This window comes from Molothrus ater, chromosome 5 (genome assembly GCF_012460135.2).
Source record: "Molothrus ater isolate BHLD 08-10-18 breed brown headed cowbird chromosome 5, BPBGC_Mater_1.1, whole genome shotgun sequence".
Classification (NCBI taxonomy): Eukaryota; Metazoa; Chordata; class Aves; order Passeriformes; family Icteridae; genus Molothrus; species Molothrus ater.
In genome coordinates, this window is record NC_050482.2 from 68,972,530 (window position 1) to 69,116,708 (window position 144,179).

The following is a 144,179-nucleotide window of genomic DNA, read 5'->3' on the forward strand; positions in this document are numbered from 1 at the left end:
TACCTCTAACCTGTCATCAAGCACATTTCCCATGTGTATTTCAAATAAAGAAAATTTGTCCTTTGCCCCATTTAGAAATGAAAAACAGGCTCAGAGGGCTGAAGTGATTTTAGCAAAATCATAGAGAAAAATGAGACCCAGGCTCTGGTGCTGTACACCACAATGTATTGGGTTTTTTTTTTTTCTCCCAAAGGTTAGATTCCCTTTATTAACCATTTAAACATTTCACTATTTTCACCCTTGGATGAAATACATGGGAATGGTGGAAACAATGCAGTTTTCTGTGGGATTCAAGGGGTTATGAAACCACCAGCTGACCTTGAGGAGGGAGAGGAGGGGACTGTTTAACATTCTTTTATTGCCTAGTAAAACGTTCAAGGCCTTGTGTGCCGAAAGGAGCTGCCAGGGGAGCTCCAGCACAGCCACTTTTCCCATTTACCTTCACCTCTGGTGACCCTGGGGGGGTGGCAGCACACCATAAACTCTCCTATTTTGGTCTCCTCACTGAGATAGCCTGGCCCCACAGGCAGCCTCTGCTCAGCCCCTGCTCTCCCTGCAGTCTCAGCCTTTAGGGTGAGCTCCCCTGGCTTTTATCACAGTGCAGAAAGTGAGTTTGCAATAAATAGCAGAAGATGTGGCTGAGGTGCACTTGAAGCGAGCAAGTCAGCCCCATTAATAATTTCAGGAATCCCCATGGGGTGGATGAGGGTTTCCAAATGAGCAGTCAGAGCTTGGTGCCAGCAGAGACAGAAGTTTTGTAGCAGAGCCCAAACCAGACTGCTGATCTTTCATTTCCTAGATACATTTCTTAATGTTTCTTAGTGGGGCTTGAAAAGAGAATGATTCCCTGCAGCTGAGGAACTGTCCCTGTAAGCCATCAGTGCAGTACTTAATGTTCTAAATAATTTTATGCATGTAAATAAAAAAAAAATTAAAAATCAGCCATTTCTTAGGGCACGGGGAAGCAACCACTATTCTTGTTATTACAATGAACCTGCATCTCTAATTTTGTATGACTTCCAGCACTGCCAGCTAGGACAGAGAAATGACAGCAGTTCTGGTTTGTATTTCTGTTCTCTATTTGCAGCTGGGAGAAGATTTTTCTTGGGGCAAACATTCAATGAGGGAAGGAGAAGAACATTGGAGCAACTGTGATCACAGTGAAAAAGCTGCAAAGCTAAGATTCAATATCCTGTATTCAAAAATTTATTTCTCCTGCCCTTCTTGGATATGGAATTTTGTAGGCCTTGGACAAGGTGATCTTTTCAGGGTGGTGAGCTGATATCCTATGGACAAGGAGCAATTGTTAGAGGAGAATAACCAAATCTAGGGGTTGGAGATGAAGGGTTGATGTGATTTTGGCTTTCCTATTTACATGACATAACAGCTGTCATGTATGTCATTTACATGACAGAAATAGCTGTCATTAAAAGTAAGAATATAATTTTTTTCTCTATCTTCATCTCCTTACCTTTCAACATATAGTGCTAAGAAATGCTAATTATGCAGTTACCCTTTTCTGCAGCCCTTTTTAATATAACTTCTCATTATTGTGAGTGGAATAAGGAGTCACCCTTTCTAATGCAGTGGTGTAAATGTGTGCACGCTGCCATCACAGGAAAGTTCTTCAAATAAAAAGAGAAGTAACAGGCAACAGTGAGATTTTCTGCTGGACTCTTTTTCTGTGTAGAGGTCAAAATTTGAGATGTGCCAATTGCTACTGCTGATAGTTATTTGCTCAACACTGGGTGGAATATATGGGTAAAAAAAATCTCTCATTGCAAAGAACTTGATTTAGGAACTCTTCTGGTAAGTTCTTGTAAAGTGTGGTTTTTTTTACTTGGCAAGCAAGTGATTTTTGGACTGAATTGGAGGGAGAATATGCCTACAAATAAGGGTAGAAAAAGAAAATACACAGGCCTTAAAAGATGTTATTGGTTCACTTCCGAGAGTGTAAGACAGGTTAATGGACAAAGTGGGTGAGACCTTAGGGAAAAGCAGCTCAGTAAGAGTTACCAAAGCCTTTGAAGCCAGCATTGGCATTTTTTGTTATTTCTATTGGAAAAAAATATAAATCTCTAATTTTTTCCAGGGATGTCAGTGATCTGAAGGAATGACTGTGTAATTTTTGAGTTTGTGTTTAACTGAGTGTGGAAGTAGGCAGGAAGAGAACTGCACTGTGGGACTTATAGAGTGAAAAATGGAGATGACTGAAGGGTAAATCTGTCTTTAGATATTTGGAGGAACAACTAGAAGATGTACAAGAAAGAAGTTTTTATGATAAAAAACGTCCCCAATATCTAACTGTAGCATTTTAAATGTCATGACATGTTTTTAATCATCAAAAGCAGAGAAAAAATAGCAGTTGGTTTGAATAAATAACTTGATGCAGTTTAATCATTCTGGTAGGAACACTAACATCCTTTCTCTCAATTTATTCCAGAGGAAGGGAACATTGAGTCTTGATAGGAATTTTTTCTTGATTTTTAATGACTTTTTAAATTACAGGGGCTATCAGAGGGTCATCCCTCTTTTCCATGGGAGAATCCCTGGTGAGCCTCTCAGAGGAGGGTGAGCTGACATCAAGTTCTCCTTTGTGCTGCAACAAGCCATGCTTCTTTAAAGAATCCAATATTCATGTAAAAGAGAGGAATTGGTTGAAAATGCTATCTTGGAGCTGATAGGAGAATGGGCTCATAATAAATACAGTAAGTAGTTTCAGCTTTACAAATTACTCCCTATGCACTAACAGAATAAAGTCAATAATCCCTTTTAGACAGTTGGACAATTAGGCTTGGTCATGTTCACTTTGGTGTGGTTTCCCTGAGACATTTTAAAGGGGCTCAGGGTTAATAAATTATTAATAAATTATTAAATTATTATTACCCTTTATCCAGTTAAGGGAACAGAACTTGGAAGTGTAAGGGTAATGATTCAGATCCCAAAGCTCCTGAAATCATACTGGGAATTATTTTCATTAACTTCAGTAAACTATGAAACAGCTCTAATTCAGGATCAAAAGGGGTAAGTCTGAGCAGTCTGAAAACTGAATTTAGCCTTGATGAAGGTGTCTAAGTAGTGAATTATTTTGCACTCTAGTCCTGTCCTGCTATGTGTTTTTGCATATTTTGCAACTCAGCAAAGTGCTTCTCAGCACTCTTACTGAAACATTCACCAGTCTTTGGGAATTTATGAAAACTCCCTCTGACTTCTCCTGGAGTTTGCCATTACATTTCCTTCATGTAATCAGAAGCAGCTCATTCCCTTCCTGAAACTTGATAAGCACAATAATTGCATGTTGGAAACACCAACTTTTCCAAAAAAGCACTTTTTGTGCTTTTTTGTGCTCAGAGTTCAGGCTGGGTCCCAGAAGCCACTGAATCAAATCCATGAAGAGCCATGTGGGGAAAAAGTTCAAGGCTTTCTGACTGAGCTGAAATGCCTGCTGTGGCTGTAAATCAAACCCAGGGACATCATCTGGAGCTGCTGGTCGGCCAAGTGGTGTGGCCAAGGACATTGATGTGATAATTGTTGTGATAATTCCTTTTGCTCATCTATGAATATAAGAAATTGATTAGAGCATGGTTAGTAACCTCTCACCTGCTGCCATCAGCTGTGAGATCATGGCATGCTCTCTGCAACTAAATTAATAAATGAACTTGTTTTCATAAAGGTCTGTGGGAGTCCACAAGAATGTTTAAGAGCTCTACTGACCAGAAGTTCACACTAGAAGCTAACAGAGGACACTGAATTGTGTATGAGCTCACAAAAAATGGTTGGATTAGCTGTCTTTTTAAAATAGTTGTGAGAAATAGCTCTCTTAAGCAGTTCTTGAGATATTTTCACTGGGTTCATCACAATAATCTAAATTCAAGTGTGGTGGGGATTGTTCTTTTGGAAATGTTTTCTAAATGTTTCAATGTAAAACCAACACCAAACTGGCTTCAAATCCCTAAACTTTTCACCAGCAATTCTTAGGTCTTTCCTTGAAGAAGACAAAGGCATTGAAAACAGAGCAGAATCTGGTGGAGAAATCTTAGAGCCAACACCTGGGAGAGGCATGGCAGAACACTGTGTCTGTCATTTTATGGATGTAGCTTATGAATTTCTGTCTGCAGCCATTTCCAAAACCCAGGAAATGTTCATGGGCTACACAGGTAAATTAAACACTGTGATCTTTCAGTCTCCATCTTTTGATTTTTTTTTTTTTTCTGCTGACATCTGTTTGTCAGAAAATTGGAGTGGTGGTGGTTGGAGTGGTTCTACTGAGAAAATGATCTGAAACCAGGATAGTGACTCTGCTTCAGAAAGGTAACAACTCTAACCTAAACATCTCTTCTTTGCTCCCTGCAGTAATAATTATGTTTTAGAAATCTGAGTTTAAACTTCAGGTAACAGCTCATCACTGTAGGAAAATGTCAGAGTCCTTCACAGAATTTTACTTAGATTCTTGTCTAGAAAGTCTGAGGATGTCACTCTTCCCTCACTTTCTGCCTCTCTAAAATAACTCTTTGTCATTCCTGCTACATTTTCCATTTTCTATTGAGTTATAAACTTGAATGTTTTAACTCTATTGCAAAGAAATACTGTCCTTCACTGAAACACCCTAAAGGAAGTTGAAGGCTTTTTGTGTTTATTATGGTTATTTCAAATATTGAAAAAACAGAGAAAAGAAGGTACAGGCAATTTATTGGTCTGTTACAAGAGGTTTAATATTTACTGAACTATCTAACATTCTTTTGCCTTCTTCAGTTCTCAAAATCAAAGCATTCTTTTGTTTATGGATTTATTTTAGATACATAGTTAAACTATTTGTATTTTATATTGTTAATAACACTCACTGCTTTAGAATTATTTCTTTTCCAAAAGGAGAAATACACCCTGAATGCAAAAGAGAAATAGCTTGGATTGAAGTAGATGTAAACTTCTATCTCAGGTTGGATTGAGCTGAATGTTTACATGAGTGTGGTTTGGATTGTATCTGCCCTTAGGAGAGACAAGATTTTTGGATAGCAAGTGTCAGTGTTCAGTATTCTAGCATTGTCTTTGGTGAGGAACTGCAGAGCTACAGAAAGCTCTGCACAGAGAACCCTAAGAACAAAGAGAAAATTATTTGGACTTTTTTAAACTAGAATTTTCTCCTTTTATTTTCTTTTGCTTGATTTTTTTTTCTCTGCTTTTCCCCTTTTCTGTTTCCTTTTTCTTTCCCCTCTCCTCTTCCCTCCTCTTGATTTTTTGAAAGTTGGGTATGAAAAAACCTGGCATCAATTACAAATTCCAGACCTAATGTCTGTTGAACAATAATAATTTTATTTCTTCACAGTTAGATTTGCAAAAAGAAATCCAAGTTATAACCTCAAAATATTCCACCGTTTCTGATTATTTAGTGTGGTCAGATCACCTGTGTACCAGCACTGGTGTATGAAATCTCTCAATTGCTCTTTGGGAAAATGAGAATTCAACCTTTATTTGGATTATGTCTCTCTGGGGTTATTTATTGGGGGTTTTTAATTTGATTTTTTTTCATATCAAAAGTTCCATCTGGGTCTCCTTGATATTCTTTGTAGTAATGGCAGCTTTGACCAGGCTAGAGGAAACAGAGTGGAGAGTTAAATCATGTGTGCTGACAAAGGAGTTTGATAAAAACCCTTATTTTTTACATTACTGATACATTCTTAGCCTCCAGAACTTGCTGGATTTTGAAATGAGGTTCTGTAAATTCCTGATACCACATAAAATTTAAAAGGAAAGAATATGCAGGTTTCTTCTGTGAGGTGTAATTTGAAGTCTGCCTGTAAATTGTTTTCAATTTTTTTTCTTTTTTTTATTATTCTGCATGTTAATATTTCATGACAGGCCATGGCTGCTCCTAGTGATGCAGAATATTTCAGTCTGGTTTAGGAGTGGTACTTGACACAGCCATCTGTACTACAATGATGAGAGAGGTTCCCTTATTGGAAAAAAAAATTATTTCCAACTCTTCAGAGCTGCTGTGTTCAGTGTGACTAATTTATATCCAGAGGCATTTGCAAATATCCATCCTTGTGTGAGTGACCTCTGCGAAGTGATACAGCCTCTTTGCTCATGGGTATCAGAGTTTATTGACAACCTTTAAAAAAAAACCCCAAACAACCAAACAAACTCGAAATTTTTTCACTTAATATGATGGAAACAGCAAAAGAAAAATGCTGCTTTGGGGAATCAAGCTGGAGATGAAAGTGACCAGTCCAAAAAGGCCCAACTCCCCTCAAAATATTGGGTTTGTGTGCATTTAGGGTTTCCTGCCTGTCTACTTAAACTGAAAATGGGTAAAATCCTTCAGGTGGATGAGAGGAATTGGCCATTGGTGTTCTCCACACTCTGGCTGCCAGGGCTGGGGACCAGGGCCTGGCCCAAGCCCCACCAGGGCCAGCAGAGTCCTGCCCCAGGACTCTGCCACCTCTCCTGCTGCTGCATTAACAGCCTCCCCCATGGGGCAGTGGTGCTTGCAGAGACCAGGCTGAGCTGACCTCACACCATTATCCCCTCCTAGAAGCCTTGCACAGCACTGGACAAGCTGCTGCTTTGTATTTTCATAGCCTGAGGTAATTAGTGCCTGGCATCTGTAAAGGAAATAAAATGCACAACACCGGAGTCTCTAAGATGACACTGTTTTCATTATAGGTTTAATTTTGCAAAGAGCATAAAGGCAGATACATCAAAATGCCAAGAAGCCTCTGTTAATTAAAGCCTCTTTTTCTTTTTCTTCTTAAGATTTGCATATGTATCAAGCCATTAAAGAAAAAGATAAAAGGAACCCCAAGACTGTTTATGCATAGCCTTTATGACTGCAGCTACTTACTTTGCAGGAGACATTATTTTGACTGGAGCAAAATAATGTTCTGTGGCTTGACAGAACTCAAGGCTGCTTTGTCGTGCTCCAGAGGCAGACAGTGACTGGTGTTGGGAGGTTTCACCTCCCAGCATAGATCCTGCACCCAGATTTTATGCAGGGCTCTGCCTGTTGTGACATTCTTATACCATTCTTATATCCCCACTCCTGTTCACCATTTGGTTGGTTCAGGTTTGGGGGAAAAGGAATGGATTACAGCTCCCCTCTGCAGTGCTAAAGCTTCCTCTGCTACAGCTTAATACCCACACTCTGTTTGATTATTTACCATTTACATAATGTTCCTTTCATAAGGTACAAATTACATACCTCCTCCTCAGATTAACAGTGAATTTTCCTTGGAACAGGGGCAGAGTTGGCAGCAGGTGAAAAGTTGCCTCTGTCCAAATCACCAGCATAAATCTCCCAGACTTCTTAGCCCAGGATTTCACCTCAGAAGCTTGGGATCAAGGTCTGTGTTATTTAGTTGGCAGGAGAGTGTTTGGTGGGTTTCAGAGAGGTTAGTTAATTACCCTGTAACTTTTTTCATCAACCTTGAAATAGTTAGCAAGGACATTTGGAGCTGTGCCTCACTGTTGATGCTGTTTGACTTCTCTATTCCAGGACTAACAGCCAAATAAGTTCAAGTAAAATGATCCAAATTTTGCAGTGCTTATTCTGGTAAAATTCACTCTTTGTTGTCACTAAATAAAATTAAAAAAGAACCAAATCAGAGCTTTTGGAACTGTCCCCTTAATAGCTGGAAGGAACGCTGGAGACATCTAATGGATGATCAATATGTGAGAGTTCAGTACAGAAAACATAATATTTGCTTTTTCTTTTTTATTTTTTTTCTTATATATTATCTACAAGCACAGGCTTTCATATTTTTAATGTAAAAATGCATACAGATCATTATATATATAAAAATCAACTAGCCTTGTAGCAAACTGCCAGATCCAACTATCCCCAGGATGGGGACAACCTGTCTGGATCCAGGTGCAAACCCAGTGGCTGATCCTCACTTCCATCTGTAGTTGCACCAAACCCCCAGATACAAAGATTCTCAGAGTTCTAGGGAAGTTTTGGGTCCTGATCCAGGTCTTGCAGCATGGGCATGACTAACTCTTCATCAATTGAAGATAAATATTTTTAAAAACTTCATAAATGACAATCAACTTGTTGAAGGTAACAAGTATCCCTTTCACCTCTCCTCCCCATTTTTATTTTCTTTCCCATCCTCTCTCTGCAGAAATGGCAGAGGGCAGAGAAATTCAATATTAGTGTCACATACACACACTTAAACAGCAGCAGGAGAAACAGAATTGAATCTGTTGATGTCTGCTGCAGAAAGGCTGCTGATTGTGGCTTCATGCTGCAATCAGCCCTTTCAATGCTTGGGCAATTTTGGGCTCAATTTGCACATTGTGGGAATAGGAAAGATTTATAACATAGCCAGTAATAGGTTGCAACATTGTGAGCAACAGTAGATCAAGTTGCATTTAATGCTATGTAATGCATATCAACAGAAATGGCTTAGAGGGAAACAAATTAATGAGCAATTAATTAAAGAAGTTTGTGTTAGTTTTGGAGGAAAAGTCACAAAATGGCAGCCTCCTTTTTGACCAAGTGTTTATCGTGTTTGGCAGTTTTTGAATTCAGACTTCCTTGCAAAGGAATGTTACTATTTTTATTGTAGATTCTTTATGTAAAAAGGGATGTTTGCACAGAGGAACACTTTATTTTCACCAGGATTTTATAATTTATCCACACAGATGTTATTAAAGAAGATACAATTTGCTGGAAATCTTATGGGGAGGCTGTAACTTAGCCTCTCCTTCCTTTCAACTCTTCTCGTATGAATATGATTAATTATTTTCTCTTGTCATTCATTTATAACCTTTTTTGTATTTTAAATGCAGCTCCAACCTGAACCCCAAGAAAGGATTTTCAGATAAAAGAACAGTTGAGATTTTCTGAGAGGATGAACCAATTGCTTAGCACACCAAAGTAAAGACATGACTACGTTGCCATGGGATTGCAGGTAAGGATTTTGTTTACTTCGTGCACCAGCACTGATTTGAAAGATAACAGAACCTCAGTGCTTCAACTTGCAAATGCTCACTCTGGCTCCTAATGTAATTAAATTGCTGGCAAGTCCAGTCCCTCAGCTAAAGAATTCTGGTTTGTGATCAGGCACTAGCTTGCTCTTTTACACTTGTGTTGATTCTACAATACTAAAAATGGCAAAACCTCTATTCTTCTTTTTTTGTATTTTTTTTTCTTTTTTAAAAAAGTTAATGATATGATGAGTAGTTTGGGAACAAGAGTGTCACAGAGGCCTGTTGCAAGAACCCTCTGCCCAGAAGCACACAGTGAAGTTTCCATTGCAGTGTGTGCAACTGATGTACAGCAACACACGTGAACATGAGGACCAAAATATAGACAAAGATTCCAGGGCAGTGAAATGAGTTTTTACCACCTAGAATACAGAAGCAGAGAAAACAAACAACAGCCCAAATAAAATATACATCTGAATGTGATGTTCTTTGCTGGTTGGGTAAAAGTGAAAGTTTAAAGTCTAAAAAAAAAAGTATTTTGGTAAAAAATCTTTAAGAGAATACTTTTGAAAGAAGTCATAATTTGGAACTTTTCTCTGTTCACATGATATACAGATCTGCCTCTTCAGCCTGTTCCACCACCTATATGGCTACCTATAGCTTTACAAAGTTCTAGCCAGCTAGATTTACTCACTTTCCTACATCTGTGGCAATTTGAATTTGACAGGCTTTTGGAGTCACTTCCTCACAAATAACCACATGAAGTACAAAGCAGTGGAGAATAAAATTGTAAGTAAATGCTCCAAGAGGGCTGTTCCTCAGAGGAGAACACTGCTAGTTTGTCATCCCAATCCTTGGCTGTGGTTCTACATGTTGACAGTCTGAGCTGCCCAAAGGGATGCCACACCACTGGTGGGAGACCAGCAAGACCAGCACAATCTGAATTAAATGCTTCCAATCTTGATTCTTGCATCTTTTAGCAGTTAACAAACCAACTAGACAGGAGGCAAAACTTAAATGAGATCATGAGGGAGAAGGAAAGCAGAGGACACCTTTTATCCCAGGCACCAAAATCTGATGAAATGCATTTCTGCTTCAATGTGCCAGATAAAAGCCACAAAAAACCTGCACTGCTTTGAGCCCCAGAGTGCTCCAAGCAGCATCTGGGAATTTAAACAGCTGAAAATTATGGTCTTTTGATATGGTAGAGGCCATTCAGATCTGATTTACATTTGGGCTTAGACTTTAAATACTTGCCTTCCCAAGGATTCTGTTCTTCTTCAGTATAAAATAGACTAAGAGGAACTACTTGGATTGAAAAAAAAAAAAGAAAGAAAAAAAATCTAAAAACTACCCATAGCTACATTAATAGTAATGTGGTTCTTCTTTTTTTTTTTTTTTTTTCAGTTTGATTTCCCAGCACACATACTCCCATTTCCCCAAGCACTTTGAGGGGGGAAATGGTGAAATGCTGCTGGACTAGATGATTATTTTGGAGAACTCTGCAGTTTCAGAGAAGCTGGAAGAGTACCTGAACTTTAGCTCTCTTGAAATGTGTGTCTAGCTGGCTAAACACTCCAGGAAATAGACCTTTCCTATATTTTTTGCATACCTTGCTAAGAACATCAACACTCATGGATTTGACAAAAATAACAAGGAAGGAGTGAAAGCATACAACGAGCCAACTCAGAGCTGGTGAAGGTGTCAGGTGAACTTTCTGTTTCAACACAGCAGCCTCTACACATATTCAGTCCTGAGAAACATCAGTTGTGATGGTTGTTGATGGACTGAGGGCTGAATCTTATTCTCCAAAGGCTACTGAGCAGCTGTCTGGCTGGAAGTGATGTTTAGGCACTACTGACTTGCAGGGGATTGGAGCTAGCCACGTAGAAGCAGAAGATTCTCTCTTGGTTGCCAATCCCCACAATTGTCTAGTCATTTGGAGTTCATTTGGTGTTTGTTTGTTGTTTTTTATTCCCCACATTAGTCAGAAGCAGTGTGGCTAAATACATTTCAAAACAGGAAAACAGTATGATTCCGTGTTACTCAAAAAAGTGGTGGCATTTGTCTTTTTGTGGTTTTTTTCTTCATTGCAAAGATTTGACCATTTCTCATTAAACTCTGCTTGCCCCATCCCTCCTCCAAGCCTAACACGCTCTAAAACACTTCTCTGGCTTAGGACAGCTCTTTTTAGCTGCTGATTTTGGTCAGCATCTTATTAATGGCCTGCTTGACGTGGGTGGTGGAGCTTCTCCTCCGAGTCTTGCCCTGGACCATCTTGCGGCGCCGCACCTCGCGGCACAGCTCGTAGAAGGCCTCCATGATGTTCCCCTCTCCCGTGCAGGCTGAGCACTCGTAAAAAGCACAAGCAAGTTCCGTGGCCAGCTTTTCACCTTCCTCCGTGCTGACTTGCCTGGAGTGATCCAAGTCTGCTTTGTTCCCTACCAGGATCAGGGTGACATTTTTGGGCTTTTTGACCTCATCCAGCAAGTTCTTAAGCGGCAGCATTTCCTCAAAGCTGCCTCTGTCCGTGATGTCGTAAACCAGCACGAAGCCCTCGCCCCATCGCACGTGTCCCTCTTTCTGAATGGCATCCTCCTGTTGGAAAAGACAGAAGAATGCCTCAGGAATTTGATTTATGAAGAAGACAGAAGGTCTTCAGGGAGGTGCTGGTCCTACAAAGCTGTGTGCATCTGCTTTACCTTATACTTTGCTCACATCACCTTTTTTATCATGTGGCATGGGAGATCTCTTCCACCCAGTGCCATGACCTATCTGGCCTATGCAGCACCTGCACCTGCCATGTTTTACAAGGGAGACCTGACTATGGCAAATCTGCTCTTCACTTTGGTGGGAATCATTGGCTGAAGTTGCCAAGCCCCATCACTTGACTGTAGCAATAGACTGTGACTTTACGCCTGCTTTCTGGACTGGCCCTGAATAAAAAAGCATGACAACAAAATAATTTTATCCCCAGAGTAAACCCCTTGACTTGTTTGTTCTTCCAAGCAGGGTCCCTGATGGGAAGGGTGTGGATCCAGCACGGGAGAGGAGAGAGGGGGTTCTGCCCGGAAGGAAATCTGTGTCCCCAGAGTGGGGCACACCTGCCAGCCCCTGCACTGCTGCCACCAGCACAATTTCCTGCCCTGCTGCACACCCCAGCCAAGGCACTGGGTAGCAGCAGCACAGGCACCCACGCACCTGGCCAGCTGTGTCTAGTATCTCCATGGAAACCACTTCATCATCAATGGTAGCTTGGTGACGGTATGTCGACTCTAAAATAAGAACACATGTTGTGAAACGTATTAGAAAAATGTAATTTTCTTCTCTTTTTTTCCTGTTTTTTATATATCTTCCTCTCAGATCTCCCAGCACAAGAGCAGACATGTGACGTGCAGTTTGGCTAAATTTTCCTTGCTGGAGCTCTTCCAGCCCTCCTGGAGCACATTCAAGTCTCTTTTCTAAAGCAGCAGCACTTACCTCTCTCCATAGGGCACATCCTTTACTTTCCCATGGGTTAGACCTGCAAAAGCCTGGTGGATGCTGCAGTCTGCACCCAGCAAAGGACAGCTCTGGCAGAGAGCTCTGCAAAGCTGTGTCCCGTTTTTCCTGTTTGCTCCCAGGAAAGGCTGCTAGCTTTGGAAGACAATACCACAACTCTCAAGGTATCCAGCTCAATAGACTGTCACTGCATAGCTTGTTGATCAAAACCAGGATGGTTGCAGATCAAGGAACCCAACCACTAAGCTCAGGCCCTGTACTGTGAAAAAATTACAGACCAGTTAGGTATGTTAGGAATGTGTGTTTTAAACATGCTGAAATCATCACATTCCCCTCTTCTAGCAAGGGATCAAGCAGTGATTTCCCTGTTTATGATTTATAAGGATAACCAGTGGGCATTAAGCATTTACACTATGGAAAAATGGAAACCAACAACCCTATTTACTGTCCGAGGTTTTGGAGCCAAGCAACTAATCAGAAAACTAATGACAAAGCAGCTTGTTTTATCTTAATAAGCTGATAAGCTAAATTTGATAGCATTTGACCTAAAATGTGGAAAACTATCTGTGCTAACATTCAGATTTATTACTGTTGCTAGCTCACAGATGTCCTATATCAAAAGACAAATATGCATGCTGTAAAAGTCTGGCCAGTGACTATGAATGCTTTGCATTGTCAGAGACAGAGTTCTTTCATTTGGTGTAAATCTCTTCAATAGGAACAAAGGAAGGAAACTTATTTCTTTAACTTGAACTTCTGCAAGGGCTGGTGTTTCATAAATGCCTGTTTTCATTATTCACTTAAGAACGTCAACTCCTCACAATCAGGAATGTTTCAGTGCTGTCAGTGCTGCAAACACTTCCCAAACCAAAAATGTCACGCCCTCCCTGTGCCACCTTAATTGCTTTAACAGCCCAGCTGTCTCCAATAGGGACAAATGGCCAATTTACTTGGGCAGATGGCAAGCAAGCTTGCTGTAGGGTTTCAGGCCATGATGACTGGCTTTCTTAAAGGCTGTAAATACCCCTTCTGGATGGTATTTCCAGGCTCTTGAAGGTGTTGGAGTCTCTCTTTGTGATCCTGAGGCTATGCCTACACAGCAGAGTGAGGTATGTCAAAGTCCCTTGGTGGAATGTCTTATCTGTGCCTTCCACACACCCTCCTGGCTCAGTAATTCCCTCAGGGAATGCAGAAAGAGCAGGAAACTCTGCTTTGCTGTTAGAGCTGCACCTTCAATTAGTTATTTCAGTGTTGGGTTGGGATTCCCTGTGTAGTACTCCAAGCTTGATGTTATTTAGGAACTTGTGCTCTGTTTCTTTGGGGTAGGGTGCTGTGCAGGAGAGATGGCTCTCTGAGTAAGGAGTGTGATTTTAGCTCCTTACTTGCTAAGGCTTTGCAGTGCTCATTTGCCTTCAACCATCTGGTCCTGTTTGACAAGTGGCTGCTGAGAATTTTTCCACAGAAGCTGAGAAAATGCTCACCCAGCCCTGACTGCAGGATATCTGTGAAGTGTCCTCAGGAGGCAGGAGGGAGTAGGCCATCCTATGAAATTTATAATAATATAATAAAAATAGAATATATAATAAATATATAATAATAGAATATATTATTATAATATATATATTTAATATAATATATAATAAATCCTTGAGATTTATTCTCCCTATGGAATGGAGTCTCCCTATGGAGTCTCAAGGAACAGACTTTTGCTCACCATGCAAAAGCAGCATGAATCTTAAATTATACTTAACTTCTCAAAATAGGACGCTGGCAGCACTTTATGTTGCAAGTTTAACTTGCTTTGGCTGCTCATGTTGGAATGGAATTTGATCTTGGATGAGTAGCACCAATTTAGGTCAGATTCGTGTAAATAAATCTTCCTAAATGTGTGTCTGCTCCTGTGCTCAGGAATGTGTGGTAGCTGGGTGAATTTTAATGAGGAGTGTAAAACAGCTGGACGTTGAAAGCATTTTTGGTGTAATCACAGACATGGCTTCTCCTTCAAGGGAACAGAAAAATCTGAAGAATCTGGTTGTCTTGTAAATTATGAGCCCTGAAGATGTGAGTCCCAGTCTGCTCACACTGATCCCATGGTACATCACAAAAACATTGCCTTGCTTTGGGATTTATTTGTATAATTTCCTTGTGGCACTGCCTTTTTCTTTTTTCCCCCCATCTTTTCCCCTCTTTGTCCCTTTTGTCCTTTTTTTTTTTTCCTTTTTTTCCTTTTTTTTCCTTTTTTTTCCTTTTTTTTCCTTTTTTTTCCTTTTTTTCCTTTTTTTCCTTTTTTTTCCTTTTTTTTCCTGTTTTTTCCTTTTTTTTCCTTTTTTTTTCTTTTTTTTCCTTTTTTTTTCTTTTTTTTCCTTTTTTTTCCTTTTTTTTCCTTTTTTTCCCTTTTTTTTTCCTTTTTTTTCCTTTTTTTTCCTTTTTTTCCTTTTTTTTCTTTTTTTTTTTTCTTTTTTTTTTCTTTTTTTTTTTTGAGACATGCAGCCGGAGAGTAAGTACAGGGCTTGAGATAACTGCTGGACCCCTGACCGAAACAAACCCCTGTGTGTTTGTGTCTGTGTCTGTGACTCAGCTGAGTACCCTTGACTGCTATTAGATTTGATGAAATAAAATAGGTGCTGCTGGATATAGCTTGTCTGAGCTCTCTCCTGGAATAAACTGCACCTCAAAAGTACTGGGAAGTCCAGAACTGGTCAGATGAATCCAGGCTGTAAAAGTCTTATGCTTGCATCATTGTGGTTAAGTAGAAAAAGCAAGGTGCAGCACTCCACCAGCAGCTCCCAAGATGATTTTAGGCAACTTTCTGCACTTCGGACCTTGCTTTGCACCACGTGTTACCCATTCTACCTCTAAGCCCCCAGAGATGGAACAGACACCACGGAGCTGAGCTTTGCTCACAACAAACCCAGTGTCAGAGCAGAGTCAGGGAGCTGCTGTGCAGACTGAGCCTGCCTGAATCTGGCAGTGCTGTGGGAAATGATTGATTTATTTGCCCTGCTTCAATATAAATAAGTAAATCTGACCTGCTCTTGCTGTGCTTCCAGTCACATTCCCAGTAAGAGGCTCAAAGGTGTGATGAGGGTGGCTTTGAAGGCTGATGCCAGATTTCAGAGTGGCTCCTGCTCATAAAGCTGAAATCCCCCAGCACCCCTGCAGTGCAAAGCACTTTTGGTTCTTATGGTTCAATTGTTTGAAAAATTCAAGTTTATTTCAAATAGATTTTGAGTGGTCAAAAGGCCTGAGAAACTTGTTGGAAAATGGCAGCAGTTGGTTTGGTTTTGAGCCACAATAATTCATTAATTAATTAATCAAATGACCACAGCTACTGAATAATTGTGGAAAAAATTATTTTGCAGGGAAGAAACAACTTCTCTGGGGGGTCTTGGTGTTGATAAGCATATTACAAAATATCTCTATTCTTCTGAGCAATATGATTTTAAAAAAATACAGGAAAAAACCTACTTTTGTAGGGAAAACTTTGAAGCCCATGATCCAGACTGTCTATGGATGAAATATTGAGTTACAACTTGTTCACATCACATCCTGGCACTACTGTGACATTTTAAACAGAGTTTTGGCCTATGATACTTGGCTGGTCATCTCTCAAACCTTTGTTTTGTCCAGGACTATCCTGTTTTTCTGAGTATATTTGTTCCAGAATATTGTAGTTTGTAGAGAAAAACTGTTCTCTGGAAATCAATTTCTAGATTTTGAGTTATATTTGCAGTGATGTAAAAAGTTTTAGTGATGTAAAAAGCTGTTTTCAATACTTTTTTGCATGGAGGTATTTCTAGGTTTTAGGAGTGGGTAAATCAGCTGAGATGAAGCAATTAGATTTTACAGGCAAACTTTAGCTAGCCTGGTCTGTTGTTTGCTTTAAGTACAGAGGGTCACAACCTCTCTTTCCATACAGAATTTTAGTTGATTTTTTTTGTCAAGAGAGGTTACTAAAGCATTTTTATATGTCCTTGTTTTAAGAAACTTTGGTCTAATGGTGGTTTTCAGCCAGGTGGATCTAAGAAATGCAGGAGATCTGGAGAAAGACTTTTTGTGTAGTGATTGCAGGAGAGTTTTCAGACCAAAAACCTCAGCTAATAGACATGAACACTTAAATCATGGTTAAATTCCTGTGTCTAAAAGATTAAAAATTAATTAGTTCTGTTAACAGAATAAATGTTCTTGTTAATTGTTGGGGGTGGTTTTGTTGGTACCTCACTACTCATTTAGACTCCTGCAGTCTTTGACACCCATCAGTTGCACTTCTCTGTCACATTTGAGAACAGTGACCTTGACTGTTGGGGAAAAAACACCCCAAAAAATTATTACTAACCCTGGCAATGTTGTCCCAACCCTTCCTTGATGCAGCCCTGGTGAGGTCTGTCCCCCTCTGCATTTCTCTGCTGCTGCAAGAACTTTGCACATTTTAGAAAGCCCCTGTAAGCTGAGTGTATCCTCCTGAAAGCCTCTCCTCCCTTCTTCTTTCCTCAACCCCAGGTTTTCTCAAAGCACAGTGGAATTTATTTTTCTTGCTTGCCTCTGGCTGTTACATGTTCCCTCTGTTGTTTACCTTACAGGAGGGTTTTTATTTTGCCACCAGCAGTGGTTTTACAGTCAGTAAAAACACAGTACCACAGTATAACACAGTACCTTGTGTTATACTGTGGTACTGTGTTTTTACTGAAACACATATCTGTATTGCTAATGCAGCATAACCTCATGTCTCTCTATTCATTAATACCACAGACCCCCAAATGAGAAAAGTTTGGTTATTTATTAGTAATACTATCAAACAAGATGCCAGGAATGGCCATTGCATCATTTTTATCATGTGTAAAAGGAGAAAAAATAGTAAATATAATGTTTTTGAAAGGAAACATTGTGCCTGATAATTGGATTTGGACTCTTCAATGTTGTACTGTGCATGTGTAGCTCCAAGAGCCAGGAAATAGGGAAAGAAAAGCTCCAGGAGGCTGAACACTCTGTCACTGTCATATTTTCTGAAAAATCCCTTCACCAGGATTTCTTCTCCTGAGAAGCCTCAGAGAAAAATGAAAACAATAATTATCTGATTGCTTCTCCTGTGTTTGGCTGCTTTGGAATGTGGTTGGAGATTGTTTATCCAACATGTGAATTCCTTTTATTTAATGACCAATCACAGCCAGCTGTGTAGGGACTCTGGAAGCAGTCATGAGTTTTTCATTATTATCTTGTTAAGCCTTCTGTAAGCATCCTTCCTCTATTCTTTAGTAGAGTTTTAGTATAGCATTCTTTTATATAATATCATATAGATCATAAATAATAAATTAGCCTTCTAAGAACATGGAGTCAGATTCTCAACTCCTCCTTTGTCCTAGGGACCCAAAAAATACATGATACACTTCCCATGGGTGTTGTGTGCTCTTAATGTGCAGCTTTCAAGCTACACAAACCCTCGTGTCAAGCTACAAATTTCAACCAAAATATGGATGAGAGAAGATATTTGTTGGCAGAGATATTTAACCTGGGTCTGGAATCTCCAGCCCGCTTCACATGCAGTGGATGCTGTTCTGGAATTGACGTGGTGATGTGCAAACTGATTTCTTTTCAAACTTCATTTTTGGCTGCCGTCTCCAAGGCCACCTTTGCCAAAATCAGATTTGTGACTGCAGTGCTGCAGGTGTCCCCAGGCTGCTCAGGTCAAAGCTGGGCACAAAAGGAGCCACATGGGAGGCACTGAGGGCACCTGTGCTGGCTCAGCTGCTTTCAGTGCCTTTTTCAGTGCCTTTTTCAGTGCAACGTGGAGCTCTCAGAGGTTTCTGTTCTGTGTAAATCCAGGCTGGGTGAGGCACAGCAACCCTATTCACATCCCTAAGTGTTGGAACCCTGATTATTGAGAATTTCAGACTTTCTGTGCTGACAGGCACTGACCCCCAAGAGAACACTGCATTTGACCTGAGGCTGTGGAGAAAGCTTCCAAAATTGAATGATAAAACTAAGATTATAAGTGTGTAGTTTGAATAGAAGTGTGTAATATCACATAGTAGAAAACTTAGGGTTTAAACTTTTAGAATATAGTAATATATATAAAGCAAACCAGAAGTTTTAGGGCAGAGGCTAATCCTTCTTTTTCACCTTCTTCTTCATAAGTTTAGGTAGTGTTATATAATTTGATAAAAAAGTCTGTATTGCAGGTCATGAGTAGTTAGTTATTAAACTAAAAGTAAAAATAATTTAGGTGTAATTCCTTAATTAAACAGTTTATCCTTAAAAAGCCTTGTAGAAAGAGATAGGGCTCCATTTTTAGTTTAAGTGACATGCTGTAGAACTCACAGCTTGTGAAACTATAATATAAATAAGAACTAATAAACATCTGAGTCAGAACAAGAAATAGCATCTCACACATTTAATCCCAACCTTAGCAAAAAAAACCCCAAGAAATCCATTAGCTGAGGAGGCACAGGGTAGTCAGCAGGCAAGAGCCTCTGCACAAGGCAGCATCTGGGGTTGTCCTGGTCCCTGGCAATGGACAGAGAATATTTGTGGGTGACCTGAGCAGAAGCTTCAGATGCTGTGGGGATTCATGGGGGGAAAGGATGCTCCATGGAGCACAAGGACACATGCAAAAAAAACCAGCTACTGTAGTGGGGAATATGGAGAACAAATCCAGGAGGAATGGGGCTTGCTCAGGCTGCTTCTTAGTGAGAAGTTTGGTTTTTATCATATTATCCTATTTATGATTAAGTGGGAAGGTAGTAGATGGCCAGTGTTTACATAGACCATAAAGTTCTCATCTTGGTATGAGAAGTTCTGTTGCATCCCTGGGATTTCCTCTTTTTAGGCAGAACACATGGGTAATATAAACCTAGCCTACAGAAAATTATTTTTTCTTGATGTGTTGATATTTTTAATAAATAATATTTTGGCCTTCAGACAGAAATTGTAGAATAGTTTTCTTCAAGAGGACTCTAAAAACAATTAAAGATGTCTTTGTTGTTACCTCCTGCTGCATGCAAATAAGCCTTTTCTGCTGCATGGGAAGAAAGGGTTTCTTTTGGGAAGTGAAGTGGTGATGCTTTTCTTTTCCTATGGGTTCTGTTTTCATTCAAATTTTACTGGGACAGGCAAAGAAAATGTGGGCAGGTACCTGGAACTGAATTCATCAAGGCATGCTAAAACCAAACCAATAAAGCCAGAGCAGTGCTAACAAGTACGGAGTAAGCTCAGAGGTTTAAGCAGTTGTTGGTTGTTTTGGTCTGTTGGTTTTTTGGTTTTCATTTAATTTTCTTGCCAATGCTTGGAAGGGAAGTTGGTTCTTGGTAGGAAATACAACCCTGATAAATTTAAGCCTGATAAATTTAATGCCTTTTTGTCTGATTGCAGCAAGAAGTCTTTGATGGTGAAGCTGAATTTCACCTTACTTCTGATAACATAAATGAAAACTAACCAGTGAGAATTTTCTCACACCCAAAATAAGTAAAACAAAAAGCCTTCTCTCCTGGGGGTGCAGAGGCAAGCACTGGAAAATTCTGCCGATCTGGGAAACATCTCAGAATATGATGAGCAACAAAAGTAGGGGAGAAATATTTTGCAGCTGTAGCTATAGCAAGAACAGCCACTGCCATTCCTGAGTTTTGCTGTCTGTTGAGCTACTGTAAAAAAGCAGTATTTTTATTACTGGCATCAGGAATATCTTCATCTTGAGACTCATATGAAAGAAAACAAACCACATTTTCAGATAACTGCTTCCCATGTCATTGTAAGAATCCTCTGTTGCTGCTCTCAATTACAATTTCATGATTTCAAGTTTTTGTTGAGAATTTTAGAAGCCAGATTGGTGTTTTAAGGTGCTTTAGGCCATATGAGTCCATTTCCTTAGAAACACCTCAGAGAAACTGGGAATTCTTTCATGGCTCATTGCTATAATGCATTCAGTATAAATTCCTCCTGCTGAAGAGCACAGTAAAAATGATACAGCATATTAAATGTACATCAGGTTAAATAATGTTGCTGCTGTTTTGATGTAGGAAAAATATGATCACAGGAAGATGCCTAGGAAGGCAAAACTTAGACTGCTGAGGACTGAATCCCTTAAGCACTGAAGCAGAAGGAATGAGTAATTTTGTCAATAAAAATCCAGGATACGAATAGCTGGAGTCTGGCTTGAGAATAAGGCTGTTTCCCAGTGATTTATGAAGTGCCTACACATTTGCCATGGCAGTCCCTGAGGCACAGGCTGGCAGCCCTTCCTTCCAGCCCCAAATGATGGTTCCCACTACACCCCACCAGGACCACGTGTGCTTGGACAGGCTGGAGTTGTCAGCACGGGTGTTTGGATGAAATATGCAGAAGGCAAAGTTCTGCAAGGTGGTGGCAGAGCTCTCTGCCCTTCTCCTCACTGTAGAAAATGTTTTTTTTTCAAATTTTTTTCAAATTTTCCATCATGAGCTTCTTGCAGACTGCACTATCCTGTGGGGCAGCTGGAAGAGGAGGGACTGGCAGGGGAGGCTGCGTTCCTTCCAGGGCTGTCAGCCTTTCCACCCAGGGCTGGAGGGGCATCAGTTAATGATTTATAAACACCTCTTTCACTCTGGGCTGCTCTGTTCAAAGCTCTGTTTGCTGTCTGGGCAGTTTCTCCCTCATCTGTGCTGCTCCAGGGTTTTTGTGCTGGGGAGAGGCAGTTAAACCTTCAGGAGTGCTAGGGCAAACTTGCTGAGTAAGCCACCAGTCAAGAAAACTAAAAAAGCCACAATGCACAAAGATAATGTTTCTTTAACTTGGGATCTGCAGCAGGGATGGCAAGCCCAGGGATCAGGGGTTTGTGTTCACATGGTATTCAGGCTGTCCAGACAATGTCTTAGCTGAATAAACCAGACAGCAGAGACAATCCTGGAGAGCTCTGTTTGGACCTGAGCTCTTTATCATGGCTTCAGGGGCACAAAGTTGTCCCAAAAGGACAGTTCTTGTATCTTCTCTTGCTAGGATATATTATAATATAGAATTAATTATACTTAATAATATATAATTATTTATATAATACAATATTATAATTATGCAATAATATAGAATTATTTTTATAATTATAATCTATAATATTATAAATAGATAAATTATAGTGATTCTATTTATTTATATTAAATATATTATTTCTATTTAAAAAAAAATAAATATATAATAAATTATACTGAATAACTGTACTTCTACTCTTTAGTGAGATTCCAGCTAAACTGTTTCTGGTTCTCAACCATTTTGATGAAAGCCAGTTTGGATCTATTCCTGATATATTCCTACTTTCCTCTGCTATTTATGTTGTTCATACAGACCTGTATTTATCCAGTGCAGAAAACAAACTCAGGCCAGCATTATTTGCTAGTTTTGCCACATTATTTATGTCCTGTATGGGACCTCCACCCTTTCCTTGTGCTGCCTGAATGATACTGTTTTGCTAACAGAACCCCCCAGCTATAGATGTAAGCAAAACTACCCTTCTAATGTAAAAATAATCATCCTTGCAAGAAGCTTTCCAGTGGGAAAAGCCTCCTTGCCAGTGTAAATACCTTCACAAAGTCATTTCTGCTGTTCTTGCCACAGTGGTGTAATTTGCAAGTCTGGATCTCGTCTGTAGGAGGTTTAGTTTCCTGCTGTGGGAGAATTCAGGGCTCTAAGAGAGGATTCTGTCTCCTTCCTTTAAGAAATTTTTACTATTTTATCTCCTATTTTTCTTGCTTTCCTGATGCCTACACATCTTACCCATGTTTGAGGGTCTCTTATGGGCTGTCTGTATGTTGCATTAGATAGGACATTATAGGAATACTGTTCAAGTGTTTTATTCTGCCAGGGGAGCAAAAAGAGTGTAAAAAACCTGTAAAGAAATTCTGATACAGTCACAAGAAATACTCTTCAGAAATGTCACTATTAATCTACTAGTCCTGGCAAAATTATAATTTTTCTTAAAACCCCTATTTCTTTGAGTTACCTCTACTTTAAAGTAGTTAAGAGTCTTCTCTCTATCCCTTTCAAATTAAATAAACTCCTTTGCTTTCTGTCTTTCTTTGCCTTCATACACAGTCCTGTTCTATTGATCATCTGCTAACAGAGAGTTTTCTTTTCAGAGGATTGCCAAAATCCTATGAAATGTGTGAATAGTTGGAGAAAGACATCTAGGGGCAGTGTGAGAAAGCCAAGACACTTCTAGAAAGGTCAGCAAAAATATCATCTCCTTGTTTGCTGATATAAGTAGATTTTTGTTTCAAATCCAGGCTTTGCTTGGTGTTTCTGTGTGCCTTTGATGAGTGTCCTAAATGTGAGTATCAGCTACTCTAGGGATTTGCAATCCTTCTGTAAGATGAAGGATTTTGTAGGTGAGACACAGAGGCAGAGACTGCAGACAACAAATCAGTTACAGAAACAAGAAAAGAACTGAGGAGCCTTTCTCCTGCATTTACCTGGGGGTTTATTTATTCGGGACTTTTTCCTATATAGCAAAAACTGATATTTCAGTCCTTGAGCCTCAGGAGCCTCCTGATTCTCCTAGATGTACTTAAAAATGCTAATCCAAAACAAATGACAAAACATAGTTCATAACACACCCCCCTTATATTTGTTTTTTTGGGGGAAGGTTTTCTTGGTTTGTTTTGATTTTTTTTTTCTCCCAATTCCTGGATACCCCAGCTCTGTTTCTAGTAAAGCAAACTGTTCAAGTTTTGGTGGAACAACAAATGTGTTCTCAGAGAAATGATGCAAAATTATTTTTAAAAGTGCTCAGCCATAGCAATGATGAATTTTCTTCTTTATAATTTGATCCAGGAGATTCTCCCTGCATGCCATGGCTTATGGAAGCAGGAAATTTGCTGCTACCCATGAAGTTCTCTGCAGGCCCCCTATCTGTCTGCTTCTGTGATGGTTCTTTGGGCTTTCTCCTCCTTTTTTTGCCTCTCAGGAAAAAATAAATTTAGCAGATTCCTTGATCACTCGGATTCAGCATCTCCAATTTTAAAATCAATTAAATATCAAAACAAACCACAATATCTCAATTTTTGAGCTCAGGTGAAGGCACCATAAATTCTGGGCACTGCCAGTAGGTCCTGGGGGAATTGCTGAGATGCAGACTCAAAATTTGTTATTGCAATTTGCTGGGACTGGGGAAAGCAGCTATTCCCTACTGAAATCCCTGAAAATTATGGGGTCAAGCCCTGGGGTCACTGAGGTCCATGAGAGTCCCACATTCATGACAGGAGTGTGACTTAACTGGTGTCCTACTCAGGCCAAGCATTTTGAGGTCTTCTAGCATCACACTGAGCTTGCTTATACGTTTTTCAAGTTTTGTTCTATTTAAAAACATGTAAACATGAATGAATTTTGGTGAAATCCATGTGGGAATCCAATCCCCTTTCTCAGTGCATATTTGACTAGCTGAAGAAGACTAGTTTGATGCTGAATTATTCATCATTTAATATTTTAGAAAACAACTGTGTGTATGTTTTAAAATGTGCTATTCCAGCCCATTCCTACATAGAGCTCTTTCATCTTATTCTGTTGAAAATGTGAGATAGCTGCAATTTTCTGTAAATGAAGATGGATGTGGAAACCCATTCACCTTGATAATGCCAGGTAGGAATTTACCTCGAGGAATTTAGCACCTTTTGGAAAAGCAAACAAAAATCCCATGCCAAAATGGTGACAATGAGTTGCCATTTAAACAGAAATATTGGACAAGTCAAGGCTGGTGGTTAACACTCCCCAGAAAATGACCTTTGCTGAGGTTGCTGCCCTTTGGCTGAGAACAGTTAAATGAAAAGCAGAGTGAGATGTACTTTTGGTGAAGATGCAGCTGTCCTGCCAGTGTTTGCACAGATCCAACATCTGCACAAAGTGGCAGAGCTGCAGAGCCCTGACTTCAGCAGCAGCTCTGTTTTCCAAAGCTTGCAGGGCTCAGTGATGTTCCTCCTGCCAGAAAATGTTATTTTATGGTTGGTAATTTGGCTCCTGGTTGGTACAGCATTCTATCCAGGTGCTGCTAAAAATATGGCCCTTCATTTTCTTCTGGCAGGTTAGAATAGTAAGGAATATTTATAAGGTGTGTTTTTCCCCTTCCAGTTAAAATGTGCCACCCTTGAATAAAAAGAGGAACAGTTTGTTTTTTTTTTTTAATATGATGCTTACTTTAAGTTAATGTTGAATTTCCATCAGGCCTTGAACAGCTTGGTGAAAGCTTTCCTAAAAATAGGAATTATCTGGAGATTGCTTGCATCAGAGGGCTAATGGGTGGTTGAAAGCTTGACATAAGAAATAAACTATAAATTTGATGTTCTTGTCTCAGCCCCAGTGATTTTTGGCAAAACCTCCCGTTGCTTAGTAGCTGGATGGTTTGCATCTGTTTTACTCCTGTCCTTTTAGAATAACTTGACAAAGCTGCTTATTTTTCCCTGTAGAGGAAATTATCCTCACTGACACAACTTTAATTTTTTGTACTGATTGAGCATATTCCTCTTTCCACAGAACTGCCAGCCCATGACTGCTGAGAGGAAATGAATCTATTCTGCTGAAGCTTCTCAGTGAATTCAGATGTTTACAGGTAAGTGGACACCAAATCACTGCAGGATGACAATGCTAAAAGACAGAAATGCATTTTTTTCAGGCGCTGGTTTTCAAAGCTTTTCAAGGTACAGTTTCTTTCTCATTGATCTCTGAAGACCTAAATAGTGGTTACAATTTCAAGATTCTTTGTCATCTCTAACAGTTCAGAACCCTTTTTGAACCCCATTGTGATCTGTAGTTTGAAAAAAAAATACTTTACAAAACAATCTCTTGGTGAGCAGCTTCCACCAGAGATTACTGTGATTAAGGAATAACTCCTTGACAATAGTTTATTAGTTTTTGAATTTCTCAAACCTTTTCCTCAGAGCAACCTGGAGAGCTGAGCATCACAGTGAGTGTAATACATAATTTAAGCTATTATTCTCTAGACTGAATGGTGATGTAGAATTCAGTAAGTCAGAAGAGATTTAATTTTTTAGTTTATTGCTGCCTGCATGAAAGCTTTCCTTGATGCAAAGAGAAGACAATTAGATTCCTGAGGGGCACAGTAATTTGCAATTGTATTCATTTGTAAAACAGAAACAAAATGTCAAGCCTTGTACAGCAAAAAGGGCATGGGGCCCTCAAAATAGGGCAAAAAATAATAAACCTTGCTAATAACTTCATTTGTGTGCTTAAACAAGGCAAAAAGGATGATTCTGCATGCAGTGGCCCTGTAAGAAACTGATGAACTTGGACTACACAGATAGAGACTTTATAGACCTCTTGTCAAGTTTTTAGAATGTTGCACTGGTGATTGAAATGTGAAGCACTAACACTAATAATGCCAAAGGAACATTCTATTGAACTTTCCGTTGTGCAGCACAGGGCAGGTGACACATAATTCACTGAGGACTACATTGATAGTAGCAGATAAAAGAATGTATTTGAGTTCAGGCTGTGCTGAGATTTATTTTCCCAAGATGGGAGTTTTGATGTCTGTTATCTCTCCGTTTTGCCAAACAAAAATCCTGGATGCTTGCTTTTTACAAAGGGCTGCCTGGGTTCTGTAATAGAATACATTACACTTCATTTCTGCTCTGCAATTTTATTGCATTTTCTATTTCCTTAATGAAACCTGTTAAGGAAAGAACATTAATAAAGAAATTGATATTTAACTCTATGATCTGTGTTGGAACCTACAAAGAAATGTTATGAAGGAGAGAGGAACACATTGTTGGAGAAAAGAGAACTTTCCAGCCCTTTACTTTGTGTGTGATATACTTAGTCCTGAGGTATTGAAGGCACCTTCTAAGAAGTGAATGCCTTGTCTTGCACTTCTTGGCCTGGATTTGCAGAGCATTTAAATATATGCCAATTTAAGAAATACTAAAAAATTTAAAAATTGACCTTGGCACAAATTTTAAGTGAAGCCTCTAATTCAGGGCATCTTTTTGACAGGTTTTTTGAACTATCTGGACCAGCTTCTTGAAAATGCCAGGCCCAACAGAGCTAAGTGGGAGCAGTGGAAGGGACATGTGGATGCCCTTTAGATGATTGGTGCCCCTATCTGGTCACCCAAAAAATGAGAGACAATATAAGTTTGAAAATGAGGACAAAAAAATTACCTGAGTCTAGGTAGGCTGACTGTAAAAACCATGTTTTGGCCACAAATTTTTAAGATCTCTATCCCAGAATACAGATCTGTATCCCAGTATCTTATTCTCAAGCAGAAGACATTTGGTATATTCAAAAGGAGAAAACTGATCTCACACTAAATGATGTGAAGAGTTTAATGCTGAAGCAATTTATTTTAATGGCAGAATTCCCCTGGATTTCTGAGTGGGCAGAAATGTGCCTCATACACTAACTCAGCCTTTGTCTGCTGCTGCTGCTTCTCTATTCTGCCATCTTAGGCAACAATTTGTTCCAGCTTAAAATGACCATAGAGAAGCTTTTTTGCAGCAAATTTAGAGGCTGACTGAGGCTTGGAATTTTAGCTCTGTGATTCCATTGCTTCAGCCATGCCATTCCACACCCTGCTTCCAAGACACAACTGTCACATTCACATTTTCTGAAAAACCCCTTTGCCCAGGATTTCTCTCCTGGGAAGCTGAGAAGCCTCAGAGAAGGAGTAAAACCATAATTATCTCATTGCTTCTCCTGTGTTTTGCTGCGTTGGAATGTGTTTGGAGATTGTTTACCCACAGGTGATTGTTTCATGGGTTTCGTGTGAATTGTTTTGACTCATTGGCCAATCAGGGTCAAACTATGTCAGGACTCTGGAAGGAACACGAGTTTTCATTATTGTCTTTTTAGCATTCTGTATTCTTTAGTATAGTTTAGTATAGCATTCTTTAATATAATATAGATCATAAAATAATAAATGAGCCTTCTGAGAACATGGAATCAGATTCATCATTCCTTCCTTTGTCTGGGAACCAACCCCTCAAATGCAGGACACAGCCACCTACCCAGCGTTGGGTCGTACTCCCAGATGAACCGCTTGGTCAGGAAGCGCACCACGAGAGCTGCAGGGACAAAGAGATTTCGGGTCAGAAGGACAAGGCATCAACTCAACAGATTGGTTTTAAGCCTTTCCCAGCAAAGTTTTCTATGTGAGTGGATGGGTAGCAGCTCCCCTGAGCTGTGAGCTTCTTGGGGCACTTGAGAACTTGTCACTGTTTGTGGTCCACTTCACGCTTTTGGATGGGAGCAACAGAACAAATAAAAACAAACATACCAAAAACTTTTTGCAGCATTAAAGCCACTACTTTGGATGCTTTAGGTATCCTATAACCAGTGGGGAAATTGTTGGTGGTATTGGAATCAGCTTTGACACTTCAAAATGAGGGGTTGATCAAAATAACTTTATTCTTGAAAACTTGCCTTTGGATTGTAAACCTTGTAAGGCAGAAATAACTGGCTAAATAGCTTCCTTCTCTGTTTTGGCATGCCTTCCTTGTAACAGTTTAATTTCCACATTTTGCCTACTTGAAGAAAACAGATTAAATATTTCAAACCAATGATCAACACATGCTATTAATCAATTTGCAGAAATAGAAAAACAAGTTTATATTTTGGAGCACTGGACAGGTAGTTCTTAGTTTCAGCATATAGGATAAGATCTTGCTACTTATATTCTTGTATTTAAGTTTTTCTATCTCTCCAAACCCTTTAAAAACAACTCATATAGGCTTTGATTATTCTTTAATTTAAAACCATGCACTGCTTTGAATTTCTAATGATGTAAATGAATCATTTACCCCTGCAAACCATCCAAAATCCTTTCTCCAAATGAAACCAGAGATATCACTGCACAGGCTAAGAGTGCAGCAATTACACCTACACGAAAACTTTTCCTTGTCATCAGACCCATATGATTGTTCCAGCTTTTGGTTGAAGGTGGACAATAAAACCCAGCTCTGATCCTTTTCCAAACTGAAGCCAGGAGAATGCCTTCCATCCCAGACTTAGGATAAGGCAAGAGTCTGCAAAATAAATCTAATTAATTAAGATTTCCTTAATCACACAATCAGAATATTAGTTTTAAGAAGATTAATATATCTCATACTTGGAGGGGTAATAAGAAGCTGATCCTTAGGAAATGAGATCACCACACAAGAAGCGATTTGAAGTTGGTGTTATTTTAAGTTTCTATTTTCCTTAGGAAATCCTACTTTGATTTTTTTTCCTCAGGCTTTGATGAAATGCTGTCCTTGTTCCTCAGAGTAGATGTGGCAATTCTTAGTCAAAGTAACTTTTCAAGTATGGTCCTTAACCTGAATTCCATAAGATAGCAAAAACAAGATGACCTCTTTGTAGCTGATTTTACATCCATGGTAATATTACACCACGAATTTTTTTTATGTACTTATTATCATAGCTGGAATAGTTCAAGCATCTTGTTGTTTTGAAAGTTTGGTCATGATTCTTTAATTGCTAGTAATAGATTCTCTCTTATTAGCTTCTTTGTCAAAGACAGATTTAAAAACAGATCAAAAAACATTAAACAGATTTAAAATTACTTAAAACAGATTTTAAAAATCAAACAGATTTTAAAAATTTATTTAAAATTTTTAAAGAATTTAAAAATGTTTTCACAGCCATACTCTGAAGGAGAAGGAGTGATGGGCTACCTGTGTGGCAGAGCCTGAGCCTGTGCCTGGACGTGGAGAAGCTAATGAAGACAGATTAAAGGTAGAAGAACCTGTCCAATGTTTTTCTACTTAAACATGGTCCCCCTATTTATGATAACCTTGTACTTGTAGATGGATATTGCTGGAGAAGAGAGTAGAAATGATGGAGGGGATTGGAAGTTTGTCAAGCATGACTACGAAAGGTCACAGAGAGAGCTCTGAAGGGAAAGAGAGAGAAGAGCTATTTTGGAGGTGCCCAAATATAAGAGATTAGAAGGTGACAAGCCATAAGAAGTACAAGTAGAACTGGGCTGGAGGTGCTGAGATGAGCCTGGGAGGAGAAACCCAGGTTTCATGAAGCCCCAGGGTACACAACCCACAGTTATTACACAAGATGAAATGGTGCAGGTGTGCAGCGCTGCAGAGGTGAAGCATTAGAGATCACAGGTGTAAGCTCTGCTGAGGAGGGGGAGGCTAGGCTGTATTTACCTCCAGCACATGCGGATACATTAATAATTACATGTTTAGGAGGGTGCAGAACTAAAGAAAGAAGGGTGGGAGCTGGCTGCCATGCACAGTCAGATGGCAATCAGTCTCTGCTGGCAGACCTCAGAGGTGAGCACAGAAAGCACAGTGAGCTGCTTGCTAGGCACTGCTGCCAATGAAGTATTTTTATAAGTATTTTCCTTTTCTTTGGGCCTAGGGAAGAGAAGGAAACACCCCCTTATCACAACCCCAATGAGTGGGGAACTACCAGCTCCAGAACCATGAGCTCTGTGTCTGTTTTGGGGCACTTTGGGGCTGTGCAGGGCTGCTGCTCCTCCAAGGCTGGCTCTGCTCAGCCTCCCTGCTTCTGACCCAGTCAAATTCCTTCAAAATACTGCTGCTCTCTGTCATGGCAGTGGTCACAGCACATCTTATAAAGCTTTTCACTTCCACACATTTTTATGAGGCTGAAGATTAGCAGCTAGCTGCATTTCACAGATGGGGAGCGTGAGAGGTTCTTGATCCAGAGCCTGTTCTGTTTATAAGTATTTCAGACTAAGTTGGATGGGAAATATCTTCACTTTTGCCTCATTAGGGGTGCTCAGCAGATGGGCCCTTGACATCCAGTGTGATAGTAAAGCAATGTATGGGGCTTTGCTGCCTGATTTGATTGAAAATAGATGATGAGGGAAGAGCTGGGAAGGGCATCCAAGTGCTTGGGCTGTGAGTCTGGAGACCAGCTTGCTGGCTGGTGCCTCCTGCCCCAGCAATGATCCCCTGGAGCAGGGGTATTACTGGAGCCAGGCTGTTTATGTTGAGCTCACTCACTGCCAGATTACATCACTTTGCTGTAAAGTAGCTCTGCCAGCAGAAGAATCAGGAGTGAGGACATCAGCAATTCACTAGACTTGGAGCTGGAGCAGTCAGATTGCTGCTGCTGGCTTAAATGACGCTTTGGGCAAAATAATAAAATCCCCCTTGTGTCCTTAGTAATGTTGCATAAAAGATGAGTTGAGATGGGCCTTACTTCCCTCTCACCTGAGCAAAGGTGTGTGTGCTGTCTGACCAGTCAGTTTTACTCTAATGCTAATAATGAGCCAAAAATAACCCAACAGACTAAAGAAAACCAATCCGAATGCTGGGTTTTGATTCAAAATAACATTGAGACCAAAACTGTCTGAAACACATTATTTTCTGATTAAATTAAGTGACTAATTCCAATATTCTTATTAAAATGGCCATTTCCAGTGCTCATCCTCAAATTCATTTTGAAGCATCCCAGGCTCAGATTGATGCAGAAATTAATAGGAGTGAATTTCATGGCTCTCCACTGAGACTGCTCCAGGCTCTTCCCTGAACACTTACAGCTTGTGAAACACAAGAACTTGCAGGCTGGGAAGGAAAGAATCACCCACAAGCTGCCTTGTGGGTTCCTGCTGTGCTGTTTGGAGACATGACCATCACCAAGGGGAGCTGATGTAACATCCCAGCAAAGGAAGAACAGACTCATGTCTCCTTCTGCCTTTCCTGACACCCTCACTTCCAACTCAGCTGTTTTATACAGGGCATAAATTAGGGCAGAACTTGGCACAGGACTTTCATTCACTCACGTTTAAAACTTCTGCCTTAGAAGTTATTCTTGGAGACGAATCTGACTATCTGTCAAATACATTTGCAGTGCAGCTCCACTGAAGACAATGAAGTTATACCAGGATTTAACATGGCATATAAACCAAGGTTATCAACCACATAATTAATCAATTTCTTTCAAACTTGTATGGCTGAGTCCCTGCTCAGTTTTAAAAATCCCATTCCAACTATTTTGGAACTTTTTTTGTGTGTGTGTGTGATATTTTGCATCTTGCTTTAGATCTTTGTTTGGATTCAGTAACATATAAATGCTCTAGCTAAATTTACAATCTGTCTGAACACATATCTCTGTGGATTTGGTGTCGTTCCAGCTAATACAAGCTGAGTTTTTTGGGGAAGAAAGGAAGCAGGGTTTTATTTGAAAAACAACCCCCTTCCCAAAAAGTTACAGAGTTCAAAGTTATTCTAAGAAAAATAACAGTTTTCCACAGTGAAATAACTTTATGATGACTCTTTTATGCCATGAGAATTTTCAGCTATAAAAATGGTCTGAAAGTAGTCCCATTATTTAACTTATCAACAAGTCCATTCCTGGTGCCATAATGATGTGTCATCAGTAAACCACACTTGGCAGGAGACACCAGAGTGGTTAAAACCAAAGGTTAGAATGATCAAAAGGCACTTTCAGAAATGAAGTATTTCACTGTTTCTTAAAATATAGATTTTTGTTAGAGAGTTCATCCCCCATTCACCTTCTCAGAGGCCCCTTAGGTATTGGAATTTCAGCCCCCCTGGAAGACGGGGTGAGTTCCAGCCTGCAGGATGGCAGTGCTCTGGATTCTGGTAGATGATGTTCTCCCTCCTTAAACAGCTTTCTGTCCACCTTCAGGAAATAATGGTTTTCTTTTAAAGGCAAAACCATGAGGATTTAATTTGCTTCTGGAAGCGCAGGTCATCTGGGGGTGTCTGTGTGTGGGGGAAAGTGTGAACTTATAATGCAGAGTCCTTTTCTGATCCATCAGGGATGTGAGCACGCACTCATTGCTTGCTCTGCATCCGTGGGCCTGAGTTTGAGTCAGCTCTGATTGGATCTCTGCAATTCTGTGATGTGGGGATGTGAGGGCTGGGTGAGACATCAACAGCAGCACCTCTCTGCCTCCTCTCTTGGCTTGCTCACCATGGTCACTTCTGATGTTGGGACCTGCTGCAGTAAACTAGAATTTTCCTACAGTAAATCTAATGGAGCAAAGCAAGATCCGTGAGAAAAATAAGGGAGAACTCAATGAAGCATAAAAATGTTTTGTTTTACACTGCCTTGCTGTTTCAAACTCTGCATGTTTTAGGCATTTTTAAGTCACTGTCTCAAGCAGTGAGCTGTGCTGAAAAATTCCTGTTTATGATAATTTTTCTTTAAAAGCACAGGGAGGTCCTCCACTGTCTGCCAATAGAAGTTAAAAAGGATGTATACTTTAACATATAAAGTTCAATGAAACATAAATACCAAATGTATATATTATATATACCATGTAGCAATTTATATGCGACAGTGTGTGTGTATATACAGGTGTATATATACAGTGCTATAGCACATACAGCCAGGATTGAACAGCTGTGGGATGAAATGTGCTGCTTTTGCCTTTCAGGAGGTTTCACTGTGCAATGCAAGCCTTTTTTCTTCGGTGGTGATGGAAAGGGCTTCAGTTCTGTGGATTCAAATCTGAGCAGCAAGAGTGGTTCAAATGTCTTTTTGTTCTGGTGGAATATAAAAGGACTGGAATATCTGTCTCAAATATCTCAATTCCCACTTGATCATGGTTGAAACCATCATTCCATATTCAAGTATTTCAAAACCACTAATAAGCTTTCAAATGTACAATATTAAGTGCTGTAGATTGGATTTATCTCTACAGTGAATAGTATTTCACATGCAGAATGTGAATGCAGCAGGACTCCAAAGGCTGTTTCAGATAATAATTCAGCAGGTTGTCCAATTACATGTCAATAATTGACCTTCTTTCCACAAGCTGTTTGGAGAGAGTATCCTACTGTGGAAGAGACAAACAGCACACTCCTGCTCAGCTCTGCTTTTTTGCAGTCTCCATCAGGTCATTCATATTCCAGCCTGACTAAATGTAGGTGTATTTCATGCCACTGTCACTTTTCAATTTCTGCTACAAGGTTTTGGGGAGTATTTCTTCTGTTAGTGGCAATTTCCCTCTATCTCAGATGTAACTGCATTTTGCTTCTGTGGGAAATATTCAATTTTAGGAACTTGAGGGGAAAGAGCCTGGGGAAAAATAACCTGTTTCAGGGAATTCATCTGAAATTCTGGAAGTCCATGGCACAGTGTATTTACATATTCATCTCAACTGTCTTCATGGGGGACTGGACATCTTTGTATGCTCCTCTGGATAGTTCACCCTGACTTTTTTGTTGATTAATAGTCATTCATCCCATCCTCACTGAACAGGAGGATTTTTGTTGTCATGTTTTCCCCTCTGCTTTCAGCGCTCATGGCATTTTTTTACAAAGGTTGCTGCATATGGAACTCAAGCAGGAGGCTTAATCTACATTACCTTTCCCCATTCCATATCATATATTTTCAATATATAACATTCTTTATTTCACATGAGTGTTTATTGCACTCATGTGAAAGATAAGCTACCAGACTGGTGTGTTGAATGGTTTTGATCATTTTAGGGTAATATCCACACTTGTACCATTTCTCTCTCCTGACTTCATTGTGTAACTTTTTCTGTCACCCCATTTGTGAAACCTAAACTTTCTGGTGTGCTATTCCTAACACATATGTGTTGGAACCCTGGATTCTGAGAATTTCAGACTTTCTGTGCTGAAAAGCACTGACCCCCAAGAGAACACTGCATTGACCTGAGGCTGTGGAGAAAGCTTCCAAAACTGAATGATAAAACTAAGATTATAAGTGTGTAGTTTGAATGGAAGTGTGTAATATCACACAGTAGAAAACTTGGAGTTTAAGGTTTTAAAATATGGTAATATATATATAAAACTAGATAAAAAATATAAAACAGAAGATAATCCTTCTTCTCTACCTTCTTCTTCATAAATTTAAGTAGTATTGTGTAATTACATAAAAATCCAAATTATGAATCACAAGTAGTTAGTTATTAATTTAAAAGTAAAAATAATTTAAGTATAATTTCTTAATTAGACAATTTATCCTTAAAACCCTTATAAAGAGAAAAATACAACTCCATTTTTTAATTTGTGAAAGTACTGTAAAACTCACACTTAAAAGAAGCTGTAATAGAGAGTGGCCATAAACATATCATTGGTGCTGAGGTGGGGGTTTTTGTTGTGTTGTGATTTTTTTGTATTGGTGGTGATATTGCTTTTTTGGGGGGTTTTTTGTTCATTTTGTTTGCTTTGGGCTTTTTGGTTTTCTTTGGGGTTTTTTTTCTTTGGTTTTTTTTGGTTTTTTTTTTTTTTGCTTTGGTTATTTTTTTGTTTTGGGGGTTGGTTTTTTTCCTGGGAGAGTGGGTTTTTTGTTGGTTGTTTTGGGGTTTGGGGGTTTTTGTGTTGTTTTTTTTTTGTTTGTTTGGGTTGGGGTTTTTTGTTTTGGTTTTTTTTTGTTTTGTTTTTGTTTTTTTTAATTTGTTTTGTTTTGGAGGTTTGTTTGTTTGTTTGTTGTTTTGTTTTGTTTTTTTGTAGGAGAGTGGGTTTCCTGTTGTTTTTGTGGGGTTTTTTTAGGGTCTCTTCCAAATTTTGGTCTGATCCTTGCTCTCTTCCCTCTCCCATGCTCAGAAACCAAGAGATGAGTAGGCAGAACTGGAATAAAGGGGAGAGAGGTGAATTTGTTCCCTTCTTAGTGCACACATCCTGGGAGGGCTGCAGGGACTCGGAGAGAGGGCACGGTCTCATGCACCAAGGAGATGAAGAAATTTTTCCAACAAAGTTTAAAGAGAGTTTTTTGTGAGACCTTGGCCAGGGTAGGGACTGGTGAGCAGGGCTGGGATTTCTGTGAGAGCATCCTGGCTGCCAACAGCAACCTGGCCAGAAATCCCAGCCCTGCCAAGGGGGAAGCTGCTGCTCAGGAACTCAAGGAACCAACCTGCCTGCTCTTGAGGTTAGGAATTTATAGTTCTGAGGGCTGGAGTTTCAACATCTCCCCTTCTGCTGCTCTGGCTGGGAGCAAAAGACATTTTGTTTGACGTGGTATGTTCTGGTAATCACAAAGTCATGCTGGAAAGGCACAGCTTACTATTTACAGCTTAGAGTAAGTCAAAATGCTTAAAAAAAAACAGTTTTATCAGGCTCTGGTGAGTCAGTTTGAATGGGAGGGCAGTTGGCACACTGAGTGAGTAAAGCCACTGGCATTAATGCTGGATCACTGCCTGTACTTGTAATCTTCACAACACAAAAAGTGCTTTTGTCAGAGTGCCTTGCTCTGCCACTGTTTCACTGAGTATGGAGCAGCACAAATGGTGACTAGAAATGTCATAAAGAGATGCAGGGCTCTGTATTTCATGTTGGTAGAGAGCACTGGGTGTTTCTGTGTGGTCAGAGTCTGAACAGAGTAGCTGTCACTCTCTTCTCCTCAGCCTGACTGTAATAATTTTCTTGTCTTATTTTCAGTTGCATCAGTATACTATATCAAATGAGACTACAGCTTGCATCAAACTAAAAACAAGCTGTTCCCTGGCTTTTTCTGTGATAAACTTACTTTTTTCTTTGCATGCACACCTTGGCTTTCTGGATTTGGCTCCATGGAATTCTCAGACAACCTGGAAAAGCTTTGCATTGTGATTACAATCCACCTAGAGCAGGATATTCAGGAAAATCTTGAAAAATCATTTTTCCTGTGCCATTTCCATCTTTCTTTGATGGTGGAGCTTAGCTGAACACCAGAAGTTTGTACCAGCCCTATTGATTGATGACTGATGATTGAGTCAGTTGATGGATGCAGGCCTGGAATGTCCCAGGAAGATGAGGAATTAAGGCAACAAAATGCACTGAAAACTGACACATGGATTTTTAATGATCCTCCTTTTTTTTTTTTTATGAGTCTGATGACATAAGCTTTGATAAATGTTACATCTTTTTAACACAGTGCACAACAGAATATTTCAGGGGACCCATATTTTTCAAAATCAGCTATTATTCTCATATTTTAGCTATGCCTTTTGTTTTACCCTCCCTCCTTTTCTCTGTGTTCTAAAGACACCTGCTCCTGTTCTTTGCTAGCCACCTGGAATCTTGAACTGTTGCTTGTACCAGGAATTTAATTTTTTTTAAAGAGCAAACAGCTTTGCCTTAACACCTGGAGAATTAAGAGACCCAGCAGGAGGAGTAGAGAAGCTCTTTAAGAGGTATTTCCACAGCAGGGTTTGCAATGCTGCAGGATGATAAAAGGGAAGGATAGAAACACTATGATCAACAACTGAAGTGAAATGGAAGGCAGACACAAGATGTGGACCACATCTTTCTCACAGTAAAAATAAATGTGTTGCAAAGTGTAGAAGTTGTTAGCTGAAGACAAGAGCTCAGACTGAGCAAAGGTTTGCTAACATGCTGCTGCTGATTGTTCCTGAAGGCAGAAAAGTGACCCCAGGGGAGATGGAATTGGTAGGTACCTAATGCTTTTCTACATTTATCCTTGCTGAATAATGAGTTACACCCCAAAAGTCTGAGGTGCTATCTCAGAGCATCACCCCAGCATCACTTTTCTTTTGTGGAGCAGCTTGGAGGAACGGGTGTGGGTGGAGAGCAACTCTTCATAAAGCACCAGTGAGCAAAGCCTGTTTGTGTCTGAAGCCTGACTGGTGACCTGCCAGGGCTCACATCCCTGCTCATCCCATACAACCTCTGTCAAGGGGAGGATAATTAATCCCAGCTCCTGGAAACAGTGATTTCCTCCAAGGCCATGTCAAAATGGGCAAAGATAAATACTACTGAGTGCTCCAGCCAGGGCACTACAGAGTGCTGTGCTCAGTTCCCAGTGCTAGTGACAGCACGAAATGAATTTAAACTAATTCATTGTTTTGATAAACAACTATCATCTCCTATCTCTGGCTGCAACTATGGTTTTATGAGCACCCATTTGGTGCCTATAATAATGTAGGGGGTTATTATTAGCCTTCTGCTTGGAATCTCGACACACAATCCTGGGAACTGTTCAGAGTAAACTTTAAAATTATGTGTGTGTGTGACAGGGGGGAAGGATGATCTAAATTTAAATGGTAAATTTCTGCTTTCATTCTCAATGCTTAAGGGCATTCAGCTAATAAACATTGCATGGCTTCAAACAAAATAAGAGCCACAGTAGTAGATAATGGGTGCTGTAAAACCTCTGACTTATCTTCAGTCTGAAACTTGAAGGATTAACATAACTTAGTTTATGATGTTCATCACAGCTGCCAGGAGACCTGGCCCTGCCTCCCCAGAGTGCAGGAGCTAAAGGGAAGGCTCTTCTGGTCTCAGCTGAGTAATTAGCTGTACTTAGTTGAAAGCCTGCATTAAGAGGGAGCTTTTCTACATTTATCCATGCTGAATAATGAGTTATACCCCAAAAGTCTGAGGTGCTATCTGTGTGAGATTCTCTTGTCCATAGAAATTACACAGATAAGAAATATAACAAGTCATATATTAAGGGCTCTTTCAGTCATTATCTCATGCAGTGGTTTATCCACTTTGAAGTGACCTTAGTGATGGGATTTTCTTCATTCCTTTTACATGAGGCTGAAAACACCAAGTTCCTGTTTGTTCCAGGGGGACTTTAAAGATCCCACGGCAGTTTTGCAAGGGGATCTTTCCCTTCAAGGATCCTCCCCTCCATCCTAAAGCTTGGTAGATGCTTGGTAGATGCACACCACCACAGTGCCAGGGGCTCAAAGATCATGCAGCTCTAAGTTTGCAATTATGATGATATCAGCTGTGGCATTCATATTTTCTGAAAAAAATTCCTACTCCCAGGATTTTCTCCTGGGAAGCTGAGAAGCCTCAGAGAAAAATGAAAACAATTCTTATCCCATTTGCTTCTCCTGTGTTTTGCTCATGTGGAATGTGTTTGGAGATCGTTTACCCACAGGTGATTGTTTCATTGGATTCTGCTGTGAGTTGTTTTGACTCTTTGGCCAGTTGGGGCCAAGCTGTATTGGGACTCTGAAAAGAGCCACAAGTTTTCATTAGCATCTTTTTAGCCTTCAGTAAGTATCTTCTCTGTATTCTTTAGTATAGTTTAATATTCTTTAATATAATATAGTATCATAAAGTAATAAATGAGCCTTCTGAGAACATGGAGTCAGATGCACCATTCCTGCCTTCCTTGGGGCATTTCTCTGCAAATACAATAATTAGCTGCTATTATTTTCTCAGGCCAGCGTGACAAACTCTCAGGGCTAAGTTTTCCTTCTAATGCTTTGTTTTAAGAACACTTCCTCAGTTTCACCCTGAGCTCTTTCCAGAGTGAGCAGAGAGCACATAAACAACTCCACTCTCTTTGACAGCAGTCAAACAGCACAGTATACATTTCTTTCTCCTGTTACTGCCCTGCAGAGTGCCCTGGAGTGGCTGCAGTAATCTGAATTTGCTTAGCTGCTCACAATGACATCCTAGAAGTGAAGAAACACAGCCCTGGGACTCCAAATTTAACAAGTTAAAAAACCTCCAGTTGCTCGTAATGAAAGCTGGTGCAGTGACTAGGGAACCAGTCCAAGAGGAGGTTTACATTCCTTGCTTCACTGTGCTTTACATTTTGCTTTGCTCAGAGTAATGAGCACTTTTCAGCACTATTAGTGTGCCTGGCAGAAAAGGGAGGTAACCAGCATGATGCCCAGCAATATTTAAATTATATTGGGCTGAAAGTATGCCCTTTCCCAGTGTAATCCCATCCACTCCTGCCCTGCAAGTCTCTTGTTACTCCCCAGTCTGTAGCTCTCCAAGGGCACCCACCCAGCCATATTGATTCACTTGTGTGTGGGGATGGACTCTATCTGGAATTAAATTCTCCTGATTTAAAAGATAGGTGCTCTTTCCCCAAAACTGAGTTGCTGTGGGGTTTTGTTTGCTTAGTTCTTGTTTGTTTTCATTGGTTTTGTTGTTATTTGGTTTGTTGTTGCTGCACCTGGAGATTTCTCTTATACTAGAAATTTTTTTTGCAGCTTGTCTTCCTCTTTCAGTCTCCGAGCAGCTGTTGAAAATTTTGGTCTTTGGCTTTCCTGGCCATTCCCTGGTTTCATCTGGAACTTGTGTGTAATGCTATTGCTGCTGGTATAAATGGATTATCACTGTAGATAGACTGATGCTGACAAAGCAGAAGTGTTTTAGAAATATAAATAGCACTTGGATGCTGAAACAATGCCTTCACAAATGTACCTTTGGAAGCTTTTTACAGACTGCAAGAATAGTCTATTACTCTTGGTTCTCTACTGCTTTTAAAAGAGGAAGCAAATTTAGATGGCATTTTTAACTTTCCTGATGCATCCTGGCACAGCCTCCCCAGGAGATAAAGATGAGCCTTGTGGTCTCACAAATGACTCTGCTGTGGGTGGGGTGAACTCTTCAGCTCCAGTTGAGCTCAGCCAAAGCTGAAAGCTTGGCTGACCTTTTTTACAGGAGCAAGAGTTATTTTTTAAACTAGCCTTAAATCCATTCTTTACTGTTTTGGTTTCATATAGAGGAAGAGATATGGTCTTTAAACTCTGCTATAAGTAGTGTACTGCCCTGGAGGCTTTATCTTGAGATGGAAGAGCACCTGGGAGGGCTGAGGCACCTCCTGCTCATCCACCCAGGGCAGATGTGATGGAGCCCTAGGGGAGGGAGTGTAAAACCCAGCAATCCTGCTCCTGTACCCCCCAGCATTGCTTTGCTCCTCTCTGTCTGCCCCTCCTGCTGTCCCGGAGCACCAGCAATCAAAGCAGCAACTCCTGCTCTCACCCATTGCCATCGAGATCAGAGCTCAAACAGGAATTTTGTTATTCCACCCCATTCTCTGAATTCTCTTCCCTCCCGTTCTTCAGGGTTTAGCCCAAGAGAAGTGGCAAGAAGAGCTGAATAATTCACTGCTCCAAAGCAATGAGCATGGTCTGGCCAGAAAGGGGACAGACAATGAACTCTCATTTTAACCAGATAGAGTTCAACATAGAAAGATATGTCAGGCAGAGCAGATAAGACCAAGACTGAATTTGGGAAAACAAAGAAGCAGCAGGCCCAATGCAAGCTACTATCAGATAAACCACTGAGACAGAGAGCTGTGTGTTGGAAAAAAAGAAGAACATTCCTGGAAATCAAGCTGACAATGAAAGGGAAGAAAATTCATGTGCCACTGAAATGATTCCTAGTGAAACACCATGAGGAGGTTATTTTGGATTGGGCTGTTAAATTTTTCAGCAGCTGGGTATATTTCTGGGATGACTTTTGTGCTGTATTCTTCTTTCCTTTAATGCAGCCTGAGGCACAAACTACTGGAGACATCAAAGCTTTTCTTTGTGTAGGTTGAAGCTCCTGCTCCAGGGAGTTGTTTAGATGCAGTGAGAGAAGTGATCTTCTCAAATTGATATGGGCAGCACACCCAACTATACAGGACAGAAGTTAAGACTGAAATCCCAGAGTTGCAAGGAGCTCATGCCCACATTTAAGAATATATTCAGCTTTCAGTAACGTGAAGGGTATCTAGGTTCCTTGAGAATGCAAAAGGGTCTTTTTGGCATACTGTAGGAAGGTTAGGGAGAGCCCAAGGCAGTCTATAAGTAAATGTGGAGCCTCTGGTTCTTTCACTGGCAGCTGTCCAGAAAACTTTGCTTCTCTGAGTAAGAGATGAGAGAAATGAGAAATGAGGGCCAAAAGAATGAGCAACCACCAGGTTTGACTTGCATTTGTACTGCAGAGTAAATAATTTACCAGCCTAAACAAAAGCCAAATTCAGGCCTGCCCTATTTGACACAAGTAAAAGTAGTAGTTTAAAGTCTGAACTTTTTCATTTGTTAACAGAAAAGGCCTGTGTGGAACCAGAGGCAATTTACTGTGAGCAGGAGAGAGAAAGAAGCAAGAAATGTCAGCAGAACCCCAGTGGAAGGACAGCAAACACTGACATGGACAAATGCAGCCAGTGCACAACTCCAGCCATCTGACACACCAGAAAAAGCAAAACACTCCAACAGAATTGCAAGGTTCACCTTTCTGCAGGACTCCTATTTTGCTGTTTGAGTCCATATCTAAGGTAAATGGGACAGGGGGAGAGAGAGAAGTGACCATTTAGCACTGGCCAGAGGCTCCTGACCCATGGCAAAGAAACAGTGCACCAGACTTGAGCAGCTGACTCCTCTGATCTCAGGGGCTCCCTGGCATGCAGGGCTATTTCTGACACGCAGAAATTCCTGAAAGCAGAGCAGGGAGCCCCACACAGACAGTGAAGGCAATCCCCTCACCACAACACCTTTTCTTCCATTCTGCAAGTGCTTTAATGCATTAATTTTGATAAGGTGGGTTAGGACAGAGGCCTTCAGACCAGAGCATTGGCAGTGATGGATCCCCATTTCTTTGGACACCTTCCCTTCCTTTTCCAGCCTTAAGAGAAACTATAGCCAACAAACCCCCCCAGAAGGGGCTGTGACACATAACTGGACCAAGCCCAGGGATTCTGTCATGTCTTGCACTGTCTCTCTGCTTTGCCCTCAGTCATTGCAGCCTGCTGAGCAGATCTGCTGCTGTTTAATTAGAGTCTGGGTGCCCCTCCTGTAATGACATTAGTCAGGAGTGAACTGTCTGGTTCCTGCCTCTCGTGGACCAGCTGAGCTGCTGGCCTAGAGCTGCCCAGATTGCTTAATTGCACTGCTGACTTTTAAAGGTCAGCTCTTACAGAATCTAATCACACTCAGGAGATTTCCAGCATGAGGTGGATTGCAAAGAAGAGCCTGGATTCCTCTCAGGAGGTGTGGGACCAAGCAAACACCCTGCAGCAGAGCCACCAGGGCCATGGCCGTGTGCTGAAGGGCACCTCAGGAGGGAGAACAGAATGAGGGAGATGTGTGTCTCAGAGGAAGTGGGGAAAACAAATTATTCAGCTGCTTTGTCCTTTTATAAGGTACCTCATCATATCCTAGAAATTCTCCATGCTTGGAGTATCCCAATAGGAAAGCTGAATGGTTGCTGGAGCAGTATCTGTGGGGTAGAAAAACTCAGGAAACTGAAAACTGGCTGAAATATTTCAGTAAAGGATGGATGTGCTTAGTTTCAAGCATGTAACTGTCCCAAGAAAGCAGATCTGCTGCTGGGGATACCTGACTACAATCTACATTTTACATGGTTTATTCATCAAAAATAGTAACCTCTATATTTGAAAAGCAGATTCTATTCTGTCTTACCCTCCTTCACAGGAGTGAGGCTAGCAATGGGCACTGTAAGACCCTCTCTTCTCTCTTGGTAATTGTTAATGTTAATAATAGTAATAGTAATAGTAATAATAATAATAGTACTACTACTACTAATAATAATAGTAGTAATAGTAGTAGTAGTACTACTACTACTAATAATAATAATAATCTGAGGGTAATTGTTGCCCTTTTTCCCTCCCTGAGTGCCCTGGCAGCAGGAATGGAGACCCTCACCTGGGACACTCCTCCTTTCCTCAGATCCTTTCCCTCTCGCTGCAAGCACCTGAAGGAAACAGCTGCAAGCCCTAAAATCCTCCAGCCCCATCAGTGCTCCAAATTCAGCCTGCCTTGAGCCAGGTGGGCTCCACTGGAAGAGCCACAGAAAAGGGGAAGTTTTGGGAGACATCAAAGAGGAGCTTTGGCTCTGCTGCTTCCAGAGGAAGAGTAGTCAATATATTTAATTGCAGCTGGGACTTGCACTTCTCTTCTTGGCAGACAGTCTTGTTTAAAATCTTTCATTATCAATTCACAAGTGAGTTTATACAAGATGAGTAGATATTTTTTGTGTGTGTCTTTCTCTGGTTGACAGTTTTCTAACATTGTTCAGTGAGAAAAGTTTGAACAATTGCTTTTATCTTTCACTTGATTTTCTTCATCCTTTTTTATCCCTTCTTATTGATTTTTTGAGGGGCTTTTTCCTTTAAATTTCGGCCTGCTTTTGCATGTGCTTATTTTAAACTGATTTGCATGCAGATGATCAACTGGAAATGCAGTTTGGGTAAGATGTTTACAAACTGATATTAAATCACTCTGCTTGTTTGCACAAAACAGTAATTGAGTAAACACTGGTTATTAGTTTACTTGCATATTTGCTTTGCATTCTTTCACTTGCTTTCCACAAACAACACAGGGATGTTTGTTCTATAGTTAATAGCATTTAGAATAGTCTAAAGTAAGTAAATAAATAAATAAAGTTCTTGCTGTGTTCCCTTTATAAAAAGAGGGTTGAGTAAGACTTAGAGAGTAGCTTTAGTTTTTCTTCGTATTACTGTTTTTCTGATTATTGTCATCCTTTATTTTTTGTTACATATTTACTCACTGAGACCATCTTTTTTTTCTTGCTTATTGTCCTCTTTCTTCCACTATATCCATTTTGCTACAGCAAGCCATGAGATTAATGAAAGAAAGCCCTGCATAAATTCACTTATATTTTAAATACTGAAACAACATTTATGCTTCATATTTTTGTTACATTCTTTCTATATCAATGTAAACTTCCATTCACAAAAAAAGCCAATTGCATACTGTTGTGTTTTACAATCATATGATGTTACACCTCTTTGATTTGATTTTCTGAGTTTCTTACCTAGGGTCTGTGTTGCCTTCCTTCTGCTTGATTTTTCACAAGCTAAATTTTGGGTCGCTAAACCCTGCAAGACCTCCCAAAATATTTTGCCAGTTTATTCCTGATAAGCAATTGATCTTTCCTGCTTTCCAGTTAATTGCATGCAGCTTTTATCCATGTGATGTTTTCAGCTATACAAGCAGGCTGATAATAAGTATTTGGTATGAGCTCTTAGAAAATTTTGTTTGCATCCACAGTTCTGCAGGACGATTTATTAACTAGAAAACTATATTCTGCTATTTTATAATAAACAGGGGTTATATGGACATGAGATGATTTGCTGAAAGCCATCCTGCAGAGGTGACATAAAAAGAAATCACCAGTTCTGGACTCCATCAGGTAAAGAAACTTTGTGACATTTTACTGCATGAGCTAAATTTTTTCGTAAAGTTAAGATTTTATTGCCTGCATTTTTTGTTTCATAAAAAATGAAGTATATTGCATTCACTAATTATAGTTCTATGAGGAAAAAGAGCATTCAGAGTTACTTTGAATGCCATTCTGGTTTCATTCAAACTAATCTATCTATTCTATTCTATTCTATTACTTGGAGCTTCTCTGTGGCTGAAATTGTTCAGCACTCCTCTTGAAGTTGGAAAGTTCTGCTTGCTTACTTTTTCCTTAATTCTTCCACATCCTTCTGCTCTGGCTGGCTTTGAGTGAGATCAGGAGAAAAACACTGAACTTTCCTGACAGCAGGTTCTCTTAGGATTCTGGTATTCCTTGTGCAAGCAGGGATGAGCTGCAGCAAAGCCCCCAGATGTTTCTGCACATCTGGCAGCCCCAGCCCCGAGCTCTGCTGGCACCATGGAGCAGCCCTGGGTAAAGCACAAGGTGCAGGCTCAGGAGGAGCAGCTGCCCTGTGCAAACACTGCAATCTGGCAGGCAGGAGTTCAAAGCAAGAATTGATTAGATTAAATGCTCCTTCAATTTGCCATCAGATCACTCTCTTCAAGCAACAGCATTCACTTAAAGCAACAAGCAGTGCAAGGTGCATGGCAGTGAGGGCATGCCAAAAATTCAGGGGGCAGGTGGGGCAAAAATATTGGCTCAAAATAGTTTCCCTGCAGCGATGTGTCTAGATTTTGCAATAATCTTTTTCTATAGTTGTACCTTACTTTAAAATCTGCTTATGTATTTCTGATATATGTCTGGCTATATATATATATATATATTTTTTTTTTTAGCAAAATTGGAGTCACGTGCATGGTTCATATCTGTGCACATGGGTAACACAGAAAAAGGGACCACATACAATTAAATGGTCACCAAGTCCCAAACTGACTCCTGACTCTTTAAGCTATTAGTTGCAAAAAGCGCTGATCTTGGATGCCAGAGAAAATCCACATTTAATGGAATTGCTCTCAGAGATGAGTCCCAAGAGGAGTGACAGAACTTGAGAGCACTCTGGGTGCCTTTCTGTGCTCTCCAGTTGTCTACAAAGAGGTTACCAAACAGGGATTGACCACTCTGGCTGCTTCATGCCTGGATTTTGAAAGCCCTGGGAAGAACAGATCAAGATCTCACTGGCTCTGAGCAGAGGGGAAAATGGTCAGTGAACCCTGACTGGCATGAGCTACATACTACTGGTTATTAATCCTTTCAGAGAGTGAGGTTCTCAGACTGTAACTTTAGAGAAACATGAAGAAGTGACTAGATTTCACAATGACATGTTCTCTTATTTCCCATTCATAATGAATATTTATCCTGCACTCCAGAGTCTGATGCAAACTCTAATTTTCTGTAGTGCTCCACTCTGTTTTTTTAAAATCTCAATTCTGAGTTCAGTGGGAATTAGGATGAGAGTGAATTATTGTGCAGTACAATTTTATTGTGGTAGTTTTTATGTTAGACTCTAAACCTGTCTAATATACCCATTTACCCTGGAACCAAAACTCTGTGGCATAAGTGCTTATTTCTCTTCCAGTACAGGAAGGTTTGAGGAGGATGAACTCTTTGCCCATCTTGCTTATGTTGCTTCTCCTTCTTTGGGCTTCAGCTCTCATTAAATTCTATTTTATACTAGTTAGAAACTGAAGCTTGAAGAGCTGCTGCACTGCAGGAAACTCATCACAGGGAGAAGCTGCTCTGCTGCTGACTCAGGGGAGTGGAAGTCAGGCAGCTCCTGTAATAGAGAATTGTGTTTTCCTGAGCAGCAGAGCTTGTGGATGTGCTGGAAAGTTACATCTATTGCACTCTCTGGATGTCACCAGGGTTTGCACACAACTGATCAAGTCTTTCAGGCTGAGAGCTTTTGCTTCTGAATATTGATTATTGACCCTAGGATGTGAACAGGGCAAGGAAAGAGCAAACACTGTAAGGAGACATTTCTGTCAAAGCTGTGAGGCTGTGCTAGAAAATCAGTGCAACCCATGAAGCTTGACATTTTAATTGCAAGAACTAAATTTGGTAACGAAGAATGCTGTGATTAAAGGTTTGAAATGTGCCGTGCATCCTCAGATCTGTACTAGAGTGAGAGCACCCTCAAAGTGCAAGGTTTTAAGTGGATGCTAGCAAAAAGGGGGCTGAGGAAACAAATGAGCTTGTCAAAATCAAATTAAAATGCTTTTCCTCCTCCAGACTGTCCCCTGAAGAGCTATTGTGTTAGAATTTGGTTTCCAAAGCTACCATTAATTTGTGAACTAGCAGGATTTTTATGCTGCAGTTGTCAATGTACCTGTAATGCTGGAGTCTCTAGTGGTACTTCTGTAGTGGTATCTCTAGGCTGTATTTGACTTTCATCACAGTAGTGAATAGTTTTGGTGGAAATTAAATGAGTGCAAAGAAGCATTTATGTGTTCTTGAGCTCTTTCTAGCTCTGCTAGGGCTAATATCACCGAATTTGATTTGCTAAGAAAAAAATCTCCAGGATGATGCAGCCCTCTACCTGAAAGATTCCTGCTCTTTTTCCCATTTAAATTAATTCTTCTCTGCCAGGAGAGAACACATAACACTCACGTAACCTTGAGCACAGATAAACAGCCAAATGTTCTTTCAATGCCCTTTGGTTTTATGGCTCCCTTAGAACACAGTTGTTGTAGAAGTGTATGTGGGAAACTGTGCTAAAACTGCCCCTTTGAATGTACTAATTAGAATCTGTCAAGCATATTTTGGCTGGAAACAGCTCATGACACAAATGAACATAATTTTTGGCCTTAAAAGGATACAAGGACATGAACAACAACAAAGCTCATTTAAAACTTTTTATATACTTTTGTTATGAAATCAGACAGCATAATTCTCATCAGGGACCACTCTTGATGCACTGACTACACAGTCCACCTTGGAACATGAAATTCTACAGAACCGCAAAGCTTTTAATTCCTGGCTGGGGTTGTTTCAGGTTTGAGTGTTTACTGCCCAGAGAGCTGTGTTTGTCAGCTACACATGAACGTGGCCTATCAGAAATGCCTGATATTTATGGTCCCCCACTGCTGTAGGATGAATGAGTCACATATTTACTTGCAGGATTAGACACCAGGGGCCTGCAGCACAGCAAACCACCACGCTTGCAGGTTCTGTAGCCTTTGGGGGCTGTAAAGCACCAGAATAATGATGCTGTTTTTCCTGAGTAATGTCAAAAATGTCTTTGCTATTCAAATACAGCCTCCAATGGTATCTAGGAGAATATCTGAGGAAGATAAAGGGAACCAAGGGCAGGAATTGACAGGCAACTAGGCTGGCTGGTCATCACAGCTCAACATTTCAGGATATCAAGTTGTTTTCTAGACCTTGAGGGGGATTCACTCTCCCACAGAGAACTTTAAAATTTTCTTGTTTTCCTGGTGTGAGAGAAGGTCTAAAAGTTTAAGAAGACAGGAAAAGAGAAGGGCACTGAGATGCCCTGTTCCCAAACTTTAGGTCAATTGCAGGGAGGAAATTATTTTCTGCCAGGCAAATTTCTGCCTTAATTAAGATATTTTGGTTAAATTTTGATTGAGAGAACTGAGCTGGTGCCTCAGTTCTTTGGAATCCAGAGCCATTTGCCTCCTGGGTTGTGCTTGCTGCTTGGCTGAGCTGCACGAGGAGCAGTGGAGAGGTTTGGTTCAGGTACCAAGTGGTGCTAGAAATTCCCTGTAGTGCCTTACACGGCTCCAGCAGCCCCTCAGAAAAGCACTGACAGGTCCTGTCCCACACCAGCCAGCCTCCTGCAGCTGCCCCAGGTGGCACCAGGTGACTCTGTTCAAGCAAATTCACAGAGCTCTGTGCACCCCTCACTCCCACGTAAATGTGAACATGCAGGCACGCTGGAGTTGGGTTTTGAAACAGAACCCTAGTCTTAGTCTCCCTCAACATCTCCTCCCTAAGAGACTTTTTATGGGACTTGGCACCTAAATTTGCAGCTCTACAGCCTTGGAGTAACGATGGCCCTGTAATAATGCTCAGCTGGTCCTATGAGGATGATGATGTAATCTCAAAACATTGGGATTTCTACTTTTTTTTCCTATTTCTTGCAGATCAGTATGAGTTGTTTCCTACTAATAGCTTTGATTTGCATCTCTAAGGATTTTCCTCCTTCTAAAAATGCAAATGGCAAGTGAGTCAGAGCCCACTTAGGAGAATACCCACCTGTGACAGCGGTGCAGATTCATAATCCTGCTGGATGATCCATAACTAAACCATTTCTATGGGTATTGCTACAGGAGAGTTCACAAACCCCCAGAATAAGGTTATGACATCAGCTTGAGATGACCTTTGAGAGGCCAATACCCACGGTTTATCTCATCTTAAATTGCTCCCACAGGCAAAAACATTTGTTTTGCCTTTTAAACAACCAGTGGGGAAGCAATGCTGTGGTGAAAAATGGAGATGTGCTGTTTGGTCAAAGGCAGTTGTTTTCTCTGACTGGGAGAGGAGTGACATTTACACTCATAACAAGATTGCTCTGTCCCAGAATTATTTGAGAATTAAGAAGGGGGAAGGTAAAAGTTTATTAAATAAGTATCTTACAAGCAGTGGATGGGAAAATTAGATGCCATTGCCCTCTGCTTTGGCAAGATCATACCTTTTTTCCCCCAAAGAAAGCATAAAAAGCCAAACTCAAAATAGCCTCTGTCCTACAGGAAATATAGGAATTGCTAAATCTTGCTCTGAACATACAACTTCCCCCTTCTCAGTGCCCAGTTACAATCCTGCTTTGTGCAAAACAAATGAATCAAGTGACTGGAAGGACCCTGATGAAAATAACACACATGCTCTTACACTGGAGAGATCAAACAGAAACCTTGGCTGCAAGAGATCAATATCAGCATTTGTGACACTACATAAACCATGGCACAGAAAGGCAAATCCTCCCCCTCCAACCAGACACTGACATAAAGCAGAGCAGGTCAGGCAGGGAACAGGAAAAACAGTACAAATGCTTTGGGGTTATCCCTGCCATGAGTGGATTCTGGTACTGCCCATTCATACTTGCTCATTAGCATCAGCTGGGTCGAAGAGGGGGCAAAGTTACGTGGTAAAAAATCTCCAGTGTTTTGCAATTGATTTACAATTTAATTTCATTTTGGATTGTGTACTGCGTAGGAATTGGAGACCTTCACCTCTGGTGCTGTCCAAATCATGGAGTTAGACAGTTTTTGTGATTCCTAAAGTAGGACTTTAGAGTGTTCTTAATTATGCTACAGCTCTTTATCTTGGAAAAACTGACTTAAAGTTTGCACTAATTCAGGACACGTTCCTTGTTTGTGTTTGGAACAAGAACAAAAAATTTCTGGATGCTGAGAAAAACCTGCACACCATGGACAAGTAAAACACTGTGATTTATTTCCACAATTCTCATAAATTTTCCCTCTCACCCTGTAGTGTAAGCTTGCTTTCATTGCCTAAGGTAGGAGTGACTGAGGAAGTCAAGTATTCAGTCATTTCTTGCTTGATGCTGTGAGATTGCATCTCTTTTGACTTTTCTTTGGAGCTCTTTTTTCTAAGGATGATACTGTGCTTCATGCTTTCAGTCTCTACAGGCTCACACTGCTAACTGTGTGCTGCTTCAAAATGTAGTCTGTAATTCCCTGAGCAGGCAATTCCCTATTTTTCTGAGCACCACTGCTGCTGCTGTACTCAGATCTGTGTTTTGCACACATTCTTTGGTCTGAGCCACCTTTCAATGCCCAGGCTCCTTCTCACCTTGCATCTTTAGTCCTCACCTTCCCAGCGTGTACCCAGGCTTAGAGGCTGAAATGGGAGGCTCTTTTTAACCTGGGTTCCCAAACACAGACCTTAAATTGCAGGAAGACAAACCTTGGAAAAGGTTAGGAATATGTTTGGTGGGTACAATTAACAGGATTTCAAAATGATGCTCCAAAAAAGTGAAATACTTCATTTGTATCCCTTACAGTGACTCGTGACCTTTTTATTAATGAATGACGTTTTTGCAACCAGTCTATCAGAGACACTTGCCCTCCTTTCAGAAATATGTTGTGATCCTTATCATGGAGCTGCTGTTTGTGATAGCAGAATGGCCTAGAGCAAATATCCAGCTTGTGTGATTTGGCATAACTCCATGGAAATCACTGAGACTATGAATGCTTCTCCAGGGACAGGATCAAACTCAGAGTATTTGTGTATCTGTTTTTGTAGAAACATGCTTTCATTTTTGAATACTTCAAACTCAGAATCGTGATTCAAAAATTATTTTGACTTCTCCTGTCTCCCCAAGAGCTTGCCATGTGGTTGGAAAAGAACTCCTGATCAATTTCACTCTCACAGATTATTTTATTTATAAGCCATGAAGAACCAAAAATAGCTGTGTAGGTAGAGGAGAATGGCCCTTTTTATCCAGGCCCTGCATTTGATAGTTGTGATTTCATGAGCTGTGGCCAAAACCAGGACATGGGCAGATCAAATTTCTCATGCTGTTAGCGCAGTTATATTACCTCAGGGAAGTAATTATTGCCTCAGAGTTTGTTATAACACAGTGAACACAAACAGTTAAAATCACTGTGTGCAGCAGCATCTTCTGACTCTCACAAACCAGCAAGGGACCCTTCCCTGCCTGAAGGTGCTGGCACAGATGTGTTCCCAAGGAGCTGGGGTGGCAGGGACAGCAGAGCCAGGGCCACCATCCCAAATTCACAACAGGCTGAAGCACCAGCACAGTGGTGGCCTGATCACCACCACTGTCACATATTTTATGAAAAATCCTTTTGCAAGGATTTTTCCTCCTGAGAAGCTGAGAGGCCTCAGAAATGAAATGCAAACAATGATTATCTGCTGCTGTGCAATGCAACAGGTGCATCTTTGGTTGGTCCATGTGAGTTGTTTCTACTTGATGACCAGTCTGTGTTGGGACTCTGGTCAGTCACAAGATTTTATTATCATTCCTTTCTTTTCTTTGCTAGCCTTCTGATGAAATCCTCATTCTATTCTTTTAGTACAGTTTTAATGTATAATTTTCTTTTGATATAATATATATCATAAAATAATAAATCAGCCTTCTTGAGACATGGAGTGAAGATTCTCATCTCTTCCCTTGTCCTGGGGACCCTGCAAACACCACCACACACCACCAGAAGCTTTTCAAGAAAACTGAGGTTTCAGGCTGGAAAATAATGGCTTTCTGCCGGGCTGGGGCTGGAGCTGGGACACAGAGGCAGCTGTGCTGGTGTGGTCTCAGTGACAGTCCCACTGCTCTGTCTGGCTGCTCCTACTCGAGATGCATTTGCCTGAGTTTGCCTGCATTGAGCTCACTGGAGAGAATGTGAGACTGCTCAAATCAAGAGCACAAACCCCAGCTAGACCCAGTTAGGATGTGCTGCAGGCAGCCACAAGCTGCAATGGCTCTCCAGTGTCCTGGCTTGTCTCCAGATGCATCTGGATGGGAAAATGCTTTTGACCAACAGCCATGTGGGATAGATCTGAACCAAGGATGAATATTAGAATAATCTTGTTGCTGCTTTCCCACATACCATTTCATAGCTCCTAGCGTGAAATTTCCAGTTCACTTTTAGCTAAAAGCTAGTCATTCCCACTTGAAATGCTGAGCCCAGGGACTTACAAGTGCACTTAGTAGCTTCTCTTTATGAGCATCTTCTTGATTTCCCAGCCAGCAGCAAAATATTCCAAAGATGAATTTCACTCTGTTCTTTGCAGACAAAATACATAAGCAACTCCCAAGGGCATAATGAGATAGATGGTGGAGATGGATTTTCATGAAAAATTATTTTCTGTATTTTCAGGTTTCATGAAACTGCTTTATCTTTAGGTTCCCTTAGTTTTACAATTGTGTGTCCCAGCTTTGATAATGTTTCCCTCCATACTTGTTCTCCCCTAAAAGTACTTTTTTGTCCTTTCCTTTTTTTTTTTCTAGTGCACCTTTTTCTTACCTACAATCCTACAAGCATGAAGATATGTTTCACTTTTATTCTGCTTTGTTACGAAACATTTATTATACAGAATGAGGATGGAACCTGGCTTATGGTGTTTGCTAGCATTCAGCAAACTTCCCTCACAATTTTTAATTAATTTCAGCCATTGTTCTGCTCTATTTTGTGTCAGATTATGAAACCATTTGTTTCAAGACAAATGAGGAATGTTTTCCATATAGAGGAATTCCTCAAAGTGTGGAAGTGAGCACTCAGCATGTGCATGTTAAAACACTCTCTATTCTTACATGTTTTAAATGGTTTCTCCATGCCAGGGTGATCATTACTCTTGAAGTTGCCTCTACAGTGCAAAGGTTTTGCCATCACTAATGTGTAGTAAAATAAAACTAACAACATATTTGTTTTGTGTTACTACAGCCTTCACTATCAACCATATTTGGAACAGGAAATGGATAAATTTGGAATAGGAAATGGATAAATATTTACAAATAGCAATAACACAATCTAAAGATGGAATGGGGGGCCTCTGGCATGAAGCACATTTTATCTTTTATCCCTCAAAACAGAGTGGGAGGGGACAAGAGTGTCTCAGTCTGTGTCTCCATTTCCTCACTTGCAAAATGCAAGATGTTCCAAGATCTTTATTATACTGTGGTGAAGCATTTGCAAAACTTTAGGCTTTGTGAGCTGCATGCAGGGCTCCATATGGTCCTTGAACGGCTCCTGGGAATGTGTCAAGGAGCAGAATTTGGTTTAATGAGGTTTCCCAGACCTCATCAAGTGGGAATGGGTTCTTTTGCCCCAGCTCAATGTCATGGCAGGGGTGATTTATCTTGAAACTTCTAAAATGTTCAGGGAAGAGCTGACTCTGTCTTCTGCAATATTTATTATAATATAATTACTCTTTCTTACAGTCTGTGGCTCATTTGTCTTCCATGGCTCTATTTTTTTAGGAAAACCTTCCAAATTCAGAGAAGATGGACTCTGTGCTCTGTACCTTTTTTTTTTTTTTTTTTTTTTAGGCCATGACAGACTCTGATCCATAGAATTGGTTTTCCCCCTATCTTTTAATACCATATATTATTATTACAAGCCTTTCATTTAAGAAAAAGAATGAACTTGGAAGATGTGCAGAACCTCTACAAGGATGAAAGCTAGTTCAGAAAGAAACGAGAAATGCTGCTTTTACTACCAACACAGTGGAAAAAGGGTGAGTTTCTGAGTCAGTCCAATGCTCTGTTTAAGCTGAGAATTGTATTGTGTGTTGGGGTGTGCCCAAGGAAGGATGAAGTGCTGGAGAACAGATCTTAGGAGGAGAAGCTGAGGGAGCTGGAGTTGTTTAACCTGGAGAAAGAGAGGTTTAGAGGGGACCTTATTGCTCTCTACAACTCCCTGACAGGAGGGTGTAGCCAGGTGGGGTGGGGTTCTTCTGAGTAGAGAGAAAAAGAGGAAATGGCTTCAGGTTGCACCTTGAAAAGTTAAATTGGATACAAGAAAAAAATGCAGTCACAGAAAGGGTGGCTGATGACTGCAACAGCCAGCCCAGGGCAGTGGCTGAGCCACCACCCCTGGAGGTGTTTAAGGATGTGTGGCTGCGGCACTTGGGGACCTGGTTTAGTGCTGGGCTTGGCTGTGTTGGGTTCCTGGTTGGATGTAACGATTTTAAAGGCCTTTCCCAGTTGAAATGATCTGACGGTTTTTGTCTGTTTCTGTACCAGCAGAGAGGAAATCTGCAGGCCTGTCCTTTGCTCTTCTTTCAATGTTAACTAGCTTGCAGAATAGTCTAAACTTTTTCCTAATGGGAGTGTCTCTGTCTCTCTGTGAGCCTCTCAGGAACCCTGGGCCAGTCCCGAGTCGGCAGACACCGGGGGGAGCAGCCCCGACACGGCCGAGAGCGGGGAGACACTGGCTGTGTGTGCCCCGAGGGTGCTGAGGGCACCTGGGCTGGAGGGGAGACACTCTCTGTGCCCCGAGGGTGCTGAGGGCACCTGGGCTGGCAGGGAGACACTCTCTGTGTGTGCCCCGAGGGTGCTGAGGGCACCTGGGCTGGCAGGGAGACACTCTCTGTGTGTGCCCCGAGGGTGCTGAGGGCACCTGGGCTGGCAGGGAGACACTCTCTGTGTGTGCCCCGAGGGTGCTGAGGGCACCTGGGCTGGGGGGAGACACTGTCTGTGCCCCGAGGGTACTGAGGGCACCTGGGCTGGGGGGAGACACTCACTGTGTGTGCCCCGAGGGTGCTGAGGGCACCTGGGCTGGGGGGAGACACTGTCTGTGCCCCGAGGGTGCTGAGGGCACCTGGGCTGACAGCAGGGAGACACTCTCTGTGTGTGCCCCGAGGGTACTGAGGGCACCTGGGCTGGGGGGAGACACTGTCTGTGCCCCGAGGGTACTGAGGGCACCTGGGCTGGGCGCCTTTGCAGCACAAGAGACGCCAGAGACATCGGTAGAAGAGAAAGGGCCGACTCTGAGCAGGGGTTAATCCAAGGTTTTATTAGGATCCCAAAGGAGCTCCTGTACCTCAGGGGCCTCCTGCCGAGAGCCCCGGGAGATGTGCCAAGGTCACATTTAAAGGGAGGTGGAAACCCAAAGTAGATAACATTTTACCAACCAATAAGTGACCCTAAGGGATGGGTACTGGGGGACAGACATTTAGGACAGCGTATGGGGCAAGGCCTGGGGGGCTGACCCCTGGCCTCTGGCTGATCACTCGATGACCTGGACCGAAACTTCTGCATGGAGGGGATGGGAGGCTGAGTGATTGACAGAGAGCCAGGGTGGGGGTTTGGGGATGATCTCATCCCGGGAGAGGGATAGCACAGGTAAAGGGAGGGGAGTACAGTCTGGGATAAACCATTTGGGAAAAATATGGGGATACAAAACAAAACTACTTCAAAGTATTACAAAATATAAAAACACACTACAACATGGGAGCATATTCCTTTTCCATTAGAAAGTGAAATATTTTCATTTTCCATTACTAACCACCAAAAATAATTTAAAAAACCAGCAAAAATATTTAAAAATATGAACAGTCCTCTATTTTCTGACATCTTTCCCAAGACCAAATTATTATTTTCTGAAACACCCTCTATTAATAATACCCTCTAAGATCTCTTATTAATAATGCCCTCTAAGATCTCTTGAAATCTTCCCAGTTTCAACAGGATAAGCTACTGCCTTTGGCAATATTATTTCCTATTTCTTTTACACAAGCACTCATGTAAAGCATATCAGCCTGTCCTAAAATCTCACTGATTCATCCTTTCATGCTCAGCCAAATTAGGATAAAATTGCAATTAAGATCCTTGTCTTCCCCTGATGTGGGATCATTGTGCATTTTATTGTTGTTAATAAACACTGATGATTAAATGGATTGTCATTACAAACTAACAGTTTTATTTTTGAGAGCCCTGTGTGGTCTTTGTTCTGTGCACAGCCACAAGGTGCAGCTTGTCTCTTCAACATGTGCACCACTGATGGAGACAAAAGGTTTCTGAAGTGACCCCTAGTGACCTGAAACCACTGAACCAATACTTTATTGCTGTATGTGATCAGTGTGTGTGTTCACACTTGGTCTCCCAAAAAGGTGATTTTATTATCCTTGGCACAGTGACATAAGAGATACCAAAGTGAACAGGCAGCAAAATAGAGATGAGCCTGTTTAAAGAAAAACTGCACAAATTCATAGTATAATTTAGTTTAATTCAGTTAGTATAATTCAGATAGTATAATTCAGTTTAATTACTGATCAGGCTATATTTATGCATTATGAGAAATAGCTTATTAAAATGGCTAAATGTAATTATCTCATCTCTACTCTAGACAGGTCTGCCTGTCCTTGTACAAAAGCCAGCATGTCAGCTCATCTTTGGTATCTGTAATCATAAGCTTTATCCAGTCTGCCCAGCAGGCCTTTTAGTGTGTAGAAACTAAGTCTGCATCTTTCAGTTTATCAGTAGAAATAACTGATTCCATAAAATTATGCTGCAATTTCCTTGCTTGAGCCCTCAGACTGATACCTTCTGGACCCCTCAGCCCATGGTATCAATCAGCCCCAAAAAAAGAGTTGTTTATTTTTTAACAGCAGTTAGTCCCGTGCTACAGGAACTGTTCAGAGGAAACAACTCCCTGAATCCCACTTGGAGGGGAGGGCAAGAATTCAGTTTTATTCCATCCCATGCAGGCAGCTAAAGGGCCAGATCTGGGAGCAAAGCATGCAGATGAAGTTATTTGACAGGCTGAATATATTCTGTACAGTTCTGAGGGTTTTTTTGGACATTATGTACACAAATATGATGTGAATTCTCATCTCTTTTTCCATTTGTGCTAGGTAAATGCTTCCTTTTATTTGTCCACAATTCAACAGCTTGGTGTCTTCAGAAGCAAACACATGGATTTTGAGCTTTTTGTTGACTTTTTCCCTTACTTATCCCAAAACTGGCTTTATTCTAAAGCTCCTAAGGTGCCCTTAATATCCAAATATTCAGTGCTGTCTCCAGCACCTCTACCTCCTTAGCTGAAAGGTGACTCAGATATTACAGTGCAAGCTGTTATGCATTCCTTTAAGGGATATTTAGAGAGATGCCTCAGCTAAAAAGGCTGTAACCAGATCTGAGTCTGTCTGAAAGGCTGCTTCTGTTTGGATCCAATTGTTCTGGTTTATATCCATCCCTAGGAATGTTTAGTTATCCTTTAATTGTAAATGATGTTATTCTTATGTGTACTTGCTGTACTTTCTTCTGCTGTAAGTGACATTTTAAGTTCCGCTCTCAAGGAATTAGGGTAGAAACCCCCAAAGCACATAAATCACTTGAATATACTGAAACATTTCAGCTTTTGCAAGCAGTGGGTGTTAGCCTTGGCCATTGTGCTGACAATGTCACTTAGAAAAGCCTTGTGGCAAATACCCGAACCCATCAGAACTTCAATAACAACTCAGAACAGCATCCCTGCTTCCAAAATTTCAGCAAACTACAGACCCTGACAACAGGGGCAGAGAATGTGAGATCCTTTCCTTGGAAAAGGCTCCTCTTATTTGTAACATCTCCTTTTAAGAGTATTTTTGATCTGAATTCTGCTGTTCCCATTGCATGACAGCAAGCTTGCTGTGGAGTACTCCAGTGCTTCCATTCAAAGGGAGCCTGGAGCAGTTCCATCCAAGGAGCTGCTTCCCAAGGGAGAGTCCAGCACAACTTAGAAAGGATCTGTTAGAACTGGAAAACTAAAACGTCAAGTGGAAAATATTTACACTTGATTGTAACTGCTCTCTAAACTTAGATTTATACCTTATCAGCTTCAGGTGGCATTATTGCTCAGGTCTGCTGATACAGCATACATTAAAAAAAATCTCTTGACAACAGTTTCAGGAGCATTGAAAATATTACTTAATTAAAACCACCTAAGTAAATGTCAGCAGTAGCCTCCAAAGCTTTAACATTTTAAAAAAAATGCAGTTTAAAAAAACTCTCTACAACTGCCTCTTCAGTGAAGGATGGTGAATTAATCTAGTACTTTCTGAAAGGTTTAATGTAATAGTTTTATTATTCAGGAAAATGGGCAGGTTCAACCACTCCACATATTTAGGCAGAGATCAAATGTAGATGAAAGCTCCCACTTCAACCTTATTGACGTTTAATGAGACAATTTTACAGAGCTGCTGTTCCTTCTCTTATCAGCAGCCTCCTAAATCTGCTGGATTGTTAATGGCTTCTGTGAAGCAAATCAGATCAGCATCTGGTGTCCTGTAAAAACCAGTGCAGCAACATGTGCTGATGCCTGAACAAAATCTGATTTTGAGGTCTGAACAACACAGAAATTTCCTATTCAAACAGCTGCAAAGACTTTATTTCCCTTTTTATCTTTACTCCCCTCATCAGTTTAGTTGGAACCCACAGATCTTGCTCACATTTTGCCTTGAGGAGCAGCCTGGAGTGAGGAATGTCCTGGGATGTGGCTGCTACCATGGAGCTGCAGGGCTTTCTTTGCCTTTGGCGTTCCCTCCCTGAGTTTTTCTCATTCCAAGCCCTGATGGATGTGCCCGCAGCAGGGCCAGGAGTGTCTGGAGATGCAGCCTAGCATTCCCCATGGCCAGCTGCTGGCCTGCCTCAGAGGAAGATGAGAGGTCACCGTGCATCCTCATGCTCTGTGCAGAACTGCAGTGGAACCCTGTTCAGCCCAGGGTATTTTTCCTGCTGCTCAGGGCACAGAAATCAGCTGTGTGCCTGTCCCCTGGGCACTGCAGATGTGCAGGCAGGCTGCTGCATGCCAGCCACAGCTGCAGTGCACTGGGAGCATCCTGTGCTGCAGCCTCTAGCTGAGGGACACTAGTGAGGGATGTACTGCTGTGGTCATCCTGGGGACACAGCAGAGATCACAAAAACCTCCCTTAATCAACAGGGAAATAAATATTCCTACTTAGGATTTATGACACAAGTTGGAGGGGAAAGGGAAGGGAAAGGAAAAGAAAGGAAAATGGAAAGGAAAATGGAATGGAAAGGAAAATGAAATGGAATGGAAAGGAATTGAAAGGAAAGGAAATTTCAAGGAAAGGAAAGTTATGGATGGAAGTCACAGCATATTTAGATTATCTGCTTGTCAGACCCGTGAGGATGAATGTGCCATGGCAACTCCCCTTTGTGAATCCTTGGCATGTTCAGGGTGGCCATATCCTCACACACTTTCATCCATCCTTTTCCAGGCAAAGGACCCCTGAAAACCCACAAGACCATCACTGTCTAGCCAGCAAGGCTGAGACAAAGAGAGAATATTCATCTGCAAAGTCAGCATGATTCAGTGCTCATCAGAAAACACACAGGTTTTCAAGGTATGACAATACTCCTAAAATGCCTTATGCTTTATTTAATATACCTATTATACCTTAAAAATGCTATTACATAAATGGAAAAAGTTGAGGCAATCTTTGTCTTCCCTTTTAACTTAAACCAGGGAATAATTTTTGACTGAAGAAGCAGCTCTGGCACTTCCTGATGTTTTTCATGTTCCTAATCTCTTTTATTTTCACTCTATCAAAGAAAACTGCTATTGATTTCTACAGTACAATGTCTTCTTGAAGGAGTCTACATATTTTTTAACCTAAAATAGCAAACAACTTATGGATGAGGCAATTTTTCTTTTAATACACTATTCACATAGAAGGCTAACACCTGCTAGGGCACTAAGGACATGAGAGATCAGGCTCAAAGACCTACCAAGTTATCTCCTAACTCTCTGTGCCTACATCTCCACACCTTTTGAGTGTAAAAGCTTTATTTACATGAAATATAATGTAAATGTTTAGGTGCATAAAATTAATGGGACAACCTTTTTTTAATATTAGTTTTAAAAGACACCCAATACCTTTTCTTTGTTATTAATATGCTTGCTAAGTTGGTAAGAAAAGAGCTCTAAGTATTTAGCATTCAGCTTGTCCATTATATCTTAATCTAATGACTTTGGGTCTATTATACAATCTTTAGGTACATGATCATATATTATTTTTCCAAGACCCCAGTACTTTTCTGTACTGTATGGAGGGTGGACAGCAGATTCTTGATAATGAGTAAGTTTCTGTATATCAGAGATCAGTTTCCTTGGTTGCAGAAGTGGACACCATGAAACTTAGCTCTGGATCTGATTCTGTGAAGCTCCACCTGAGAAAAATGGCCCCGATAACTTTGATGCTATGGCAGTGAATATGTTTAGTAAAAGGAAGGTCTTTACTTCCCACATGAGAATTCCTTTTTGTTATGGATTGCAAAGTTGTAGTGATAAATTTGTTGGTGATAAATTTGTCATCAAAAGCAGTCTTTACTGTAAATTGACTTTTGATTAGCCATATTTTTTATTAAATATTCCTGTGTACAACCAACTTCATATGATGAGATAAAATTAAAATTACAGTGAAACAGGCTTTCAGCAAAGCTGTGCTTCACCTGAGCTCTCAACTCTCACTGCAGTCATGACCAGGGCATTCACAGGTATGATCACATTAGTTTTTTAGTTTTGTTCTGTTCCACTTCGTCTAATGAGCTTCCAAATGAGACACTTCAATATTCAGATCCCTTGTTTCTTAAAAAAAACCCCCAAAATTAAATACAGTGCCCCCCAAAAGAGAGTATAATTGCAAAACTCATCCAAATATCATATTATGTGCATACTTGTTTAGTTTTACTATTATTATGAAGGCCTTTGGTGACTTAATAATGTAGCAATTTTGCAGACCTGATTAACATTGGGATTTTTGCCTTCAAGCTGTACTGGATAAATTGTGCTAAAAGATGCTTTACTCTGGGCAGTTTTTAAACTCAGGACCAAAGAATTATAATTCCCAGCACTACTGGAATAGCAAAATGTCTTTCAGTTTATCTATTTAAAGTGAAAAACAAGACATTTTCAGAAGTCTTAATAAGTCAGATAAAACACCTAACTAAGATTTTACTGAGTACCTTTTCTGGCTTGAATAAATAATTTACCAAAATGTTGTGATTTCTCTTTAAAAGATATTAAAGGCTAAATTTAATTTCCATAAAAGGGACGAACCCAAAGATGTTAGGATTTTCTTCCTAAGCTTTTTGAGGGATGGGACTTTGATTTCTTTCATATTTGTATGTAGCAAAGGACCAGTTCTGAACCCTTTATAGCATAAACAAAATAATGGTGACAATGCATAATGATTAGAAATCACTCTAGATTTTATAGAATAAGACACACAAAATGCCCAAAGTGAATACAAAAAAGAATTTACATTAAAACCATAAAAAAATTATTCCTGATGAACACAAGAAAGCATTCTGTAGTTCTATACAGCAAAGGCAATAATAAATAGTAGAAGAGATGCTGTTCTCCTCGCTGACTGTGAAATTCCTTTTCACACTTGTTTGTTTCTTTACTGTGCTGGGAGGCTCAAAGAGGTACATTATAATATGAATGATGGTACATGTGCTTGTAGTCTGATATTTGCTATTTTAAGTGTGCTCATTTAATACCTAATGGATGAAATTCTGCTTTCAGTTATTTAGAAATCTGCACATGAATTTAATTGATTTCTTTGAAACCACTTTGACCTTGTTTCAACTAAAGGCTGGCCTACCATTGTTGTTCTAACTGGATGGAAATGTGAAGAGATGATAAGAATGTAAGATTTTTCTTTTAATTGGGCTGGTTTGTGGTGTGTTTCAGTTCTGATATTTGTGTTTCTGGCATGGAACATATTCATAAGCTCAGTACTAAAATGATTCCTTTGTTAAAAAGTAGCAAATGATTGACGTTATTAAACCAGATTCAGGGTTGTTTTGGGTTTTGTTTTTGTTTGTTTCTCTTGACAAAAGCAGGATTGTATCTGTGATTTTTCTGCACAAAAACCACTGTGAGCCTTCAGGCTATATAACCACTCTGAGGTTGATTTCCTCCTGGTGGAGTATTCCAGGACAAGGGAAAGGTACCATTTTTATTGTGCAATACACTGTGCAGTTAATGCCTAGGATGTAAATTAAATATCTCTTATGACAAGGCCTCCCCAGTCCAAAAGTGGAGGTCATGCTCAGACCCACCCTCTGACGTTCATTTTTCAAAGGATGATTTAAATAACCCTATGTATATCAAAAGGATCTAGATCCTGAGCAAAAGGAATTCAAAGCAGGCAATGATAATTTATTTTGAGCAATTACTCACTGCCCTGTCAATGCCAGCAGAGTTCAGCAGGAGTTTCATGGGTACAAAAATGGCCTTCATCTTATTTAAGCCCAAAGGATTGCTAACAGCAGTAAGAACTATAGTTCCACTCTGATAATTTAATTTCAAATTTGCCCAGATTTTCTAAACCTAGATTTAGTGTCTGCTCTGCTGCATCAGATTTACAGTGAGATAAGCTAGTAAAATCAAAGTTGGCACAAAAGTGCTGTGGCAGAGTAGAGCACCTGGTCAGAGACCACCTCTTTCTATCTCACTGTCATTTGCTACTTCACAGTAACATGAGCAGCCAGCCTCTAAAAGTGATGAAACTTAGAGCAAGAAGGGCTGGCAGCGTGGTTTACCACCTCCAAGGTCTCCCAGCCACATTTTTAACCAGGGTATGTCACAAACACAGGGCTGACTCAAACCCAACTATTCCCAAAGTTGTCCCAGAGCATTCCAGATTTTTAAACATTGTGCTGCAGTTGAGATATAAATCTCTGTATGCATTCCCTAGCATTCATTTTCCGTGGAAGTCATTGGGACTGGAAAATAGGAAGAATCAGGTTTTCTCACCAGACTTCACATTCTCCTTGGCTCCTGCCAACTCCAAAGTGACATGGGAGCAGTCTCTCCCGAGGAATTCTGCTGCCCCTGGTTCTGGCTGACATCAAGAAGTATTGAGGTATGTGTAAAAAGTTAACATTTCCCCCCTCTGAATCTCAAAAGCACACAAAGTTCAAATGCAGTCACAACCAGACGTCAGTTTTTGTAAGTTCTCCATGTCCTTGCTGCAGATATTTCATTTCTAAAAGCAGCCTGTTAATGTCAAACATTTCCATTCTAGCATTCAGAGATTATGAGTTTATTGCAGCAGCTGTAATCTTCCTCTATTTCAAGGGAAATATATTAAGAGACATTTTAAATGCATTTTCCTCTATTAACATAAATCTTGGCATCTTGTGTAATAAAGTCAAATAACAGGGCATAAATTACACCAAAAGTCCTGAAACAATAAAAAAGTCCTAAAGGAAAAATAAAATAAAATTAAGATTTCAGGTTTAAAATTTTTGTGTGGGAATGCAATTCCTCACACCAGGTAGTCCTTCTGTCACCAGCACACAAAAGCTGAGGTGCTACTAATGGGACACAAAGCTTTTCACCAGAGGGCTTTAATCCCTGCAGCTCCACAGTGTGTGGAAAACATGAGTCTCCACTGTCTGGCTGCTTCTTGGTGGCTTCTGCAGGGCAAGTTCCATGGACACATTAGAAACAGGCTGAAATCCCCATTTCAAGTTTTTTTTTTCCCTTATGGGTAGCTATAGCCTAGGCTGCTCAGGGCAAATTCAACTTAAGCAGCATGTGCTCAAGCACCCTCAACATTGTTTAAACTCTGCAAGGATGATAGTGCAGCATGAGAAAACAGAGATGGCAATTGATTCTTTCATTAATTCAGCATAATTCATAAATATTTTGGGTGATCCCTTCAATTAAAGTCCCTGGATTTACACTCCATATTTAGTTAGGTTGTTGTCATGCCCTAATGGCAATTCAGGCTTGTTAGGCACTTATTTATGGAAACTTCCTCTCATTGCTGGGAGACTACAAATGATCTATTGTATGCTTGATTGTTTCAGATGCTCTGGTTTACATGACCTTTCTTCTAGCTGCACAGTTAAACTCAACATAGGCTGAGAAAGTGCCATGAACATTATTTTAAATAGAAGAAATTTCTGTGCAGCCTTAAGCCCACTCTTCCCCTTTTTTTTGCCACCTCTTTGTTCACCCACTCTTTTTTGATTTGATGCCTATTTCTGTTTAGGAGCCTATCTGATGTTTTATTTATTGGCTACATAGTTTCCAAATGAAAATAAGAAAGGAGGGAAATCAGAGGAGAGGTACAACTTTAGGAAACACTGTGTATGAGCTGAGGTCAGTGTAGTAAAGCCCTTGATATAGCAGCAAATCCAGCAACACTTTTTTCTGCCAAGGAACAAATCTTTGTGTGCCTGTCAAAGCACTCTCCCACTCCCCCAGAACTTTCTTGCTCTCTTAGAAAGCTGAAAACTAAAATGAAGGTAGAGTTTCTGGGGTTGTACACACTGTGTCCCTGAAAATGCTCTATTTTTGACTCCCATTATCTCTTTCTTTTGGCTTGTTCAAGTGTATTTTTAGTGTTTTCTTCCACACATAACATTCAATAAGGAGCCAAGTTGGAATAAGGTCTGCATTCTGTAAGGGCTGAAGCTCCAGGTAACCATGCTGGCTTCTGTCAGGGGCTCCAGGAGGAGGTGAGGCAGGTGGGACATTGAATTTCTCTCCAGATGTTAAACAGGAATCCTGCCAGAAGGCCAAACATGAGCAAGGTTTCCTGCAGCATCCCTTTACACAGAAGGGAACTGGGGTCAGTTGGTTGCTTTGTGAAGGAGAGTCAGTGCTCTGAGGAGCTGCCCACGAGGAACACCAAGAAGGTGTGGAACTTTGTGATAAGGAGACAACAGCATGGAACCCCTGCAATAAGATGACAGCACCACCCCGGCCTCTCTCCTGAGCGTCCTGTGACAGCAGGAGGCTCTGGAGCCACAGTTCCTGGTGCAGGCTGAGTCAGCAGCCCCAGCACACATCTCCACTCACCCTGGCACTGCTTCTGCTGCTGAGAGCTGCCCTCTGCACTGAGCAGCTGCCATCACCCCCAGGATCGCTCAGCACCAAGGGAGGCACTTTGCCCAGAGTGTGAAAGAAATAGTGACAGCATTTTCCTCTTTTCTATTATTTCTATTTCCTCTTTTCTATTTCCAGGTTTTACCAGGAAATAATTGGAAATAAGGACCCTGAGGTCACCCAGTCTGCCCTGTGACAGTTCAGCTATAGCTGTTCTTGACAGATGTTTATCTCGTGGGTCTGAGGCTCCTGTGATTCCCCCACCTTCCCACATCAGCCTGTTCCAGGGGTCTGTATCCTTGCTGTTGGGTGTTTGGCCTTAAGCTCTAACTGAATGCTCTTTACTGCAATTTTAAGCCCCTTGCTTTCCTTCTCTTGTAAGCACGACTATATTTTAACCATTGGAGAATGCTACTTGTTGGTGCCTCAGTCTTAAGGAGCTCCAAGCAGAGTGGAGTGATTCCTACAGATGATACCTGGTTTTAAACACTCTGGTATGATAATTTCCCTATTTGCCACAGGCTGATTTGACTTGGTCACAGCTGCTATTCATTATAACCTTCAAGTCCTTGCTGGACACAGTGATTGTCAGCCAGACAACCCCCAGGCTGTGCTCATGCCATTAATATCCTCTGCCTGACGGTCACAGTTTCCACTAGTCAATGTTGTATCACCACCTTTTTCTAAACGGAAGTCAAAGAATATTTCTAAATAGAAGTGAAAGAATATTTTTCTTGAAAGAACAGTCATCTTACACCACATCTCCAAATCACCAGGATCATTCTGAATCCTTATTCTGCTCTCCTAACTTCTTGTCCATCCCAGCATAATATCACAAGTATATTTTCCAACCCATTATGAAAATTATTAATTATTTTGCTGCCCTGTGTCTGTCAGAGCTCAGGGATTAACAAAGGGTATTTGCATCCTGAGCCATTGTCTCTCTTCTCTGCCCAGTTCTTCTCCTGAATCACTTTCCAAGTAGATCCTCTTTGATACTTTCCTGAGCAAGCAGTTTTCCCATAAATAGTTCCTGACTGAACTGGGGAGACTGTCTCTTTATTATTCACTCAAGGCTGAATGCTTCAATTCTCAAAAAACAATCCTTGATCTCACTGCAAAGCACCAAGATACTAAAACTTGCTTCACAATAAATGGAAAAATTGTTGCAAATTTATTTGGTACTTCAGGTTAAAATCCAGCTGTGATTTGAGGTTTAAAGTTTAGACAACTTCTGCTTTTTCATTCTTCTGAGCATCTTGGTGCATGATTCACTCAGTTGTGTCCAGCACCCAGCATAGCTATATCTTATTTTTATTTATCTGCTTCTTCTGACCACAAAAACAAGCCTGGCCAACATCCCCAGCAAAGGCTGGGTGAAGTTGACTACAATAAGCAAACCTAACAAAGTTAATGCAAATAAGATTTGCAGAGTCTATTACACTGAGTACCTTAGTGAGTGATTCAAACTTTCTGGGAATGTGCACTGGGCTAAACCAGAACCTGTTATCCTTGGACCCCCCATTGAACCTGAAAAGTTAATTTCTAACTTCTGTTATTTTTTCTATTCCAGTGAAAGCTTTTGCTTTGAAACTTGGAGTCACACTATGATCCCTGTTTTTTATTACTAAGCAAGAAATTTATGACTCTTGGATATAAAGATGAGACGAAAATGACTGAAAAATATAAATATGAAATACAATAAATACTTTCTTTTTTTTTTAAGTTACAAGGCGAGTTTCATCAGTTTGTGAAGAAATCCCTTCATTTGAGATGAAATATAGGTCATGATTTCTGAGTCCTTGGGCTTGACAGCATGAGTTTTGGCCTGTAGCTCAAAGTGGAGCTGGCCATCTGCACTTTGGGAATCCATTACTGTTGTCACAATCACACAGGGTATTATAGCAACTGCCCAAAGCAAAACATAACCAAACCAAAATACTTCAAGATTCTATAGTCATTATAACCATCTGCCTGTCTATTTGTAAACCAGTTTGCTGAGGTACTGCACACATTTTGGAGGCAATAATTTGCCACTCCTGTTTATTTTTGCAGCTGTCCTTGAACCATGTTTAAAAAAAGGAAAACCAGCAGAGGGCTGAGAAGGGGAGAACTTGTTTGCTGCATTGAGTGAAACAGGAGGTCCTTTTCTAAGAGCCTGAAAAATGATACATCAACTGCAGTGAAGAATTTCTGGAGTTGGTTCAATTCATTTGACACTTTGGGGAATGCTAATTGAGCATTCAATAGTTCAACGCTGTGGGAGTGGGGTAAACCAATCCAGGAAAGCCATCAGCCATGGGGAAACCAATTTCCTCTCTCAAACTTATTGTTCCTGTCTGTCAAAGGTGGTCCCAAGAGATTCTACTTGTTGCTGACACATTCCAGAAATCATTTAATTTTACCACCTCTTTTTTTTTTAAAAAAAAAAATATTTATTTTTTTTAAACTGGCAGAAGCAGGCAAGAGAGTGAAGTATCCCAAGGGCAAAAGAGAAACCTTATGAAAGAAATGTTGAGAAGAGAGGCAAGATAGCTAACAAAGGGCGAAAGTGCCAAACCTGCTTGTTCCACTGTCCTTGGAATGCTGCGCTGTCCATGTATACATGTGTGAACAAATAATTAGTGCATCTGCAAAAAGATTATTTACTTGACTGCTCTCTCTGCTGATTAGAAATAGAGTAGCTCTGTTGAACTCATCAGAACTTATCAGTCTTTGTGGCTGCTGAGCTCACACCAAAACTGAGATAGAAGGTCCTTGGAACATGAAGCTGTGAGATAAATGTTGCTCATCTGCTGGAGGATGCGCCAGATGCAGCCCTGCTCTCCAGCTGCGTTTGAGAAGTTGTTTCAGAATTGAAAGAACTCCAGGAGAAGCAAGACCCTGTCGCTCTGGGACACGAAACAACCCGAGCGCGCACACCGCTGCTCTCAAGGTGAAAAAAGGGAAGTTTATTTTCTGACTCCAACATTTATAGTTTTCTAAAAGTGACAGTGGATTGGAAGGTGAAAGTGCCACCACTCCAATGAAACTGGACAAACCAACAGTCCATCAAATTTCTCCTCCTCCATAAAAGAATGCAAAACAGTAAGTTATTTACAGAGAGTGTGTGAGAAAGCTTGCTACAAGAATGTAAACATCAGAAGGCTTAGAAAACCTTAAAAAAATCAGGGTGACAAGACCCTTTCTATTTCTCCTCCAAACCAGAGTTATCTGGCTGTCCCTGAGAGGAACACTGAATCCCTTGACAGTCACAAACACTTTTCACAAAGCAGGAGTTACACCAGTGAGCATGCAGAACATCAGGCATCTCCTAGGTGCATTTGTTTTCCTTCCATACAGTCAGAAAGGAAAACACACAATTAGCACATTTGCATAATTCCTTTACAAAACAAGTCTCTCAGCAGTTTCAAAGACATTGCTTCATCTCCTTCTCATTTCCTGCAGGGATATTATTGTCATCTGGAAAATTCAAGTCCACCTGACAACAAATTTTCTGGTTGAAACTAATAGCAACACAGCAACAACAGCTTTCAAACATTCTTTGCACTGCTTGGTTAGGAAGCCAGAATTAAAGATATACTGTGTTTCTCTACTTCACTAAAAGCCTGTACTTCAATGTTTTAAAGCTTCTAAAATTGTGTGCCAATAGTATCATATCTGTCACAGGCAACAGTGTTCATTCTGCCAGTGGCAGAATTCAGCTATGGGAGAACTTACTGTGGTTTTCCTCGTGTTGTGGCAGATCCACAGTAGGTCATAATTTCTCACTTACTAGGTATTTCCCCTGAAATTTCAACACATGCAACTCTTCCCCACTTCTTTACAAAGTTTAGCAGGCCTGTCAACACCCTTACCCCAGGATCTCACATTAATTAATTTATCCTCACAGCACTCCTTTGTTAGATGCCAGATTTTTCAGAGAGCTCAGACTCAAATTTTTGAGTGCTCAACACCTAAATTGGAGCCAGATTTTTCCAAAAAACTGAGTTCTCTTTTGGTTTCTTAAAGAAGGTGCAAATTTTTCAAAGTTTCCATCAACCCTAGCAGCAGTGCCTGCTGCCCAGATTGTGTGAGAAGCTGAGGACTCAGTGTGCTAAACTTCTTCTCCACCTATGAACATTTTGGTGCCTGAAGGGGAGGTGATTTCCTTGTGAAGTCTGGCTGTCAGAGTGGGAGGCTGAGCTCTTTTGAAAACCTGGAGCTCTATTGTAAGGTTATCTCTGCTTTGCAGGAGACAAAGTGACAGCTCAGAGCGAGGGCCCAGAGCCATGGAACATTTGTGGTGGAACAGGTGGAAATGAGATCAGCATCCAGGCTGTCAAACCACCCATTTCTGTCCAGGGAGCTGGGCTGCAGTGGGGCTGGCTTGTGACAAGCATTCAGCTCCAGGGAGAGCTGTGTGTCACGGGCTGTGACGTGGGCAGGGGCTAAAACACGAGCTCAACAGCATCCTGGTGATGACAGAGCTGCTGCATGAGACACAGGCAGTGAGGCAGAGTGAGGCAAGTTCCTGGAAAGCCACAAGATAACGCTCTGCACTCCTCCTACTCGGTGGAACTGAGAAATACAGATGTACTATCTGTGCTTACGTCTCAGAATTAAAGCAATCTACAAAGGAAAAAAGTGGTTTCTAGGTTGTTTTTTTTGTTTAGTTGTTTTCTTTTTTGTTTTGGGGTTTTTTTTGTTTGTTTTGGTTTGGTTTTTTCCCTGCACAAATTACTGTCTTTACTGTCTCTGGCTTACAGCTTGAATACCCTGCCCTGTGATGTAGATTCATCCACTGCAACTCTGTGAGCCCATTTGGATTGCAGGTCACCAAAGGCTCCTGCTCAGGACAGCCTCAGGAAGAGAGAAGCCCACAGGCCAGGCTGAACAGGCAAGCACAAACATACACTGCTGAATGGCACAGGGAAAGAGAGCAAGAGTGGGAAATAGAAAAACCTCATTCACACTGCCCACTCATCAGGTTGCCCCATCTTTGTTTTGGACTGTACTAAGTAGCTCCTTCTGAGACAAACTGGGCTCTGAAGAGAACTCAGGGCTAAGAACCAGTCTTTAAAGTCAATTTTGTGTAGCAGCCAGCAGAGGCAGAGCCACCAAGACTTGCCAACAGAAAAGTTTAATTACCCTGAGCAGGCACACATCTCAGCTGTTCTACTCCTCCATCCTGAGTGACCATTTTCAGTGCTCACTCAGTGAGATCTGAACTTTTTCACAGGGAGCAGCCACACCAAAGGCTGAGAACCCACCACAGCCATGCCCAAAGCAACGCTTTTGGTGGCACAGGAGTTTGGCTCAAAGGACAGACTGTACAAAAAACTTACTTCTAAGGTACAGAATCCTCCCCTACTTTGAGAATGTACGCAGAGCTAATTTTCAAGCATTCCCATTTAAGCTCTGGTTAGGCACCACATTTTTTACTTCTAACAAAATTGTCTTAGTTTTTTAAGGGTCAGGAGCAAAGGGCACAGTCACAGATGTGCTGATCACCAACAGTGCAGGTAGAGAGTGGTGGTTGCTCATCCTCTGTAAAAGCAGCTGAAGCAAGTTTCAAGGTGGGATTCTCAAGCCCAAGATACTTTACAGTTTCCATTATCTCTCCTTTTCCCAGTCATGTAGGCAGGTCCTTGTCCACTCCCTCCTTCCATAAAATACCTTAATTTTTAAAAATATTTCCAACCAGGCTGTGTTAATGCGACAGATGGGAATTCTCTGTCAGCTCCCTTCTGGTGAAACATTTATAAGGAGTTGTGTGGCTTCAGAAGGCAACATATTAGAAAATTGGAATGTGGAGGGTGTAGAGGGAGAAGCTTTCCTATTTTAATTTTAAGCTGTAGGAGCATGAGTAGAGTGAGTCACAGCTCTTCAAATGTGAATCCCAAAGCAGATAACAAAATGGGAAGAGGAGAAATATAGATCAGGCAGAGAGAGCGAACAATGCTGTTAATCCCTGCAGACCTGGGTGGCAATTTGCTTGCAAAATGCCCAGGGAATGGGCTGAGGTGCCACACATAGGTGTTTTAGCCGCAGGGGAAGGTGAATCATTGCAGGTGACTTCAGACATGAGTGGAGCTGTAGTGATGGGCTGCAGAATGGCCAAGGGGCCAGAGTTTGTATTCGCAGTCCTGCAGGGAGGGAGAATGGAGGGTGTGCAGTCCCTGGGGGGAGCTGCCTTCTCCACAGCCAGCTGGGATGTTTACCCAGCCTAGAAAGAGGGAACAGAAATTAATTACCCAGCCTAGAAAGAGAGAAAAGTAATTGCCCAGCCTAGAAAGAGGGAACAGTGATTGCCATCACACAGAACAACACCAAGGGTGGGTGGGGAAGAGATTTCCAGCTTTGCCCACACCCCCTCCTGGCAGTATCAGTACCATGAGTACTCCCAAAATGTGATGGTATCCCAGCAACAGGGCTGGAATAACACCTCATGGATGAGTGGTACCTGTGCAACACTCACACAGCCACAATCATCCCGAGGGTTAATTTTGTCAATCAGGGAATAACAGTGATGTTTGTGACAATCAAAAGGAGGGAACAGATGTGTGTTTTTCCTGAAGTCATTATTTATTTGTTTTGGCCAACAGCAGGTTCCATTTGCTCTCCTGGATGGCTTCACCACAACATCAGCCTGGATCACCTGCATGGCACACCAGGGTTTAGCTCCTGAAGAGGATGGTTATCTTTATGATAACTAGCTCATGAAGAGACACTTATCTTCATGTGTTTCATTACATGGTGTTATTTAGACACCCACACCTCTTGGTTGCTATGGTCCAACACACCTTTAATCTGGTCATTATTTTGCCACTGCACAGTTAGACAGCAGGGCATGCTTTCCTGTTTGCTTAGCTGGAGCCATTGCACTTCAATGTTTACTAGGATGGCTGAGGAAAAAATTCCAGGAGGATTTGGTTTGGGTTTTTTTTAGTATTTTTTTCCATTAACATTTGTTTATTTGTCAAAGTTGAAACATTTTGAAGAGATGGTTTGGTTTTGACAGTTTTTCTTCACAACCCAGGAAGTTTTGGGATCAGTCAGCACAAAGGCTGGGTTTCTTAGGGCTCTTGGCATTGCACTGCCTGTGGGGAAGAGAGCCAAGATGTCTGCTTCAGAGCCCTAGTCCCATGTCTTTTTCTTTTTATAGAGGATTTAAAAACATGTCTCTCATCAGAATATTACCAAAATTCAAATGATCTAAATTTTCTCTTAAGCAGAACCACCTTTCAGTGCAGAACTGCAATATTTATGCACTTAACACCATTGCCAGAGGCACAAAAGTACAAAGCAGGGCTATTTGGAATATTATCCAGCACCTACTTGTATTACAAACAATAATGCAGTGTCTTGCTAGAGCACACGTGGAATAGAAGTTCTCCTCTTGTTGATTCATTGCCACCCAGATGACAAAGTCTAACTGGAAACAAATGCACCTTGCTGGATCTGGGACAGATTCCAAATGCTTCTCACTGGCCTTTCTGATCCAAATGCTCTCCAAATTTTTAGCAGCCATGATATTTTTAGACCTCTGCAGCATCTTGTGTCTTAGGGCTTTGTGGCAGGCCTGGGAGGTGGAGGAAACACTGCAAGCCCCTGTTCCATAAATGAGAAGGCTGGAAGCAGGAGGCTGCCAAAGATCACAGTGCAGATCCAGGAGAGCAGGACAGATGGCCACCCTTGCAGGAGAGAGGAGCTCTGTTATTCCTGGCACACTCAGGCACCTCCATCCTGCCAGCCTCCCAACTCTAGAAGCTGGGATGGCTACAGGAGCCCTTCATTTTCTGTCCAGAAAAGTCACAGCTACTTTGTGCTATGAAAAGGAATCCATGCTTTCCCCCTAGGCCGGATACATTTCAGGAGAAAGTGAAACAACTTCCTCTGAGTGGCAAGTGTGAAATGCTGAGAGCCAGAGCAGAACCCTGCTGAGATCAGAGCTCCACATCCCTCTGTGCTCCTGCTGTGCCCCACAGGGATTTAGGGGCTAAATATTTAATTTCTCCTGCAGAAAGGACTCTGGTGTTTTCTCAGGAGCTTGATATTGTGCGATGGCTTCATCTCACAGGGTACAGAGAACTTCAGCATCCTAGGCTGTTGCAGCATTTTGAGAACCAGTGAACACACTGCCTGCCTAGCATCTGTTACCATGGCCTGCAAGCACTCATTTCCAGAAAGAAGAGCAGCTGTAGTAAAGCAAAAGCTGTAGTAAATACACAGCACATAGCTGCACACCACATTAGAAGTGCTACGGAAAGCAAACCAGGCACATCCATTTCTTCCACAACCTCCTGCCACCTGCACCCTAAAGAGTGGCCCAGTTTCACTGGAGAACTTTCTCTCAAATTGCTGAGGCTGCACCTGCTTACCCAGGGAATTTTACTCACAAGCACAAATTTACTCTGGCATCTCCAGGTCTGTTTCCACTGCAGCTCACGCCCATGAATAATTAACTACAGTTCTGCCACAGAGGCTTGGCATTGAAATTCAGGGCTGGGGCTGCAGCTGAATTCAGCACCTGAGAATAACTTCAAATTAAGTCCTCTAACTCTTTGCTTCACTTTGGGAATATGACAAGTGATGTAGAACTGCACCTAGACTCATCCTTTGTGGCTTCTTGCAGTACAAATATGAATCAGTGTGGAGATGTCAAGCAACACCTGCTTGTTTGTCTGGATGTATTTTACTCTAGAGCTGTTTTCTAGGCATTATTCTGCCCTGGGAGGCCACTCATGGTAATCTTTGCTCTTGGTCTGTGTTTGGACAGCCCTTAACACAACCTGAAGTGCTACAACCATGGAAGGAACTCAGTCTGGGAGGAGCAACACTGAGGGAGTCCAGATGTTTTTCCAGATGTGGCTCCCAAGATTAAGCTCAGGTGCCTAAAGAGGAGAGCTTACAATGACCAATTTCTACAGCCAGGGCTTTACATGCACTGTCAGGACAAAATATGCTTCAGGTAATTATATCTATTTGTCAAATTTGGATGCAGCTTGGTCAGCAAATAATTAAAATAAGAGACAGATGGCTAAATAGAGCAAGATGGGGATGATGGGGGGAAAAATGAAGTTTCCTTAGGAAATTAGGACCACAAAGACAACAGTGAAATGCAATGTTTGGATTCACATATTTTCTTATTCTTTTTTTTTTTTTTTGATGACAGTTCACACTTTTCCAGAAGTACCTCCCCTTATTGCTTTTCCCTCGCTGGTTAGATTTGTGCTTCTTGTGTAATTAAAACTGAACCTCCCAATTTCTCAGAGATAGAATTACAGTGAAAACATAGTGGACTACAGGAAGTTAATGTGAGGTTAGAAGAGTTAACACAAAGCACATTTAAGATACTTCCTCACTAATATATACCACGACAGCACAGATGAATATTCCCATCTCAAATCAGACCTATTTCAGTCTTAGTAAACTCTGCTTAAACATTGTTGTGGGTTTTTTTTCCCTCTACAGTCCAGTTCAAGCAGAAGCAAATAGTCACAAAAATCTCATTATAAAATGTATTTCTGCAAGACTTCCAAACTATTTTAGGAGGTTCTGAAACCTTAGAGAAATACAATCAAAACAGATTTTTTGTGTTCCTTCCTAACCAAGCTATGTGAAAGTTTGACATACCATTCTAACAGCAAGACCTCTTACACAAGAGAATGGTTTTATAATAAGATAGTTGCAAAACAGTTCCTTTTTATTTCTTTAGTTTTGAAGAAAAAAACCTGAGATTTATAAGTGATCTCCTTCCTCAGCATTTCAAAAGGTGAAATATGCTTGTGGAACAGTATTGTGGCCTTGGTTCGGTACAATTCCTGGTCTAATGATACAGGACAAAAACATTGCACAGGATATTTGTTGACCCTTTGTACAAGGCTGTACACTGAGAAACAAATCTAATTTAAAAAAAAAGCCATAGTGATGGGAAGACTACTTCATCTCCATCTTGGAAATGTTCCACCATTCCCATCTGCACAAAGGGAAAACAGGAATGAAACCATGAGGATTTATGAAAAACTGAAGCCGAATACTGGCAAGTTTTCAAGTTTTCAACTTTTCTTCTCAAAGCTGCAGCCCCTGGGAATTCTGTGTGATAGGCTGATAGTGCCTATGTCCTGATATAATTTTTGTAGTGTTATAAAGAAAGGATTCCTCTTTACTGTGATGAAGTGCACAGATTGATAAACTCTCCCAATAAACTCTCCTTCAGCTACTAAGAGCTGAAATATTGTGCATTTGCTGGATAACTCATAAGTTACTCAGACATAAACATCACATCATTAGCAAGGCCAGTATCAAATGTAGCTGTAAATCATGAAAATAAAGCTTTTACTTATAGATCATGGCTTGCAATTTTGAAAATTTATGCTTAGACAAAAAATTTTCCTCATAAAGAGTGAATAATTAAGCCATAGCTTTAAAAACTGTATTTCAGCACCACAGTAACTTCAGGGCTTGCTGATTTTCTCAGGATGTAGGAATGTACTCTGGGCTCTGGCTGACCACTCAGGTATAATATTCTCCATTTCGGTAGCTGGAAACAGGCTGCTGCACATGTCAGAATTATTCACACTGTCCAAAAGTCTCTCTCAAATTGCTCCACACTCAGTTTTGCAGGTATTTTACTCTTTTAACGGGCTTGGATTGTGAAGTGTGGTGCATGTTTATAGCATGGTGTCTTCTCTGTCCATCAGCTTCATTCCAGAGTGATCTGCCAAGCAGAGAGAGCAGCCAGGGAGCTTTGCAGAGCCCCTGCTGAGAGCTCTGTCCCCCTGCCTGCCCTGTCACTCGCACCAGCTGGCCGCAGGGCAGCTGCTTCCCCACCACCCTCTCCACAGGGCAAAGCCCTGATGGGAAACGCAGTCTGCTGGAACCTGTTGGATTGCACAGAGACTCCAACCCCTGTGTTTTGCCCACAGAGGATTGTGGGCTTTGGGTTTCTTTATGGATGTGGGCATCAGTGGTGGTGTAGAATTTTTTTTAGATGATAGATTAAGTGAAACATGGGGTTCAGTCAAATGTGTGTCTGACACATGGGTGACAAAGTTTCCAATGCAGTGTTCATGGTCCAGACAAGAGGGGGTGATGTTGGAACCCTGATTGCTGAGAATTTTAAACTTTCTGTGCTGAAAGGCACAGACCCACAAGAGAACACTGCATTTGAGCTGAGGCTGTGCAGAAGCTTCCAAAATTGGTTGATAGTACTGGGATTATGGGTGTGGAGTTTGAATAGGAGTGTGTAATATCACAGGGTGGAAAACTTAGAGCTTAAGGTTTTACAATATAGCAATATATGTAGAGCAAGATGGAGCTTTTAGGGTGGAGACAGGTTACTCTTCTTCACCTTCTTCTTCCTTCTTCTCTGTGAGTTTGGGTGGTATTGTGCAATTGGACAGAAAAGTCTGCATTGTGGACTTTGAGGGATCAGTTATTGGGTTAAAAGTGAAAATAATTTAGGTGTCATTTCTTAATTGGATAGTTTAGCCTTTAAAGACCTTGTAACAAGAGATAGTTGGCCATTTTGTGCCTTCTCATGAAAGGTTGCAGAACTCCCTGCTGTGAGACTGTAACATTGATAAGAAACAATAAAAACCTGAGGCTGAATGTGAGCTATCGTCTCAAATGCCTTCAATCCTGACTGAGGTAAAAAAAGGGAGCCCAAAGCTGGCAGCAGCCTGTGGCTAATTGGAGGCCAGGTGATGGAGATCAGCTGATTGCAGCACTTCCCTTAAACTGCAGCCCCTTAGGCTGCTTGGGGCAGTCTAAGCTTGGCACCCTCAAAAGGATGGGAAAGAGCTGTACAACAAAGGTAAGAGTCCTGCACAGAAACCAGTGACTGTTTGTGGATGTTCCTGGAGCAAATGCTGTGGTTTTGTTTCTGGATACCAAATAGAGATTTTTCATGTCTTCCTAGTGCTTACATTGGTTCCATTAATGTAACACATGTGTGGATTTATCAGAGTGCAAAGCAACCCAAAAAAGCAGTGAGAACTATTTCGCATTACACAGCCTTGCAGCAAGGAATTTAGGGAAGGCTCTGTCTTTGGCCACAGTCAAAGGAGCAAATCAGAAGCTCTTGGGGAATTCAAACTGGACTGGTTGGGGCAATTTTTCTGCTCTGAATTTCTTGTGTAGAGAGCTACTTGAAAAATTTCCAGCTAACTATATTTTTTTTTCTCCTTCTGGAAAATTCCAATTCATGAAAATCAACAAGTTTCATGGGAATATGCTGGTTTTTAAAATAAAATATTTTCATTGCTCAGAAGAGCAAAAAGCAAACGGTGATGACAAGGTCAAGGAATGTTCTGATATTTCATTTCAAGCTTGTCAGCTTTAACATTTCATCCTGCATGAAAATTTAAACAGAGGCAAAAATGAACCATGACTTATTTAAGTAAGAAAATTAGTTTACAGTTAACTTGTGGAGCTGGAAACAGGGTGTGCAGAAAATAACAGGCCTTTTGTGAAACTCCAAAATCCACTGCTGTTGGTCTCACTGGGCAGTTTTATCCTGGGTCAAGGAGATGGGAGAGGGTAGAGCTGTGAGTGCCCACTGCTTGGTGCCCACTTGAGGAATCAGGGTACTGCTGTTAATAGTGAGTTTCAGAGAGCTCATTGTGTATCCCTAGGCATGGAACTGCAGCTCGTGGCTAATGCCTTTCACACAGCTGTGTCATAAAAGCCTTGGGATTAGATGCTTTGTCTGGAAAATCTACTCTCAAGCTCTAATTCACACCTATCTCTTTCAAATAGTAACTCTGGATTACTTGAGTGTCCCATTTTATCTTGTGGGAGTGTGACTCTAATAAATCCTTAACTGTGGCCTGTGAGGCTCCCAGCCTGTTTCTGTGAGCAGTCCTGTGTTCATCCTTCTGATGTGGTAAGATATAAAATATCACTAATTTTCTTTTTAATTCGTGGTCTCTGCTCAAGAACACAACTGAGTTCAGGTTCTCTAGCTGCTCCTGTGTTTTTCCTTTTATTAGGACAATCATTTTCATTTCTTGGAGGGCTTTGGGTTTTTTTCCCCTGTGGAGCAGGAGTGACTGGTGTTACAGGGGTTGAATGCTTGGCTTTTACACTTGTAATAATTTTTAGAAGATATGCTTGTCCTGGAGCTCAAAATGTATGTGAACATGAAATACTTGTAGAGCATAAAGGGCTTTTGTAAAATTTAGAGATTCATGGTCAGGTTCTGGGCTAGAAGCATTTCTTTTTCTGCATTTAGTCTAAATGAAGCAAAGGAGCCCATTTGAACTCAATTGAATAAAAAACCTGCTCTTGAAATATGGCTTTTATGCAGAAATTGTCAATTTTGTACCAGATCTATACATTAACTGCTTCCTACATGCAAACTGTGCCCATGTTGAGGGTAGAGGTGTTAAATTCAGCACATGCTTCTTGTCTGGAGAGGGGGGAGCAGCTCAGAGCACCCCGTGAGGGCCATGTGTTGAAGCTGGCAGTCAGACCCCCACCCACAGCCCTCCTTTTACATGGCAGCAGTCAAGGCTGATGTCAATGCCTGTCTGAACAGCATGGGAGCAGATCTTTTGGGGTTTTTTTTCCCACTTTAAAGGCTCTTCCTACAATGTGAGTCAGGCATTTTCTATCATTTATCTAGCTCTGCTCTTAACCTATTTTATTCATACCCAAAGCTCCAAAGAGCCTTTTGTGATTTGTTTCACAACGTCTTTCCTGCATGCTTTGGAGAACAAGCTGAGAATCCAATTTAGGACAAGATTAACTCTCACCACTCAATCACAGAAGGGAGCCCAAGGACCATTGGTCCAACTCTGGGCTCTGCAAAGGATGGGAAATATCTGATGTGATCATATTCAACGTCAACCACACAACCTGGGTTATAGCAAATAGAAGCTGATCTGTACATGGTAGTCAAAAATCCCTTGGGATGATCTAAATTTTCCTAATTCATTATGGTGTGTTTTTATGAGCATGTGGACCTTCAGCAGCTTCTCTTTTGTTGCCTTGATTTTTTTTTTTTTAACTTAGTTTGGTTCAGCTGATGGAAGAGGTCACTTTATTTCCTATACTGGAGATCATGGGTGCATTCCCATGCACCTGCAAGCTCCAAGTGCTTTGTGAGAATGCTTCCCCCATAGGGCTCCATGCTTTGAGAAAGGACTTGTCCAAAAATTGTGAGCTGTGTTGAAAGGTAAATTTAAATAATCAGCTAGGAGCCACATGCAGGGAATGAGATTTTTAACCTACACTTCACCCAGCATCAGCACTGATAGAGCAAGGCAACGCTTTTCTGTCTTCCTCTCTGGGGCTAACCAGGCTGTGCCATCTGTTCTGCCTGTTGGACAGGGCCCAGGGAAATGCCAAGCAGAGAAATGAGGTCTTAGAAAATGGGAGGTGAGGGTGGATGAAAAGGAGGTTCCAAGCTGGGCAGAGGAAAGCAAGACCAGAAAATGATGAGCAGAAAGTGAAATATGCAGGGGAAAAAAACCCCAGTTGTGTCCTACATGTCTTTGTGAAGTCTGTGCCTGGCTTGGTGTGACTTTCATTGCAGTGTCAGTGGTAATTCTACCAATGGGAGAACTGAGTTTCTAAACTCAGCAAGTGAAGGAAGGCAAGAAGACTCCCAGGTGAAGAGATGCAGCCCTTACCATAGATTTGCCTTGGCTTGTCTGACCTTGAAAACCTGCAGATCCTAGGAAAAACTGTGTTTTAAAGGGATGTAACTGACCTGATGCCATTAAAACAAAGGTGGTGCCTGGCTGTAGTCAATGGAAAACACCAAGAAACCTTCCTAGGTAGAAAATGTTCTGCAGTGAAGGTTCAGTGTTGGGGCCTGAACTAGTCAGTGATTTCTTTGCTGTTTTCCTAGATTTTTGGCTTGACTCATTTGTGAGTGGCCCTTCTCCAAGAAAAATGTTATGCTGTTTCTATGGGATACACAACAAGTCCAAGTTTTTCCAGGATCTGATAATCCCACTTTCCTTGTATGCCTGTGTGTGCACTATGGGATCTGGTGACTCTCTGCTAGCTGCTGCTGCTGTGTTCTGACCCTTGCACATAAACACCACGTGCTACCTAGAAAATATGACCAACCTTTAGGGTTTAGCAGCAAGTGAACTCCCTGAAGACACAAAGCCTGTCCCAATGAGACACTTAATGTGTAATTCTGTAGTCCTGAGCTCTAGCTACCAAAAACTTTGCCTCGTTGTCTTGACTCTGCAAATCTTGTTGGAGAAGATGTGTAAGGCACTGAAGCACCTTCAGACAGGGAATGTGATCATGGTGGCTAATAAACCAGGATGTGAAACTTCAAATAGATGGTTCCAAAAGCTATTTGATACCACACAGGCAATATTGCAAGCTTGTGGTTTATTTCTGAATCCCTCATGTGGGAAATGAAAGATGGACAGTTTGAGCTCTTGGAGATGTGTTTTAGGGCAAGGATAAATACCTGAAAAGGAATTCAACTAAATTATAAAATACTAGGCTTGAAATCAGGACAGCTATGCAGAGTATTCTAGGATAATTATTATGCTTCCAATTAACACTCTCTCTCCTTATTTCAGAGCAACTTCCCTTCCCTCTGAGAATGTTCTTTGCAGGATAGCTCCTTGCAGGATGTGCTCACCTCAGAGCTGCTTGTCATTGCAATGTGCTGAAAATGAATTAGGTTCAATGTACTTCTAAGGCTCTCCTTCTCATCTTTGCCCACAGCAGACCAAATTCTGCACATCTCTGACACACCTACAGCTGCAAAGTCCCTTTGTATGCAGTCAGAAATACTGCAGGAAGGCCCTCTGGCATGGGCAGCATATTTAAATTTCTCATCTGGTTAAGCTGTCCTAACTAAACTGTGGGGAGCAGGGTGTCTGTTAATAGTAAATTTTCACACTTTCAGGAAAAGTAGGATGCTTTTTATTTCTTGCTTTGGATTGATTTCTGACTAGGTGTCTGTCTATAGTCTTGGTTCCTGAGGGGAAGCATCTTTAATTCTTACTGCATCCTTAATTCTTTCCACATCATGGTGCTTGCTGGCAGGTTTAGTGTCTCAGCCCTCCTGGTTTCCACAGGAAAAGGGCATCAGGTACACATTTAAGGACTAATAAGTACCACTGGGATATTGCATGAGGATGTTCCCTGGGATGGAAGTTTCTACAGGGGAGAGCTATTTCAGATGAGTGCTTCAGTGCCAATGGGAAAAACACAGGGAGAGGGTTTAAACTGGACTGAGAGGAAAAACATTTTCTTTGAACCAACTCGCTGAGTCTCCTACATTCCACTGAGAAACATTTTATAACCTCCAGTCTTTTTAAAGTAAGAGCATGAGCCTGCCCCTCATCACATAAAGAGCAGAATTTTCTTCTACTTCTGTTGCAAGACAATTTGCCTTTTGATTTTCAGAAGGGTCCAGGTAGGTTCCTGAGTCAGGTACCAAAGGTTTGGGGATTTGGGGGTGGTGTTTAAATGCCTCACCAGTGAGATGGGAGGAAATGCAGGAGCACAGGGATATGTTCTGTAGGACAGAGTGGAGGCACCTAAGTAGTGGACTCTGGTTGATCCAAGCAGGAGCACCCAGAGCTGAAGGCTCCTTGAATCCTTGAGATTCCACACAGAGAACATGTTCTGCAGGATGCCCAGTGAATGGGCAAGACACTGGACCTTGAAGATACTGCTGGAGATGTTAGGACAAGATGGGGAAGGTCCAGGTGTAGATACAAACTCCTTAGGTTAAAATATTCTGTTTGATGGTTTTTTCTCCCCTGGGGAATGGGCATTTCACCTATTCACACCTCCAAATGTTTTTCTCAGACATGGTCTTTATGGTCTTTTTCTATTACAAGAAATTTATTTTGACATTAAAATAGATTGAGAGAAAAATAATGTGGAGGCCAAGGAGGTAGCCACAAAAGAAATCTCATCTACTCCCAACAATTTTTACACAGTTACAACACAAACTGACATGTGTGGAGCTTCCCACTGATGTGGTATTCAGTTTTTTAAAGGCCTAAAAGGATTTATTCCCCCCCAGGCTTTTTTGAAATGAACTTCTAGTCTAGCAGTTACTCTAGAGTTGAAGTGACTGACCTAAAGTTGTACAAGAAATCTCTGACAGATACAGAATTTGTATTCAAGCTTTTGATTTTCAAAGATATCTACTGCTTAATAACAACTACATCACAGGTAGACATAGGTACCTCAAACTAATTCTGGTAGGCACTACATCATTTGCTTTGCCCTAGCTGCTGTTTGGGTAGTCTTTCCCAAATAAAAAAAGAAGTTTATCTCTCATGAGGGCTGCCTTGCATCTTCCACAGTGTTTCTTGCAGATAGAAAAGTGGGAGACCAAAAATGTTCTCCTGGGCTATTAAAGATTTTATTTGGAGCCTGATGATCAGCAAACCTGTCCCCAGTATCATAATATTTGTACAAGCAAATGGCATTCTGCTACATATATAGAAGAGTGGAAACTCTGCAAGTGGTTTCTAAGAAATGTGACGAAGAAAACTCCTCACAGAAAGGACATTCAGGGAAAGCTCTTTAAATTTAAGGAGAAACACTTCCCCTGAGTCATAACTACATTTAACTTCCATATGTCAGGTGTTGTGAATTCACAGTGAGCCCCATGGCAGGGAAGAATGATGCATCTGATTCCATGTTGTCAGAAGGCTAATTTATTACTTTATTATACTAGATTATATTAAAGAATACAGAAAGGATACTTCTAGAAGGCTAAAAAGATAATAATGAAAACTCGTGACTCTTTTCAGTGTCCAGACACGGCTTGACACTGATTGGCCATTGAGTCAAAACAACTCACACCAGAAATCCAATTAAACAATCTCCAAACACATTCCACATGAGCAAAACACAGGAGAAGCAAATGAGATAAGAATTGTTTTCCTTTTCACTGAGGCTTCTCAGCTTCCCAGGAGAAAAACCCTGGGTGAAGGAATCCTGTTCAGAGAATGTGAATGCCAGAGTCAGAGAAGGAGTAGGTTGTGGCATAAAGGAAATGGGGGGTTCCTTCAGGAAAACCTTCAGATGAGCAGTTGCTTCTTCAGGCATCTGCTTGTAGGATTATGCCAGACGTAAAACTTTGCATCCATATGGTGCACTGCAAACAAGGCACTCACTGCTACACAAACATCAGCTGATTTCTGCACATCCTTTGTTTGCCTTCTAGCCAACCCTCTAATCTCTGCTGGGGCTTGCTGGGTCCTGCTATAATTAAAGAGGAAGCAGGAAATTAAAAGGTGCTGTGTTCTTCAGGGACAGGGATAAAGTGAGGTAGAGAACTATTGTGACTTGCCAAGACCACACAAGGAGTGGGAGAACTCTGAGATTATTTCCCAGTTTGCAGCCCCCATTGGGAGATATGGGATTTCTTGCATTAAAACTAGGATTGATCTTGAAAAGAATCATGGAATTTGGGAAGTGGATCACTGGACTCTTGGTCTGGATAATCTCCTGGCCACCTGTGCCCCTTTGGCACACAGGGACAATGGCAAAGGATGTCCTCAGAGTAAACCACCCTGGGCTTGGGCAGAAGTGGCTGCACACCTTCTTCTCCAGTGACTTCATGTCCCTTTTAACTGACTCAAAATTATCAATTCTGAGTGTTCAGGTTGGTAGAAGAACACTGTGGTCCTACAGGGGTTTTGATAAGGGTGTTTTAAAGCACAGTGGTATAGCTGAAGTGTTTATTTACAGTGAGACAAATCTTTCTGCTGCTTGGCTACAGACAGATAAGGGGTTTTTTACCTAGGAATCTAGGTGGCTGTTAAAAAATGAGAAATAAAACCCAGAAAACCTCCACAATGAAAGAAAAAAAACCCCAAAACCACAAATGTGCAACACTTTGAATAGCTCTATTTTGAAATACTATTAGACTTCTGAATAAGCATGTTTGTGTGTTATCATCTTTTATGAGGGCAGAATACCCTTGCTTGCAAAGGAAAAGGACACCTTATGGATGGCCCAGCCAGCACAGAACTGTGCCTTCCAGATAAAGTGCCCTTGCCAAAGACTGCACCAGGCAGAAGCAGAATTAAAAATAAACCAGTAGCTTAAAAATCCCAGTAAAATGAAATGCAACTGCCCAGATTTTGCTCTCCATTTCACTGGCATTGGTTTGTGTGCTCAACCTGTTGCAGAAGTTTCTAGATTACAGACTTTAAGAGAAAATTAAGCTGTTTAGCCTTAAGAAGAACTACCCCATAGTGCTGTGACTGTGGTGAAAGGAGTCCTAGATGAGAAAAACAGTCATTTTTGTGCCAATTTTGTTTGGTTTTAATACCTGTGCTGAGACTTCAAATGCTGGTTTTCTTTGATGGAGACCTTGGAAATAGGTTAACTCAAGGATCTTTTTGGTTTGTGGAGCTGAGTGCATATAAAATCATCCAGATGGCTGAGAGCCAGGCGCAGTCTTCTTTAGTCACAAAAGTATTGTCATTTCTCATGACTGAACTGCAATGTTTTTTTGACATTTTCTGCCTTCTCTGCAGCCCTGACTGATAGCAGCAGACACTGAGAATCTCAGTTTTGGTTGAAAGCCCATGGAGATGTGTGTTCAGCCACAGTGATTATGCAGAGAAATTTGAAGGTATTATGCAGGTGTGCTCTGTAACCTCACACACAAACAGAAGAATCTCAATAGCTGAAATAAGAGTGCAGGAATTCCTTTCCACCTTCCACTTCTTTTACTCTATTCCCAGGAGATTTTCTGTCATCCACACTTTGCACCTCTATAGCTGCCCCAGGACAATGAATTTAAACATTTCTCTGAGCTTAATAAAACCTTCTCCTTGAGTCTCAGCATAAGATGGTAAATAACTCCAAATTGATCAAAGATTTTTCAAGTTTATATAATAAATACCAGCAGAATTAAGAATACATCATGGAAAACTAGGACCAAAGTCTCTTGCTGTCAACAACAGCTCACTGTGCTGCATTTTGAGAAACAATTACTGGAGAACATTGTAATGTTACTTCAGATCTTTACACCAGCCTGACTTCAAGGTTAAATATTGAAATGTATGCAATTTTTCTGGCTGCTAATTAACTATTGGTGTAGACACATGTGGACTTCAGAACTGTCATTCATCTGCTCTGTGCACATAAATATGATCCTTGCACTTGTATTCATATTAAAACTGTTCTCTGTATCAGTTAAAATTCACTGGGAGAAGCTTGGAATGTTCGGGAGAATTGGTATGAATCAGATTATGATTCCCTAAGAGATTCAAAAATGCAGGGAGGTGCTCTCTGCCTAGGATGAAAACATAGGATCCTAACATAGGATGAAAATTACTAAATACTCTGTATTAAACTAGTAAGGCAGTTAACTTTTTTCCTTTCTAAACAGATTTAAGCCCACTGCTCAAAAAGGCTCAAGCTCTTCTCAAAATCACCTGTATCTTTTTCATACACAAAAAATATGGAAATATATTGAGGGAAAGCTTCCATAAAGAAAGAGAAAAATAATGTGACATTCGAAATCTGTAGACATCTCCTGTATATTTGCTAAAGATCAGACTTTTATCACTTGCTAGAAATGTAAAATTAATGTTCCTTAGATTAATAAAAGTACTAATTTCATGCTCCTGCAAGCCACAGGGGAAACAATAAATCAATGCAGCTTTTGCTGTGAGCAAAGCAAAGGTTTGAGTAGGAGAAGTGTGGAAGGATGTGTCCCCAGTAATGGCACAGAGCTGTAAGATCACCTTCCCACTGTTCTTCAGTGAAGGGATAACTTGAAGGGAGCAGGGAATAAAGGGATACTAAGGGGAGGCAGTGGCAATCCATCAAAAACCTCCTTTGTGCCAGCACACAGAGAGCCTAGGAAAGAGCAGGGAATTTCAGACCCTAAACTCCTGTGCACAGGGACAAATGCTGAAGGGGTGTTTTGTTTCACCAGGCAACAGTCAGAATGATTAACTTAACACTTGCACAGGCTGCTGATGCTGCCCTATAAATAGGCTTTATAAGTTTTATGTTCCACAGACTTAGGGCTTAAGCAAACAAGGTACAGTTTAATGGGGATATAATGAAATATAGGATCAAGAACTACTTACCAACCCAGACCTTTTTTCTTTTTTTCCTGCTTTTCTCTTAGTAGTGCACAAACCACAGTTAGTCCAAATGTGGACATACTCTCAGGGTTTTAGGATTCTGAAAAATTGAAATTGGCCTTATTCTCACTGGGATAACAAATTTTTCATCATGGCAATGCTGGACAAGGTGAAAAAATTTGCCATTCGAACAGTTTGCTTCAGTATTGCAGCATTGAAGCAGAAAGTGGAGGGAACTGGAGGGAAGGGCAGAGGAAGTTACTTTATAAAGAAAAATTGCATCAAACTCACTTTCTGAGAGAAGATGAAATTGAAGTTGCCCTTAAATGAATTATTTCCCCCACAGCTTGTTTCAGCAGCAGACAAACTGCAGAGCACTCATTTATTCACTTGTTGCTTTGTGGGGAAAAGAGACAATTATCAAGCTGTGTATAAGGCTCAGGCTTTAAAAAACCCATGTCAGTTTTGTGTTGTTACTGCATGCACATAACTGTATCCCCACAGAGTAAATGCATTTTTAATATAAATTTCCTGGTGAAAACTGCACTAATGCTGGTAAATGGGGCCTGTGTTGGTGGTAAATGTGTTGAGCTTTGACTGGGAGATACTTTCCACCCCTAATCTAAGTGAGGCGCCAGCAAATCCATCAGAGGAGATTTATTTAAAAGATTCATCCCACTGCTGGCCTTGCTGCAGTAAAACAGGCTATAAAGTTCCAGCAAAGCCAAACAGCAGTGTCCTGCTGGGCTGATGTGAATGCCAGTGCACCCAGTGCCCTGTGCTCATCGTTTGGGGCAGCCTGAACTGGATTTTAGGCTGCCCCAAACAGATTTTTAGGATTTTTGTTTGTAAACCAAGGCCTCCCCACTGCTCTGCAAGTGCAGAACCTTGGGAAGGCATTGGGATCACTGATTGTTTTGAGAGTCTTAAAAGCATTTAGCTAAGACAAACATCCAGAAGTAAGGTGAGCACCCCAAATTAATGTGATGCACTTGACAATGGTTTCTGGGGCTGCTGCTGCATGGTGTGTATGTGTGTATATATATATATATGTACTATATATTATATATAATATGCTCAGGGTTAGCATATATCTATAATACATTATATATATAATATATATGTAATACATTATATATATGATATATATATAATACATTATATATATAATATACATATATGTGTATATTATATATATGTGTATATTATATATGTATAGTATATATATGTGCATATTATATATATTATATATATGTATATTACATATATTATATATATATATGTATATTATATATACATATTATATATATATATATATATGTATATTATATATATATATACTCATTGCTTCCCAAGCTGCTCACTGTCCGGGCTTGAACATGGTATCCAGCCTGGCACTGAAAAGCCAAAAAAAAATTAAAATCAAGATTTTGAATGAAAAATCTATGACTGAGGAAACAGTACCCACACTTTTCCTGGCCCTGTGGTTTTGCCCTTACAGTGCTTGCTCTCAAATTGTGTTTTGTCTTTCAGTTCATTATATTGCTTTCTGGCAATCTGCTAGCATTGATTTGGGGTCACCCCAGACATCCTCTTTCCCCTGGGAGGAGGCAGAGTAGGCATGGTCCATGGCACGACTGATCCTGCTCCTGGTGGCTTTCCTAAGCCCTCAGAAATAAACACAGGCTTTTTCTTTTTAATTTATTTTCATATATCAACCTCCTCCTATCTGTGAGTGCCACAGCATTTGTTCAGGACACAGCACAAGGTTATTTAGTCTAGCACTTTGTGGAGCCTTGAATTAATCTTTAATTTTCCATAACTAATGTTCTGTATTAGCTTTGCAAATAATCCCTTGAAATTTCCATCTAGTTTTGAAGAGTTGTAACTAAAGCTCACCCTCTGTGACTTTGCTTTTTCATCTTCCAACAGTGTTAACTTAAGGTTTGTCTTTCTAAATCTGACTGCTTCTACATTTCCTCTTTGATATGTGCAGATCTCCTCTGTGCAAGCTCTGTATTTGCCAGTGTGTTTTCAAATCTTACACCTTGTTCAGAGGTAAAAATATTCCTGTTAGCATGGAAAGCTCTGCGTTTTTGTTCTGATCTCCATGAGAAAAAAAAATTGCATCTGTATTCTGCTCTTCTATGTGCTCCTGTTAATCTCTGTTCTTGCAAATAAGCCACTGCTGCACAAATTGTGCTGTTCATTTTAATGAGTTCAAAAGCATAAAATTTGGATGTTCTCATTAACATCCCTGCAGTGCAGTCCAAACATTGACTCGTGAATGCTTTCAGCCTAGTGCCATAAAATTATATGTTAAATAAAACCAATGCAGAAAGTTATAGATTTTTTTTCCTTAGATACTTTAATATTAAATCTTAAAAAAGATTTCATAACAGTGTATGAAGATCACCTGCCTCATCAAATGAAGAGAGGGCTCCATGTGGTTAGTGTGTAGGAATAAGCAGGTATATAGAATACAAACACTACTAAAAAAAAAGAGAAGTGGCCCAGAGGAGGGGATCATCACTGTAGCAGGGTTTTAGCTTAAGAGGAATTAAAAATCCACTAAGCACCAGGGAAAGATTCTTAATTTAATATACTCATGGTCAACACGATCATATTTTTTTAAGCCAGGAAGGGTTATTGCAGTCCTCTTCTCTGACCCCCTTGCAATGAAAGACATAAAATGTTTGTAACTGGGGAAATTATTTAATGAGGAATAAAACCCTTGGGTGTTCATGAGGCACCTAGAATTGGACAGGTTCTGCACTGCTGAGAGCAGCAGGGCAGAAAACCCTGCACTGACTGCAGGCTACCACAGTATGGACAGTCCAGGCTCCAGACTTGTCTAATATTGAAGTGTGGTGCCAAGTGCATCACCTGTGTGACAATATTTGGGTTTCCTTTCAAATGCATGGGCTGGGGGAGCTGCTGTGATTTACCTTCTGGAGACACAGATGGCCTAAGTCCTGCTACAGCAAGGAACAGAAAATAATATTTCCAGGGCTCTGATGTGCAAACAGAGTTCCTCAGACTGGATGATATTTAATATTTTCACAGCTTACTTGAAGGGCACCATTTAGTAAATGTTTAGCAATTGAAGCAATGCTATGAAATGAGCCATGCAAAATTATTTTAGTTGAATAAAAAGTCTTTTAGGCACAGACCTAATGTGAGGTGAGATATATGATACTGAGCATGGAGTTAGTCTTTATGACACTGAAAAGTTGTCCAGCTGGGTGTGAAGACCTGCAGGCAGATCATGAGACTTTTCATACTCGTAAAATATCAGAACTTAAGAAACTGCTCAAAGGTTCTTTGCATTTTCCATAGTCTGTCTCTTGCCTCATCTTTACCAGGATACCAAACTACCCTGCTCCAGTGCTGATACTGGTTGTACCATGAACATCAGGAGCTGCATGTGATTTTACAGATAAATATACATCATAGCTGCTTAGGGAAAAGGCAACTTTAATGAGACTTCTTCATGAAAACAAAATAAAGAAATCCCTATAGGTTTTGGGCCTTTATTCTGAAGAGGGAGATTAGGAAAACAGAACAGGCAAAACTCCTTTCTTAGTTGAGAATCCAATATATCTGCCTTATCAAGCAGGAAAGAGTGTAAATAGAGTGTGGTCTTTTCTGTGGAGTCCTTGAAGTCTGCAGAATGATACATAAGACCTGTCCAAACTATGGAAGTATTTCTTATAGTACAGGCTCCCAAACTCCTCCCAGTCTGCACTGAACACTATGTGAATTTCCAGCACAGTGGTACTGAGCTAATTCTCAGGGGCCTCTTTCACACAAGATCCCAAATAGCAATTAATGAAGAAACCAGTCATACTGACTATGTTTAAAATAGAGGTAGTTTGTTTTCATGAGAGAGGCTTGGTTATTTCACATGCTGGGTCAGAAACTGGAAACAAAATTTGCCAAGAAATTACCAAAGTGATGCTGAGGATACACAGTGGTGGGTGGTGAGAACTAGACTGGTTTAATACACTGAATACTAACAACTGAGTATTCCTGCACAAGATGTTATTATCTGACATAACCATGGGAGACTGAAGATTAGTATATGGATGTTTGATTGTCCAGGACACAGCTTACTGTAATATCTTGAGACCTATCACACTTAATGTAGATAAAGGTCAATTTTTCTTTAATTGGAGATAAATTTTTTGAAACTTTTGCCAAGACATATTGTGGATCACTATTAAATTATTTCAAGCTGGAAATCAGCCTGGAGGAGAACCAACTCCAGTGCACATAACCAAAGGAATCCAGTTGGGTTAAGCAGCAGTGCATCACAGATTCTGCCACTGAGGTTGGCTAACAAGGTGTTTGTTTTGGCACTGATCCTCCCATGTCCAACATTTTGGAGAGTGTGGGGTTTGGTGGGGATTTTTTGTTTGTGTGTTTTCTCTGCCACCCATGGGTCTAGTACTGCATTCTTCTGTGGTGACTCTTCAATAATTTCCAATTTATTCTGCAGTGAAAAAAGAAATAGCTGACTCTGATCTTCTTACACTTTCCTGCTTTGAATGACACTTTTGAAGTTCTCACTTGTGAAGCTCCTCTGGGTCAGTTGCTGGATAGGTCAGGCAGAGATCATGGCTCTAACTGGCTTCCACTGCTCTGGGGAGTGGGATTTTTGTTTCCCAGGGCAGGCACAGGGATGAGCTGCTGACAAAAGCAGCTCTCTAAGGTAAGGTTGTGCAAATCTCTGATAGACTATATTATAGTCAGACTGAGTCTTGGATGGGAAATAAAGCCACATGAAGGGGGGAAAGGAAGTAAAGACAAGCTTCTTTTGTGCTTGTGGTCCTGTGGGTCAAAATGAAATTAAGCCCTATTGGAAAAGCAGTGAAACACAGGATTGCCAAATATGTTTTTAATGAAAATAAGTGTTGCTTCTGTGCTTTATTTTGCTGTCAGTAATAAGTGTCAGTGGCAGAGCCATAAAGGGCCAGAAGGATCCCAGAGGGCTGACAGAGTTGGCTCTCAGATGCTGCCAGCCTGGGAGCCATCCCTCAAGCTGGATCTCAGCAGCCCTGGCCCTGAGGAGAAATCATGGAAAGGAGCTCTGGCAATGCCCAAGTCACAATTCCCTGGGTGACTTGGGTCTATCAGGCTCCCCTTTCCTTCACCTCAGTCACTTAAGGCCAGTCCCAGTGGCCTGCCTTGCAGGATGGAGGCTGTGCTGGTGGCCACTGTTCCCACAGCCCTTGGGAAAGCCATAGGGCTGCTCAAGCACTGAAGAAATCCCCTCCCTGGGAGAATAGATCCAGCCCACTTGCATCCTTCCACCCTGAAAACTTCTCAAACCGCTTATCCAAACAGTTCCCCTGTGGTAACACAGCACTGCCACTGCCCCAGGCCTCTGCTCTGGCTTTTCTGCAGCTCCTCTGCTGCTGACCCCAGAGGCAGCAGAACAACCTGGCAATGTCAGCAGCTCTGTGTGCTTTCAAACCCAGGCTGGATGTTTTCAACATATTCCCTCATTTTCCTGCAAGCAGACTACTGTCTAACATTTCTGGAAAGGCAGCTGGAGGCCCCAGCCAATTTCTATGACATTTTAAAGCTGCACATATGTTAAATATATCTACTACTTCCTTCCCCAGGGCTTCAGGCTTCTCTTGCCATTCATCTTTTCATGCTGGATGCAGAGAATGTGAGTTATCTACAGCATCACTGCCATAACATATGGCACTTCCCAACACCTACATGGCAAATCCATCAGGAGCTGAAACAGCTGCAGACTGACTCCAGCAGTGTGAATGCTCTACCTGGTGGGAAACAGCCATAAAAAAGAACTTTTCCCATTCAGAATTATGAAAAGGCTATAGAAACAGAGGCACCTCCCTCAGCTGTTTGCCTGTCTCCAGGAAAAGGTAGGAGTCAATGAAAACAGGAGGGGCTGGTTTGATCTGAGGCGAAGGGAAAGAAATGTGGGCTCAAAACCAGCAGGCCAGGATGAGATCTGCTGAGGTGGGAGTTCCAAAACTCTGGGTGCCAGTGGGGAGCTCCAGCAGCACCCCTCAAACTGCCTGGGGAGAGGGAAGGGAAGCTGAGGCGTGTCCCTGCCCAAAGCTGGGATTGCCTCTGCAGCAGGGGGTGTACAAAAGGCTGCCAGAAATACTGAGCAAACACAGGCTTGGAATGAAAGCAGCAAATGGATGAGGGTGCCACAGTTCCCTTGCCACCTCAGAGCAATTCTTTCTCTCTCCTGCTCACCAGAGCCCTGCCAGGGGTGTGGTGAGAGGGTACAAACACCTCCAGTCACCAGCAGATAATCACAGCCCTGTAGCCAGGGCTCAGCTAGAGCCTAAAGCATTTCATTGATCCTCCTGCTTTAGGGCACTGTTAGTTTTTCATACATCTAACATATTTATTTTTGGGTGCTGTAAATGTAAAAGGCTCAAGGGTGGCACAAAGGCAAATGCAAAAAGAGAGTTTCTTTGAGAAATACAGACATAATTTGTTTTTCCTGCTCTGCCACAAAGCCAAAATAGGTAAATTTACCCAGTTCTGACCAAGGGTAGCTATGTATAGATATAGACTGCTTTCCCTTTTAACCTGTGCAAAGCTGGCTTCAGGCAATGACTGCCTGGAGCAGCCAACATCCTCCAAATCCACACCAAGGAGTGGTTTCCAGGTCCAGTTCCAGTGGGAACCACTTCAGAGTGACTGTTCCTTGCTGCATCACACCACTGCTGCCAGGATTAGCTCACCTGGTCTCATGCCTTGAATATTTGATGATGCACAGTGCACTGACAGTGTGGGCAAAGAAGGAGCTGGGGATGAGAAACAGAGATGGGAGGAAGCCCAGAGTGAGGAGGATGAGAAAGGAGCTGTAAATACAAAGTCTTTCTGTAAAGAACAAAGCCATTTCACCATATGCAGTCTTTAGGGAATATGCACAGTTCTAGGGAATTGGAAGGGGGAGGGTGACAGCTGAGAAGAAACAAAGCAAGAAAAGTATATGCAAGGAAAAAAGACTTCAGATATCAGGGAGGTAGCAACAAGTTTGTGAAAGATGAAAAATCTTGCTGTTTCTAAAAAGATCTGCATTCTGTGCCCTGCTGGGGAGCAGCAGACTGACCCAAACAGTGCAAACCTTTACCAAAACCAGACAAACCATTCCTGGAACTCCAGCAGGAAGCTTTGCAGTTGCCTTTGGCAAAACTGCAGGAGACAAGGGGGCAGGGCAGCTATCTTATCAAGGCAAGAGCTGCAGGGGGTGGCCAGGCACAGGACTAGGGAAAAATTTGTGCTGCACGCATAAATCTTGAATCCTTGCATTCCTTCCTCAGTAATCAAACAGCAGGCTATATTTAGCCCAACCTAAACAACAAAAAAAAAGAAGAACAGCAGGCCTAGTCTTGGCTCCAACAGCTGCCACCAGCTGCTCAGAGGGGATACAGGTAGAGCTGGTGTCAGATGTGGTTAAATGAGATGGAACGGGGGAGGCAGCTATGCCTCAATGAACAACGTTGGCACTTGGTTAGAGAAATTCTGCATTTTCTGATTTCATGGTTAGCCAGAAGGAGGATCAAATGTTGAGCAGAGCATGAATGGTTTCCACTACAGCAAGGCTATAGTGGACCATGGATAGGCAAACAAGCAGAGGAAAGGGAGGAGGTAACAGACACAAGCAGAGCAAATGTTTGCATGTCTAGCCCAGGTTCCTGGTGTTCTTCTCTTTAGTTCTAGCATGACAACATCAACAAATGCAGTTTTGAGAAAGGCTGTTAGCTAAAGAGATTGTATCTGTGTGCTAAAGCCACAATGCAATTTATTTCACCAATGCCTGAACCTGGGGCTCACCCTCTGAATGGGCATCAACATCATCCCCTGAACAGGAGCTTGGGATTATTCCAATGCAGCTGTTTGCTTGCAATATTACTTGCTCCAAGGGGACACATTTGTATTCTTGTTGGGGAAGAAATAATCCTAAAGTTAGTGGCCTAATTACTGTTATGATTTATACACATACATGCACAGTCCCTTCAGAGGAGCTGGAGCTGGTTGAAAAGTGTAAAACCAGACAATGTAGAAATTTGAAGTGTTTTATGAATACTTTACTACTAAAATAGTACAAAATAGTGATTTTTTTTTAAATTTTGCAAAATAGCAAAATTAATATAGTGGGTGTTAAACATGATCACTGAATAATCACTTAAGCATCTGGTTGTGATTGCCATTCCTAAGAACAAAAGGGACTGACCTACTACACTAGCGTAAGGAAAAAAAAAACAAACCAAACAAAGCCCACAACAGAAAATCCAGCCTCTTTCCACTCACATTTCTGGATTTCAGAGGCACCTTATTACAGTAATCCATACATCAGTTGGTACAGCAAGGACTTTGAAGAACTTGTGGCAGCTTTTCCCTGCCTTACTAGCAGAGCTGTGAGCTTGATAACTAATCACTCCTTAATAACTCGTGTTTCCTCTGCAAAAGTCCCTGAAATGCAACTGCTGGGGGAAAATATATGAGCAGGGATTTGTGAAGTAGAAAAATCACTTTGGGCTTCTTTCCCAGTAACCCAGAGGGTTTTTTGAATGGGGGGTGGGGTGACAATGAATGCAGTTCTATTTCCCACATGCCCAGACCTTGCAATTGGGAAGTGATCCCTGGTAGTGTGTTTCAGACATATCCCCAGATAATGAAAACAAAACACAGATTTGTTGAAGGACTCTCTGGTTTGGCTGCTACTTGAATTTTTCTGTAGGAATTTTCAAAACCAGGTATTTTTCTCCCAGCAATGTTCCCCCATCCTGGCTTAGACATGGGAAAATACCATAAGCCAACAGATACAAATATATATCTGCTCAAGACTTTGTCAACTGTAACTCTAAAATGATTGGGGTTGATGAGATCTTTATTTCTGTGGTGGCACAGGCTCTTTGTGAGGTGACACTCACTGAAACCACTTTTCTGGTCATTTTTGCCAAATGGAAGCATCCAAGCTGTTGCTGGATCAAAAGCTGAGAACAGCCCTGTGCCCCTCTGTACCTGATTGCACAAGCAATGATTTGCTTAGGGGCTGATACATTTACTGGGGGAAATCTCCAGTATCATTTATTGGGGGAAATCCTCAGTATCATTTATTGGGGCAAATATTCAGTATCTCCCCCACTGCTGAAGCCACACACATTTCCATGTCCCATTCCTCAGCTGCAGCTGCACAGCCCATCCAGACAGATGAGAACTGCATCTGCCAGGGCAAACCAGCCCTGCTAACCCAGAAACTTGGAGTGTTCAGCCTGGCACACACACAGCAAAAAGGCATCTTGGATAGCACATGCTGCAGCTGGACATTGTCTCTTTTTTGGCCAAAACCAGAAAGGCTCCTAAGCAGAGGTATTTTGAGCATTCATAGTTCACTGAGTTATGATTTGGAAGAGCATCAGCCATGCAGTGTTATCCAGTACATGCCCTGTTTTTCTCCTCCTGCTTCATACATTTTCACTCCTCTTTAGATTTCTGGGCAAATACTGTGTCTTGTGATGACATGAAAGAGCAAGGCCTTTAAGTCTTTATTAATTGCTACCACTGTAGTTTTAAAAGGAGCTATTGAGGAAATCCTCAGTTTTGTTACCATAGGAATGAAGCTGTAGGATTCAGTGAAAGAACAATTTAAACAGCAGTGTTTAAGTGATTCACTTCAACTTTAATTCTCTGCTCCATCCAAGCTCCTCTTGGCTGTAAAGAAAAAGACTCTAAAAGCTCTCTCCCCTCCTCAGTGCTGCTTGACTCCAGCCCAAATTAGGAGGTACAGCCTTGTTATCTATAGCAGGTCTTAGCAATGTCCCTTCCCACCCACAGAGCACTTCCTCCTCTTCCCCAGTGAAGCAGCTGCAAACTGCTCCTTGGCTCAGGCAGAGCTCCTCATCTGGCTTTTTTCAGCTGTTTTAAAACAATGTTTATGCAGCTTTTATACAGTAAGAACAGGGTGAATGGAGGAGTATCTAGTGCAGTGTATGAGAGCAGGTTGGGATGCTTGTACCTGGTGAGTTTGGCCATTACTCAGTGTAACTCTGGTCTGGGGGAACTCCTGTGTGCCTCCTTCTGAGCTGGTTTTGCTCTTCTTTTTCTATCTGAAAGGTTTAGGTCTGCATTAAGTAAAAAAGCAAAACGGGACAGGTGAGTTGATAAGTCATCCTGCTGGTCTTCTCCAGCAGGCAGGAGGAGACAAGGCAAGGAAGGAGAACAGTGCTATTGTCCCCTGTTTGTTTTTTTTAAACCTTGGAACCGTGGAAACGTGATAAGCAGCAAGAAAGTGGAAAGAAAGAAATGTTTTGTTTTCCCTGGATTTTACTCTTTTGTTAAATCTCTTTTGAGATATCTCAAAATTTGAGATATAGATGATATAGATGCTATTTGATATAGATGCTATCACTATTCAGTGAGCACATGTTGAGATACCTCTTTTGATAGAGATCCTATCTCTATTCAGTGTATATTTTGAGATATCTCTTGATAGAGGTGATAGAGATGCTATCACTATTCAGATTTGTGAACAGTGTTCTGGTTTCCCACCTCACATTTGGGACAACCTTGGGAGGGACTGCTTTGTACAACAGGGAGTCTTTCGCCCTTAAAACAGATGCCTGGCATTAATGGTGAGACTGGGACCTTCCTCAGCTCTCAGTAATAGTAACAGGTCCAACAACTTCTCTAGTGCCTGAGGGACAGCTCTGGCTCTCCACACACTGTCCTGGAGCACAGCACTTCTTTCTCCACAGCTGCTGTGACTCCCTGACCCAAGCTCTGGTCAGGCAGTGGGAGAGGAGCCTCTCCAGGACGTTGCAGAGCGTGTCTGGAACTCCACAGACCCTGTCAGGTGCTTCAGCCACTTACAGATTAAGAACCTAATGCCTGGCTCTTCCTCAGCAATGAGGATGAGCCAGGAAAGCAAGCCAGTGACCGTATTTTGGCGTGACTTTCTGGCAATTGCAGTGGCCCTATTTATCACCCAGAGTCTCCTTTTCATTGCATGTGTGCTCCAGCACTCTGCCTTGTGCTCTTGCTTCTGGAGTCTGGCTTATCTTCCCGCTGTCTGGCCAAGTCTGCTCCAGCAAGCTCTGACCACAGGGTCCTGTCCCCACAACTGATCACAGGGACAGGGCACGGTGTGGTGACACCAGAAAACACACTATTGACACTACTCTAGCAGGGTACTGCCCACCAGACCCAGCTGTCTGGAGCCTGCTTTGTGCCCAGCTCTGTTCCTAGCAAAGGTGTAACAAGCAGCACTTGCACAGCTCCCACTGTTGTTGCTGTTGGCTACGGGCAAATAGGTATTTTCAGACACCACCCCCCTCACACACACACACACACACACACACTCTTATTTCTCTGCAGTTGCCAAGCTGTTGAAACTGGATCCTTTTATGGGAATGTACAAGAGGGGTTTTCATAAGCAAGCTGGAGATTCTGGAAGGCACAGTTCAGGCTCTGTTCAGGTAGCTGACAGTGCTCTGCAGCCCTTCCACCCCAGTAAATTCACCCTGTGGTGCTGCCCACTTATTTGTGCCTTCATTTCCACACAGATTGGCAAATATGGTCACAGTCAAAAGAGGGGGGACCTCATTCATATTTTATGTAATATTTCCTTGTATCTCAAAGGGAAAAAAAAGGAGAGAGGAGGAAGACTTTGAAGGACTAGGATGTTTTTATTGGCTTTCTGTTTCTTCTGTCTCGCACCCAGTTCCAGGACTACAGAAAAACATCTTTACTATTTACACTATCCTAGTATATATTGAAATCTACAAAAAGGATACAAGAAGTAAAAAAGACTTTTGTTGATCCTGTGCTGGTGTAGCATTTTAACAGAGCACTTCAAAGGTAGCTTTGTGTTTTTTAAATATAAGCTCTCAAACTATTAAGAATATGAGGGAGGGTGGATTCTTTTAGCATTTGTTTTCCTGCAAATATTTCAATGTTCTCTTGCATTATTTTGAATCCAGCCAAAAGACTGGAAAACCACAGAAACCATCAACTGAATGTAAGATAAACCAAAAGGGGAACCACTGAAGTTGCAAAACTTAGGTAGGACAGTGAAATATGAATGCAAAAGAGGGGATGGGGTAAGGGCAGCAGGGAAGAAGGCAGAGTTTAAACTTAGCCCAGTATATTATCAGCATTCCCTCGGGCATTCTATTCAAAAAGGTGGAATTTAATCTGCATTGCCTTTGAATAAGCAGTATAATCTCTAAGAACTTCTGCCTCACATATGCCTTTTGTCCTGATAGCTGACAGAACTACTTCGCTGATAGTGTTCTGCTAAAATACCTTCAGGGTAAATGTGCTTTTATAAACAACCCATTCCCAAGTTACTGAAACTGTAATGCTTTTATAGGACAGAACCTTGGCATGTGTAACATAAAAGTCACTTTGGGGAACTGGAGCTGGTTGATGGCAGCTGAGTCTGGCTTAATGCTCTTACCAGACATCCTATCTCTGCCTTCTCTTGTGCAGATTTTTTTTTTTCTAAAAGAAACAGTGTCTTACAGTTCCCAAAGTGCCACAGGAGAATGATTAGGCTCAGTCTCCTCATTTCCTCATCCCTGTGATGCAGGGACTTGTTAGAGTGGTCGTGGAGCTGTCAAGTTAATGCAACACCCCTGAAGTACCCGAGCGAGATTGCAAGCCTCACACTGCTCCTCATCTCACCAGAGGAAAGGCTGTCTGCACAAATGGGTTTTTAACATTTATGCCTCCCCCTTGTGTCTCTACCACATGAAATCGACAGACTGTGTTTATTTCTCAAAAGATCTCTACAAATGCAAACTTTACACATGGTGCTGCCTTAGATTGCTGGTAAACATGCAAATCCAGGAGAGCATTGAGAACAAAACTTCTTTGAGTTGCTGAGTCTAAAATCTCCTGTGGAAATCAGCCAAAATTACAACTGTGACAGAAGTCATCTAATAGTTAACAGAGGATAGGGAGCATAATATCCCATGCCTTCATCAAGCACAAGCTCAGAAGAGACATATTGACTATTACTAATTCTGTTCCACTGGAGAAGAATAATATTTCCACTCCATGAGAAGTGGGTTTGATTTGGGAAGTTTGTTTTGGTGTTGCTGAGCTTTTTCTTAAAAAGTGATAAAAATTCATCTATTTGGTAGAACCTGGAGAAAATAGCTCCAAAGAAGGGAGAATTCCTGGCCTGATCCCAACCTCCCTGACAAGAAAATCAGACATGTCCTTTTTTTATGAAGAGTTTATCTGCACAGAGGGAGCAAAAAGTTACCCAAAGACAAGCAGAAGAAAAAACCAGAAGTCAAACGTACCTGACTTGCCCACGCCAGCCCGACCGAAGATCGCCAGCTTCACTTCTGCACTCTTGGCCATGCTGGAAGGAAGGCAGTGGTGGCAAACTCCCTCAATTACCAAAAGTGAAGCAGAACAACTGTTCCCAGCTCCTGCCTTCAGCTTCACCGTGTCATTGTGACGTCAATGCAGAGCCTGGGGAAGAGCAGCACAAGGATGGAACTGCAAGGAGCCAGGCTCTCCCCTTCCCCTGCACACCCCCTCCTTTTTCTTCTCCTTTTTAAATAATCATGATAATTGATGTTCCTGCTTTAAGCATTGCAGTAACACCACTGTCACATTTGGCACTCTTTGTGCAGAACCTACCTTCAGCTTTCTGGCTATTGCTTCACTTCACACTGGCACTGTAAGACTGCAAAAGGTACTTAACAACCCCAAGCACCTTGCAAGGCTCCTGATTATTTACTTCTTCCTTTCTCTTTCAGCTGAAATTGCATCTATTTACTATATTTGAATCATATGCAGGGAATAATTTTTTGTGGACTATATTTAATAGCTGTGAGCTCTCACTAGCAGTGCCTGCAGATAGCTACTCTTTCCTTGAGCTCTCCAGCTCCAGAAAGGTTTCAATTACTCAGCAGCAGCTGCCCTAAAACCTTCTAAGCACTTGTACCTTGCTCACTGCCCTAAACAAATCCCAGAAAGTTCTCTAGCGCTCCTTTTTAAGCTGCCTCAGCTCATACATAAACATTCAGCAAAGCACGGGGGCAGCAGAAGGATGCCAGAGTTCCTGGTACTGCACTTTGAGCTGGGGAATTGTCAGTGCTCACACTTTTGCTGCATGACCTTGATTTGGCTGACCTGGACAGTGAAATCTATAACCATACCTGTCATTGCAGAATGCTTGAAGATCTTCAGTGACAACATTGCAATTGTGATGATGGTGGTCCTCAGCCCTGACTAAAACCTCAAATACTCGCTCTCCCCTTAAAGCAGGGTAGAACTTTACGTGTGACTGCAACCAGTGACGGGTTTGCTGCTGAGCTGAAGCACCCGCTTTAGCCACGAATTCTAACAGTGGCGTAGGATGCTTCCCATGTCAGCACTCCTTACTTACAGCAAAACGCATTTCTAACGTGTTGTTTGAAAAAAAAAAAAAAAAACAAACAGGCGGAAGACTCTTTCCTATCCAAAAACGCTAGTGAAAAGAAAAAGTAAAGAAGTAAAGACACCTTACATCGAGAACGGTCCCGATTAATCTCTGACGTTTAAATGCTCCTGATTCCTAGCGCTTGAGAGTATCAGACCCCTCTCAGTCAGCACGGACAGTCCGAACTGTTTCAGGACGTGGCGGAATGGGATACTCAGGGACTGGGACACCGGCTCTGCCTCCCATGGAAGCTCCCGGCCGCCCGCACCAGCGCTGCTGCCCCGCTCCGCAGCTCTGCTTCCCATTTCCCTGCAGCCACGTATCGATTCCTCACCGGCAGCTCCGTCCGTCCGGCCGGGCTTTGCTCCGCACCGCTCCGGGCAGGTGCGCGGGGCGGCTCCGCGGCTGCGGCCCCACAACTCCGCATCCTCCCTTGTGCCCGCACCCGCGGTGCAGCCCCGCTCCCCATCCTCCCTTGTGCCCGCACCCGCGGTGCAGCCCCGCTCCCCATCCTCCCTTGTGCCCGCACCCGCGGTGCAGCCCCGCTCCCCATCCTCCCTTGTACCCGCACCCGCGGTGCAGCCCCGCTCCCCATCCTCCCTTGTGTCCCGCTCGGCCCGCCCGGCGCTCACCTCTCTGCTGGCAGCCCGGCCCGGCCCGGCCCGGCTCGGCCCCGGGCGCTCCCGCCGGCAGCGGCGCGGCCGCACAATGCGGAGGGTCCGCCCGCCCCTCCGCCCCTCGGCCCGGCCGCGGCTCCGCAGCGCCCGCGGACCTGCCGCGCCACCTGCGGGCCGCCGGAGCAGCCGGAGCCGGGAGGGAGCGGTGCGGAGAAGAGCGGGAGGGATGCGGAGCGAGAGGGAAAGATGCGGAGAAGAGCGGGAGAGATGCGGAGAGGACGGAGAGATCGGAAGATGCGGAGAGGAGTGGGAGGGATGCAGAGCGGGAGGGATGCGGAGAACAGCGGGAGCGATGTGGAGAAAGGAGGAAAGGACACAGAGGGCGGCCGAGGTGCCTCCGTCCCCTTGCAGTATCGTCCCGGAGCGTAACCCGTGCCCAGCGCAGTGCCCTAGAGGAAGGGATGCAGCCCTGTAATCCGGCGGTGCCGCAGCCTTTAATTATGTGGGGCAGCTGCTGTTCGCTTGCATGGATTCTGGGTAAGCGCCTGCCAAGGCTGCCCCGCAGTTTATTTTAGCATCTCCTGCTCTCTGTCCCTCCCTCTCTCGCTCTCTCAGTACTGCTCGCCAGTACCGGCCTATGCCGCCCTGTCTCTCCCGTCCCGACACAAAGTGTGCCAGCAGGGCTGCTGCCCCATCCGGCTGCTTTCCAGTAGCACCAACTTTCTACTCTGAGCTTTTCCTCCCGATTTCCACACTTGGCTTATGGCAAAAGAAATTCTTATTTCGATTTGCAAATGGGCAGAACGAATCATGTAAATGCATCAGCCTCTGCAAGAGGTTTGTGTCAGAGCCAGGGATCAAGTTCTGAAATGATAGGACCGACAGCTCTGACTTCCTTGTTTATTAAACTACCCAGTAATATAAAGATGCATTAGTAACAGATGTGAGCCAGAGCTGGAAAGCACTTAGAGTGCAGTGGATGCTCCTCCTCTGTTTCTGTTCCAACTCAGATCTGAATGAGATACCAGATGAGTAAAAGAAAAAGCTCTCACCTCACTGTCTTCCTTCATGCAAAACTAAATGAAAGTTGGATTGGAAAAGATCTTCCATGGTCCAAGTCTTTCTACAGGAGGAAGATAAGTGTTTAGGGGGCAGGGTGGCAGTCCTGAGGAGAAATGAGAACCTAATTCCCCCTAAGAAGTGCCTGTTGGAGGCACCCAGGAGCAGATCTTAAAATAGTTGCACTGCAGATCATGGAAAGGCAAAAAAAAAAAAATAGAAGGAAGATATAAAGCAGTAGTGTGGTTTATGCTTTACTTCTTAAAAGCAAGGGCTTTAAGCCTGCTCTCACTGCTTGGTTTGCATAATTTAGAATGATTAGTTTTTTCCATCCTCCTAAGAGAGCAACTGATATGTAGTTTGCATCTGGGGAAATGTGTGTTGGTCTCGAGGCCTGACATTTGTTTTGTGTCTATGGAATTCACCCTGCATGGGGCTGTCAAATTAAATAGGATAACTGGCTTTTCCAAAACACCAGATAATTTATTGGGCATTAAAATCCTGGTGGCTGTGCAGTCAGCTTGTGCTGAAGTCTCTTATTGGGGAAGAATTCAGTAAACATTAATCATGGACACAGGCAAAGGTTTCAGAGGGCTGAGACCCAAGACTGGCCCAGGAGTGCTCCAGTTGCTGTTTGTTTCCTGTGTACTCACTGTGTTTCATAATGCTGATGAGGTTTTGGGGTTTTTTTTCCTACCCAAAATGGATTTTGAAAGATTTGGTCTTTCATCCTGTAGATCAAGGGCCACCTTGCTTTGTCAAAAGCAATATTTTTTGGTTGTTGTGGCCGGCATAGTGTATTTTCTCCATGGTTTTGCCATCTGTGCTGATCAAAAAATGTTACCCTGGCACTGGTATTGAGATCAATGAGTGAAGTCCATCATGTGGCTTAAGGACGGGGGAGGTTTCTTCTCTGCCTGTCCATTTTATGAAAATTTGAGAGAAGGGAAGCAGTGCTGGGGTCTGATCCCTGGTGGTCTGTGTGCTGTCAGTGTGAATTCAGCCTCATCCAGCAGAAAATCTGGAGAACACTCTTTCCCATCCATCACAGCCAAGTGTCTTAGATTTCTCCCTTCTGCCTCTTGGTAGTGTTTCGCAGCTTAATTAATTTTTGAAAATAGCATTTTGGTGTATTTAAAAAAATATTATTCTTGTTTCACCAGGAGAAAGAGTAATCCCAGAACAAGAAGATAGCAGTCTTATGGGAATTACTGGGTGAAACAATTCACTCCTCTTGGTACACTCCTTTTCTGCAGCTGTGGGGGATATTTCTAGTTTAGATCCCTGCTATCCAAACCTGACTGCACCCCTTTTTACTTAGGAAGTTGCCAGCAGTGCTCCACAAAAAGAATTTTGGTTTATTTTCTGTCTAGCCTGTAGTCAGAGCTTTGTACTTCAGTCTGAGCTTTGGACTACCCTTCTTCACCAGAAACTTTGATGGCTGAGGAGCTGATAATGCAATAGGAGTGTGAACAGCTTGAAATGCCAATGAACCCACATGTTCTTAAGTCAAAACAGAATGCTGTTTCAGGATTGATTAACAGAGGTCTATCCAAGCAGTTACAGTTGACAGAAGCATTTTAGAAACACTCACAATTTCAAGTACCACTAAACAAAATTTTACAGGCTTAAAAAATGTATCCAGGTGCTGCCAAAGCCCAGAGAGTTCTTTCTCCCTGGTCTGGAGGTGCTACTTTTTTAATGTCAAGCATTTCCACTGGCTTATTTTTTCATCCTGGATGCTTCTGGTGTGTTTTCTGAAGGTGTCTTTTTTTGTGAAAGCCAATGGCGTTTGGTTCCTGAAAGGTGGGAGAGAGGAATGGTGTGAGACTGCAGGTCTGGAAGCTAACACATGAAGAAGACCTGTGAGCAGAAAAGGAGCTGAAGTTGTGGGGTTTTGGTTTTTTGGGTTTGTTTGTTTGTTTGTTTGTTTTCCTTTTAAAGCTGGAAATCCCATTATAGATGGCAATTTTGTACGTTTCAACGACTTCCAAAACAAGATTTGGGCACGGGGTTTGTTGAGACCCATGAGAGATGAAAAGCAAGACACAGATTTCAGGTGGTCATTTAGGAGTCTCTGAATCCTGTGGAACTGGGTGGAATTTCATCTCCTGAGCACCTCTGTGCAACTGAGTCCAAGTGCCTACAAACTGTAGAGCAGATCATGGCACAGGTGGCGTGGATGAGAGAGCAGAACAATTCCTGCAGTAAGGAACTGGGACAATTCCTCTGTGACAATTCCTGCAGGAAGAAAGGGGCTGTTGAACTCAGGGCTGCTGTTCTGGCTGCTGTTGTAGAGAACAGACCAGTTCTGCCATTAGGATTGGTCTAGAACAGAGTACATCTGGTCATTTTTGCATTAAATAGCAAATCAGTGACTTGGTTTATTTGTCACCCTTCCTTCTGCTGGGAGCTGAGATGATACTTGATAACTAGTAGAAAAACTACCAAATAAATAGCATGTTAACACTGTGTTTGCAGCTGTTACTAAAGGTTCACAGGGAAGGATTCAGATTGTTTTCTTTTTTTTCAGAGAACATCTTCCAAATGATTTTGTGTTGGCTCTCAGCAATGTACATAAATATGCTCAGTTACAGTAATCTAGCACAGTGAAAAATATTGCAACTTTTTCATTAAATTATGGATAAACTTTGCTGTTAGTTTGGCTTGTAGTCAATGTGAAATATTGCTGTTTTAAATTAATATTGCATTTTCTCATATTTTCCCTGGTAGCTTATGAAATGCTGATTTTATAGTTATGGGTTTTCTTGAGTGTAAGCTAAACATTTATAACTTCTTTTCCTCTCCACTTTCAATATATAGAAGAAAAATCAAATATGCAATGCAGGCTTTATTCTTTAGAAGTGTTTCTTTCTAATGGAATAAATAAACCACAATCCTGTGAGTATTTGGACAAGCTTAATGGAGTGGCCAGAGGAGGTACAGTTCCCCATCAGTTCCACTTGAAGGTGCTCTGTTGGGCTACCTGCAGAACCCAGGCTTCAACATTTTGTCCCTTTTGGCTCTGTGAGGTGCCCAAACAGGGCACAGGAGATGAACATGGGATGCTCCTGACAGCCCAGTGTGGATCTCACATGTGCAAATGCCTCTGTCCTAATGCACACCTTCTGTCCCAGCAGGCACTTGGCACATTTGTGCAGGGAAAGAAACACACAGCTCGGGTTTCTTGCAGTAGCAAGATTTTTATCAGGTACGTTTAACAGTGATGCATGAGCGAAGCTGAGAGGCACAGCCCAGTAGCAGCTACTGCCAAGTAGAGGAGAGAGGTATCAGCTCATGTTTTATAACACATGGCCAGCAGATACATCTCATATTGCCTGAGCTAAAATTCTGCTAACCTTTGTTTCTTCTCACCATTGAACAGGTTGTGTGCTGTCAGTCTGTCCTTAAAAATGGACAAGCTGAGAGTCTGCACTCATGGCCACAGAGCTGTGATAGCTGTGATCCCACCACACTTGGCATGCTGTTATTGGGTTTGCTCTTTGTTTAGCATTTGCTCTTCTGGTATGTTATCTCTCCCTCCACACTTAGATCACAGAGAGATTGTTTAATAGGTTTTTGTTAATGTAAATGTAATTGCTGTATTATCAAAAAGAAAGCAGGGTGACTGTAACTCTCTTCCACATATCTTGTAATAATTCAATGTGTGTAACAATTAAATTAAATAAATATAATTAAATAATTAAATATCTGTAAATATCTGTAAATATCTACTGTATCTACTGTAAATATCTGTAAATATCTACTTACTGAACAAGTTCCGTTTCTGCACCAAAGTAAATTTAAACTAAAAACTCAATCACCTACAGAATAGTCTGCAAATGGGCTAGAAGTCTCCTCCTAGAGAGATTTGTGTTATGGTTTTAATAAAGTACACTTCTAGAATTAAAACCCACTGGTAACAAAAGCAACAAATTTTGCTACAAATGTGCAATCCCAGACTTTATTAATGAATGAGTTACACTGGTGTGTCATCTTAATTTCTTACAGATGTATTCATGTTCTTTGAAAGTACCAGTGGAAATTGTCATAAATTCATTTGCTGTTCACATTAATGAATGCTAGCCCTTATTCTTCCTCAGTGGTATTATGATTGCAATCTGGATTGCTGTAGGGACTCCACTGTAATCCATCATTGCTTCAGCATTCAAATTCTCTGGTGGAACCAGATATTGGTGTCGACAACATCTGGAGTTTTATGTCTCTCATCTTTTTTCTACCTCCTTCCTTCTGTTTAATCAAGAGAATGGGAAGGGGAAATTGCTGCTGTTGTTAATGTCTTCAAGACCCTGAGTGATTGCTGGGAGTTTGGAGCATGGGTACACCTGGCAGGGAGGGGACACAGCTCTGTCCAAGGAGGTGAGTCTGAGGAGCAGCTGCTTTCAGCTCACTGCAGGCCTGGAGAGGCAGGAGGGCACTTTTCCATCTTCTGTTCTGAATCCAAGCAGTGGCTTTGACAGGGGATGCCCTTTTACAGAAAGGGAATATGCTTTTCTTGGCAAGCATATTCCCTGTTTCCTTCACTGGGCTCATTTCATGTTCTATAGAACAGTTCTGTACTTGTATCAAGGGGAGACATGGGTGGATGTGGATTTTAAATAGGAATCTTTATCTATGCCTGATCAGATCCTGACTTCTTTCCTACCCAAATCCTTCAGATGCAAGTCCACTCTCAGGGCCAGGGTTTAAACGAGCTCAGGAATGCACTGCCAGGTAAATCTTGAGTGTGGGGTTAGAGTCCTTACAGGGTGTGACAATACACTGCTTTGTGGGAGTGTGACCTTGGCCCAAGAGACACTCTGATGTTTCTAAATTCTCCAGAGATGTGCTTTCCCCTGTCCTGTCTGCTGTGCTTGGAAGGGGCTCACATAATAATATCCTTTAATAAGATAATTCATCATCCTCCTTCGAGTCTAGCCTATAGAATTCCTCCTTGCCACAATACCTGACAACAACTTGAGAAGTGTTTGTCTGCAAATATATTATGACCACTGCCTATCGTGCTGAGGAATGTTTTACAATCTTTGTCCTTCTCCATCTATCCAAATCCACCAGTTGTCTTCCATGGCTGGAGTGTGTTGTGGTGGGGAACCAACCTTTGTGCACCCAAGCTGGAATGGCCTCTGTGCAGTTCATGTCACTGGGAAGGTGACACTTTTTCTAACACCCTGAAGGAAAAGGAGTAACTACACTTTTCACTCAAGGCCTGGATGATCTGCTGTCCATGAGTCCTGCAGATCAATCTGATTCATTACTGAGGGCTGTTGGAAGCTAAATTATTTATTTTCTCCTTCCCTGTGTGCTTGGACTATGCAATTTTGCCTTAAAGTATATTCCTTCTCTTTGGTGCTGCTTTAGAGAATGATACACTGGAATTTATATTGCCACTTTTCTCCACAATCTTTTCTAAAAGAAAAAACCCAACCAACTATTGGAATACTTGATATATTAATGCCATCCAAATACTTTCTTAGAACTATCCCTGAGTTCATTATGTGGAATTTAGGAGCCTCAGACTCCTCTCTGTCCAGGGCACAGCTGGTGAAGGTAATCAGCTCTTTCAGCACGAGGAAAGAGCTGTAGCTGGTAACAGATGCTGAGCATTTCTGTGCTGCTCTGTGTCTGTAGGACATGAGGTGATGGTGCTGGTGGATCATCCATTCTCATCTGGAAATCATTATTGCTGATTAGTCTAGCTCTTGGGTACTAATTACTGTTAGCATATTCCCTGTCAAAGTTTCTGGGAACTGGTTTCTGAGACTTTGTGTGTGCACTGGAAGTTCCAGGCATCAACAAAGACCTTTAGACACCATTTGTAAATTAATAAACCAACATAAAACTTTCTTAGGACAGAATGAGAGAAGCAGTCAGAGCTTCCCTCCAATGAAAGGGAAGAAAATGTTAAAAAATTGATGTTACAAACCCCTAAGATTAAGTCTCTAGTTCTTTACTCAGGGTTTCCATCCTCATATAAACACAAATCCCATGGAAAACAGTGTAACATTTTTATGGAGATTAACTAAATAAGCAGTGACTAGTTTATTTAAACTGTTCATTATTTCAGTATCTACTGATGGTAAGATTGCAGGAACACAGTGAAGTGTACTCCTTAAGAAACACTATTCTCTAATGCCTGTGCTATACCCTTAATTAGTATGGTATCATCCATAACAAAATGTAGTTTAAAAATTCATTAAATGTTTTGAGATGTAGTAAGAAAAAAATATTAAAGGAATAAATGTTCCATTTTTAAATACTTAGGAGTAATACTTAAAATTAGTTGATTTTTTGTTTTGGCTTTAGTTAGAAATAGAAATTCTACAGGAAACTTATAATTTAGAACAATGAATATAGCGGCCATATTCTTGCATGGTTAAAGAACAGGCTGTCCAATGGTACATTGTTTTTTTTCATTTGTTATTTGAATGTTCTGTCTCAGGAATGAAATAGCAGTTTTTTTCCAGTCACACAAGATTGCAGTTCAGCCTTTTAATGCATACAGGTGCAGAGCAAATGGGCACTGGGAAAGAATATATCAAATGAAATAGCTTAGTTATAAGAATTTTATAATATTTTGGCTGGTGTGGATGAAATTTATTCCAAACTGTGAAATCTTAAACAAAAAAGACCAGTACCTTTCCCACAGTCAAGATAATTCCTGTTTATGTATTCTATTTCCATCTGGTAAAGGACAGAGTTTATCTGAAGAATATCCTTGTAGAAAAGGATGAAAGATTAGGACTTTTCTGTCATTTTCCAAACTGAAACACCAAAACAGCAGCTCACTGCTGACCTTGACCCAAAACAAGGAGATGCACAAGGGGTAGCTATTTTTGGTGATGTAACACTGGTGAATAGAGCACAAATGGTTTCAGGTATTACTATTAAAGTTCATCCATTGCTAACACAAAAATCTTGGTAAAAAAGTATGGTATTTGAAAGGTATTTGCATTCCAAATTTTTTGATGTATGTTTAGAAAGTCGTTAAGAGGTCATGATATTAATGAAGAATTCTTGAGCACATTTTCTGAGTTCTCTGTTGCTTTTGAGAGCACCAACTCTTGCCTAAAAGTACTGTTAATTGGATCAGTATTCATCTTGTGAGTGGTTTAATGAATGGATGTGGAATCTGACATCTCTCCTAGGAGGCTGATGTTCAGATTGAGTATTTTGTAAATATTGGTTCTGTGTTAGAGACTTCCAACAGGCAGCCAAACTGGGGGGCCCCATCCCATCCATCCTGCCTGGGGGGCGGATGTGGGTCTGTGTCCAGGCTGCTTCATGTTGTTCTTTTCCTGATTCAGTCAGAAAACTGAGAGGCCAGCCTGAGTACAAGGTCATCATGTGGAGAGTGTTTGTAAGTGGTGTCCCCATGCTGAGTGTGACTGTTCAAAACAGCCAGGGCTGGCTTGGTTATTTCATTTGCCTTTTAAAAAAGTCATTTAATGCACACCCACTCCAAGCTGCTGTTCTCATTTTCTGCAGCCCATGGATTACCTCTAACTTCATCTTCTTTGGCTCTGAAGGCATCTTGGAGGCTCCAGTGTTTCGGTGAAACCTAACAAATTGCTGCTGACCCAACAAGCCTTCTCCCCCAGCTAGAGACTGGTCACAGGCATCCTACCTCTGCTTAGAGTCAAAGTCACCTATTTTGGTGAGATGAATTGAGTTTAGCACACTTCTCCCTTTTTTTTTTCTTTTTCTTAGTTACATAGGTTAGATGGAACCATTTACTATTGATCAAATAAGTCCTATTTCCAGCTGAAGTGTTGAATGTTTCATTCTCAAGGTGAAACATCCATCCCAATTTCCCAAGAAGTGACTGTCTTGCAGCTGGAGGGGTGGGACTCCCCTCCAGGAGTTCAAAATTTGGCATTCCTATTCTCTGTGATGTAACCTATCAGGAAAGTTTGTGGCTTTCATCCTTGTTTTTACAGAAGATAAGAAATCCATTAAAATTACATATATTATGGTTCAATCTTGTATGCAGTTTTGCTCCATGGATAATTTTTTGCTCTCTAGACCACAACAGAAGCATTCTGAAAAGCTTCTTATGTGTCACTCCTAAGAGTTTTTCACTCAACAAACTTTTTCTCCACTCCTGGTTTTGTCTTCCTCCCACTTTTACAACCAAGGCCTTTTACAGCCACTTTAATTGTGAACTATGGTCTGTCTGGCTTTATTATAAGATCTGAGGCAATCACCATCATCACCTGCAGCTAAATAAAGGGCTTGATTGCACTTTCTCTTGAGCCTGAATGGGACAGACAGCTCGGTCCCCTGTTATCCCCCTGACAACCACAACCCTTTCACTGAAATGACCATCCCCAGAGGCACACAGCTATTTAATATGGGGCTCAGGGTGGCACCTCTTAAAAGGCACAAGCTGCATCTAGAAAGTTGAATTACTAGGCTGACTTTCAAGTGAAACAAAGATAAAAAACCCTTTTAGGTTTTCAAGGCATGCCATAGGGAGAGGAACGTGTTTTATGTCTTTTTTTTAAGGCAGGCAGCGTGTGCATTCCGTGACCCTGTGCCATCTGCATCATCCAACCACCTTCTTCCATGATTTATGGAAATCTTACAAGCACCAAAACTCTGCTAACTATCCAGCCAAACTAAAAATAACCTCTGAAAATAATCCAGTGTAAAAATGTTTGCCTTCAAGAGAGAAAGCAATTTATTCTTTACAACCCTTCTTCTGTGTTAAAACTCTGATTAAGTTACTGGTTACAGATGGTACCAAGAAATTTAAAGCTACTAATTACTTGCAAGCTTCTTCTGAATGATAATTAGAGAAACCTGGTGTAGGTGCTGCTTTGACCTATTAAAATGCTGTTAGATTAATGTCTATGGAAGAAACATAGCTCTTAAGATTAGACTGTTTATGCATAGAAATTTCCCTAATGGTGTGCAAATTTATCTTTCATTTGTACCAAGTGTTGAACACTCATCCTATATTTTGAAGTATTTTCCTGATTTTGTTCATTTTTCACATGACCAATTGGAAGGGTGTGTTAAGAGATCAAAAATCTGCAGAGCTAAACTACCACTAGCAGCAGAACTGTTCATTAAATCCTGCTTTCTGTGTATTCCAGCTTGAAAAGACACATTTTAACTACCCTGTAAACAACCAAAAAACTAGGGATGTGGTTTCATAATGTTGGAGGGCTTTCATTTAAGGAAAGGAGACTCATCTGAGTGCTGCTCTGTTGTCAGTGGGGAAAAGGGAGGAGTCCTGCAGGTAACTCAGGACACCTGCAGAGCCTGATTTCTGGCTTAACAGCAGCAAATCCTGATCTCTGCTTATAAAGGGAGCAAAGATGTTTAGCCTCTCCGTGTAATTTGGAATTAATGCCTTTGCCTGTTGAGACTCATAACTCCCTTAGGTGTCTTCCCAGTCCTGTGCCAGGTAAGGAGATGGAATGTAGGGATTCTGACTTGTAGAAACATTTATTAATAGTTACATCAACCACAAATTGTTGTTACACACGAGCTCTGAATTTATTGGGAAAGGTTCATTGTGTGCTCTGTATGGTGTAAGGCTTTGAAATGCAATAACCAGCCAGTTTCTGGCACAGGGAGGAAACTTCTAGAAAGGGACCTTACCAAAACTCTTGGAATATTTTTATTTAATACATAGGAGAAACAGAACAAAAAAAGACAAAACTAAAAAAAAAACAAAAACTAAAAAATCCAACCAACCAAAAAAATAAAACAATGAAAAACCACCCAACCAAAAAAACAAAAAACAAACAAAAACCCTCAAAAATGGACCGTTAGTGGCTTCTTTGTAAGGTGTTGGGTTTCAAAGAGACTGTAGAATAGCATTAGAGCTCTGTAGCCAAATGATAATAAGAAATGTTTTATCTCTGTTATATAAGACAGTGACACTGCCTGAGTGAGCATTTCCAAAAAGAACAGGTGGAGAATCTTCAGCTCTTATGTTTGCCCAGTTTAATATCTGAATTCTGAAAAGCTTTATCAGTTAATTGTGAATATCTGAAAAAAGTGCTGGAAACGTTTGTTTACAATAGAGTTTGAGTGATTTGGTTTGAATAATATTTACTAAAAACATCTCTCTGTTTGATGCTTTTGTTCTCAAACAGTAACTTTTACATTTAAGCAGCACCTTTAAAACCAGGGTCCTGTGCAAGGATGACAACCTAATTTATGAGTGACTCCACATCATGTGTGTCCTCCTACCCCTGAACACACTGGAACTTGTCTGACCCTGGAGCTCAGCAGGGTTGGACCCCCGAAGTCAGCACTGGGTGCTGCAGGCTTCTGGCTTGACATAAAGGGGGAAAAGATCACCCAGAGGACAACCAGACCTTGGAAAGGGCTGCCAGAGAGGCTGTGGACTCTGTTTTGCAAACTTTTAACCCCCAGCTGAAGAAGCTGTGGGCAGACAGGTCTGCATCCAGGGCTGAGCCCGCTTCTAGCAGGAGGCTGAGCTAGAGGTGGGATCCAACCTGAATTATTCTAGGGTTCTGTGGTCTGAGCTTGAATTTTGTGTATTTCAATGCCTTTATGTAATTCTTTTTTATAAAGCAGCGTGCTTGCATGAGTTGACTGTAATGGCAATATTCAATAATTATGATAATTGTATCATTAAAAAGAGGTCATGCTTTCTGGCAGGAATAGACAAAAACATTTTTTATAGATTCCTAAAGATAGCACTTATTGCCATAAGGCCTGTTTTGTTTATGCGTAGGAAAATTTTTCCACCAATTGCTAATGGCAGACTAAGATAATAGCCTATAAATGGAGTAAAAAATAAATCATAAAAAATAATTAAAATAATTGCAGCATAGTTACTTAGAATAAAAGGCTTTTAAAATTTTTTCCTCTTTAAGAAGTAGAAATGTCTAAAACCAGGGGTATATTTGTTACAGAAGAAGAGTAGGCTGGAGTAGGAACTACACAATTAAGATATCACATAAAAGTTTTGCTTTCCAACATTCACCCACTTGTTGAGTCATGTTGAGCTTAAAGCTTCTTGTTTATGTAACAATATTTTAATTTTTCTTTCAGATGGAAGAACAATTCCTGCCATTTTAAAAGGATGTGTTTTCAGTTTTGGCCACTGATCCTTCAGAACAGGTAATTACTCAAATGTTTCCATTTCTCCTTTGTTGAAAAATAACAAATTCATTGTTCCTGTGGCTGCTCTGAAGACCTGAATGGCAGAAATGAAGGCTTTGAAAATGTGGAGAGTCCAATGGTTTTTTGTTTTTTGGTTTTTTTTTGAAAGATTAGAAGAATATACTTTTTTACATTGCAGAAAGGATTGTTGCAGTTTTGAAATTCTTCAACAAGAGAAATAGCAGGGAGACTCTTTCAGTGACTGAATATAAGTGAATATTTTTAAACTTTTTGTAACACTATTGCAAAAATAGGTTTTATTCATGTTGAAGGTTGAGCCAATTTATTTATTGGGATTACTGGTAAATCATGGCAAAGTGGAAAAGATGGAAGGTGGTTTTATTCAGTGATGAAATTTATCTCTCCAATATTTCTTGCTTTGACTTTTACTAAGTAGAATCAATGTCTGTTACAAAAATGAATGAACTGCATTTTTTCCTCTATGAAAAATCTCAACTTTTAAAGGAAATTTTTTAAGGTTAAAGCTTGACCAAAGAACTGTCTGAGGAGTTTTGTGTTCCTAAGGGCCAGCAGTGTGTGGGTCCATCAGTTACAAACCTCTTTTCCTTGTATAACTAGGCTCAGACAGACTGCAGGAATGTGCTGAAAATGGTGTCTCTAAAGTGTCAAAAGCCTGTAGTATTTTTAGGTCTATGACTTCATAACCCATGGGATTTCTGGCTTTTCTTTACTTCATCTAGTTGAACGTGAGCACATGGTATTTTATCTTGTGTGTGCCTGGGAGTTCTTGCTGCATGGAGAATTTTCCCTGCACAAGCTGCAGATCTTGGGCAAAGCAGCTTGCTGGGAAGGCTTGAAGGCAGATGTGATGAATTTTGACCTGGATTTGGGAAAGGGAAGAGCTGTGGGCGCACAGAGAGGTTGGGTTTAAAGACAGACTGAATTTTGACCTGGATTCAGGTATTTTACAGCTGTGCTGCTCCTTAGAGCTTCATCTAGAGCTCACTTTGGCAAGGAATATGAAATGCAGTCCTGGAGCTGTGCTCTTTGCCAGTAGGCAAGTTTTGCTGGTTACTTATAGCCTTAATTAGTCCTAAAGACTTCAGGAGCCAGCTGTTGGGAGGAAGGTGCTCCTTAGGTGGATTATCTGCAACATTATCCTTCAGGGTGAGGCTTGGTGGAAAAGCTGAGTTCCAGGGGGAAAATAATCATTTGCATCATATAATTAAGGAATGTGTCACTGAAAGTGAATTATGGAGGCTTTTGGGTAGATTAAACTTGGTATTTCATATTATGTGTGCTCTTCTTGTGTTGTTTGTTCGTTTTTTTTTCATGTAATGTACTTAAACTCACAAGATGGATATTTGCTCTGAAACTGTACAGAAGAGACTAATATTGCAATGCCTTATAAACAGATAATTCAAGTGGGTTTGGGTGCTGCAGCTGTTGTGAAAGGCAGCTGTTATGAAAGCTGTTTCCTTGTAGGAGTTGAATCCAGTGAAGGTGCCACAACAATGTTCTGTAACATTCACCTATAGGAAGGGACATAAGGACAAATAGATTTTTAATTACAGTACTTAAAAAGATATGAATAGAATTTCTGATTTCTACTTTTTTTTTTAATCCATTCTTTGCTTTCTGCTTAAATTAGGCTACACCCAGACTCCAGGACCTGGGAATAGTCTTTAGTCTAGATGTGTTTTGGCACAAGCCAAGGTGAGAGCCCAGTGTGCACCAGGAGTCAAAGTCTGCCTTGCTTTCCCCCAAAAAGCACCTGGGAGCCATCTGGCAGCAACACCAAGGGTATCTCCTCCTATCTCCCCCAGGAATATAAATGTAGATTATCTGGGCCCTGCCTCTAGCAGGGACTTGTGCTGGCAGTGGAACCGATCCAATTATTCAGGGTAATAATGATTATATATTCAGGATCTATTATTATTGTACTGATCTGCCATGAGATGCTCTCAAGATACACCTATTCCCTGACCAGCCCAGCTTGCTGTTCTTGCTGAAGGCAGCCTCACTGCATGTCTGAGTTAAAACATACCCTGAAGGAACAACTCACACAAGATTGCATTAATATTGACATTAAAGAATTAACATGCATCCTGGCATTGATTTCTACCAAAGCAGATTTTGTTTGAGGGATCATGTGTAGCAGTCCTTAATTGTATTAGCTTTAGCCAGAAGCATTCTTTCCTCACAGAAATATGTGCCTAGATACACTTGCTCAATAGCCACCTGGGCTTTGGTTGGGATGGTCAAATAATAATTCTTTGAAAAAGAGCAACTAAGAGCTCCTAATATTGAAGAAAATCAGGATTCATTAATTGTTTACTGCATTCAAAGCAGTTGTATCTTTAATAAAAACACCAAATATTGAAAATTCTAGCACTTTTATGGAGATTAAAGTAGGAGCAATCTGCTTAGAATGATATGACTTAAAGTGAACTTGAGCTGGTATTGTTATTTACTAGATTAGACAAGATGCATTTCAGCTGATAAATAAGGAATGGAGCTTTTGCCAGATTATTCATTTCCCCTAAATCATGATTGATTTTGAAAGGATTTGCTTGGCTTCTTGTGTAGTTTTTCTGTTACACAGCCAGTCTGAGATGAGCTTTGACCAGCTCTGCCACGAGATTACTTTCTACTGCTAATGTGATTACTTTCTACTGCTCTGTTTTAACTGCAAAAATTGCTGTGAGCTGAAAATCCACTCACATGCAGGAGTTTGGACTGAGCTTTCATCACAGCTATGGAGAGATGCTCCATGGAAATCAAGAGGTTGCATCACTCATTCTGCATCCTCTTGGCAAGGCAGGGACAGAGCAGATTTTGCCCATCAACATGCAATAAAATGGTGTCAATGATATTACTCAGAAAATTCTGTCAAATAATTTTAAACTAAAAAAAAAAAAACCCACAGTGAAATTGCTTTAGACTTCCACTCCCATGCAAGTGAAGGGCTCAGTCTGATATGTTTTGAAATCAATTAGAACAAAGGAAACCAAAATTTTCCAACACCTCACCCACAAAAATGAGAATTTATTCCCTGGCTTGCCACAGATTTCTGCCTCAGTGATTTTTTTACCAGAAATGCTGAAAATTTGTTTTTTTTAAACTAGCTACATCTAAAAATTAATTACCACCCTTAAACATGCAGGCCTCCAAACCTTATTGGAATACTGGATTTTAATTCCCTTGCTCTCTTCCTTGTTCAGGCCCTCTTGGCTGATGTTTGTTATCAGGAAGAGCTTGTGATTATCTTGTTGGCAAAGACCCTGTGCTTATTTCATTCTTATCACAAAGAGGAGAAAAATCATACTTTGCTACAGTTTTATGCAAGTGTACAGTGGGGAAAAGTTTTTTCCTGGTGACCAGCTGTCTGAAAGCAGCAGTGCATAAACACATCCATTCACCCAGATAATCATTTTCCCAGATTTGATTTAAGACACTCCATTGAAGTTGTTATGTTCATGTAAAAGAGCAACAGTATGTGGGTGAGCCAGGCCTTAGGCCTTGATTTTCCTCCAAAAGATGAAAGCAAATGAAGAATTTCAGAGAACAAAACAATGGGTAAAAAAATGGAACTGAACCATTTCTGCAGGGAGATTTAGGACTTAATCCTGGGAAGAAAAACCTGCTCTGGCCCTGATCCAAAACAAGTCTTAACTCTAACTCCATCAGCAGTTTCCCTGAAGACTAATGTATGTCCAAGTGCTTTGGAGACTGGGGGCAGAATATCAGTAATTTGCAAGACTAAGCCCTCAAAGAAATGATCTTGGTCAAGTGATAAGGAGCTGAACTTGTAAGAGATGGAAGGAGCTGGCTGTGGGCATATCAGTGGGTTGTAAAGTTGAGTGAGGATTAGCACAGAAGTTGGAGCACAACCTACTGAAAGAAATAGCTTTACTATTATTTAAACATTTTCAACCTTCTCTTTTTTTTCTCAATAAAATAATTTCAAAATAGGTTTTGAAATAATGGAATGTTTTTTGAGAACTGATTTTTTTTTGTTGTGGCAATTTTTTCTTTTTTTTGTCCTCAAACCCGCTGTCCAAATTTGTTAGGTCAGAATTGAGAATCAGAATTCAGGCTTGTTAGAATGTCTCCAGCTTTGTTCTCTGGATGTGGAGGTTGTTGCTTGGATTTCTTCTCCCATAAATGTCTCTGCTGTTCATCTGGTTATTTGATACCACTCTTGTTTTTGCACAGTTCAGTGATACATGTGTATAAATGGTATATTTATTGTATTCCTATTATTTGCTATCAGAATACTGATGCAGCCTATACCATTACCCATTTCTTTGCTATTCCTTAAACCAAAATCTTTACTGAACCTTTTAAAATAATGTTTGTTCCCATTCTTCAGGTAGACAAAAGAGCAGGATTTTGGCTGTGGGGGGAAAAAGGCAGAGTCTGAATGGTGAATTTCTTTTCATAAGGCAAGTATGGAGAGAAACTCCATGGAAGTCAAGAGATTGCATCACTCGTTCTGCATCCTTTTGGGAAGGCAGGGACAGAGCAGATTTTGCCCACCAACATGCAATAAAATGGTGGAGATGGAAACAGATTGCAGATAACAACATCAGTGGAGATGGAAATAGATTGCAGATAACCTCTTGGCACTGAGTGTGGGTTAGCTGAGGTGGGAGGGCAGCCCAGAGCTGGCCAGCCTGCCTGCAGGGGTGACAGTGCCTCGGCAGCCTGGATGTGCAGCTGGGTGGCCCAACCTGCCTGTGGTGTCCCTTTTCCAGGGCCAGGCTGTGTTTCAGCCAGGGCAGCAGAGTCTGTGTCCCCCCAGCCTGGGACAGAGGTGCTGGCAAAAGCTCCTGGGCTGGGATCTCAGAGGTTTCAGGTCCTGCAGGGTCAGTCATGTCTGGACCTCACTGTGGGGCTGCTGTGGTTTGGGTTCTGCGTGTTCCTTTTCAAAGTAAATGTGATAAAACATTTCTTTATAAGGAGTGATTTGTGCAAATAACCCAGGAATCCATAGCTCATATGTGGCTCAGAGTTCAGCTTCAATTTTGAGCTCACACTTGCTGGCTTACAGCAAGCTGGTTTAGAGCACCTCATGCTTCTCAAGATTTGCATCAGCACCCAATTTTTGTTTGTTGCTTTGTTATTTCTTTTTATTTTCTTAGATGTTTGGATCTAGGACTGTGGTTTGTACCACCTGAGAAGATATTCACATCCAGACATAGTTTAAATGTAGATTTAATCTGAGCTGTCTGTAGTTACGAACACAAACAGAAGAAGAGAAATGGGGAGTAAAGTCACTAAATTTCTCAGTGTTCATGTTCAGTTGTATTTGGACAGAGATTTGAAATAATTTCCAAATTATTTAAACAGACCATCTCCTTTATATCTTAAACTGAACCTCTTTCTAAACAGATTTTTTTAAAGTGCTGCTATAAACCAATTATAAATTACTGATGTGATGCAGGAGTTCCTGATTGAGAATCTATGGCTTATGGCATTTTGCCATTTCCACTGGATGGTTTACTGGCTAATAATTTAGATGGTTAAGAGGAAGACAGGAATGAAAGTGACTGCAGATGGTCCCCAAGCTGCTGGAGTGCCACATCCAGATCTCCCAGAGGCATCCAGCTGTTTAAATTCTCATTATACAAAGCAAGGGTTGCCCCAGAATTCACTTTTACTGTGAGCCCCCCACCAAGGCTTTGACCACCCAAATGCCTATGAAGAAAATTTCTACATATCCTGCCACATTTTCCTTTTTGCCACACTTCATTATATGTGGTAAATAAAAATAGAAAAATTCAACAAGAGTTCTTTTGCCTACCACCCCACATGGGAATCCTCTAACCTTAACGTGGAAGATGCGCTTTTGGAGTTCAACCAGGCTGGTAGTGGTCCTTCTACATTTGTTTGTCCTTAAGAAAATGCAGTTCATGCCCTTTCCCACTGAGTAAATGGTTCTAATTATCTGAAACGTTTCACTTTATTTTCCCCAGCATTTAATCACTGGCTTCCAGAAAGCCTGGACTTGGAACAGAGTCTTGAAACTCTGCATGACCACGAGAGTTGAGTTCTTATCTGACTTAATCTTGCCCACCTCAGGGATAATTTACAGCTATTTGATCTATTGAATAAAATACATCCAAGGTTATTGACCTCTAGTCCCACTTGTTCACACAGGATATTCCAGGGTTTCTTTAGCTCAGTTGAGCAATAATATTTTCTAAAAGTAGCCCCAGTGAAACTTGTAGGGCTGGCTACTTGTTTAGGAGAGTCATTTTTACTATGTGAAAGTACCGAAGTTGAACTGATAGTGATGCCTCCTTGATAAAGACACTTACTCTACAGCTGGTAAAAAATAAAATAAAATAATCAAATCCCCCATCAGAGCCAGTATCATTAACAGCATTCCTAAAAAAGAAAATCTGCACTTACCTGAAAATCTGAGGGGTTTTTATAGAGCTTAAGAAGACTGCAGGATTCATGTAAGTCATGCTATAATTTTTACCTGTTTTTCAGGATGGGGGAGGCTCCTCAAGCCAACACTGGGGTGCAGTGCTTGCTGTGCCCCAGGAGTGGCTGCCTCCCAGTGCTCTGGTTGCTTTGGGCAAACTGGGGTTCATCACCTACTCTGCAGTGAAAAGGGGTGGCCTCTTGGGTGTCCAGGTTTGAAATTGCTATTCACACTGCACAAGTCACAAAAAAGAAAGGTGTTATCTCAGGGAGCAATCAGCTTTGCTGGTTGGTTGGTTTTTCTTGTTTCTTTCTGATGTTAACTTAATGTTTTGAGAAAGTTGACTGAAAATGGATGGACTTATGAAGATGAAAGCGAAATTAGGGGTTTAATCCATGCCCACATCTGAGAAACTGTGTAAAACCAGTGGGAAGGAGCTGTAGAGCCACAGTCACATGTGCTCCTGAAGTCTGGGGCTGATAGTGGCTCCTTGGCTGGGACCGTGTGACCTTTTAAAGGCTTGTAATGGAAAGAGGAAGAAATGTCTCCTGACTGCAAAAGCCTGCTTTACCCTTTCAGCCTGTGATGAATTAACTGCTCTGTTAAAGTGACAGTTCACCCTGTTTGAATGCCAACAAAGGCAAAAAATGTGAGCGTGCCTGCCTGGCATAAAGCATGGAAGTAAACCACATGCCTCTGTTCACCCCTGGCTCACTAAATCCACAGAAATGCAGGATTTGGAATATGTCTAGGAATGTATTGGATGCAGCATCAAAGCATTGTCTTGATCACCATCATCCATTCACAATCTTGCAGGGTGTAGTAATGCATATTTTCTTGCTTATTCTTAGATTTGTAGCTTGACCCATGAGAATTGTTTTAACTCTTGCTGGGATTGGGGGAGCAGACAGGCTGCACTCCAGCTTTGATATATGAGCTGATTAGAGCTGCTGGCAGCTTCCAGGACAGGGTTTCTCAGCAGCAAGTTCTCCAGAGGGTTCTGAGGGTGGGATTACTGTTAAGGTTTTTTTTTTCCTTGATCACAGTCCTGCTGGTAGTAAAGCGTGTGAAACAAAAGTTCAAATGTTGGCATATTCTCCTGTGGGATAGCAACACTCACAGTAGATAATTTCCAGATCTGAAAATGATATTTTTTTCAGCTGCTGCACCCAGCTGAAGCATAATCAGTGATTTCTAGTCTAGTTATTAATGTTTCTGTTTTCCTTTTCCCATGCTCATGCAAATTATTGTAAAAAGAAAAAAAAATCATAGTAGCTATGTGATTGTTTTTCTGTAAAAACAGATTATCAAGAATTGAGAAATCGGGAATTCCTACTCCCTCAGATGCCTGAATTTAGAAGCATAGTCATTTTTCAGCTCTGATACAGTCTTTGTAGAAAGTTTAATAGCTGAATTTCCTCCAAAAATGCTGATTCTATCCAGTGACAAAAGAAGAATCCTCCTGTGCCTAGTTCTTATATTCAATACTTAAATTTGGATAGGTTTAGTTATTCCCCTCACAGCTGCTGGCACCTTCTGGGGCTTGCTTCTGTTCCTCAAGAGCTTTGAAATATGTGATAGAAATAGAATTAGTTTCTTTTTCTTTCTCACCCTGTTTTGAAGGATATGGACCTTACTGTGGTGCTCTGGTAAAATGGGAGACTATCAAAAAAGTGTATGTTTTAGACAGTTTGAAATAGATTCAAAATAACCAAAATACAGGAGTTGCAGCCTTTACCAGCCCCACAACATGTGCAGGATAATTGAGCAATATGAACTGATGATCTTCACTACAGATGCAATATTAGGTTTAAGGGGATTATAAAAGGGACTGAGAATTTAAAATAATCTTTTGCTCCTTGCAGTAGTTAATCATCATCTGTGAGCACTGGTTTCTCTCTAGTGCTTCTGCTGAAGAAGGTGAGAGTTTCTTTCTCTCATCTAGCTGAGTGAAGGAGCTGGGCTCTGAGATGTGTGTGTGATCCTTGTGGCTTCCAGAGGAGATGCTACAGCTGAGCAAAAGCTCCTTTCCCCCTCCTGCCTGTGTATTCCTCATTACAATAGGCTGCCAAAATTCATTCTGGAGTTCCCGCTGTTATCACCTTCCCTTGCTGCTGTCCTCAGAGTCCTTGGTAATGAGGTACTAGGACTCATTAAGGGGGACTTAGCATCTGCCAGTTTTGTGTCTGTGGAGAGAAAAGAAAAGGAAGATAAATTATACTCCCTCTTCCTTGTAGCAGTACTTACTCCTGGAATAAATCCTTGGCCCAAAGGAGTCTTAAATGTACTGAGCACGGAGGGGTAATTTACACCTCCTTAGAGCCTGCCAAGGTCGGCCAAGTATTGGCTACAGAAAGCATCAGGTAGAGAATTCAACGAAATCTAATTCTTCCCAAATCCTAATCACTCTAATCCTAATCACTCAAAAACCCACCTAGGAAACCTGTAAATGATGGGAGATTAAGCACGAGTATCAACAAACTAGAAGTGAATTCAGCACTGGAATGCATCTCATGGTGAGTGCCCAGTGTAGGATGAAAATAAACGAGAGGTGATGGGGCAGGAAATGGAACATAGGAGAAGGCAACTGTGCTACATCCTGGGGCCACTCTGTGGAACAGCATCCTTAAAAACAGATCCAACATTGCCACCTGCGGGTGGCTTTGGTGAGGAGCTGGAGGGGCCATTCTTGGAGAGGCTACAAGTGAAAGAAGGGAACAGAAACAGACTGGAGCACCACTGGCACAGTAGTTGATATTTGACTCTTCCTCTTTTCCCTTTAAAAATATTTGTAGATAGCATGAACGTTTTGACTCTGTGGCTTGGGAGAAACACTCTTTTTTCCCTTTCTTTGGAAGAGATATGCAAGTCCTGGGACCCTGGGCCAATGCTTGCTGCATTTTATTTAAGTTTTTACAATTAAACAAGGGGCAGATAAGATTGACAAGGAAGATACAACTCACGAGCCTCGCCAGGCAAAAGCATCCAAACTCTTAGGGTGATGCAAAGGGCAGTAGGGTGTGAAGACTGCTTTCAGTGTGAGATTAATCCATAATAACATGCTCACTGGCATCAAAGTCACTTCTTACAGGCCGCTTGTTATTTCTCCAAGTGCAGGAGCTGGAGTGTTTGACGAAGCCTGGGCAGAATGATGAAGAATATTCCTGTCAGATTTCTCCTTCTCTTCCTGTGCCAGCAAGAGAAACCCATCCTCTTTAAGGGTTTTGTTCCTGTGTGACAGGGTGTAGTTCAGAGCTAAAGCAGTGCCCAGGAGCATTAATTATTTAATCTGCAGTGCCCCCTCAGCTGTGTGAGGTCTGAGCAATGTGCTGGGAAGTGGGGGCACAGAGCCAGAGGAGGGTGGGAATGTGAGCAGTGAGCCTTTGGGAAGGGCACTGGCCAGCACAGGGGAGTGATTCTGCTCTTCCAACACAAAATATACAAAACGTAGTGCTGCTGTGAGACACTGGTTACTGAAACACTCTTCCCCTTGTAAAACACCACTTTCACTGATTTAAGAGATGGGAGTCATTAATCACAAAGTTGTGGAATCGTTGAGTTAGGCTGGAAAAGACCTTTAGGATCATTGACTGCATTAGCCCAGCACTGTCAAGCCCACCACTAAACCATGTCCAGGTGCCTCATCTATGTGGCCTTTAAATCCCTCTTCCCTGGGCAGCCTGTTCAGGGCTGGACAACCTTTACATGACAGAATTTTTCCTCACACCCAATCTAAATCTCCCCTGGCACAACTTGAGGCTGTTTCCTCTTTTCCCCTGGACGTGAGGCTTGCAGCCTGGGAGAAGAGATTGGTCCCCACCTGGCTACAACATCCTTTAAGATGGTTTGGGAGAGCAAGAAGGTCTTCCCTGAGTCTCCTTTCTTCATTTCCCTCCTTAGGCCATATAACAGCACTGGCAATCCAGCTAAATTTTGTATCTGGAGTCACACATGAATCTCTTTTACAATGTAGGTTTCTCAGTAGCTCCATCAACTTCCCTGGGTTATACTTGCAAGGAATTTTGGCTTCAGGTGAGTCACATCAGAAAATAATTTGTCAGTTTCTGGCACGTCTCTGGTTGAGTGCAGTCACTGACCATTGGTAAAAATTATATTCAAGGGGAACCTTCATTTTTCAGCAAAGGGTGAATTTAGCTGATATATATCTATTTAGTAGTACTGTATTTAAATGCAGATTTTAAATAAATATTTCTTTATAGTTTCATTCACTAACCATACATTCTGATTGTAGTTTTACATTAGTTTACATCAGTTTTACGCCTTCGTGCTTAGAAATGAAATAAAAGAGCAAACAGTGAAATAAAATTGTTATAAACCAAAAGAAAGTGGTATATACTATATATATAAACCAGAAGAAAGTGGTATATACTATATATATATAAGTATATACTGGTATATACTATATATACAAGTAAAAGACTTGTCATGTATGTGTTCATGCCTACAAAAAGGCCAAAGTCAGAGGATAATAATGCATTTAAATTCTCCAAGGAATAATTGAATTATCTTGTTCAGGGTTCTGTTTATGCAGGTGCTGGCTTAGAAAGAGAGGCACTAGATGATGCCATCTGTAATATCCTGCTTCTTTCCAGAAGATTCCCTTCCCTCTATAGGGATTGCAGAGAAATTAATAATGTGCTGATTTCATTGGGTCTGCGCATTCTCTGGAGATGGGCTGAGAGAGTTGGAGTTTTTTCCTGAGAAGGTTCTGGGGAGAGTTTACAACACCTTCCTATTGGAAATAGGAAATTTATATATTTATAAAGGACCTACAGGAAAGCTGGAGAGGGCAAGAGGGGTAATTGAGCAATATAAACTGATGATGGCTTTGAATTGTGGAGGGTAGTGTTAGATGAGATATAAGGGAGAAATTCTTTACTGTGAGAGTGGTGAGGCACTGGCACAGGGTTCCGGAGAAATTGTGGACTCCTCATCTCTGGAAGTGTTCAAGGCAAGGTCTGATGGGGCCCTCAGCAACCTGGAAAGTGTGGAAAATATCGCTGCCCATGGCAAGGGTGTTGGAACAACATGACCTTTAAGGTCCCTTCCATCCCAGAGCGCTCTACGATTGTACAACTTCCAACTGATGATCTGGTACCTGGCATAAAAATCCATGCTGCTTGGCAAGGGTTTTCCTGACCAGGTTTTTCTTCTGGAAGGAGCAAATGGAGCAGATGGAGAGCTTGCAGAGCTTTCAAGTGGTCAGCTGCAGCAGGAGAGCTGCTGGGGTGGGAAGGTGACCGATGCCATCTCTGCCAGGGAGCATCTCTGCAAAAACAACCCCAAAAAAACCTTGGAGCATTGCACACACACTGCTCTTCTGGGAAAAATGAAAGCAGGACTTTTCATGTTTTCATGTGGGTTTCTCCACCTTCAGAAGCTTGAATTTTGGGGTTTCTTAACACATCATTGCTCACAGAACATAGAGTTTGTAGGTTATGCTAAAGGAAATAGCTGCTGTTTAAGCTATCCATTGCAATTTGTTGTGAAAAACATGTACTTCACATGGACTATAACTGTGTGGGACAAAATAAGAATGAACTGAGAATAACTGAGACCCTCAGAATTATTACTGAATTATTTTATTCTATTACTATACTATATTTTATTATATTACTGATTATTACCACAATAATCCTTCTAAAATAATGGAGAACCTCAGAATTATCTGATGTCCCTCTTTCTATTCTCTCTGGCTTGTTTTACAATTATGACATTTGGATTTTCTTTGGGACTTGATATATTTCTTGTCTAGTTGTAGGGCAAAGACATCAGATTGACTTAGGCTGTATCAGTTGAAGGTTCCTATCAGATTTTAGGGTTTTTTAGAATTGGGCTGAAACTTCTCTCTCTTGACTTCTGTCTTCCCCCTTGGAAGGCCCTGATTGTGTTCACAGCCTCATTACCCCACCCCAGGCCAAGGAGAAGTGAGTGAATGGGGCCAGGCTGTGGCTTCAGCCTCTGCTTTAGAGTTTTGCTGCTTCTGCCTCCTGTGAGTTGTGATATGTAAACCTCTGCTGGCCAGAAATCCCCAGTCTTGTCAGAATGAATGCAGGTCATAAAAGGGAAAGGAAGGGTAGGAAGCATTTGAATGTTTTTAAGCTTTGCTGAGGACATCTGGCCTGTGGTGATTTGCTTAGAAGAGGATTAATTGTAATGCAGACTCAGGAAGAATGGGGATCCCTTAATGACAAGTGTCAAGTATACAGGATGTGTATTGTGTATAAGAGCCAGTGGAATCAAAACAGAATTATAAAACCATTCTAGGATCTCCCTGATGCTTCAAAATGCTTCAGAGAAATCCAGTATACTTGGAGAATTTCCCCAGCAGGAATTCTTTGTGTCCTTGATGACTTCCATTTTAATAAATAAGTTGCTTGAAATTACAGCAAATGAGGTGAAGGCTGTGCTGTGTTTTCCTTGTGCACAGAAGTGCTTTGCGCAAATGCAAAATGCAGCAATTGGACTGGTTTGTGTCATGTGAGGGTGGTGGTGCTGCCATCTAATTAAATTTGACTACTTTGTTGCAGACAAATTTTAACATGGACCCACAGCCTGAGTCCTGTGGGTGAACATTTGCAGCCCTAAAGCCTTTCAGACTGAGGAGGGGCTCAGAGAGCCCAGGCGTGTCCTGGTGAACTGGGGGCTGGTACAGAGACACCCAGAATAGCAGAGCTCCCAGCCAGTGGCAATTTCCACTACAGGAATCAGGTTTTCCAACACAGCTCTGAATGCAGCCAGAGCTGATTCATTCATTATTTTTGTGGCTCAGGGCAATAAACCTGCCCCAGGATGGTCTTTGGTTGTGATCCTACAGATAAACTTGGGGACAGATTAATAAATAAACCAGAACTGTAATGGGTTTTCTGAAGGGTGACACTGGACCAATTCCATTTTCAGCTGCTTAATGTTAAACTGCATTTGGGTTTGGGGGGTTTCTTTGGTTTTGGTTTTGGTTTTGTTTTTGTTTTTTTTTTTTTTTTTTTTTTTTGGTATTTTGTTTTTGAAGGATGGAAAAGCATAGCTATTTTCTGGGAAGGGCTGAGAAAGGATCTCATCATCCTCACTGTTTGAAATCTCATGAGGTCCCTTTCTATAGCTGTGGTTTCTCTTTTCTCTCCTATAGAAAGCACTACATTATGATAATATTAAGACTGAGAGATGATGCAGGCTGAAATCAGGAATCACTGAATTTAAAGCTGTGTACACTGATGTAATGCTGCTTCTCAGGGGTTTTGGGTTTTGGTTTTTTTTTTTTCTCCTATATCATAACTGAAGCTATTTCTTTGCCAGAAATCTTTCTCTTTTTAACATTATCTTCCATAAAGTTTAAAACCAGATTTTACAGCAGTAGAAAACTGCTTACCTGTTCAATAGAGAATGGAAAATCTTATACTTTGAGTTGCCACAGCGTGGCGATGTTTCAGAGAATTTTGTTCAAGTCTGCTGACAGTATTGGCGAGCCCAGCACTGGGCTGATGGTGGAGCATTTCCCTGTAACCCTCTCTGTACTCTGCAGAATAATTCAGTGTGGCAGTGACAAGCTCCAGTGTAAAAGAGGGAGGAGGAATGCACTGAGATGCTGTGATAGAGAATTCCAGTGATTGGGGTGAGGATAGGGTACAGGGATTTAATGATTTTTTTTTTAATTTCATCTTATTTTTAATTTGTGTGGGAGAGACCAGCATTGCTGGTCTCTGAGCTCTTCATGTTCACTTCCTATTATTTCCTCCCACCCCCACCCCTACATCCTACTCAAGTAATTTATTTTTCTGTAGGAAAAATCAAAACTGTGATTTTTTTTTGAAACTAAACACTGAGCAGAGTTGCATACTTGCCTGTTTCTTACATATTTGTTTCCAAATAGTCTGTAATGTGAAAATAACATATCATTAAGATTCTGAATTGCAATTAGGTTGTTTACCACCTTCCACATTATTGGGTTTTTTTCATAATGTGAAGTAACCCATGTTCACACAGATCCTGTTTTAACCTCTCAATGCATTGCCACTTGTGCTTGTTGGAAGCTTTACTCCAATAAATGCCTGTGAAGGGGTAAATGTCAATCTAATTTCTCAAATTAGCCATATTTTACAAGGGCCAGAAATAGGACACTGCCCAAACCCTGGATCCAGCTCGCTTCAAGCTTAGTCAGAGTCTTGTAGCTGAGGCAGCTAACTCTATATTTTCTCAGTGCCCACATTTCCTTACAGAATTATTCCCATTTAAATATTTGCATGGGGAAAAAAATAATTTGTTGGGTTTTGGTTATGTCTTGAGATTCTGCCCTGTAATTGTGTAAAATCAAAGGTAGCTTTTCTATTTTCCTTCTTCTTTTGCCTAATCTTGAGGTGGAGCCTGAGGGCTCTGCAAATGCATCTGCTCTGCCCAGACTCCATCAGGCAAAGCCATTCAAACTGGTTTTGTGTGCTGTGGAAGATTGTGCTCAATGTTTAGCTTTATTTTCACCCACAAACAAGGTCCAGGGGGACATTATGGCTGGTGCTGCTGAGAGGAGAATTTTACTGTCAGTGTCAATTTGTGTGGCACTTGGTGAGTGTGTTGCACATCGATACCCTGGTGTGTGTGAGTTCCTTCTCAATCTTTAATGTCTCCCCTTGCCCCACTCCTCTCATTTCAGAGGAATAACTCTGAGTGTCCCTCTCAGCACAAGGAATAACCTGAGCACCAGGAATTAATAACCATGTCCCACCAATTCAGTGATGCTCTTTCTAAATCTCACTGAGTTCTGCACAGGCCTGCTTTAACAGCAATTAGTTCCCAATGACATTCCTTTTCCTGAGGGGATCTTAAACTCATTGAAGGGTTTTCCTTACTCACTGGAAAATATGAAGCAATAGAGTTATCTTTGATACCAATTTAATTAATTCTGCTGCAAGACACTAATGTATTCAGAAGGCTACCATGGATATTACATGCACACTGTATTGCTCACAGCCAGTCTAATTTAGGGTGCTGCACTTGTATTGGTTTTTTTACCATGGCAAAATTGAGTCAGACAATAATGCATGGATTTGGAAAAGCTTTATAGTTCATAAACATTGTCACATTCATATTTGACTTTGTCAGCAAAGGAAAATTAGTTCAAACATGGTACAATGATGCATTCACTGCTCTGGGAGCCTGTAGTTCAGAACTTGACACTGATAAACTTTTATAATTAATTCTTTCCATTTAATGAGATGGCTTATACTATCAGCAAATGTGAGCTTTGATGTCAACATATTCTATTGACCATCTTCCTGTATTAATTAGAACATGACTTGATGGAGGCTTTTCTTACAGAAGACCAAAAGACAAATACAGTGAAATTTGTTTATGTGCCTAACTAACTACACATATTGAGGCAGCTCATGAGTGCTTACCCTGAATCAGAGAATGGTTTTCAGTGATAAAGCAGGAGAAATTGGGAAAGTGAACTTCTTGGCTCTGTTCCTGCATTTGTCATTGAGTCAGGCAAGTCATTAGACACAGTTTGAGTCCAGCTTACCTATCTGTTTAATGGAGATAATAAGACTTTCCTGTTGGGGAGAGGGATTTTAAGGCTTAATTAATTAATTTTGTGGAGCTCTTTGCCGCGCTAAAAGGAAAGTCAAAATATTGCTTGCTGTAGGTTAAATTGTATGGAAACAAAGTGTGATCTGATAGTGCTTTAATTTTATGCATTTTGACTGAAAATTATGCTGACTTGATTATATTGATGCTAACATCCCCATCAGAAGATAACCCTCCACAACAGAGTTATTGGAGAGCTTGTACTAAAAATGAGTGCAATAATAGTCTACAGATTTGCATGTAAAGGGCTAAGAATAGCTGGTTACTGATCCTGTTCTCATCTGATGATTTTATTTTGCTTTATGGGTGCAGAGAACGTGCCAGAAAAATAAAAGCTTGCAGTGTGTTTTGACATTAACAGACACTAATAAGTGGTACTTAGTGGAGCCGAAAAAGAAAGTGATTAAGTAGGTCAGCTTACTTAAAGAATAGGGAATAAAAATAAGGTTAAAACAGAAGTTTAAATGGGTAGAAAGCATTAAATCCATCGAAGACAGCAATATTTGTACAGGTGTGCCCAGGTAGAGGCAAAAGGGGAGGTTTTAATGTAAAACAGTCTGGAAAAATAGGGTGTTTGAGATCCATGTGCTGGATTCCTACAGCACTGGGCATGGGAAGGAGGGGAAGAGCAAAAGATGATTGATGTGAGCCTCAAATAGCTCTGTGCCACATCAGGCTAGTGCAGCTCCTGTCTCCTCTGAATTCTGGGGGCTGGAGCGCCTTGCTGCTCAACAAGGGCTCTGCTTGCTCCTCAGGCTCTCTGCCAGACTCCTGCTTGATCATGTTTCTTGCATGAGGGCTTGCTCAGAGTAAGCATCACCTTAAATATCCAGTGTATGGATGATGATCTTAGCAGGAAGTTTTCAATTTACTTTCACTTCCATTACTATCTCCTTTCTTAAAAATACATTTTCCAACATTATTCATTCCATCTCAGTGATAAGAACATTGCTGTCTTGTGTCTCTTTGATGTCTACTCTGCTCTGGAAGAAACAGATCTATTCAGCCTTTGTCCAGCAATGTTTATTCCTGTAATTGCAACAATAAACCTTATTCCTGGCAGAGTAACCAGCTTCACCTTTCTGATTACTGTCATGGTGACTACTTGAATCAATATTGCACCTTAAAATGATAAAATACCTTGATTCAGGATGGATGGATCAGTGCTTTGAGGATGATTGACAGAAATCTTGCAGATAAGCCTCTGAGACTTAGAATGCACTGAAAATTACCCTGAAAATCTGTGTTTTCATCTGGGTGTTGTCTATCATTTTAGTTTCGTCCTCTTTTCTGCAGTAATTTCAGTTGACCTCAATATGTTGTGTTCGTTTTTTCTTGTAGCACAGTCTGATTTCTGTAATAAAGTGTGTTGCCGTATATAACAGGATCCCATTTCTCATCTCTGTCAAATAGAATTACTCTGATGGCAATGCATTCAAACCCACCTTGATATTACAATCATAGTTGTTTCACTCAGTGATGGGACAGGAACTGAAGACTTGTTTCTTTTTTTAACACAGGCTGTCATGGTCAGACATTTGCAACAATGCTGCTTAAATTTGTGCCTTGGTAATCAGAGCCCCAGCATGTACCTGTGCCTTTCTGCTATTTGTGGGTGCTGCTGGAATAATGGAGCCATCTTAATTTCAAGCTGTCCAAGTTCAGAAAGCTCCTCAAGTTAGGAGCAGATCTGAGTGAAATTCCTGGGAGCAAGTATCTAAGGAGATTGGGAGGAGGGTGTATTGTGCTGGCTGCATCAGGATGGTTGAAAATGGGTGGGAATCCCTGTAGCAGACAGGTAGGGAAATTATAAAAGAAAGGCCTCATAAGATCAGGCCTGCTCTGCTAAATTAATAGTTGGCCTGTCACTTCTAGGTGCAGCTGAGTACTTTGCAAGTTCCCATGCAAAAACAATCTTGGTATGAGTAGTTTGTTAACACAACAACCAATTCTAGGGGAGAAAAACAACTAGCACCTGCATAAACATGAAATCTGTCCCATGAGAATCAGTGAAGAAAATATGTAAACAATTCAAGAATACAGAGATTTGACAGAGAAGTAAAATATCTCTTACTGATCAACGGCAAGAAAGCTGCTAACCAATTAAAGTTGCACATGAGGCCTGTAAAAACTGTATAAAATGAGTTGTGTGAATAAAGAATTGGATTTTCCTGCATGAAGAAAATGGAGTTAGGTGACTTATTACAACAAATCCCAAAGCTGAAGTATTCTTGAAATGTATATGAATTATTTTCAGTGTCACCCCATGAATTCCAGGGAGCGAGTTCTGAAGATTTTACTCTGAATAAAAGGTGTTTTCTCCTGTAAACTAATCCACTGACTTGAGTTGGACATTTGTTACAGGAATGTGATGCTCTAACAGAGCAAGCCATTGTCAGGGAGCAGTCACAGCTCTTCCCACATTTCTATTGGTTAACTTCATTTTCACTTTCTTTGCTGGATAGAAGTGTAAGGTACATCAAACCTCATGGACCCTTTGTTAGCTGCTTCTGGTTATCCCAAAATTTGGGAGTAAATGCACCTAGTTGCCTTTGGTTTTGGTGGGTGTTTTTAGCCCTCTGTATGTATTTGGGTCACATCAGCCAGCAGTCTTAGCAAGGCTCCACATTTAATTATTGCAGCTGAAGCTATGATGCTTGGAAACACATTACCTCTCTCAAAGTCCCCATAATGTCATTCTGATGTTTTCTGTGCTATTGATCTACCTCCTGCTTTGTGCAGCTTTCCTGAGCTGACAGAGAATGTCAGAGCTGTCTTGTCCAAAGGCACTGGGCCACTCCAGCAGTTTCCAAGGTGCTGGGCAGGCGTTTGAGCAGCTCTGTGGATGTGTTTGATGTGTTCCAGGGTTTCACCCCGAGCTAATGCCAAGCTTCTACTCTGTGATATGGAAATGCCAAGGTAATTTCATGCTTTGTAAAGCTCTATGAATATTTTTAATTACGACAAAAATGCCATGGAAATGAAGATTGTTCTGGGTTTCATTGTTGCATGGAGTTTTGTGTGACTCTAATTTCATAGCAGTTTAGTGCATTTGGCACTTTGAGATTTGTGGGTTGTCTGGAAGCATAAGAAAGCGAACCCCATATTTGTCATGGGTTTGATAACCTTGGCTAAGCTAATGTGGGCACTCATTTGCACACTGCTAGCAGTGATGGATTTTCTATTTTTTTTTTTTTTTGCCACCTCCACCTTGGAGCCTGATAGCCTCGAGGCTCTGAAGTGCCTCTGAAGTACAATATATCCCCACACCCTTTCAGTAGAATTCAATGCCACCCTGTAAGGACCATGTGGGTCAGGGCAGAAGACAGCATGTTAGTTAGCCTTTGTCAGCTCAAACTTTGGGTTCTCTTCAGAACCAATGGGAGTTTTTACTTGTAAAATCCCTTCTGCCTTGTAGTGAACTTGGAGCATCAGATGGTTTCCTTTAAGACACAGGAGCTGAAGGTATCAGCTTAGGGCTCCGCTTTTGCTAACTCCCCCTGACAGCACAGCTACCTGTGTGACAGTACCAGTTGTTGGTTTCTCTGGGTCTGGATTGAAGGCACTTGAGACTGTAATTCATGTTGGGACTCAGGTGTTTATTATTTCTTCTCAGTAAAACAGTCTCACTGCTGTGAGTTCAGCAGCAAGGCACAAAATGGCCAACAGTCTCTTGTTCCAAGGTATTTTAAGACTAAACTATCCAATTAAGAACTGGCACCTAGATTATTTCCCCTTTTAACCCAGTAACTCATCCCAAAGAGCCCCCAATGCAGACTTTTCTGCCCAATTACAAAATGCCACCAAACCCACGAAGAAGAAGGAAGAAGCATGAAGGAGAAACTCAGGACAACACCCTGTGCCCTCCATCTTGCTTCCATCCACAACACACTAAAAATCCCAACACCTCAATTTCTCACCAAGTGATGCACCTACACTGCTCTCTACAATCTATTTCACACTTTTGTGGATTCCAATCTATCTTGAAGTGTAGGAAACTTTCTCCATGAATGAGGGTCAGAGTCAGTGCTCCCCTGGGGGTCAGGGCACCCCAGAGCAGACAGAGAAATATTCCCAGTGCCCTGGGTTTCCACCCCAGAGCAGACAGAGAAATATTCCCAGTGCCCTGGGTTTCCACAACCTGGCTGCCGTGCTCTGCTCTGCTGGCTCTCTTCCCATTTAAAGGCTTGTTCAAGGTATCAGGGCAGGCAGAGCAAACCCCAGTCCTGGCATGTTTTCACACCCAGCTCTTCCTATATGGGCTCTGAAGGATCATTCCTGGAGGTGGAAGTTGTGTTTGTTAGAAGACACAGTTGGCTGCCCAATCATATTAAATTGCATTCCAAAAAACAAGGCATCCTATGTCTGCTGAAGTAAAACATGCAAATCCTATTAGTGTGAGAGTGTGTTAGCTCATAATTGATGTGTTTGACATATTAGTGTGCTAATTTATGTAAACTGGGTAGTCTGTGAAAGATGATCATGGAGAAGGAAAGTGGGCTATTTTTAATTAACATCATCCAAATAGCTGTGTAGTGGGTCTAAAAATGGAGGGGGAATTTTATGGAGATGTTCTAACACTTAAGTTTCAAAAAGATTTTTTTTTCCCTACCTACTCTTGGATATCTTTCAAGTACTCTGGAATGAGCCCACATAAAATGTACGGGAAGGCACAAAAGAAAAAAAAATATCATGCATCATTGTGTTCTTTGTGTTTAACAGTGTTTTTGATCCCTGAGATTTTGGAATGCTAAAGATTGAAGTTTGATAACAAACATTTTTGCCTTAGCTGGTAAATCTACAGATTTTCTTGCTATTTCCATATAATAGGTAAAATTCTCTTAAATCCTGCCAACCTCCTTTCCTTGGTGATTAGAATACCTGGCTATGCCAATAACATATTTGCTGAATCTTCTCTTTTCTCTCTCTCCTTTGAATGAAATCTACCCCCTAGGAAGTAAATTGTTAGTGAATGAAATGGGATTTTTATGAATACATTTATGATTCTAGGCCATTTTCCCCATTCTCACATAGCTGCAGGCCCACTTTCCACACGGGGCTGCTTTTGAAATTGTTTACTCTGAGTGCCCAGTAATTGGCACAATTAATCAAACGTTGTGACCGATTGCTTTAGTCAGCTCTTGTTGCCTGATTGATCAGCTGGGGTTTTCTGAAACTATAAAAATATATCTGAAGTGAAAAGGCCTGCTTAGTGATGCCATTTGGGAAATGGCAGTGAAAAGGCACTGGTTTAAGGCATGCATTTTTATACTGGGTTATGGTACCCCCAAACCATGGAGTGAGAGAAAAAAATATCAGCACAGATGCCAGGGAAGAAAAGGATGTTATCCGTGCAAAATTTCAGCTCCTGCTGTCAATTTCTGGGGAGAGAAATGTTTCCTGTAACTATGAGTCAGATTTCTGTGAATCAATAGGGCCTGCGAGGGTCAGAGGAAGTCAGTATATTTCAGAGGTGAAAGGTGATAAAAGTCTCTGGCTGACTGGAGCTCAATTTTCAATTTTTTTTTTTTTTTTTTTTATAAAAAGGCTGGATGGTTCTGCAATGTAAAGTACAGTGGAATTACTGAGAATTACCCCCAAGAAAGCAGAAAGAAATACCCATCTTAAGCAGAAATAAAATAACTTTTTTTTTTCACTTTTTTCAACTTCTATGGCTTTAGAAGTTGCTGAAGACAGTGAGAAATTCCCAGCCTGCCTCTTTCCCCAGCCTTTGGCCTGCTTAGATCATAGACAAAAATGGAGAAGCAGGTCCCATCTGGAAGGAAACACTGAGGTTGCAATACAAAATAAGAACAGTTAGAAAGTGCAGTGATTTATTTTTTTTTTTCCCAACCATATCTGCTGAGACTGGAGAGAGAACTGTAAAAGGGACATTTTGATAACAGACAGGGCTGGTCAAATACTTAATAACTTGCTAGAAAGGTAAATATATGAATATTTTTTATCTAGAATTATGTTCACAGAACTCAATCTGTTTCTCGGGCATCCTGTAGCATCCAGATACCCTGGGACAGATAAATGAAAGTGGAATACACTGTTTAAATGTTAAATAATCTTATCAGCCTTGTGGATATGTTTATTCCTTCCCTTCTGGAAAAAAAAAAAAAAATACCCACAAAAACCAACTCGGTGCCTCTCCATACCCCATTTCAGTGCTAAAGGAAAGAAACATCAGACAAAAATCTTTCATGTGCTTATTTATGAGGAAAAGATTCAATGTCAAGAACAGATTTCTGACTGCTTTAAAAAGGGAAATGACCTTTTGCAGGGTAGTTCACTGCTTCTCCTGCACTGAAAGACTAATAAGTGTCTGGAAGTTGATCAGCTTGCACATCTGAAGTGTGTCAATCATTCTTGTTATGAAAAGACAGATTGTTTTAAAAAACTGACAACTTGTTTGTTAGGGAGGCACACTTTTAGAAGTCACAGGGCCTGTACTTATCAAACTGAAATCCAAGATAAATTTGCACTTGAACACTAAGTGCCAACCCATGTACATTATTCTAGCCACCCTTTGCACTTGTTTTTGTTATTGTTTCATCCACTGCTGTCATTGAAATGAAAGGACTTTAGGTGAGAATACATTTAAGAAGGATCCACACTTTATTTTCATAAGAGCATTTCTCACTGAAAAATAACTTTGCTTCAAAAACTTCATGGACCAAGATGACTTTTACTTAGAGTGGGTTTTTTTTTATAAACCTCCTTTCATGTCATGCTTATCCAGACTTGCTGAGGCCTGTAAATCTTCACATAAATCTGGGTTTATAGTGCAGCTAGGAATAAATGCTAATTTACAGCTTTTTTCCTTAGGCCAGGCAAAGTTGGTAGATCTGACAGAGTGTTGCTTTGGGGTTTTCAGGGATAAGGGGAGAATTTACCATAAACCTTAAATCAAGTCCACATAAGCTATCAGCAGGAACATTTATAGAAACATTTGAAACCATGAAACATTATATTTCTATTTTTCTCTGATAATCTAGGGTGATATATGGTAACTAACACTGGTTTAGTTAGGATGATACATTAATTAAATATCTGATTAAAGCACACAAGTGTTTTAATTCATCAGGCCATTAAATAAAGGTAAAGCTCTAGCACTGTAACTAACACAGCCTTCAAGGGGGTGATGAGCTACCTGAGAAGTTCTTGAAACTGTGTTTGATGTGGAGTCCTCCTTGGGGGTGGTGCTCTCAAAATGCAAGAGGATTTTCCTTAAACCATTTTTGTCTTCTAGGGCTGTGTCCTAATAATGCCTTGAAATACTTTATCATGTTCCTGCATACTGCACGTCAGAATAAATAATAAATAATTATCATTATCAGAAAAAATAATTCCTGCCCAGCTTTTACAGTAAATCAAGTGAGTAGAGACAGGACTTTGTATCAAAATACCACATTGTGCACCTCTCTGTCAGGCTCTAAGTTCTCTGCTTCACTGTGATTCTGCCAGCTGCATTCAGAGAGAGCCAAAGTCCCTTAAGCCACATTCACATTTTCTGAAAAATCCCTTCGCCCAGGATTTTTCTCCTAGGAAGCTGAGAAGCCTCAGAGAAAAATGAAAACAATATTATTTCATTTGCTTTTCCTCTGTTTTGCTCGTGTGGCATGTGTTTGGAGATTGTTTACCACAGGTGATTGTTTATTGGTTTTCACTGATTTCTTGGCCAATCAGTGCCAAGCTGTGTCAGGACTCTGAAGAGAGTCACAAGTTTTCATTATTATCTTTTTAGCCTTCTGTAAGTATCCTTTCTGTATTCTTTAGTATAGTTTAGTATAGCATTCTTTAATATAATATAGATCATAAAACAATAAATTAGCCTTCTGAGAACATGGAGTCAGATTCATCATTCCTTCCTACATCTGGGGGCAACCGAAATATAATAGACAGGTGTCCACTGCAGCCCAGAGTTTGTCATAGACCAAGAAAAAATTAGGATATTTTCCAAGTAGAACAGATCCTGGAGGAAAAATGAGAGTTGTTCTTAGTGCAATGAGGTCTTGCCATGAGTCCGTGCTGTACTGGAGGAGTTGGGCTTCCATGATCCTTGTGAGTCCCTTCCAACTCAGGATGGTCTGCAGTGCCCTAAATGACCTTTGATGAGTTCTGGGCAAAGGTGGCAGAGCTCCACAAGTGTCAGTTTTATGTGAGTGAAGGGGAGTTTTACATGGAGTGAGGGACTCTGTGGCCAGTGAGCTTGCTCTGTGTTGCAGGAGCTCCACAAGAGCCAAGGTCAGGGCTTTCACTGACTCCTTGCACAGGGCTGTCTTAGTAATTGGGAACATGTTCCACCTTCTGCTCTGACAAGAAGAGTTTTTTCAGGTTTCTGGAATGTAAAGAAAAGAGGAGGGAAAAAAATTAGTTCAAATTGCCAACATCCCAGTATCTGATTCAGAAAAAGCTGCTGTTTGATGCCAGAACAAATGTTCCTCATTTTTCCTGATTTTTGTTTTAAAAATTTTTCTCAAATGCTTGTGTGTTTTTCATCCAAATAAATGAAATTCCAGTTTGTGAGGTATCCTGCTGAGCACTTCCTTTTCCTCTGGGCCCATGCAGAGGGTTATAGAGCATCAGTATCTTTTTCTAACTGACCACTCACAAATTACCCTGTTTCTTCTTCCATGAGTACATAAAAGTTATCTCATTGTCTCTATTTTTACAGCTTTCCTGGTGTGTTAATAGTCTGGCTGTTTTTATTGTTTAGACTCTAGAAACAAATAAGGGTGATTCTGTTTTCATAGATCCTCTTCTTTTTTCCTCTCTGCTCTGTATTTTTTTCTGAAAGATTATGTTCTATTCACAAACTGGAATCTTCCAAAGCACTGGCCCTTTTTGAAAAAGTTGAATAATTCCATACTCCCATAACTTAAAGAAGATGCAACCTTGAATTCTCTTGGCTGCATTTTCCTCAGCTTCAACAGCTAGATCAGAAAACTTTATTACCTTGGTACTTTATTGAAGGTTTCATTGCAGAAATGTTTCTCACTTCTTTCAGCTATTGTTCACTCTCTTTGATTCCAATAGTGTTGTCCTGAGGCTAAAATGCTACTAGAATTTTATACTTCTTTTTTCCTCTTAAATATCTTTGATCTTTAGCCTTGCTTATGCCATCATCATTTTAATGTCTAAATGTTTGTAAATAAGTGGAATACTGGAGAAGAAAGAAGCATAAAATACAGTCCTAAGGACAAAAATCATTTAAGTCCAATTTACTTAATAAACAAGAGGTTCCCAGCCAAAAATTCCACCTACAGCTTTCAAATACTGGCAAAATTTTAGTTTCCTAAGGAAATTCACATCTTTGTCTTTCAGATAACCTCTCTTAATTGTAAACCTGAATACTACTGAAGGAAATTTATGGTTAACCCCTTACATACCAATTTCAGATAAGTTTCAAGCACTAACAGAATAGTGAGCACCCAAGAGAAGTCTGTGTCCTTTACTGGTAGCATTGAATATATCTGTAATGTCCCCAGCTTCTTATAAATGAACATGTGGGTAGCATTTGCCTTTTGGATTTCTAAATTTAGGCTTTGTGCCAATATCTACATGGGGCCTGATTTTCTCCTTTGCTTTCTGGATTAATCCACGTCAAGTGTGGCAAATCTTTGCTCAAGGGCCCATTTCAGTACAAAATAAGCACATCCCTCTCTGGCTTTGGCCACTTTGAAATCAAGCTTTTGTTGACTGAGTGTCCAGATTATAAGGAAAATCAAAAATATGCCATATATAAGCTGAGCAGGGCTCTGAAACACAGATTCATTATTGTCCAATTTTGCAGTGCTGGTAGAAAACAGCTTTGTAATTGTTTGGTTTAAAGGACATTCCCGCGAGACTGTGGTGGAGCTCATCTTGCCTAAATGATTTAGAAAATCTGAAAACCATCCCAGAATCCACTTTTAGCCACTACTTTATTTTTTGAAGCAAGAGTGATGTGGTGGCCCATTACTCTAAGTAAGGGCACTACACTTAGACCCAAAGTTGCTCTGAAATTTAACACCCCAGACACAGCTGTTTATTACACTTGCAACCCTATTTTGTTTGAATTTACCTTTTTTATAACTCTGGTAGTGTTACCAAGGATGCATCCTGATTTATACCTGTGTGAGAGTGTGGTCTGTGATAAACCAGATTCTGAGGTAGTTTCTCATTTTGGAAAGACTGTTTTCATCGGGGTGGTTGAATGGGGAAGGTGTTTAAGTACTTTGGGATTTTGTTTAGGTTCCTCTAAGTGTTTGGTTTTGTTTTTTTCTGGAGACATCATCTTAAGCAAGACTCTTGCTGAGGTGTTTGGAGATCCCTGCAGGATCGCTGGGTGGGATGTGGGGGGAAGATGTGGCAGGGGAGGTGCCCTGAGTTCTCTCTCAGTGTACCCCTGGGCCCGAGTATCTTGTGGGACAGAATGAGCTCTCCATGCCTTGCAGGGTGAACATTTGGAGAGCTGTACACACGAGCATAGCCACAGGGACGTTCTGCCTTGTGTACCAGCTGGGTAACAGCCCCTGCAGCTCCAGCCGCCTCCCAGGGCCACTCCGGCCTCTCCTTTCCCTGCCCCACCAGATGCCCCCGGATGCTGGGGGCATTTCTGTCCCCCCGATGGCGGCGGGGCAGGAAAGAAGACATCGGGGAGGGCTTGGTGGTGAGCGGCGGTGAGGATGCGTTTCTACCCGCGGGGAGCAGCTGCTGGGGGACAGGGGGGCCGGGGGCAGAGCAGGGCGGTGCGGGGGCGACTCCTGTCTTCATCATCTCCATCACCTCCCATCCCTCGCCTTCCGCCGGGGGCTGCAGGAGCCGGCGCTCCCGGAGCCGGTGAGCGGCGCGATCGCCCAAACTCCAGGGAGGGGAGACACCACCCGCCGTCGCCTCCTCTTCCTTCTCCTCCTCCTCCTCCTCCTCCCCTCCCCGCCGCAAACCCCAAATAAAAGGGGCGGGGGGCGGCAGGATGCGCCGCTCGGAGGGGAGGTCGGCGCCGCCGCCGGCCGCCTGATGCTGCCGCAATTCGCCATTGCCGGGCACGGCTCGGAGCCGAGCGGAGGCAGGCGGGGGGCAGAGCCGGGGCTCCCGGGGGCACCGGAGCTGCAGCCCCCCCTGCCCGGCCGCCCCCGCACCTCCCCCATGCCCGACCGCCGCCGGCGGGGGGCCCCGGGGGCCCGCTCCTGTCTCCTCTGGCTCTTTGTGTTGCTGAAGGTAAGTGCCGGGAAGGGGAGGGGAGGGATGCGGGGCTGGAGCATCCTCCGCGCCGCCTTTGTGTGCCTGCCCTGCCCGCCGAGCCCGCTCCGCGCTGTGCCCGCTTTGTGCTGCGCGGGGAGCAGCCCCGGCCGCCGTGCCCCGGGCAGAGATGCGCTCCCTCCCTCCGTCTCCCACATCGCCCCGAGGGATCGGGCTGGCTCTGAGCCACATCCCCTGCCCGCCCCGGAGGGACCGGCCGGGTTTGGGTGGTTTTGGGGAGCGCTGTCCTTCAGCACCGCTCCCTTCAGAGCTCGCACCTTTCCCCCCCGGCACACTCCGCTGATGAGGATGCTGCTAACAAAGGGGCTGGATCGTGCTGGGTTTGTCGTGGCACAGCTGAGCAGTTCTTTTTGTGTTTCAAGCTCAGCCTGTCTTCTCGGCAGATTAATTTTTCAAAGTTCTGCTTCGTGCCGCGAGCTCGGTTTTCACATGGTGTTTTCATCTCTGCACTTTAGCTCGTTTCATGGTTTCTTAAGTGTATTTTATATGCCTCGTGTAACTTCTAAAAGAAAATGAATGTGCTGCCCAGGTGAATACTGCAAATGTCATTGCCCTGAAGAGCAGAGCTCAGCACTACTGAAAACTTTGTTGTATATTTGTCAGTCACTGTTAAGCAGAGCTCTGCAACTAAGGACCTGACCTTTCAGAGCCTTATAAATGTAAATGTTCTGTGGAAATCATCAGGGCTCCCTGTGTGAATAAGAGTTTGCAGGATCATGTCCTGGAACAGCAGTGGTGTCGCTTCTAAAATTGACATTGCATTGACAGAACTATTTAAAGGGAAGCTTTCACAGCATCTGTTCACATATAGTAGTCAACTGTCAGCTGTCTCATTTTCATAACTGCTGAAACATACATTTATGCAAGATAAAATGCTAATATACAGACAAAATGTTGTTCCATGGAATGTGGTAGTTAAAAAAAAGAAAATAAAAAGGACAGTAAGTCTGTGCATGTTCTGGCCCAGTAGAAAGATTAAGTTTCTAGTTTTTTCATGAACATAGAACTGCACACAGTTTTAAGTAGCTGTTTTATCCCACAATTAGAGAATGCACATTACTCTATATCCTAGCTTTAAAAAAAAAAATAAGAGGTTTATGTGCTGTATTTTGTTGTTTGGTTTTTTTTTTGGTTTTTTTTTTTTTTTTTTTTAACTAGCATTGCTGTGGTAAAGCAAGACAGAAAATAGGTAGTTTAAATTTGTATGAAATTAATAATAAATCTGAACTAATTGTGTAAGGTTTGAAGGTAGCCAAGGGCCCAGGTTTTCATTCTGTTGGAAAATAACCATCACTTTTCAGCTGAATAAACCTGGGACTGGAGGGACAAAGAAAGCTGATGAGCATTAGCAGAATTTTAGAGTAAGAGAAGGTAAAGCTGCAGCTTCAGATAGAGGTGCATCAGTATCTCCCTGTGTGACTGGATTATGACTTTGGTTGGATGGCAAGCCCACTGTAATTAGTAATCTTTGCATTGGTATTGAACACTACAATAAAAGAAGTGAGACTGTCAAAGTAAAACTGATTACAGGAGAGAAATTGGGGAAGCAAGAACAGTGCTTGTTTCAGATCATGACAATAGGACTGTTTTCCTGAGCCTGAAATTCACTGAATATTCTTCAAGATCTGTGTATTTTTCTTTTTTTTCAGTGACAAATAATTGAAAAGATCCCATTTCAAAACAAGGCTTTTTCCCAGTTTAGCTCTGTTTAGTTCTACCAACCTGTTGAAGTAATGCTAAGATTTAGCAGACTCGATTTATTAAATTGGTGCTTCACCTGGAAGTTAATCTTGTTGAGAAAGCAGTGGCATTAAACTGATGAATCTGAAGACAGGCAAAACTGATGTCTGTGTGCTTGCTGTTTCAGTGCTAGCAGCCCAAATGTCACTTGCTAAGCTGAATCTGCTTGATGTGGCCTTGATGCCCATCTGGCAATTTGTAAAATCATCAGCAGACTTTGCAAAGTGATAAAGCTGCTCAAAGCACATTTTCTCCTCTCTTCTCTTGTCTTCCAATTGTCATTATTTCAGGGTGCAAAGCGACAGTGCCAGCTTATTCCAACTCCTGATGCTTCTGGGGCTGCTGAAGGGTCAGTGACACATGGGACATTGCCCACTGCGTGCCATGTGCCAGATATGGTTGCCCATGGGCTAGTAAGGTGTGGCTCCTTCTTTCACAGTGTGATGTGCATGCTTTCTGTGCCCCAGGGTAGGAGCATAGTATTATTTTTGGAAATACAGCAACGTGATCTTGAACCTTTACCATTCTCCTTCTTTAGCAGTTTTTTTTTATGTGGTGGCTAATTTAGAAATTGGCAGGAGAAAGGCATTGTGTGTGAGCTCAGACACCAGGATGGATTCACAGTACTTGTGAGAGGAGCAGGGCTGTGGGTTTTGCTTCAGAGAAGACTCCAACCATGCTCTGAAGGAATCTCTTAAAATATTGCCATTTTTGCAGTGGGTCTGTGTTCTCTGTTAGTTTGTTTCACTCAGAATGGCTGGAAGGCAGAGTCTTCAGCAGCTTGCTCTGTAATCATCTCATTTTGGCATGGCAAAGGCAGGGCTGAGCACAGCCCAAAGGAAAAGCTGTACTTCAGCTTAATAAATAGGAATAAAAAGTAGACACATTCCCTCATTCCAGTGACTGATGTTATGTTTATCATCTTTTTTAACTGCAACCAAGCAGCCTTCCCTTAGTCATGACTGCTCTGAGCTCTGGCCAGCTGAAGTTCTGCTCTGGATGATGTCCCTGGTGTGTCAGATGTTCCATGCTGCTGGTGGCTTGCACCTGGGAGCTTTAAGGTTGCTTTGTTAAATTATTTCTGGGGGAGAAGGTAAAGCTTAGTTAGAAGAGAAAAACATCTTGAACAAGCCAAACCTGGTGCTGGGACATTGTTTGCAATCTGTTCCACCTCCAAGATGTTCTGAGCAAGGGTCTCAGTAGAAAAATAATAGAGAAGACTGGTTGTCTCAGTGCTTCCATGTCTGGGCTAAATAGGAGTGATGACACTCTTCAGGAAAATTCTCTATAAGTAAAATAACGCATCTCTTTTTTCCAGGAGACTGAGGTCTTTGAATATCAGTCTTATATATGCTCTTAATTAAAATCAGCAACATCCTCTTTCTTTCTCTTAGCAAGGACAATTTTTTTTTGTGTCTAGCAGGGTAGAATTTTGTCCAATGCTACATCAGGTTTTGTAGTTTGGCATCATAGTGAACTCAACGCAGGTTTACATGGACCAAGACATTCAAAGAGACTGAGGTTCTGTAAGACTTTACTCAACTTTACCCAGCAAAGGAAATCTGTTTCTACTGGTGTAATTTTCAGTAATATCTACATCTTCAGTTAATAATCTGAAGCAAAAGCCTTACCATTAGGGTGCTGCCTTTTCCTGCAGGAAAAACCTTTTTAAGAGAGAGGCTGATTTCACAGCTGAGAGCCCCAGTGTGTCACTGCTGTTTCCTCCTGCTGGGAAAAGCAATGAATGAATAATTTGAATTTTGCTATGGAGTCCTTTTGGCAACTCTTCTCTCTCCAAGAGATGGTGGCTGAAGCTCTTGTTGAGACAAGTTTTGTCTTCTTTCCTCATGGCTGTGTTCCACTAGTGTCAAAATAAAACAAAGAAAGACCCAAACTTACCTTGCCAGCTCTTTTTTGTTTGCAAAACAAATGAAAGCCTTCCTCATGATGGTTTCAGGCCCAGAGGTAAAAGTCTTTTCTTACCACTCCTCTTGGACTGTATGGGAGAAAAAAGCATCCTCCCAGGAAAAGCAAGGACTTTTCTTTTTAAAAAAGCTAATTATGAATAGTCACCCTCAGCTCTAAACTTCTACAAGTCAGGTGTAGGATCCTAATAATTCTCTTTAATTTCTTCATTTTCATGGGTAATATGTGGATCAGGGTGATTCTGGAGGGCAAAGCCAAAGAAGAGGCTGCTTGTGCCAAGTCATGTTTACGGAACTGCAGTAGGCACTCGCAAACCCCTCTCTGCCAGTGAAATAAGAGTCTGCCATTACCCTCTGGCAGATTTCCTCGTGATGAAATGACA

At 41.4% G+C, this 144,179-nt stretch overlaps 2 protein-coding genes across 4 annotated transcripts in view; one reads left to right on the forward strand and one right to left on the reverse strand.

Annotated features, from left to right (window-relative positions):
• Nucleotides 1-6,636: 6,636 nt before the first annotated feature.
• RERG (RAS like estrogen regulated growth inhibitor) lies at nt 6,637-100,906 on the reverse strand. 2 transcript variants are annotated; one of them, XM_036400785.2, is made up of 5 exons: nt 100,672-100,906; nt 98,910-99,084; nt 27,402-27,458; nt 12,130-12,203; nt 6,637-11,526 (listed from the first exon to the last, which is right to left on the reverse strand). In XM_036400785.2, exons 2-5 carry the CDS (start codon nt 98,968-98,970, stop codon nt 11,119-11,121), a joined length of 600 nt encoding a protein of 199 aa, XP_036256678.1. In that variant the 5' UTR covers nt 98,971-99,084; nt 100,672-100,906; the 3' UTR covers nt 6,637-11,118. The 2 variants fall into 2 exon arrangements, with proteins under 2 accessions (XP_036256678.1, XP_036256679.1); XM_036400786.2 differs by lacking the exon at nt 100,672-100,906 and adding an exon at nt 99,256-99,383.
• Nucleotides 100,907-139,757: 38,851 nt separating this feature from the next.
• PTPRO (protein tyrosine phosphatase receptor type O) overlaps nt 139,758-144,179 on the forward strand; it is a 148,617-nt gene continuing 144,195 nt past the window's right edge. For both annotated transcript variants that reach the window (XM_036401773.2, XM_036401774.2), the window contains exon 1: nt 139,758-140,089. In XM_036401773.2, the coding sequence (XP_036257666.1) occupies nt 139,889-140,089 (201 nt within the window). In that variant the 5' untranslated portion in view covers nt 139,758-139,888. The remainder of the gene's footprint in view (nt 140,090-144,179) is intronic.

Coding starts and splice junctions, on each gene's coding strand:
- RERG (XM_036400785.2), bottom strand. CDS start 98,970: ATGGCCAAGAGTGCAGAAGTGAAGCTGGCGATCTTCGGTCGGGCTGGC. Junction 27,459..98,909: donor GGCTGGCGTGGGCAAGTCAG/GTACGTTTGACT, acceptor TTGTCCCTGCAG/CTCTCGTGGTGCGCTTCCTG. Junction 12,204..27,401: donor GGAGTACGACCCAACGCTGG/GTAGGTGGCTGT, acceptor TTCTTATTTTAG/AGTCGACATACCGTCACCAA.